The sequence below is a fragment of the Cheilinus undulatus genome, linkage group 3, assembly GCF_018320785.1.
Source record: "Cheilinus undulatus linkage group 3, ASM1832078v1, whole genome shotgun sequence".
In the NCBI taxonomy this organism is placed as follows: domain Eukaryota; kingdom Metazoa; phylum Chordata; class Actinopteri; order Labriformes; family Labridae; genus Cheilinus; species Cheilinus undulatus.
In genome coordinates, this window is record NC_054867.1 from 56,137,939 (window position 1) to 56,282,117 (window position 144,179).

At 42.6% G+C, this 144,179-nt stretch overlaps 1 protein-coding gene across 1 annotated transcript; it reads left to right on the top strand.

The window, feature by feature from the left end:
- The first annotated feature begins 29,531 nt into the window (after window positions 1–29,531).
- On the top strand, window positions 29,532–96,402 carry raly (RALY heterogeneous nuclear ribonucleoprotein). The gene is made up of 7 exons (XM_041783637.1): window positions 29,532–29,787; window positions 43,103–43,175; window positions 46,316–46,363; window positions 72,416–72,579; window positions 90,997–91,116; window positions 94,222–94,397; window positions 96,358–96,402. Exons 1-7 carry the CDS (start codon window positions 29,532–29,534, stop codon window positions 96,400–96,402), a joined length of 882 nt encoding a protein of 293 aa, XP_041639571.1.
- Window positions 96,403–144,179: the final 47,777 nt, after the last annotated feature.

Below are 144,179 nucleotides of genomic sequence, written 5' to 3' on the forward strand. Positions count from 1 at the left end.
GAGAAGTTAGAGTGTTAGCAGGAGGAAATCTTAGCTGACAAACTCAGAAATAAAGAAGAATCTTCAGTTTTAGCTTTTCTCCACTTTTTATTCTCCTGGTTTACAGTTGTTGTATAGTTTCACCACTTTAACCAATTATCATCACGTTTTCACCTTTAACCCATATTCACCCCGTTTTTGTCACTTCTAACACATACACTATATTGCCAAAAGTATTGACTCACCCATCCACATAATGTAAATCAGGTGTTCCAGTCCCTTCCATGTCCACAGGTGTATAAAATCATCACCTAGGCATGCAGACTGTTTCTACAAACATTAGTGAAAGAATGGCTCGCTCTCAGGAGCTCAGTGAATTCCAGCGTGGTACTGTGATAGGATGCCACCTGTGCAACAAGTCCAGTGGTGAAATTTCCTGGCTCCTAAATATTCCACAGTCAACTGTCAGTGGTATTAGAACAAAGTGGAAGCCATTGGGAACCACAGCAACTCAGCCACCAAGTGGTAGGCCACGTAAAATGATGGAGCGGATGCTGAGGCTCCAACTTTCTGAGAGTCAATGGCTACAGACCTCCAAACTTCATGTGGCCTTCAGATTAGCTCAACAACAGTGGTAGAGAGCTTCATGGAATGGGTTTCCATGGTAACAGCTGCATCCAAGCCATACATCACCAAGTGCAATGCAAAGCCTGGGATGCAGTGGTGTAAAGCACGCCGCCACTGGACTCTAGAGCAGTGGAGACGCCTTCTCTGGAGTGACCAATCTCGCTTCTCCATCTGGCAATCTGATGGACCAGTCTGGTTTTGGTGGTTGCCAGGAGAACGGTACTTGTCTGACTGCATTATGCTTAGTGTAAAGTTTGGTGGAGGGGGTATTATGGTGTGGGCTTGTTTTTCAGGAGCTGGGCTTGGCCCAGTCAAGGCAAGTGAGCAAATACTTTTGGCAATATAGAGTATGTGCCTTTTTAACCAATTTTGCCATGTTTTTGCTACTTCCAACCCGTACCAAATACCCCTTTCCGACCTCTAAAGAATGTTGCCAATGCTATCACCACTTTTCCCCTTTAACCCCATTTTTGCCACTTCTTTCACCTCTATGCCTTTTTGACCAATTGGCCACTTATTCCAATTCTAACCCCTTTTTTTCTCATTTTTGCCACACTGTACCTTTTTGCCACGTTTAAAGACTTTCTGTCAAATTATACCGATTTCACCACGTTTGTTCCACTGGTTGCCACTTTAAACTATTTTCATTATTTTAGAGCAGGGGTCATCAAGGTCATCTGCACAGGGGCCAAATTTAGTCTCACGTTACTGAGCAGCAGGCCTGCCCACATAGCACCAGTGTTAACTCATTTTTGACTTTTAACCCCTTTTTGATACTTTTTTACCTCTTTTAACCAATTTTTTGACATTCTTTAACACCATTTGAACCACTTTTCCTGCATGTTTTATCCCCTTTGTACCACTCTTTTATCAATTTTTGCCTCTTTTCTCCTATTTTGGCCACTTTCTAACCCCTTCTCAGTACTTTTTTGACACTTTTAAACCAACTTTTTTCCACTTTTCACCCATTTTGCCACTCTTCATCCCCTCTTTTGCAACTCTCTTGCTCTCTTCAAGATCGTTTCATGATTGTTCAGGCTATTTTGCTATATTTCTGCCCCTTTTTGATAGTTTAACCTAATACTTTTGACCCATTTTTTTGCTACTTTTTTGGAACTTTTTGCCACATTTAACCCATTTTTGCTACCTGTTTGATGGTTTTTGCCTACTTTTGCTATAATTTGGATGTTTTTTGACCATTTTTTCATCACTCTTCACCATGTTTTAATTACTTTAACCCCTTTTCGCCACTTTTCTGCCACTTGTAACCTATTTTGTCAGCTTTCTGACACTTTAAACCCATTTTTGCCACTTTCTTGCTAATTTTCACTCATGCTGCCTTTGTTTGGCCACTTTTTGCCTAATTTTTCCCATTTTTTAGTCACTTTTAAACCATTTTAACCACCTTTTTACAACATTTAACCATTTTGGCCACTTGTAACCCATTTTTGTCACCTTTTTGTCACTTTCAACATGTTTTGCCACTATAAACCAATATTTTTGGACCCTTATGCCAATTGTTAACTGTTTTTGACTTTGTCTCGCCACTTTTTACCCCATTCTGCCATCTTTTATCATCACTTTAACTAAGTTTTTCCACTTTTCAGGCACCTTTTGCTCACTTTTGCCACCCCCAGTTGTCTGGGCCCCAGAGACCTCTCCCCTTTCACCCCCTTTATGGGCCACCCTGACTGTTATGTTATTTAAAAGTCTTTTTTGTGTTGATATGAGTATGGTGTGCCTTGAGAATGTGGCTTAACCTTAGGTGTGCCTTGGGCGATAAACGTTTAAAAATTACTGATCTAGAGACGCTACCAGAGCAGCTCAACAGTAAATGTGCTCCTGTCCCAACTTTTTTGGATTTTTAAAAATGTGTTCAGCAAATTGACTTGGGTCGTTCGGCAAGCTGAAAGACTTTTCTGTTTCTTGCTGCGTCTTTCTTGCAGCTCGACGGCGAGGCGTCGTGTTTGTAAAACTCCTCATAAACTGATTGGATTTTCCTAAATTTAATCCTCTTTGCAGCATTTTTAAAAACATTTTATTCAGCTTCTCCTTCTAAACTGGCTTAACTCTGCAGAGGTGGAAACCTTTATTTTGCAGCTCTTTAAATCAATCGTGAAGTCGTGCTTTTGTTCTCTTAATTGCGTTCTTCTCTGTTCACCTGTGCTGATAGCGAGCCGCTGTCATGTCTGCTGTGATGCTGGAGCAGAAAACAATGCCGTATCGATCGCTCCATCGGCTGTGCTGGTTCCAGGAACAACAGTTCATTAATGCAGTCGAAGAGAGACTATCTGTCTCTATTACTGCCTGTTGGCCTGCATGGCGATGATTTATAGGCAACCTGTGGAGGCAATGGAGACGGCTAATGCTGCCCTGAGTGGGAATGTAGGGATGGAGCCAGCAGTGCTGTGAAGCTGTGGTGCCAATAAGCGCTCCAGTGTTGTCTGAATCATGGTTGCACCTTTAGAAACAGTCTGTTCAGCTGTGCTCCGTTTCTACATCCTCACTCGGGTGTTTGGATCGTTCATGTTTCTCCTCTCAGAGCTTTTCTGCAGCAGCATGTAAACATAAATGTGTGAGACGCTGCAGCGTTGTAGGAACAGACATGGGAATGCAGCTCTGTTTGACACCGCTGCTTGTTCTGCAGACCGTGTTGTTTAAACTGATGGTAAATAAATCTCTGTAAACACCGGCTCCCTTCTCCCCTCAAGGATGGCTGCAGGCAGCAGAACTGAAGAAAGAACATTTGAAAGCAACGATGGTGAAACCTAAATTCAGAGTCTGTGCTGTCTCTGAAATCAAAGCTGTGATGTTCCTGAACTCCACTGATTTTGCTTTAAGCTGTACTAAAGAGCCCGTATGCTTTCCTCTGTTTGCTCGGGTTGATGGAGACTGCATTTACCCTCTTTATCACTTTGGTACGTTTCAGCCTGATGCTACAGAAAAAAAAAACAAAAAACGTTTTATTCTTATTAATCTACAATTAGTGACAACTGAATTTTAGAGATTTCTTGCAAATTTTTTAAAAATAAAAACTGAAACCTCACACCGCCATCAGCAATCAGAGCCTGTCCAACAACACTAAATGAAGCTGAGGCTCCTCCATGTCTCTGCTGAGATGTTTCTACAGCTTGACTGGGGTCCACCTGTGCTAAATTAACCTGATTGGACGTGATTCTAAAGCTCCACCCCTCTCTATAGAAGGCCTCACAGCTGACAATAGCTGCGTCTCTTCTCTAGCATTAGCAACATTAGCTATCATGGCTTGATCCTGTGTTGTTATTAGCATCTTTGCTAACATTAGCAACATTAGCTATCATGGCTTGATCCTGTGTTGTTATTAGCATCTTTGCTAACATTAGCAACATTAGCTATCATGGCTTGATCCTGTGTTGTTATTAGCATCTTTGCTAACATTAGCTACATTAGCTATCATGGCTTGATCCTGTGTTGTTATTAGCATCTTTGCTAACATTAGCTACATTAGCTATCATGGCTTGATCCTGTGTTGTTATTAGCATCTTTGCTAACATTAGCTACATTAGCTATCATGGCTTGATCCTGTGTTGTTATTAGCATCTTTGCTAACATTAGCAACATTAGCTATCATGGCTTGATCCTGTGTTGTTATTAGCATCTTTGCTAACATTAGCAACATTAGCTATCATGGCTTGATCCCGTCTTGTTGATAGCATCTTTGCTAACATTAGCAACATTAGCTATCATGGCTTGATCCCGTCTTGTTATTAGCATCTTTGCTAACATTAGCAACATTAGCTATCATGGCTTGATCCTGTGTTGTTATTAGCATCTTTGCTAACATTAGCAACATTAGCTATCATGGCTTGATCCTGTGTTGTTATTAGCATCTTTGCTAACATTAGCAACATTAGCTATCATGGCTTGATCCTGTGTTGTTATTAGCATCTTTGCTAACATTAGCAACATTAGCTATCATGGCTTGATCCTGTGTTGTTATTAGCATCTTTGCTAACATTAGCTACATTAGCTATCATGGCTTGATCCTGTGTTGTTATTAGCATCTTTGCTAACATTAGCTACATTAGCTATCATGGCTTGATCCTGTGTTGTTATTAGCATCTTTGCTAACATTAGCAACATTAGCTATCATGGCTTGATCCCGTCTTGTTGATAGCATCTTTGCTAACATTAGCAACATTAGCTATCATGGCTTGATCCCGTCTTGTTGATAGCATCTTTGCTAACATTAGCAACATTAGCTATCATGGCTTGATCCCGTCTTGTTGATAGCATCTTTGCTAACAGTAGCAAAGATGCGTTTTGCCCTGAGGCGGTACTTCAGACTCGTGTTTGGTCGCAGAGACAGTTCATCCCTCCAGTGTGTCCACACCGCTGTTGTTTCATCCTGACTTCATTTGGCAGATTTTTGATTGACCTTGAAGCAGACCTGGGTCCGTCTCTTCACTCATCACTGCTGGCTGAGTTTGACCCGCCTTTAACCTTTTAACCCCAGGGACATAAACATCCGCACAGGAGGACTACGGGAGGAAGTTGTGGTCAATCGTAGTCATATGATAAAATTGCGTTATTATTATTTTTTTTAAGCTTTCCGGATGAATCTTGAGCGTTACCACCTTTATATTAACAGGACTAGCTTTGAACATAATGGAGGCTTTACTGGGAGAATAATTCACATATTTCACCTCAGTGGACATCATGATGTCCTAAAGCTTGTAAGGAAAATGTTAACTGTTAAATAAATCAGGAGAAAAGTTCATTTTCCTGCTAAACAGCAGGACTTGTGTTGGAGTTATTTTCTGCAGAGCATTAAAAAGAATGAGACTCTTTCCAGTGGCTCCTCTTTCAAAAGATGAGGGTTTATCTGCATATTTCTGCACACTTTCTGTGATTGGAGTCTCTGTTTGTTGTCTATGATTTTACTTGAGTACCTTTGAGCCAACCCATCCCAGCATCGTCTGACGTCTCTACCCTGGATGTTTTTGTGTTCCCACATAAAGTGTCTCATAAACGGTTCAAACCTGGAATAAAAGGGTGTATTCTGAGTCCATTTGTGTCCCCGTTCTGTCCGGAAATCGTCTCTTTCTCTCAGAGAGGTGTCACAGAGCGTAACCCCGTCGCGTTAAACAAAGCTCTGCCTGCAGTCAGGACTTTATTAAACAGGTATTCTTGTTCTGAAGCCTGAAGCTGCTTCCTCAGTGAAATCATGACTGTGATGTTCAAAGCAGCAGAGGAGTAATTTTATGATGAAAGGCTGTAACGTGGTGTTTGTGGAGCACACTGCCTCAGGAAAACAAACCATCAAACAACAAAATGGGCCCAGAAATGAAAGGTACACTCAGAGTGGAATTAAAGCGGATTTGTCCTTTAATATTGTGAGATGAGACTCAAACAGGACAGGATGCACAGGAAGACTGATTCTTTCTTGTTCAACAAGTCTCTATCCTTCCTTTCCCCTCTTTTTAGAGATGATGTAGTAATGATAGGGCTAAAGGCCTTCATAGGGCATTCTGTCTTTTTCTGACCACGCCCACCTCTCTAACCATGAATCATCAACCACTGGGTGTACTGGTTTAAAACTGGAACCATGAAATAATCTTAAATATGTACAGATTTTCCCAGAAACCCAAGTTGTTGAGTGGAGTCGACACTCAGGGACTTTTGCTGCACTCCTCAGAGGTCAGAGGTCAGAGCTGGGAGAGACGCCACACCTGAGTTGAATGCGTTCTGTTTGCTACGAGCTTGTAGGAGTAAGAGACAACGCTGGAAAACAGCGAAACTTTGTTTGGATGAGATGCTGAACTTCCTCCATGATCCCTGATGGAAGTCAGCTCTCTGTAAAGGTCACATGTTTGACCCTTTAACCTGTTAAGCCCGAGCCTCTTTTATTAGGCTACAGCCCTCTTTAAATGAGTATAACTCTGTAACTACAAGCTCTATTTGAATGATCAGGGTACCATTATGAAGAGGGCACTTGTGACATTTATTCAGAAGTGTAAATATGTGTGTATATGTTACTGGATCAGAGAGAATCAAGTTGGCAAATGAAAAATTTCATTTTCACCTAATTTTTTTTGTAACTCTAGCAAATATATCTCATAGAAATAATGCAGTTGAAGTCCAAAACTCTCCACTAGACCAAAGCATCATTACCTATTTCAAATTTAATGCCACTAGAGGGTTCTCAGGACAAAATAAGAGCGATTTTAGTAACAAATATCCAGGCCAAATCCCCTCTTGTGCCATTTGGGCACAATTTGACCCAATCTCTGCCATTTGAAAAATCACAGGTATCAAACTTTTTTTTACTCATATGCCATTATAGCTGGTCACTGCATCGTGGAATTGTTTGTTCCCCTCAAATCACCCAGACCTCCACATAGTTCCCTTTCAAAGTAAGTCTTACAAACGAACTAAAGTTTGACACCAAGAGGAGCAGATTTATTTTCAATTTCACAAAAACAACACAAAATAAAGAGCAGAAAACTAAAAGAAACTGTTGAAACAAATGGAAACTGCACAAACGTGACTAGAATTTTCACTAGAGGTCTGGGCTTTCAAATGAGACCATGTTTGTGTCTGTAGTACCAGGAACCATCTCATAGGGGGCGGACGTGTCTGGCTACGTAGCACTACAGCTACTTTGATATGTGGTCACTGATTCGAGTCGTTTTTGAGTTGGATGGGGTGTAGGTAAAAATGTGTAACGACTGTTTTTGTTCAAACATAGAGCGCACAGAGCAAGTTTGTTTGGATCAAGGCGAGCAGGACCAGATTGGGTCCCACTAGGGCTTAAGTTAAGACAAGTTTATACCGGTCTCAGAGGTCCCCAAAACATGCCTGTGAAGTTTGTTTCTGCAAAAACACTCCAGTATTGATGTGTGCAGGTCTAAACCCCTCTGTTTCAGCCCTGATCACAAACAGCTGTTTCTGTGTCTGTGGATTTAAACGTTACTGAGCTGTCTGACTCCACCCCTGACTCCACCCCTCTCAGGAAATGGATGTGGCTTAGTGGATGTGATCAGGAGAGGAGGGTGGAACTTTTTTTCAAGTGGGGAGGGCCAACCGAACCTGGGGGTGGGGCTAACTCCCCTCATGACATCATGAGGGGAATATCGGCTTGTAGCATCACACACTGTCTGTTTTTCTGAATATTTAACATCATCGTCAGATTTAATGCACGATGCAGGAGGGATTGTACACACCCGTTGCAGATTGGATGGCGTGTGCTAGAGGAGCGGTGATGGTCAGAAATCCTGCAGCGACAGGATTAAGAATCGAGTCCCGTGCGGCGCTCTAGTCTCCCTCATTTGTGTTGGAACGTGTTTTTTTTTTTCTTTATCTATGTTGTTAAATATCTATGAATTATTATATATTTGAATGATCTGTGTTTTAAATTCTGGGTTGAGTTCACATTCTACAAGGATTAAAACTAGGTCTGTTCCCTTTTTTTAACATAACTTTCTGATAAATAAAATCAATAAACAGGAAGTTTTCTGCAGCTGCAGGAAAACAGAATATCTGATAAATAACTACCATCACTAAAATGGAGAGAGGAGGCTTCTGTCTTTCTGCTGCAGAACTCTTTTGACCAAAGACTCAACGTGATTGGTTTAGAAGCTGCACCCCTGCACAATTCATGATTTTTTCTTTATCCCACTCTCTTCTCACAGCGCCGAGCTAATTAGCCCAGTTAACAGATGGTTGATGATTATGATGGGTCACTTCAGGATCGTTTAATCTCAGAGAATTGATTTTGGTTGACTGTAGCTGCAAACATGTCTTAGCTACACTACCTGTAGCTTTAGCGGTAGCTACACCCTGTCACTGTAGAGCACGCAGACTGTTGCTACCAGAACAGATGGATGATCTGGCTCTTCCTTCCTCCCTCTTGTCCTGCACTTTAAAACCACACTTGTGTGTCTATTCGACCAAACCTCAGAGATTAAACACGGATGTGACTCACGGCTGCAGGGACTGAAGAGGCTGCTCTCATTTGGCTCTGCATTGATCTGCCAGAGAGAGGGGCGTGAGTGGGCCGGGGAACAGGGGAGAGAGAGAGCAGTGAACCAAGAAATATGGAAAACCCCTTTAGGAAGAGACAGAGAGGAAAGCATTCAAATGTAGTGTTCAAGACTGGAATTTCACTCAAATTAAATTGAATCAGGTCTGGTTATGATGAGTCACACTGTTCCTCTAATGCAGGGATGTCAGACTCAATCACAGCAGGGGCCCAAATCTGAATCAAGGTCTAACCTGAGGGCCTAACAGGGTTTAACCAAACACTCAGCCTCATTTTCAGCACTGATGATGACTGATTTTGAGATTTAAAAAATCAAAATCATGAGTTAAAAGGTCATAACACAGAATTAGATGCTGAAATAATGATTTTAAAAGGCAAATATATAAAAAACAAAGTCAAAAATAATGTTTTTTAGGCAAAAATATGACTTAAAATATAGAATGGTGCACCCAAAAGGTCAAAAAATGAGATGAAGGTGGAAATAATAAAGTGAAAAGGTTAAAATATTCGATTCAAAGTCAAAATTATGAATAGAAAAAGCCAAAGTTACTATATAAAGTCAAAATTTTAAGCTGAAAAGGTCAAAATATGACACAAAAGTCAAAATAATAAATGTAAAAGGTCAAAAGAAGAAATTAAGGTCAAATATACACTGTAAAAAAACTGCTTCAACTGGTAACAAGTAATTGAATTAAGTTTGTTCAACTCAATTTAACAAGTTGCTCTAGTTGCAACTTGTTAAACTGAGTTGAACAAACTTAATTCAATTACTTGTTACCAGTTGAAGCAGTTTTTTTACAGTTTAGATTGAGGTCATAATTGTGCAATGCAAAATTGAAAATATGAAATGAAAACAAATGAATTTCTTTTCCCACATTTCTCTTTATCTAATTATTTTCACTCTTTGTTCTTTTTTTTTTTTTTTTTACATTTTCATGACTTCAGGATTTTTGATATCAAGTTTTCATTTTTATCCTGAGGAAATCTGCAGACTTCCTGTTTTAGGGCCAGTGAAAATAAGAATATGATCTTGAGGGCCGGGTGTAACTGTACCACGGGCCGGATTTGGCCCCCGGGCCTCGAGTTTCACACCGGTGCTCTAATGCCTACCATCATAAAAGAGGAGCGCACTATACACATTTTCTGTTGATTTGAAAGAGAAAACCTCACCGATGACCGCCCTATGAGAGAGAACTTTGTTATTTTGTGCCCATAAAGAGGACATAAAAGCACATTTTGTTAAATATTTTCCGTTTGGACGGGAACAAAGCGAGGTCTTGGTTTAAGTGCATCCATTTACCGACCATCGAAGCACAGACTTGTGGAATTTTGTCCAGTAAATGTTGACTTTTATACGTGTTGATTGTTAATCCATGACGTTTTATTTAGCAGTAATGGACAGAAGTCATCGCCATAGCACAGACAGCTGTTTATCTGCTGGTGTTAAATTATGTGGGAAAATGCTTTCTTACGCTGTAAATTTTCCCCCATGGCGGTTCTAGGTATGATCGAATGAATCCTTTATCGTAATCACTCTACAAAGGTAAAACACGTTTTAATTCAGAGTCTCCATAAGTTTTTCAGACTAAGGGTGAGGGCCGGAGTATATGCAATAGTACAGTGGTTTTCAAACGTTTATCGCCCAAGGCACACCGTATTCATATCAATACAAAACAGACTTTTAAATAATATAACAGTCAGGGTGGCCCATAAGGGGGATAAAGGGGAGAGGTCTCTGGAGCCCAGACAACTGGGGGTGGCAAAAGCAGGCAAAAGGTGCCTGAAAGGTGGCAAAAAATGGTAAAGTGATGATAAAACATGGCAGAATGGGGTAAAAACTGGCAAGACAAAGTCAAAAATGATTAACAATTGGCATAAGGGTCCAAAAATTGGTTAATTGTGGCAAAACATGTTGAATGTGTCAATAAGGTGACAAAAATGGGTTACAAGTGGCCGAAATGGTTAAATGTTGTAAAAACGTGGTTAAAATGGTTTAAAAGTGACTAAAAAAATGGGAAAAATTAGGCAAAAAGTGGCAAAACAAAGGCAGCGTGAGTGGAAGTTAGCAAGAAAGTGGCAAAAATTGATTTAAAGTGTCAAAAAGGTGACAAAATAGGTTACAAGTGGCAGAAAAGTGGCAAAAAGGGTTAAAGTTGCTAAAACATGGTCAAAAGTGATGAAAAATTGGCAGAAAAAGTCCAAATAACAGCAAAAGTAGGCAAAACCCATCAAACAGGTAGCAAAAATGGGTTAAATGTGGCAAAAAGTTCCAAAAAAGTAGCAAAAAAATGGGTCAAAAGTATTTTTAAAAAGTTGCAAAATTGCAAAAAAGCAGCAGAAATAGTTTAAGTTGACAAAATTAGTGACAAAATGGGTAGAAAGTTGATTAACTTGGTTAAAAGTAGCATGAATAATGATCATTTCAACACCAATTTCAACTCAATAGTAGCTTGCCAAACGAGGGAACTGTTAGCCAGGATGCTAGCACCAATGCTACTGATCCAACACACACTCATCAGTAAACCACAGCTGGGGAGGGTCCATTCTCTGGGTTTATCAGGGGTCCACACAGATTCCCAGGGCACACCTAGACTGGTCTCAACCTGGCCACACCATCTGAGAACCACTGCTAGAGTACATTGGTGCCCAACATGCGGTCTGGGACCCCATGTTGGGGTTGGTACCATTAGGGTCTAGAATCATGATGAGACACATGAACGGTTCGAGTCTTCTGGTGATAAAACTCGTGTATTTGCATATTTTGTTTGGCTTTAAATGATGAAAAGTTCAGATTGATTTTTATTTTTGACGCTAATATCTCTGTTTTTGTGTGGATCCTGGGGGCCACGGCTCTTTTTCGGTATGTCCAGTGGAAAAAAAGGTTGGGACCCACTGATCTAGAAGAACATGTAAACTCCACACAGGGAGACCCTGCCACTGGCCCCTAAACCAGGAACTGGGTTGCCCTCAGTACGAGCCACGCCCATTCATAAACTTTATTTACATGAACATTGTTCATGTCACTGACACAGGAAGAGGAGGAATTTGGGGTGAAGCATTTTGACCAAGGATGCATCAACATGTGGCTGCAGGAGCTGGAGGTTAAACTCCCAAACTTCCTGTTACATGGCGACCAGCTCCACTGATTCAGCCGCCTTCTGTAGAAGAAGAGAAACTAATGTGGGGTTCAGGTAGATGTTCTTCTTAAACTGCTCATAGATATTGAAGCTGCAGGCCTGTTTTTGGTTAAATCCTCGCCCCACCTCCACAGGTTACACCAGGTAACAGGCCGTGTTCATTATCATTACCTGGAGCAAGCTAAGCTAAACCTTTAATCAGAGCTGTGTTAACATGCCAGTGTGCTCCAGTCCTCTTATCATCTCCTGGAGTCAGAGCCTGATGTGTGTGATCTGTGTGTGTTTGTGTTTGAATTTCCTCCTGGATCTGAGCGTGCACTGAGCTCTGACGTGTGTGAGCGTGTTAGCCTGCAGGCTAGCTCAGGGGCTCCCAGCTCCACTCTTCAGTTATGCACGGAGCCAAGAACCTGAGAGTGTGAGTCTGTGGATGCCTGTGTGCCTTTTATGGATTTGACTTTATCCCGTTGCCACAGCTGTTACCCTGAGCAATAATTCACCCGGTCTGTGTGTGTGTCAGAGGTTCTAGGGCAGCGTGTGTGAGGTTTTCAGAGAATTTCAAGTAGCAGCAGCGGGGCAGTGTGTCACTGTGTGTGAGTGAAAGTGGCATGAATAAATGTATTATTTCACATATTCACACGAGAGCTGCCATTATGCTGATGCTCTTTTAAACTCTGACATGAAATCAAATTATCTCTGCTGCAAAACAGGAAATGCAAAACCAAAGAGGAGAGGTTTAGATGTATTTAGAGTAATCTGACTTCATGGTATCGTTCTAAATAGATAGGAGAAAGAGAGAGACAGACCTACTATGAGAGAGAGATGCTACCACGTCCATTTTGAAGACATTCATCATTTTTATCATCATTATTTTGAGTTGATAGTCACATTTTTATAGATTGAGGGATCAAATTTGGCCAAAGTTATTATTTTTCTTCATATTAAAAAAACAAAGTGTTGCTCCTAGAACTCTACTGACGCCAAATATCTCCATCCATCCTTGTTTGTCCAAAATCTGGACAATAGACTTCCATTAAAAACAGGCTTTTTGACTGTTTCTATGGCACCAAAACAACATATAGCAACCTTTTCTATGCAGTCACTCCATCACCAGGGCTTTAAATTTCACCATCCCACAGTGATCCAGCAGATAGTGCCAGTGCACCATTTTAACCCCTTCAGCAATGCACATGCAGGACTTCTTCCCTGGACTCAGAGTGTTTGAAGCGCTATTTCACCCACTAAACATCATCAGGATTAAATGAAACGATTGGTGCCACTAGATATGGATGTCTGAGAGTGGGCTACATGTGTGGGGAAAAGTGTGTGTGCTCCTACGTGTGTGCTCGGGTGTGAATCTGCGTCTATGTTTACAGCCGGACATGCCGTAAGTGGAGTGTTTACAGTCGGAAATGTTATCTCTGAGTTCTGCAGACTGGGACTAAGAAAGGGGGACATTTGGACAATTTCAACTTTGGCCTCACTTCATAGCAAGTGGATGGACATGCATGAGGATGCACGGGTCCTTTCATCAATAGGAGAGAATATATCATATCTCAAAGATGAAGTAAATTTATATATGCATGTAATGAGCATAATCATGGTCACATTTTGGTTAGAGGTGGACATGCGCGTGTTTGTGATTCATATCCTACATATTTCCTCTGGTTCTTTATGCCTGTACATAAAATAAACCTAACATGAACAAATGCATTCACTCTCATATGATTTGGTAGAGGAGGAGGCTGAGAAAAGGAGGGTAGCACTGGCGTGCTTTTTTTTAGTGGTCAGGGTTGAAGTTGTGGAAGAGATTTGAGTCAGTGACAGTTAAAACAAAAATTGAAAAATAAGTGTTTTATTAACAGTTTTCTGTATGTCCAGAATACGGACGTAGAAGGAGAAATGAATTTGGCACTACATAAAAATTCAATGCATCAAAATCAGTTTGATTAGTCATCATTGACATGGCCCAGACTGATTATATATATATATATATATATATATATATATATATATATATATATATATATATATATTTAGTGGTCAGGGTTGAAGTTGTTGAAGAGATTTGAAGCAGTGAAAGTAAAAAAAATGTTGAAAAATGATTTTTTTATTAACTCTTATCTGCATGTCTGATTTCTGGACAAAATGCGGCCCATGGTGCAGTTCTACCCGGCCCACCACATCAGATGATATTTTTATTAGAACTGGTCCACCAGCATGAGGTCTGCAGATTTCCTCCAGTATAAAACTGTAAACTTAACACTGATGATCTATAACATCCTTGTTGAGTCATTAAAATTATAAAAAGGAAACAGTAAAAATAATTTGATAAAAAGTCAGGAATGTAGGAGAGATTTGTGTTTTCTCTATATTTTCAATTTTTTATAACTAAAAGTTATGGTTTTAACTTTTAATTTTATATTTTAACTTCATCATCTCATAACTTTGACTTTTCATCTCATATTTTTACCTTTTAGATTCATAATTTTAAATTTTAAATCCTATTTCGTCGTTTTAAAAATCATGATTTTGACTTTTATCTCATGTTTTCACCTTTTTCAACTCCTAACTTTGACTTTTAGCTTATTTCTTACTTGTAAAACTCATGATTTTCACATTTTATTTCATATTTTGACTGTAAAAACCTATGAATTTAAATTTTTTTTTCATATTTTGACATTTTAAACTCATGATTTCGATGTTTATCTCTTATTTTGGTTGTTAAATGTCATGATTTTGAATTTGATCACAGTTTTGTTGACCATTTAAATGCCTAACTTCACATTTATTTCATATTTTGACCTTTAAAACTCATTATTTTAAATTTTTTTTTCATATTTTGACCTTTAAAACTCATGACTTTTAATTTTAATTCTTATTTTGACCTTTAAAACTCATGACTTTTAATTTTAATTCTTATTTTGACCTTTAGAACTCATGATTTGGACTTTTATCTCATATTTCGACTGTTAAAATTCATGGTTTCAGTATTCCATCTCAAATTTGCCTTTTAAAAACCTTATTTTGACTTTGAATGTCATGTTTTTAAACTCATGAGTTTCATTTTTTATCTCATATTTTGAGTTTTTAACTTATCATGTTGACCTTTTTATCCCAAAATCATTTAGGTTGACACTCAGTGGTTAAATTCTGACCCTGTTAGGCCCTCAGGTTAGACCCAAATTCAGAATCCGGCCCCTGCTGCAATTGGGTTTGACCCCCCCGCAGTAAAGCAAAGCGAGGAAGAGTCTGAATGTTGTTTAAAGCCTCGGTGCAGATATAACCATGCACATTTTCAGCTGTTAACCAGCAGCAGCCGGCTCAAAGAGAGCTGAGGAAAGTAAAGCCGAAGAAACGTGATGGTGAGGCGGACAACAGATCACTAAATCGCTAACGATAATTGCCAGTCTGTAATTGAAGGTCAGATTTTCAACTTTACACGCTAACAGCACGACCACAAATCACTGCGTGACTCTGAAGCCCCTCCCTCTCTTTCATTCCTCATTTTCTTGGCAGAGAAAATCGTTTCCTTGTTGTCCCGGTCTGTCTTCTTATCTCTGCCAAACACATTGACTCCTGCTTTCTCTCCTCAACTCTCGCTCTTCTCTCGCTCACACTCGTGCCGTGTCGTCTGAACGGGGTGAAGGCCGTGTTTTTGGATCAGTCCTCGTCTCTTCTGTCTGTAAGGTCGCTGCCAGCTCCACATGAGAGCCGGCCTTGTCCCGCTGCAGGCTCACAGTCGCTGCCGTGTCCATAAACTTTACCTCAGCTAGGAAAGAAGGGAACAGGAAGGCCTGCATACAACGCCTTCAGCTTCTATAACAGCACTGGACATGAGTAATGAAGTACTGACAGCTCACACAGCGCTGCTGCTTTTATAACCAGGGTTTATGTAGAGAAAAAGAGTTTGCTCTTGTGTTTGTCCTTGCATTCATGCACCCCCCTGTAGATGGATGGTTAATTACTGAAGAGTGATTACTACCACTGCCATTAATAGAAAAATAAGACTAACATTAATACAGAGACTTTCAGAAGGGTTTTGAGAGCTCATTTAAAAGATGAATGCATCGAAATGGAGCATTAATCTTTGGCATCTTTAAATATAGCTACCTACTCTAGGCAGCACCATTCACAAATACTTCTGCTGGAGGAAGGAGCTGCGGGCATCACAGCTCAGGCTCAGGAAGGTTTCACAGAGATGTTGAACCAGGGGGGCACCATAAAGACTTAGAGTTCTTTCAGTCATCTGAGTCTACTGTTACCAGGCAGAGTGCCTGCTGTGCCAGTCTGGATAATGGTTTAGTGTTGAACACAGTTCATCTTCATCTAAGAATGGGTCAAAGGTTATCAGAGTCCACTACAGCTCTCTGCTCGGCACTGGCCTGTCCTTGTCTCTCTGCTTTCTGCAGTTCTCTTTGGTCTGACTCTTTTATTACCTGCAGTGATGACCAATCGAAAACCCTTCATCACTGAACCTTTATTTAACCAGGAGAACCTCACTGAGAACATTATCCTGGTTAAAATGTCCCTGTAGAGCAGTATTACTCCACCCTGCTCAACCAAAGAGCCAAACTGTTGAAAATACAAGAGCCACAATCTAAGTGGTGAGAAGTGGTGATTATAAAATAAGTTAAAGGTGGAAAAATGGGTCAAAAAGCATCAAACACTGGGAGAACAAGGGCAGAAAATGGGTGGGACGTGACTAAAAACAAGTTAAAGCTGGCAAAAAAAATTGTCAAAAAGTGTCAAAAATCTGAAAAAGTTGTGACAATGGGTAAAAAGTGGTATTTAATTAACTGTAAAGACAGCCTAATGGGGGAGAAGTATCCAAAAAAGAGGCAAAAAATTGCAAAAAGCAGGATAAAAGTGATTAAAAAATGAGTCAAAAATAGGAATAATGTTTCAGTTTAAGACACAAAAGAGCCACATGTGGTCCAGAGCCACACGTTGAGTATCACTGCTGTTAGTCTAAACTCTCACAGAGACAGGCTTTGTTTGACGTCATCTGCATTAATCTCATGAATATTCACGCACACTAATTAGCCATGTGCTTACTGCCTGGGTAGATGAACAACCCCGGCATGCAGGAGGTAGGCTGTATTAAAATGACTCAAAGATTCCTGCAGCATATCCTCTTATTAACACAATATATAATCTGTACCTCTATTTACTGATCTGGCAGGTTTTTCAGACAGACATTTAGTTTGTTTCTGAAACTTCCATGCAGGTTAATTTTGGTATTTTCATCATCACAAATCTTCTTGTAGAGAAAGTGAATTTTGCTTTGAAATGCAAACCTCTGAGGATTTGGTGCAGACGGCGTCCTAAATCCTGAAAGGTCAGCACTGTTTGTAAATATATTAGACTCTCTGTGATTGAACATCAGACTTATTGGCTCTAAGCCCACAGCATTACCCACTGCTGCAGGCAAAGTTCATGAAGGTGTCTGTAATCCCCAAGCTTCTGCCGCCTCGTCTGCTCAGCTCATTGTTCTGAAGGTTTTCTCCCTGCTCAAACCTCTGTGGTGGAGCAACTTCTCTCCCTGAGGCCAGAGTTACTCCCCTCCTTCTTGTCTTACAGGCTGAAAACTCTGTTTATGATGTTCTTCACGCTAAAGTCCACCTGCTGAGACACCGCTTCTCTTTTTTTAACACTCACTGATATCATTTACAGTTTTTAAATTTGTGACTGGTGAACATTGTTGTTGTTTTCAAACCGTGGAACAAGAATATGAAACTTTCTTCCCTGAGTTTTAAAGCTGATTAAAAAACAGTTACCCAAAACAAAGGGTGGTCTTGACCACCCAACAGTCACAGAGTCACTCTGATGATCACTCAACAGTCACAGAGTCACTCTGATGACCACTCAACAGTCACAGAGTCACTCTGATGATCACTCAACAGTCACAGAGTCACTCAAATGACCACTTAACAGTCACAGAGTCACTCTGATAATCACTCAACAGTCACAGAGTCACTCTGATGATCACTCAACAGTCACAGAGTCACTCTGATGATCACTCAACAGTCACAGAGTCACTCTGATGACCACTCAACAGTCACAGAGTCACTCTGATGATCACTCAACAGTCACAGAGTCACTCTGATGATCACTCAACAGTCACAGAGTCACTCTGATGATCACTCAACAGTCACAGAGTCACTCTGATGATCACTCAACAGTCACAGAGTCACTCTGATGATCACTCAACAGTCACAGAGTCACTCTGATGATCACTCAGCAGTCACAGAGTCACTCTGTTGATCACTCAACAGTCACAGAGTCACTCTGATGATCACTCAACAGTCACAGAGTCACTCTGATGATCACTCAACAGTCACAGAGTCACTCTGATGATCACTCAACAGTCACAGAGTCACTCTGATGATCACTCAACAGTCACAGAGTCACTCTGATGATCACTCAACAGTCACAGAGTCACTCTGATGATCACTCAACAGTCACAGAGTCACTCTGATGACCACTCAACAGTCACAGAGTCACTCTGATAATCACTCAACAGTCACAGAGTCACTCTGATGACCACTCAACAGTCACAGAGTCACTGTGATGACCACTCAACAGTCACAGAGTCACTCTGATGGTCACTCAACAGTCACAGAGTCACTCTGATGACCACTCAACAGTCACAGAGTCACTCTGATGACCACTCAACAGTCACAGAGTCACTGTGATGACCACTCAACAGTCACAGAGTCACTCTGATGGTCACTCAACAGTCACAGAGTCTCTCTGGTGACCTCTCAACATTTGCTGACTGGTGAATTACACAGACAGGAGTTGAGGCTCTGACAGAGTGCAGACACTCAGCAGCACCACTTCAACATCCTGCATCTTTGTGTTGAGTTTAGGGCAGTAGTTATTTGCAGTGTAACAGCGGTGAAACAATCAGAACAGAACATGTTTTCTCTGCCCAGCGCGTCATTGCTTCTCTCAGTCAGTCAGCTGCACGCTTCCAATGTTTCATTTAAAATGCACAAATGAGTGAACAGCAGGATCTAAGTCGAATAAGAGAATTAACCAACCAATGCAGTGGAAGGTGTCAGCCCTAATGTGACTTTTTTGCAAAAAAAACTATGGCTTCAAGTTAATTTTGTCATCTATTTAGAGCTAGCGATCATCATTGAGAGAACTGATTAGCTTAAATGTCTGTTAGCATCGTGGAATTGAACATGCAGAAGAAGAAAACCTGCAGTTCCTCGAGTGCCAAAGACAAACCATTTATCTCCAAATGTTGTCCTCACAGTAGTTTGTTTTAGTCCCAGAAAACGGCACCCTCTGAATCTGACTTTAAATGGTCACGTGACTATGTGTGCTGATGAGCCATTTAAGTTTAAACATGTACATTTAAAGCATATAGTCAGCCTTCTGATCTGTTTACACAGCTTACATGCTTTATCCAGTTTTATGCTAATGTATGCATGTATCGTTAGAATATGAAATCCCTGAAGATGGAAGCTTTTAGAGTTCATTTACTTCCAGAGCGTGAGATTACTGGGCTTTAATGTTCAGCTGCATGGGTTATGCTTCTCTGTTCTCTATGCATGGAGACGGTGCAGTTTACCGTATGCAGCTCTTTATCAACAGCATGCAACACTCATTCTAAGCTTTTTAATACTGAGCATGCATGCACTGTGGCTCTGAATCTCCACGGCTCTGCAGAAGAAGATGTTTGTGAAGTAAGACATATGGAGTAGTAAATGTGTGATTCTCATCATCAGTGAAGCAGAAATCTGATCAGACGTTCTTTAATAATCAGAAATGTCCACTTACCTTCAGGGATCAGTTTTTAATCAGAGACTATTTCTCAGTTTACTTTGTTTTAAAACCATAGTCTGTGTTAGTAAAGCCTGTACTAGTCCATCTCTAGCATACATGCTTCAGATCCTTGAGAATGCACATAAGAATCTTAAAACCAGCAGTGTGGACTATGGTGGGGTATTTCAGAGTAGTGCTGATGAGGGCAGAGCTATGGCGTAGATTTGCACTAAAGTATTAACCCAGCTTCATCCTTCTTCACCTGTTTGCTTCCTGCAGACTCACACAGTACCTGCAGACATCTCTAAATTCTCCCTCTCTCTCTCTCTCTCTCGCCCTACACAAACGCTCTCTGGATTCGCTGGATCAACAATTTTCTAAGTTCACTAAATGTGAACCTCTGAAACAAACCAACAAAATCACACAGAGGCACACGGGTCCTTCAGGGCAAAGCCTGATTTGATTTATTAAAGTTTGACCAATCAGGTTTAAGAAAGCGTTGTCACCACGGGGTCAGAGAGAGAGAGAGAGGTCCACTGATGATCAAATGACTCACACAGAGAAAGCTGCTCTAATGAGACTTTCTCACCTTTAACTTTGGCAGAGATGAAGGTCTGATGGAGCCTTTCACACACACACACACACAAACACACACACACCCACACCCACACCTACACACACACCTACCCACACACACACAGAGTCAGCAGTGTTGTCTGTTCTCTCCCTGTGCTGTAGTACGGTGCTGTTGGTGCATCTTTAAAACAGTCCCAGCCTCTCAGGGAACATCGTATGGATCAGGCCCCAGAGAGGGTTCCTGACCCCGTTTAAACCAGCTGTAAGTAGCCCATCTCGCTACACGTGCTTATAATGTTTGTCTCTTTAAACTCAGATGAGCTTCCTCTCAGCTGACCTCTCTTCTTCCTGGGTTGTGCCGGTGTAGCCCGTGTGTGTCGTCTAGTTGTGTCCTGAGTTGTAAACGACCAATCGGGAGACAAGGCATGGGTCCTGGCGCTTTAATCTCAGGTGCTGCATACTTCTACAGGTAGCCGTGGCTTCATATCTAAGCTGTTGATGGAGATGGAAGGGGCCAAGGTTATAATAATGAATATTAATGTTAACGAGCAGATTATGGACCGTGAGATTTCAGACCAAGTAAGAACCACCAAGGCTGGTTTGGCTTTTTTCACATTCTGTGGTTTGATAACCTGACACGCCACACACACACATGCCATGTGTTTCACTGATCCATCTGGTAAACCTCTCAGAGACAGAGTTTGGGAAAGGGCAAAGCCTTTGAAAAAAAACTCAGAGGATGATTGGATGAACGTTCTGTCTGTCACATCTTTACGGGCCAATCAGATCAACGAAACACGTGACGTAGCTGCTGCAGAGGAGTAAACTCCATAGAGAACTGCATAACGGTAACCATGGCAACAGTAGACATGTCAGAACATGACTTTTGTGTTTTTTGAAAAGAAAACAACTCACTGCAGTTCTTTGTTCTTCTAACACCTTTTTTCCTGAGACCTGACACCTTTGTCCTGATGCCTTTTCTCCTGAGACCTGACACCTCTTTTTCCTGACGCCTTTTTTCCTCAGAACTGACACCTTTTTCGCAACACTTTTTTCCTGACAATTTTTCCTGAGACCTCGTCAAGTTCTGATAAAACTGGCGCTTTAGCAGCATCCACGCAAATCTCTTCTGCCATAACTGCACCGGCATCTTGTTGCTGCTCGCTTAAGTCACGACTCCACCATGCCTAGAAGTACCGCCTCTCGTCGCTGATTTCTCCTGTCACTTCCTAACCGGGCCCAAATGGTTTAGACGAGAGCTTTGAAGATTGATTCACCAGAGAGAAACACGGAAACAGGTGTGTCCATCTGCTTTACAAGGGTATTTAGATCCAGGATGTTTTAGAAACTCAGACTGTATGAGTGTTTCTAATATTTGCAGAAACAAACACCCACATGCAAACTGAAGGGTAGTTGCACCAGTGCTTTTTAATAGAGTTTTTGCTCTTAGGCCTTCAGGAGAAGTTTTCAGTATTATGTAAGATTTTCTTTGTAAGGTTTTCCATCAGAGTTCAGTTTTCTGTCACTTTTAGATCTGCTGAAACAGACAAAGGAAGTTTCTGGTACTCTCCAGTGACTCAAAGTGAGACTTTAAAGAAGAAACCGCGGAGCAGTGCTGCTCATAAACTGGCTTTGATAGTTCTGCTGCTCTGGTTCTTCAGCTGTTAATGTTCCAGTCTTAGAGTCATAATGAAAGTTGAGACATTACTCAGACATAAACCATGCTTCTCCTTTTATATGTGGCTCCCTCTTAGTTAGGCTGTCTGTAGAGTTTATTTGCTTTATCTTGTGCATGCATGTGAGGATGAGCTCTGCAGGCGCTCACCTGCATGAGGTGATGCACAGCCCGGCCTCTGTCCTGGTCCACGGGGAGCAGGAGGCACCATGGGATGTTTTAAAGTCACGGGAGAAACAACTGAAGGGAAACAAAGAGTGCATGCAGGAAAACACTCAGACATGGAGTTTACCAATGTTGGCAGGGGAAAGAGATTCATTACAGGAAGGCTGTGGTTTCACATCCTCAATGTGCAGAGCAACTGAAGCTGCAATTTGTAGATTTGTCTTTACTGAAAAGTCTTCAAGAAGGACTTCTTCTTTATGTGTGTGTTTTAGTTGAGTTCTTACAATGCCTCAAATATTTCTGACAGTTCTATGAGTCAGAGAAACTCTTCTGTGTTTACTCAGCCATCTCTACTGCTGACTTCTTATTTTGAACTGAAGACTTTGTTCCACAGAAACTAGTTTTTCTTATCTGAAATTTATCAAGGCAGGAATTTCCATATTGGTGGGGAAAAGCCGTTAAAAGTTACTTTACCTGGTTTGTGCTGTGATGCTAAGGTGTGTTTGAGCAGCTTTGAGCAGGAAGGCCACTTTTAGCAGCTTTTCTACCTGAGTATATGTCATTCATCAATGGTTGGTTTAGTTTTTAATAAACATGCAGGATAGCACTGGTGGACTATGAGGTGGGGGACAATCGGCCCGCTTGGTGTCCTAATCGCTGGAATAATTCTCTCTCTGATGTCCCTATGGGTATGAACATGATGGAGTCTTCTTTAGTGCCCACTGAGTGGAAAAAAAGGCTTGTTGCCCTCCTTACTGCCCTCTTCAACGACCTCTAAGTGGTCAAAATTTGAGTTAGTGCCCTTGGGGGCTGTCTGAGTGGTAGAAATTGATAAATTGCCTCTTCAGTGCTCTCTAGTGCAGTGGTTCTCAACCTTGGGGTCGGGACCCCTGTCGGGGTCATGAGACACTGAGGAGGGGTCTCCAGATGCCCTAAAAAAACTAAGAATCTTTTAGAATTACACTGTTGCCACTTCACACCAATTTTGCCACATTTTTTACCCCTTCCCAATTCTAACACATATTTGACATTTAACATCTAATTTGGCCAGTTTTAAACTCTTTACACCACTTTTTTTCTGCCAGTTTTTGCCACTTTTAAACCATTTCTTGCAACTAAAGCTTAATGTTGCCCCTGTTGACCCATTATTGCTACTATTAACCCCTTTTCACACCCAATGTTTCCCATTTGAAACACATTTTATCATGTAATATGCCCAATTTTGGTGGTTTTAACCAGTTTCTGCCAATATCTGCCTATTTTTCTGTCTCAGTTAACCCTTTTCTGCCAGTTTTTATCGGTTCGGTTGGCCCTCCCCATTTGGAGAAAGTTCTACCCTCTTCTCTTGGAAAGCCACATCCATTAAGTCACATCCATTTCCTGAGAGGGGCGGAGTCAGGGGCGGAGTCAGACAGCTCAGTAACATTTAAAACCACACAGAAACAGCTGGTTCTGAGCAGGGGTTTTTAGACATGCAGAAATCAATACTGGAATGGTTTTCAGGCATGTTTAGTGGACCTCTGAGACCGATATGAACTGTGTTAAAGGGGTCAAATATGTGACCTTTAAGTGCCCTGTTAGTAAAGATTCATTGACCCCTTAGTGGATTACCTTAAAAATGTGCCCTCCTGCACTCATAAGAGGAACTCATTTGCTAACGTGCCCTCTGAAGAGCATCCTCAGGCGTTACGTCTTCAACGGTGTACACTGCACCCTGGAACCATGCCCATCCCTGCAGTTGGTGAGTCCACAGGAGGCTGGCTCCGTCCAGCTAGGGTCATTGGAGAGAAGCCTGACCAGCTGATGCTCACCTGTGAGCCCCCCAGGTCTGGCTGCAGGTTACCCCACAGCATGGGGGCCCTCCCCTGTTCCCATCGGTCTCACAGAGGTGTGGTAGGGGTCATCATAGCTAAAAGTGGTCAGTCTTAGCCAGGGTTTGTAACTATGTCATGTTGAAAGTTTGCCAACTTTGCAGCTGTTGCTCCACCAGCAGATGAACTTTAACTATCTTCAGCCCCGCCCCTCAGACATCCTGAGTCTGCCGCTGCAGGATGGAGCGCTGTCTCTAATCAACAGAGTCCGTGAAAATAAGCCACAGTGTCAAGACCTGTTGGACAGTCTGGTTTTCTGTTTCTGAAGTTGTAAAAACAATTAGAAATAAGATCAGTGTTTTAGTTGATAAAGTCCCGTTAAACCCAGGACGGAGCGGTGAAGCTGTAACTCTTTAGCATCCCTGATCCTCGGAGCTCTGTCTGCCTCCTGAAGTCTCTCTGCTTGGTGACACTGTTGACAAAAGAACCGTTGAGTTTTTTCAGTTTTCTCTCTGCTGTCAGACCTCACTCCCACTACTCTCCGTCTGTATTTAAATGAGCCACTCATTATCATCGCTCTCTGAGCTTTCTGCTGGATGTCAGCGAGGACTAAAGCGCTGGTGAAACTTATTTCATGTGATACATAATCCTCTGGAGCTTTGCAGCTTCCTGAGGAAATCTGAGAGTCAGAGCGAGAGAACGGTCCAGGTCTTCATCAGGCCTCCTCGTTCTTCTGGAGCTCTGTGTTCTGCAGCCCTAATCATACATGCAGAAACAGCATCATTCACCAGCTCCTTATTAGCACCACTGAGGCTCAAGCTTTCTGCTGTGGAGCTGCTAGTGTATGCTTCTAGTCTTTAAAGGTCCCCAAAAAGAAATCTGAGCGGTCCTAACAGCTGTTTCAGTTCCTCTGTGGTGGTGACAGACCAGTGTTCATACATCTGTAGACTTAGAGGAGCATGTTCAGACATGGAGACTTTACTGGATGAATATCAGTGTTATCTATGCTGGATGAACTACAACATTCACTAAAACTGCAGCTTTTTGAAAATCTAGAAAGATCTACAGCAGTGGTTCTCAACTGCTCTAGCCTCAGGACCCACCAGCATCTATGATGACAACCATGCAGGTTTAGTAAACACAAATGATCACTTAAGACCTTGGATGGAACAGAATTTATGACAGGAACAAGAGACACGGCAAAACGAACGTTTTACACCCCTCTTCCCCCATGGTGATGTGTATTTTAGCCAATCTTCCAGAGCGCTTTAGAAATGACTTTATCAACACAGTAAAAGCAGAGAAAAGGAGATAAATGAGTTGAAATGTTGGCCGAACATTTACATTCATATCACAACAAAACTGAGTAAGTTAACAGTGTGGGTGAGCGTTCTTCATAGACTTGACAACATCTTTTTTCCAGACACATTCATGACCCAGTGAAACGGCTTCGCGACCCACTTCTAGGTCCCGACCCACCAGTTGAGAACCACTGGCCTACAGGATGAAAGAACTGTGAAGTCATGTGATACCACTACCTCTGAGAAGTCTGCATACATCAGTACCAGGGGGAGTTTTACACTACAGACAAAGACATATGGCAGCACTGTAAGGCTCCTAAAGTAGTTTGTGTTTTCTAAAATCTGTTTTATGAAATTTTGACTCATGCACAGGTCCTACTGGCTCCATGGTTGTAAATAAAACATTTATTTAAGGAGACAGCTGGCTAAGGGAAACGAGGGGAGAAAAGGGAGCTAAGAAATAGAACTGGTGTTAAATCACAGCCCTTTAACTTCCTGTGGAATCAGCTCTGGCCTTTGTGAGTCTGCAGCTATAACATCTCTAAAACACTCCTAAAACACAGAACATCCACATCTTTGTCAAGAGGGAACCAGGACTTGACTGGGACTTAGTCTGAATCCTAATTCTTCCCTTAACCCTCAATCTTTCCCTCAAGCTCAACCCTCAGTCTTAACTCACCTCTAAGTGTAAGGGCCATCTCCATCCATCCATCTTCTTCCGCTTATCCGAGGTCAGGTCGTGGGGGCAGCAGCCTAAGCAGGGAAGCCCAGACTTCCCTCTCCCCAGCCACTTTGTCCAGCTCTTCCCGGGGGAATCCCGAGGCGTCCCCAGGCCAGCTGAGCGACATAGTCTCTCCAGCGTGTCCTGGGTCTTCCCCGGGGCCTCCTCCCAGTGGGACTTGCCCGGGACACCTCACCAGGGAGGCGTCCAGGAGGCATCCTGACTAGAGCCACCTCATCTGGCTCCTCTCAACGTGGAGGAGCAGCGGCTCTACTCCGAGTCTCTCCCGGATGGCCGAGCTTCTCACCCTATCTCTAAGGGAGAGCCCAGACACCCTGTGGAGGAAACTCATTTCAGCCGCCTGTATCTGTGATCTAGTTCTTGCGGTCACTACCCTCCGTTCATGACCATAGGTGAGGGTGGGAACGTAGATCGACCGGTAAATCGAGAGCTTCGCCTTTCGACTCAGCTCTTTCTTCACCACAACAGACCGATGCAGAGACCGCATCACTGCTGACGCCGCACCGATCCACCTGTCGATCTCCCGCTCCATTCTTCCCTCACTCGTGAACAAGACCCCAAGATACTTGAACTCCTCCACTTGGGGCAGGATCTCACTCCCAACCTGGAGAGGGCATTCCACCCTTTTCCGACTGAGGACCATGACCTCAGATCTGGAGGTGCTGATTCTCATCCCAGCCGCTTCACACTCGTCGCAAACCATTCCAGTGAGAGCTGAAGGTCTGGCCTGATGGAGCCAACAGGACCACATCATCCGCAAGGAGCAGAGACCTAATCCTGAGGCCACCAAACCGGACCCCCTCAATAACCTGGCTGCGCCAAGAAATTCTGTCCATGAGTTATGAACAGAACCGGTGACAAAGGGCAGCCCTGGCGGAGTCCAACCTGCACCGAAAACAAAACGAGTGCGACTTACTTCCAGCAATGCGGACCAAGCTCTACAGGGACCGAACTGCCCTTATTGGGGGTACGGTACCCCAGACTCCCAGACTTTCAACTTCTTTTTGCTTCTTTTTCCCCATTTTTTCAATTTTTATCCCATTTTTGCCCATTTAAGCTACCTTTCATCCTTACATATCCTTGTTTTTCCCCAATTTTTTTGCTCATTTTTGCAATGTCTTTTTGCCACTTTTATCCCATTTGTTGCCCATTTAAACTACCCCTTACCATTACATACCACTTGTTTCCTCTTTTTGCCCATGTTTGCTACTCTTGACTGCTTTTTTCCTATTTTAGTCACAATCCACTTATTTTTTTGTCACTTCTAGTCCATTTCTGCTACTTTCTGACCATTTTCCCACTTTTTCTCCTCATTTTCACCCATTTTTTGCTGCTTTTTGACCATTTTTGCTGCCTTTAACCTATTTTTATTGCTACTTCAAGCTGTTTTTGCCACTTCTCACCTCTTAGATTGTGGCTCTTGCAAAGGTGTTTCCAATAATTTGGCTCTTTGGTTGAGTAACACTGTTGTGTGATGAGGTGTGATTGAACTCAGAAGCAGAGGCGGTTTTAGCAGTTTTAACAGTTTTATTGTGCACAGGCAGTGTGAGGAGAGTGCTGGGGCTGGCGGCTGTGAGCGGGAGTGAGGCACTGGAAAGGAGAAGGAGAGACATGTTAGAAACAAAGTCAAAAGTCAAACACTGAAAAATTCTCAAAATGTTACTCGTGGATCTGCGAGTGAGGCTCGAATTGGCGTTACCACGAGGGAAGGTTGGCAAAACTCAGGTGCTGTTGAGAGCTGCAGCCGGTCTTAAGTAGTCCGCGGAGGATGATTAACTCGCTGCAGGTGTGCGCCCTCCACAGCACCAGGGGGGAAGGGGGTGAAGGCCTCAGGAAAAGCAAAGTCAGGTTAATGCCAGTAACAAAAGTCTCCGGAAAGCGGAAGTTGCCAAAATAATAGTAACATTTCAAAGTAAAAACACCACAAATGCTGCTCTATAGCATAGTCCCTATAGTAACTCTAAGTCTATCCATGTTGCTCCATGCACAGCAGAGGTTAGCAAAGCAAATCAACTTTTTCTGGTTTATGGTTCCACGCCTCCCCTGAAGCTCTGTGGCGCCCCCCAGGGGAGGCCCGCCTCACACTTTGAAAACCACTGAACTAAGACATTGGAGTAGTTTTTGTAATTTTTAGATCTCTATTAACAAAGAAATTTACATTTGTAGCTCGATTCGCCGCCATCTTTCTTTAAGTGATAACCTTCAATACTGAGGGAGCTCCAGGAACATCTCAGGGAGAAAAAGCCCTCAGACTCAACCCTCAACTCAACTCTGGGAGAACTGGGAAAGCCCTCGCACTTCACGGGAACATGCATTTTAAGACCGAGGGTTAAGATTGAGGGTTAGGGGGAGAACTGGGATTCAGCCTTATTCACGTCCAGTTTTAACCTCGCAAACCAGATGGATACGCCCGTGTCCGTGTTTCTCACTGGCGGATCCATCTTCAAAGCTCCCATCTGAACCCTGTCGGCCCGGTTAGGAAGTGACAGGACCAATCAGTGACGAGGGACGGTACTTTCAGATGCAGCAGAGTCGTGATATAAACAAGCAGCAGCAAGAGCTGGTGCAGTTATGGAGGAAGAGATTAGCGTGGATGCTGCTGAAGCGCCAGTTTTATCAGAACTTGATGACATTTATTCATTAAAAGAAGAACAAAGAACAGCAGTGAGTTGTTTTCTTTTCAAAAACTACAAAGGTTGAGTACTGACATGTCTATAGTCACCATGTTTCACGTTATTCCTCAGTAGCTGCACACCCTCAGCTTGATAGCGGCTACGTCACGTGTTTTGTTGCTCTGATTGGCCCGTAGAGATGTGACAGACAGAACGTTCATCCAATCACACTCCGAGTTTTTTTTCAAAGCCTCTGCCTTTTCTCAGACTGAGAAAATGTTGAAGTATCCCTTTAAGGTCAGATCCTGCAGGATTATGGGTAAAAATGATTTTAGTTTCAGAGCTACAATCCAAAGACCTGTGAGCAAACATGGATGAACATTTATTCATTCACTGAGAGTTAAAAGGCCGTCATGGTGACTTACAGAGGAGTAGAAGTCATTTTATTTATTCTGTTATTTTCCAGATTGATTTCTTGGCCATCGTGGGCGTTTAAATGTTTGATAAATCATCCTCTTTTTCCATCCTGCTCTGCTTCTTTTGTCTTTTTCCTCTTCTTCATCTCCTTCACCTGTTTCAGTTTCTCCCCCTCCTTCTTTTCTCTTCATTTCTCCTCCATCTTTGTTTTCTTTTTGTCTGGTTTTAAATCATCTGGACTGAATGAATGGACACAGAAAAGATGAATCATTTAAATGCTGTGCTGTGATTGATTGAGTTTGTCTGATGGAGCAGCAGGGTTTAATGTTGCTGCTCTTCCCTCAGAGCAAACATTTAGTTTGTCGTTCCTTTGTCTGCTGCTTGGCTGCATCCTGCTCCTTCACTTTTCAGATGAAGAACTTCTCCGTCTGTGTCTGACAGCGTCCTCCTCATGTTCCTCTGAGATCTAAATGTGTCTACCTGTTGGTTGGACCTCAGTCTGTTGCTGGATGGTTGATCTTCTCTGGTTAGCTCAGCTCATAAAGCTGGTTATGTCACAAACCATCATGATTTTGACTGACGCCATTTTCTTCCGCTTCTTTATCTTCTCTTTCAGATCTTCTCTCCGAGTGTCTCCCATCTTGATTCATCCATTCGTCCGTTTCCTGGTTCTCCCGCCGCTCCAGCATGTCGCTGAAGGTCCAGACCAGTAATGTGACCAACAAAACGGATCCAAAGTCCATCAACTCCCGGGTGTTTATCGGTAACCTGAACACAGCCGTGGTGAAGAAGTCAGATGTGGAGAGCATCTTCTCCAAGTACGGCCGGGTGCTCGGCTGCTCCGTGCACAAAGGATACGCCTTCGTCCAGTACGCCAGCGAGAGGCACGCCAGGGGCGCCGTGATCGGGGAGAACGGCAGGGTGCTGGCCGGACAGACGCTGGGTGAGTCAAACGACGGACTTTAATTTCACTGACGTATCAGGAGAGAAAAATTAAACTGCTGAAGACATTTGATCAGGTTTAAAGAAGCCAGTGTCCTCCAATGAGAACTACAGGAGTCAGCCACAACGTCCTTAACCAGCTGACCTCTCAGCTGCACATTTTATTAGTATCTGACAATATTTCTCAAGCTGAAAACAGGAGCTGCTCAATGTTTTAGCATCAAAGAATATTTCTGATAATCAGAATATCAAAAATGGTAAAATACTGAATTAAAAAAAAAAAAACGTGACTGCAGTTCAAACCAACCCAAAGCCAGAGAGAATTATATTTATGTTCATGTTCAAATATGATCAGTGAAAACACAGAGACTAAAGCAGCTGTCAGTGGACTATTATTACTATTATCAGAGACACATATGCACTATATATGGACAAAAGTATTTGGCCACATCTGGTAATTGTTGAATCCAGGTGCTTCAATCAGACCCACAGGTGTATAAAATCCTCACCCAGCCATCTGTGATCCTAAACGGGCTGTTCTGAAGAGCTCAACCATGGTTCTGTGATGATGACACCTTCACGGTCAGCTCCACAGTCAGCAGTTAGAAACATTATTAGAAAGTGGAAGAGTTCAGGAACAACAGCAGTTTGAAGTTTGGTGGAGGAGGGATCATGGTATGGGGCTGGTTTTCAGGGTCTGGTCTAGACCCCTTACCTCCAATGAAGGCCAGTCTTTATGCTTCAGCAGTCCAAGACATTCTGGACAATGCTATGCTTCCAACAGTTTGAAGAAGGCCCTTTTCTACTCCAGCATGACTGTGGCCCAGAGACCAGAGAAGGACTACAAAGTAGGGCTGAACAATTTGGGAAAATAATCTAATTGCAATTTTTTGCCCCCAATATTGCGATTACGATTTGATATGCGATTACGTCTCAAGTTCCTCATTTTATTTGTTTTCTATTAAACAAAAGCAATAAATAACTATATCATAACCAACGCAATATTAGATTGAACAAGGGCTGATCCATTTGAATAAAAAGATCTATATATGGTGATTTTGACTCTTATTGCAAATTGGGTATGAATTGTTGTCTGATAGGGAGTCATTTTTTATTTTATTTATAAGAAAAAAGTACAGAAACGAAGAAAGTTGGCTTTTTTGTAGACTATTAAAAAAATGGCACTTGAATTATTGCATGGTATGTAATGCATAATGTCTCTGCAGCAAAAAAAAGCATTTAAACTGGTATTTTGACACCAATTTCAGGTTCAGGAATTATTGCACCTTTTGCAATTTGAAAATTGCAGCAGGCCATATTGCAATTTAATCTAATTTTCGATTAATTGCCCAGCCCTACTAGAAAGGCATGGTTTGATGAGTACAGAGTCCTGACCTCAAGCCCACCCAGCACCTTTGGGATGAGCTGGGACAGAGATTGTGGTCCAGACCTTCTGGTCCAACATCAGAGCCTGACCTCATAAACGCTCTACAGAGTGAACGAGCACACATTCACACAGGAACACTCCAGGATGTTGAGGAAAGCCTTCAGAGAAGAGAGGAGGCTGTTAGAGCTGCTGAAGGAGGATAACTCCAGATTAAAGTACATGGGTTTGATTACCATGTCACTACGATCTCTACTGGTGTAATGGTCATGTGGCCAAATACTTTTGTCCATATACTGTAGCGTCAGATCAACTCTCATTACATTTTCCATCCCTGTACTTTCTAGAACATCAGCTCAGGACTTTGTTCTGTTTGATGACAGTTTGTAGAATCGAAGAAAAAAATATTTCCACCTGATAGGCTGTCGGCTGATTTCCTCTGAGCACAGACTCCACAAAAAAACAGATCAGGGAATCTCTGAGAGCTCAAACCTCAGACGACTGAGCAGCACTACAGCTGAGTGTCTCCTCTGGTGTTTACACACCTCCATCCCTCTCTCTCTCCCTCCCTCTCCCTCCCCCCTCTCTCTCCCTCCCTCTCTCCCTCCTTCTCTCTCTCACTATCTCTCACTATCTCTCTCCCTCCTTCCCTCTCTCCCTCTCTCCCTACCCCCCTCTCCCTCCCTCTCTCTCTCTCTCTCTCCCTCCCTCTCTCTCCCTCTCTCTCTCCCTCTCTCTCTCTCTCTCTCCCTCTCACCCCCCCCACCCCCCCTCTCTCTCCCTCCCTCTCTCTCTCTCTCTGACTCTCTCTCTCCCTCTCTCTCTCTCACTCTCTCTCTCTCTCCCCCTCACACTCCCCCCCCCCCCCCCTCTCTCTCCCGCCCTCTCTCCGGCCGCCTCTCTCTCTCTCTCTCTCTCTCTCTCTCTCTCTCTCACTATCTCTCTCCCTCCCTCCCTCTGTCCCTCCCTCCCTCTCTCTCTCCCTCCCTCTCTCTCCTCTCTCTCCCTCTCTCACCCCCTCCCTCTCTCCCTCCCTCTCTCTCTCTCTCACCCTCCCTCTCTCCTCTCTCCCTCTCCCCCTCCCTCCCTCTTGCCCTCCCTCTCTTTCTCTCTCTCTTACTATCTCTCCCTCTCTCTCCCCCTCTCTTTCTCTCCCCTTCCCTCTCTCCCTCTCTCTCCCTCCCCTCTCTCTCTCCCTCCCTCTCTCCCTCCTTCTCTCTCTCACTATCTCTCACTATCTCTCTCCTCTCTCCTCTCTCCCTACCCCCTCTCCCTCCTCTCTCTCTCACTCCCTCTCTCTCTCTCTCTTCCTCTCTCTCTCCCTCTCTCTCTCTCCCTCTTTCTCTCCCCCCTCTCTCTCCCTTCCCCCCCTCTCTCGCCCTCTTTCTCTCCCCCCTCTCTCTCCCTCTCTCTCTCCCCCTCTCTCTCTCTCTCTCTCCCTCTCACTCCCCCCCCACCCCCCTCTCTCTCCCTCCCTCTCTCCGTCCTCCTCTCTCTCTCTCTCTCTCTCTCTCTCTCTCACTATCTCTCTCCCTCCCTCCTCTGTCCCTCCCTCCTCTCTCTCTCCCTCCCTCTCTCTCCCTCTCTCTCCTCTCTCACCCCCTCCTCTCTCCCTCCTCTCTCTCTCTCTCACCCTCCCTCTCCCTCTCGCCCTCTCCCCCCTCCCTCCCTCTTGCCCTCCCTCTCTTTCTCTCTCTCTTACTATCTCTCCCTCTCTCTCCCCCCCTCTCTCTCCCTCTCTCTCTCCCCCTCTCTCTCTCTCTCCCTCTCACCCCCCCCTCTCTCTCTCTCTCTCTCTCCCTCTCTATCTCTCTTTCTTTTCCTCTCACCCCCCCCCTCTCTGACACATCTTCTGAGTGTTGTTGTATCAGGGGGGAAATCAGTGCAGAGTGTCTTCACGCTCCTTGAGTGTTTCATCTGTTTGTTCCCCTGATGGAGCTGTGGATGGGTTGGTGTGAGCTCGATGGTTCAGAGTGTGGTTGTGGCTGTGCATGTGCAAAAACAGGGCCAGCACTTCACCCCCACCTCAGAGAAAAGTTAGACTGAACTAACTCGTGTTGGTTTGGCAGTTTTTTCTTCCAGGAGAAGTATCATTTGTATGTAGCATGGAAAAAATGCAACACAGTTTTTGATTTGGGCTTTCTACACGGCTGCTAGACCATGTGGTCCCCTTAGCCCCCACTTACACTGCCAGAACATAACCCATATATTCCACATACTCATGCATCATGTTCCAGGCCTTACGCCATCCCCCACTGATGCATGTTTGCACGGATGCAGAGTGGAGTGCAGCTTCGAGCAGCTAAAGATGGAACCTCACAAGGTAACTTGAGAATTTGATGTTGAAATAGTGTGTAAACATTTTCCTCCTCAAAAATAATGGTGCCATGTTACCTCTGACTGACCGCTGACCTGCAGGATTAGAAATGATATAGATAAAGGGATGTTTACTATCAGTAGTCCATGAGTTTTGATGGTGGTGTGTGTGTCCGGCTTTAAACAGAGTGGGCTGCATCAGTGTGTCTCTGGGTACTTTGGTGACAGCTAAGTGATGCTCTCTGGTTCCTCTGTGTGACTGATCCTCAGGGATCAAATAAAGTCAGTTTTCCCCTAAATGTCTCTTTCCACTCCATCACTCTTTCACCTTTTTACTGTTTTCTTCATTCCTATCAGAAACAGACTGGATGGGGGACTGAAAAATCACACAGAGAAAGAGTTACTTTCTACGGACCAAAGATTCCTTTAAGGAAAGCTTTAGTCTATAAAGGAGGAGGCTAGGTTGGAAGAGGTGGAGCTTTAGTCTATAAAGGAGGAGGCTGGGGTGGAGGAGGTGAAGCTTTAGTCTATAAAGGAGGAGGCTGGGGTGGAGGAGGTGGAGCTTTAGTCTATAAAGGAGGAGGCTGGGGTGGAGGAGGTAGAGCTTTAGTCTATAAAGAAGGAGGCTGGGGTGGAGGATGTGAGGCTTTAGTCTATAAAGGAGGAGGCTGGGGTGGAGGAGGTGGAGCTTTAGTCTATAAAGGAGGAGGCTGGGGTGGAGGAGGTGAAGCTTTAGTCTATAAAGGAGGAGGCTAGGTTGGAAGGGGTGGAGCTTTAGTCTATAAAGGAGGAGGCTGGGGTGGAGGAGGTGAAGCTTTAGTCTATAAAGGAGGAGGCTGGGGTGGAGGAGGTGGAGCTTTAGTCTATAAAGGAGGAGGCTGGGGTGGAGGAGGTAGAGCTTTAGTCTATAAAGAAGGAGGCTGGGGTGGAGGATGTGAGGCTTTAGTCTATAAAGGAGGAGGCTGGGGTGGAGGAGGTGGAGCTTTAGTCTATAAAGGAGGAGGCTGGGGTGGAGGAGGTGAAGCTTTAGTCTATAAAGGAGGAGGCTGGGGTGGAGGAGGTGGAGCTTTAGTCTATAAAGGAGGAGGCTGGGGTGGAGGAGGTGGAGCTTTAGTCTATAAAGGAGGAGGCTGGGGTGGAGGATGTGAGGCTTTAGTCTATAAAGGAGGAGGCTGGGGTGGAGGAGTCGGAGCTTTAGTCTATAAAGGAGGAGGCTGGGGTGGAGGAGGTGGAGCTTTAGTCTATAAAGGAGGAGGCTGGGGTGGAGGAGGTGGACCTTTAGTCTATAAAGGAGGAGGCTGGGGTGGAGGAGGTAGAGCTTTAGTCTATAAAGGAGGAGGCTGGGGTGGAGGATGTGAGGCTTTAGTCTATAAAGGAGGAGGCTGGGGTGGAGGAGGTGAGGCTTTAGTCTATAAAGGAGGAGACTTTATAAAATAAAAACTTTTTTTTTTCTTAGTTTTATTCACTGTATTAGGTAAAAGGCCTTAAAAAAACAAACAAAAAAAAAAACACCACACAAAATAGATTTTTTAAAAATTGTAATTAAAAAAAAACATGTTTTTAATTTTTGAAAAGAAATTAAAATCTGCTGAAACAGCGCCAGTCCTGTACAGCATGGTTCACTGTCCCCTGTGTGTAACATTAATTTTTAAATCAAATCAAAATTATCATATTTCCTTTTTTACTGGGCCTTTTGATATCAAATGAAAACTAAAAGAAACTTGAACGATCATGCTTTCCACTTGAAGTGATTGCAGTGCAAATGTGGCTTGTTTTCATGCTGTCATGTGACAAAAGTAAGGTGTGATGAAATCGGGGATCCCTGAGAGCTACTCTTGAATCTTCAGCCGTTGCTGCTAAGACTTACTCTCTCTCTTCATCCCTCTGTCCTTTATCCCAGTGGTTCTCAACCTTGGGGTTGGGACCCCATTTGGTGTCATGAGACACTTTGAGGGGGTCACCAGATGACTTAAACAAACAATATTTTTAAAATGTTTTTTTTCCTATCCAATTTTGTCTCTATAATTAGCCACCCATTTTCATCACCTTTCCCCAACAATTATTGCTAAATTTTAACCCATTTTTGTCATTTTTAATCAATGTCAAAGACTTTATTTTCTGACTATTTTTCCCACTTCCAAACCAATTCTTGCTGCTTTCTACCTGTTGTTGTCTCTGTTGACCCATTATTATGGATATTTACCTATTTTCACTCCTATTTGCACCTATTTTTGCCCATTTTAAGTACATTTGACTTTGTTATGCCCATTTTTGCACGTTTTACCCACTTCTGCCAAGTTCTCTGCCTTAGTTAACCCATTTTGCCAGTTTAGAACACTTTTTCCCACTTTTAAATCCCATTTCCCCAAAGTTTCCACCCACTTCTGCCACTTAAATCCCCTTTCACCACTCCTTGAGCCTATTTTTGCCATTTATTGCTGCCTCTCTTATCTATTTTTGGCATCCTACCCTTTTATTCTACTTTTAAAATCCCATTTCACCACCTTTTCCACAATTTTTTTTTTTTTTTTTTTTTGCCATTTTAACCCATTTTAGCTGTTTTCAATCCATTTTAATTCGGTTTTTAAGAAAAACGATGCAGATTTAAGACTATCTACTACGGCACAAATGAATAAAAAGATCTTTGTTGCTTTGTTAAGAATTGTTTTTATTCAGGTTTCATATTAAATATGGTTATTGCAGCTTAACTGTAGAGTGGACCATGAGCTTGCTGACCCCCAGTTTGGCTGGGCCCCAGAAAGCGCTCCCATTTATCCCCCCTTATGTGCAGCCTTGTCTCCACACGACCATTCTTGATTGTGGCTGTGTTCAGCCTCCTTCAGGTACAGTGGGGGTCCCCAGTCTCTGGTTCCTTTATTTTGGGGGTCACAGGCTGAAAAGGTTGAGCACCCCTGCTTTAACCATCCTCACTTCCTCTCCTGCTCCTCTTCATCTTCACTTTATAAATCAGAAAGCCCTGTCATCCTGATATGAAGAAATCCCCAGCACAACAGTCAGTCAGAGCCACCAGAGCTATTCTGCGTGTGTTTATGTGGACTGTAAGGGTCTTTAGCAGGCTTTTTTGGCAAGTAGAAAAGAGATGATCTCCAAAGATGTGTTTTTCAGTATAAAGCTAAGAAACATTTCTGTGGTTCACAGTACTTCCTAGATCTGTAAAGGTTGTCGGCAATCAGGTGATCCAGAATATCCACTGGGGGTCAGGAGGTCAGGGACGATCGTGAGGAATGAATGAGAGTGGAGGGAAGTTAACCCCTTACAGCTCTGAGTGGGTCTGCAGTTATCAGAGCATTTGTACATACACTGAGTATGATCCTGACACTACCACGGTTTAACAGATCAACCTGGCACTGAGGGGATCAGTCTCACGTTTTACTCACTCCTGCAGACCTAGAATCCTTCATCCAGAGTTCTCAGCAGCTGCAAAGAACCTTATTCTCCCCTACATAAAAGCTGGAGCCGATGCAGTCCAGAACCACCACCCCATACCCTGGTCCAGCCTGGGTCAGACTCAAGGGCAGTCAAAGATGACTGGTCAGACATGTCAGCTGGACCTTAAGAGTCTCTGTCTCCTTTTGGACCCATCACTCTCTTTTTAACTGCCAGGCTTCTAGTTTACATCCACCTCTACAGTGTTCTTGACCAGATTGCTCTTTTTCTGTCTCTGATTTTCCTCTTCTAAAGTGAGTAACCTGGCTTTCACACTGAGGGCCCGGTCTCGGATCAGAGTGCACTTGAGCCCAAAGTCCGGTTCGTTTGGGTAGTGTGAATACAAACGAACCGAGCCCAGGCACCGGGCACCGGGCTCAATTGGGGAGGTGGTCTCTGGCGTGATTCAAGTGGACTCTGGCACGGTTCGAATGAGATGTGACTGCGACCGCGCTCAGATACAGGACAGAGTGTCGTATCAGCTTCATGACGTCATCGTAAAAACTAAACTTCTTTCCACAGCGCTGCAGTTTGTTCACATTTTTCCTCAATAAAGGGCGGAAATCATCAGAATCCAGTCAATAAACGGTCTGTTGTGATTCACCTTACAGATGAACACAAGCTGGAGTCAGTGAGAGGAGGTGCAAAGGCAATAAAAGTCTCCTGTCACCTCAAAACTGCTGTATCTGCGCAGCGCCAGCCCATTTAATCCTCTGAGCTGTAGTAGATGTGCAGATATAAAGAGGGAAGTTGCTGGCATCTTAAAAAGTGATTTTAATCATCCATGGCTGCAGGATGGACTTTTTGCCGGGTCAAAACAAAAACAATCTTTGCTCAGGTCATGACCCCAGTGGTTGCCATGGTAGCTTCTTCTTTCTCCTCCTTGGCAGGGTTGTAAACCAGCTGCGTGCATACCGCAACCTGCTGTTTCAGACCGAGTGAATACGCAAGTGGGCCTGGGCAGGGTTCAATGTTGCTAGTGTGAGAGTTGAAACAACTGGGCCTGCTGTGAAAGCGCCCTAATAGTGTGGTTTATCACTGATAGAGTCTGGTTGTTGGGATTTGGGAAATATGAAGCTGGGCTCTGCTCATGTATTGAGGCGGGTAGCTGTAAAAATCCTTGCATGAGGAAAAACAATGGTAGACCCATTTAAAGGGGCTCCTATGGCGTATCTATAGAATCCTAAGAATTACAACCAAATGAGATAGAGCAATAGTTCTTTTTGCATATAAAACCAGAGGAGTAACAGTAACATATCACACATTCCTTCCAGAAATATCATTCTTTAGTTTGCAGAATTGTAGTAAAAGTGCACACATTAAAAACATTCTACTGTAACATAATCTAGCCTTTCACAGCACTTCCTACTCTACGTGTACGTGATGGCGTATGATGGCGTTTGTCTGCACCAACCTACTGCGTTTTTTTCTTGCAGGTCACGAGTCACACTTGTTTTTACTTCAGCGTTCTGCAAACATGTCTGCTGTAAAGCAGTGGTTCTCAACCTTTTCAGCCTGCGACCCCCAAAATAATGGTGCCAGAGACCGGGACCCCCGCTGGACCTGAAGCGGGCTGAACAGCCATGAACGTTCTAGAATAGTCATGTGGAGACAAGGCCGTCCATAAAGGGGGATAAACAGGAGAGCTTTCTGGCGCCCAGCCAAACTGGAGGTACATGGAGGTCAGCAAAACCATGGTCCACTGTAAAGTTAAGCTGTGATATCCCTATTTAATATTTGACCTGAATAATAATCACTCTTGTCAAAGAAACAAATATCTTTATTCAAGTTTAGTAAAAAGCCTTCTTAAAAATGTAAATTAAAAAAAAAAAGGAAAACGTTTAAAAAATTGCTAAAATAGGTTAATAATGGCAAAAATTGGTGGAAAAGGTGGTGAAGTTGGATTTTAAAAGTAGCAGAAATATATTAGAAGTGGCAAAAACTGGATTAAATGGCAAAAATGGGTTAAAGGGGCACAAATGGGCATAAATAGGGGTAAAAGGGAGTTAAAATGTGGCTGAAATTGCTTTAAATTAGTAAAAATGGGTGGAAATTTGGTGAAATGGGGTGAAAAAATTGATATAAACTGGCAGATAAGGGTTAACTGAGAAAGAAAAAATAGGCAGATATTGGCAGAAAACCAAAATTGGGCATATTAAATGATAAAATGTGTTTCAAATGGGAAAAATTGGGTTTAAAAAGGGGTTAATAGTAGCAGTAATGGGTCAACTGGGACAATGTTAAGCTTAAGTTGCAAGAAATGGTTTAAAAGTGGCAAAAACAGGCAAAAAAAGTGGTGTAAAGAGTTTAAAGCTGGCCAGAATAGGTGTTAAATGTCAAAAATGTGTTAGAATTTGGAAGGGGTAAAAAATGTGACAAAATTGGTGTGAAGTGGCAACAGTGTAATTTTAAAAACATTCTTAGTTTTTTTAGGGCATCTGGAGACCCCAACAGGGGTCCCGACCCAAAGGTTGAGAACCACTGCTCTGAAGTATCTGGCACACTTAGAGATTTGAGTACTCCACTGTAAATAGTTTATTTTGGTAAACGTGGTGTTTTTGCAGATTAAGCACAGTTTCATCTGATGTGGCTTTGCCCTCTGGTTGGTCATGAAGGATTTATTTCTGCTGCTAAAAGTCAAATCTCTGATCTCAGGGATGTTTCTTGGTAAAACCGGGACTCAGTTTCTCTGACATCTCGGTCAAATTTACCCCAAACAGCAGCTCTTCTTCAGTGTTTCCTTATGACTGGGAGCAGAGCAGGTGGAAAAATGGTTCAACAGCTCCCTCTAGTGGAGGCAATAATGCAGTACACCATCCTTATTTCCTTTAAAGGTACATTTCACAGCTTTAATAATAACAAAGTATTATAACCTACCAGAGTAACTTCATACTAAATATGTAGTTCTGACAATATCAGGTAGAGTTTTAAGTCATAAACTAGGATCATTTTAAATACTCAAATGGCCTATTAACATAGTAATAATGCTGTTATTAACATACTCAGTGTTAAGTGGGAATAAACATGTTCATGGGAGTTCAGTAACTGAGGTCATGTGATGTTTTTCTGTTTGATAGTTTAGATAATTGATGCAAAAAGCAGCAGAAGTAAATGTTTACTCTCTTTTTAGTAAAAGTCTGATTCTTTAGTCCTCAGTTGTCGTTGTGCACTTCTTTAAGGGTACGGCTCATCTACGGTACCTTCTAGACAAATTCAGTTTGGATTTGATTTGCTTTACTTTGATCTGATTTCTTTATTTCATTCTCTTAAAGGCCACAGAAAGCATGCTTTATTCTGTTATAGGTGTTTATGTCCTTTATGCTCCTACAGACTTTATTCTTTTCACACCATATTATATAAAACTACAAAAACTCCATTATCAATTAATCAGCTGGGAAACAAGGAAATGCAAAAATGACTACTACTACTACTACTACTACTACTACTACTACTATTATTATTCCCATTATTATTGTTATTATTATTATTACATTTATTGTTATTACAATTATTATTATTGTTAATAATAATTTATTATTAATATTATTGTTATTGTTGTAAAGTAAATGTAAAAACTGTTTAAACTGCATTGCTTTTAACACATTTCTATATTTAGCAGGTCTTTAGACAGTCACATGATCCCTAGAATTACATGGAAGATCGGATCATGTTTGTTTAGCAGTCTTTAGAGGTTTTGTTTTTTTTCTGTCTCCTGATATTTGCCCTGATTGGTTGATGATCTGAGTCGATGGAGTCTGAGTGCCACTGAGAAATCTGCGTATTTTAACCCTGATGGAGATCTGCAGCAGTGATTGTGTCGGAGCTGATTCAGAAATTGCAAGTGTACATATGTCAAATTTCATAATTCACTATTTTCTGTGTGCGAGTCCCAGGCTGGGTGTCACGGTTTAACTGGTGTTAGATTAAATAGTGACATTTCATTAAACATTGAGCTGCTCACTCCCAGTTCTAAGAAATGATCAGTGCTGTCAGAGACATTAATGCGACTGCACAAGAGTTTACAGGGTCACAGAGAAAACTTAAGGGATTAAAATTGGAAATAAAAATGAAGTGATTTTACAAATGATCAAAACTAAATAAACGGCAGTAGTTTACTGATTAAATTCTCTGTTAATGAAGTAAAACTCTAAATAGGTTTCCTCTCATGTTGTGGCGGTAGGAGGGTCTTAACCCTTCTGCCCTCCTGCAGCATTTTTGCCCATTTTTCTCATGTTTTTTTTTTTTTTTTTTTAATTTGTGATCATTTTGTCAGTTTTACAGCTTGTGGCATGAATTTTTATAGGAAGTTTTCTTACTAGTTAAATTTTTGAAATCCAACACGTTTTACTCTTAAATGTCATTCAGACTCTCAGTGAATTTTCTACCCTCTGGAAAACTTCGAGGCAAAAATGTACACAAAAAACTGCCACTAAATCAGCATATATCAGTATTTTTTTTTCTGCTTTTTTTCATAAATCTCTTCAACAACTTCAGACCTGCTCAAAACTATCAAACATTCAATAATTTTCAAGATTTTAACCCTTTAAATGCCAGTTTGATTATTTGAAATATTTTATTTTTTACTACAAAAAACACAAAATGTGAATTATTTTCCATAAAATTAATAGTGGAAAGATGGGGCTTTGGGGCTGATGAGAGTCTTGGATGGGTCAAAGATTAACAACAGAATTGATTTCATTGCCCTTGTATTTTTTATAATATTTCATAATATAACGGTCAGAAATAGAAGAATGTGGTGCATGGTCCTACAATGAGTAAACGGTTGAATCTGGTGGAAGACGGTAAAAATGTCAAATTTCACTAGACTTCTTCACATTGAAATGCTGACATTAAAGAATGCATGATTTTATACTGCAGTGACAGTGAGATTAAAAAACCTGGTTTGAATGGAAGTCAATGGGGGCATTTTAGCCTCCAAGGTGTCCAGAGGGTATTTCTGACATTACGTAAAAAATATTAATGCAATCAGATCAGTTTTGTCTCTAATCTTTGACCCATGCAAGACTCTCATCAGCACCAAACCCCCTTCTTTCTACTATTAATTATATGGAAAATGGCCGAATTTTTCTGTTTTTAGTAAAAAATTAAATATTTCAAATAATCAAACTGGCATTTGAAGCAATAAAATCTTGAATATTATTCAATGTTTGTTGGATTTGAACAGGTCTGAAGTTGTTAAACAGATTTATGAAAAAAAAGTGAAAAAAATATTGATGTATGCTGATTTAATGGCAGTTTTTCTGTTCGTGTACATTTTTGCCTCGAAGGTGTCCAGAGGGTAGTAAATCTGAGGAGGGCAGAAGGGTTAAACTGGGCTGCAGACTGAAGTTAGAGAAAGCTGCTCTAGTTTGAATAACACACCGTCACTGTTAGAAAAGTGTTGGCAGCTGAATATTGAATACATAATAAGATAAGGTATTATGAAAGTGCACAGCTAGCTCACTCCTTCATGCAGCTTTCATCGGGTCCATGCGCTCGTGCAGAGAGCAGCTGTGCACAGCTTTAATTCAGGCTGTGGCCATCCAGGCTGCAGAAACAGAGGTGCTGACATCACAAAGGTTCTCTGTTAGTGTGTTACATGGCTCACAGACAACCTAGACACTCTGCTACCCTTAGAAATACATCAAAACACGCAAATGTGTGTTTATGAATTAGTTTTCATAATATGTCCATGAAAATGACTGCAGGGCTAAAACACTGAGGGCAAATGTTCTGGAAGGTGTGACTACCAGCTTGTTTTATTTGTAGCAGAATTACGTTTTTTTTTTTTTCTATGTGGCGACAAAGCAAGCCTTTCAAAATCAAACTGGATTAAATTAAAAACAATAAAGACCAAGAGGCCCAAAGGAAACTTTGGACGTCAGGAGGAGCAGAGCACACGCTCAGGCTCTCTCAGCTCCGCCCTGAACGTTCTGAAGATAAAGAACATACAGAACAACCCTACGTTCAGACAGAACATGCAGATGGAGTAACAGTGAACGCCTCCGGCCTCTGAAAGCACGGCCATCTTTGCTCCCATACATCAGTGTTTACTGACCTTCACTGTTTACTTGTTTGGGATTGACCTTTGTTCATAATTCTTTTTCATGCAGTATAAACTTCACGGAGATAAAGTCAGGAATCCCACAATCCTCTGCTCTCCTTTCAGACATCAACATGGCCGGGGAGCCGAAGCCAAACAGACCCAAGGGCCTGAAGAGATCAGCGGCCTCCCTCTACAGGTACACGCTGACATTTATTGAATTCATAGATTTTTGCGGCTGTCATTCAGCCTCTATGTCTCATTTCTCAGATCATGGTATGTTTCAGTTTTAAGGCCAGAATTCAGCAGCATAAAATTCAATAAGGTTCGACTTCAGTTGGTCCCTCTTGCAAAATATTTCCCTCAGCTCGGGTCTTCATCGAGGAGGGACCACGCAAAGTCTCGGTTTTGTTTACACGAAGGCTTTCACGGTAGTTCCTGTCATAATACCGCACATGTGCTCTTCATTTAGCATGGTTACACTTCAACCAGCAGCTTTCTTTAACATCTCCTGACAGCAGATCTGACAGTGTAAAATAGCTGCTCAGAAAAGCAGCAGACGGCACCAAACCAGAGCCAAGATGAGAATGTTGTTCTCCTCCAAGAGGCAGACACATAATCCAAGCGAGAACTCAACCTGCCAGAACAAATCTGCACACGGGGGAGACATGGAGGGAAGTGAGTGACCCAAAATAGATGCGAGAAATTGATTTTTAAAAAGATTTGGAGTCAGTTTGACATCCAAATCTAAACTCTCTGGTCGAGTCCAGCGGAGATTCCTCTCCTCGGCTCTAGTCAGCGTAAACTCAGCCACCGTTCTGTGTCAAACAAATTATTCACCTTTAAGAGAGCCTAATGGCTGCTTTTACATTTCTGCTGGGGATAATGGCGTCTAAGAGCCTTCTGGGAGTGCATAAGGGAGCAGTTAGCCCAGGGCAAACACTCCGACATCAAACACTCACTTACAGCATCCTAAAGAAATCCTCATGGTGACTTTATGCAGCTCGTTTTTCTCTAAGTCACCCTGAAGGAGAGCTAACTGGATTTATGCAGCCTGACTGGGATCTAAACGACAAGCCAGCGAGAGAATTTACACCCGCTAATGTGTTTTCTACTAAATAAATGGCCGGCCTTAAGGGAGGAGGTCTGAACTGCTTTGATTTAATAACCGACACCATAAAAGACTGGAGAACAACAGCCTGTAGGCGCTGCAGGTCCAGACCTTCATGTTTTTAACATGTCAGCCGCCGTCTGATAACGGCGGTGTGGATTTAACACGTAGAGTCAGCCGTTAGACTCATGACACCGTCAGAACCTCCTGAAACCCCAGCTTGTCTTTGGGACGCAACTTTTGTTTCGTCCTCTTATTCTGGAGAAGTAAGTTAAAACACCAGCCTTCTATTGAACCGAAATTTCCTGGAAAATTTCCATACAATTTCCACACAAATTCCCTAAAATTTCAAAGAAATTACGACAAAAAATTGGGAAGATTCTTTTAAGTATCCCATAAAAATCACCTCAAAATTCCCCCCAAAATGCTAAACATTACTATAAAAAGTTCCCACCAAGAATCCGTGTCCATTTCTGAAATCATTCAAGTGAAGTTCCCAAAAATCAAAGGAAATTCACCCTAAAATATCACTGCAAACTCCTAAAAATATGCAAGCACATTCCTTAAAATTCCACAAAAATGACAAAAAAAAAAATCATCCAAGTAAATAAGAGTAAATATTTTCCATGTTTTTTTTTCCATTTTAAGAACTTTCTCCACCCATAAATTCCCAATCAAATTCCCCCAAAAATTAAAAAATAAATATCCAAATTTCCACAAAAAGCCCCCAAAAATATATTAAAAAGTATCTCCAAACAACTTTCCCAAATTAAAAAAAAAAAGGGCCAAAAAATTCTTCAAACTTTCAATGAAACTCTCCAGATTTAAAAATATATCCCCTAAATTTTCATGAAATACTATAAAATAGCAAAGCAGATTCCCTGACAAATCCACACTCTCCATTTTAGGAAAATTAATTTAACTTTGACATTCCAGACATTTCCCAAAAATCCTCCCATCAGAAATCAGGACTATGTTGTTTCCTGCTCTATAGTAATCCTTGTCATTAGAGATATTTTAGGGAATTTGCTTCAAAAATATGGAAGTATTTTTATGGAAATTAACAGGATATGTTTGTAGATTTTGGAGAGTTTCAGTGCTTTGAATTTTAATTTCTTTTTCTTTTGATAAATTGTGGGGAAAAACATTTGCACTGATGATAAAATGCTCCTTTTATACCCAGTCATCTTTGCTCCTGAGAGTCTCTGCCTCTCTAAAATGCTCCTTTTATACCCAGTCATCTTTGCTCCTGAGAGTCTCTGCCTCTCTAAAATGCTCCTTTTATACCCAGTCATCTTCCTGAGCTGTTGATAATTAACCTTATCATCTGCTGAAGTTTTTTTTCATCAGTACCACTTTCTTTTCCAGCTTTTTGTTGCCCCGTCCCTACTTTTTTGAGATGAGTGAAGCTAATATTTTCCCCGTAATTAAAAAGTCTCAGTTTAACATTTGACATGTTTTATTGTGAATCAGATATGGGATTATGAGATCTATAAATCAGTGGATTCTATTAAATGTTTTTGTTTCAAGCATGAAATGACCCTGAACTACGACTCAAACCTCCAAAATCAGTTTAATTGTTTCTAATAAATACTAAAGACATCAAATCATTGATGTCTATCACCACTGAAGCTCTAATCCTCCTCCTCTGAGCGTAAACGCAGACTCCCAGCACGTCCCCAGTCCTTCTCCCTGCAGCTGTCTGCTTTATGAGCGTTGGTTTCCAGTAAACATCACATCACAGAAATCTGATTGGATGTTTATTGATTTTTATTACCGTTTTATTTGAGAACATTATTTATTTCAGCATCAAAGAGACGTGGAAAAGTCATTCGTGTTTTACACTCCGTCTGTCTGTGCCGGTGTTTGCAGCAGAGCATGTGCAGCAAAAGTTCATGCATGCTAACAACGACAGTAAAACGTGTCAGTTTACATTAAACACGCCACATTTCATCCGCCACAGTTCACTCTGTGCTGCCAGGTCCTCTGTAGTCCTAGAGCTGGCCGTCCGTCTCCTGGGGTGAGATGACGTACGATGTGGTTTCTCTTCAGTTTGCAATTGTCGCATTTATTGCTTTAACTTCTTTGTTTGCATTTCTGAACGCGACTTTAAACCTCAGAAAGGCCCCAGATGTTGTTTCAGTGTGGTTTCATGCTAGTGTCGGAGAAAAAGCCTGCTATCGTATTTCTATTGTTCACTCACCACAGTCTCCTCCTTTATTCCACAGTGGGTACGAGTTTGACTACGACTACTACAGAGAAGACTTCTATGACAGGTAGGAGCGCCACGGCTGCTGGAGGGACGGCTTATTCTCAGCTAATCAATAAATAATAAAATATGAGTAAACTGGAGCGTTATAGACGCAGCTATCCTGATGGGATGATGACATGATGTAGCTGGGACTGTGTTATCTTAGAAAGTTAAACATGAAAATAAACGGATTCAAGGCAGAGCAGCTGCTGATAAAGAGTGGAGATGAAATAATTAACCAACAAATTAGCCGTAGACCAGGAGTGTCAGACTCAGTCGCAGCAGGGGCCGGATTCTGGATTCAGGTCTAACCTGAGGGCCTAACAGGGTCCACATTTAACCCAACTGTTAGCATCATTTTCAGCAGTAATGAATTATGGGAAAACTAACACTGACGAAAAATGATTCTGATGCTTAAAAAGTCAAAATGATGTTAAAAGGCTCATAATCTGAGATAAAAAGTCAAACTTATTATATACACAAAATTAGGTGTTAAAATAATGCTTTTAAAAGGCAAATATGTAAAAAGAAAATTACAACTTTCTTTGAAGGCAAAAATATGACAAACAATCTTAAATGGAGCACCTAGAACATCAAAACATGGGATAAAAATCAAAATAATACGTTGAAAAGGTCAGACGATTAGATAAAAACTCAAACTAAATTGACAAAGTCAAAAGATGAGTTGTAAAGTTAAAATTTTAAATTGAAAATGCCAAAATTATGAGATAAATGAAAATTATAGATTGAAAAGCTCAAAACATGAAATAAAAAGTGAAAATCATGAATTGACAACATCAAAATATGAAAGAAAAAGTCAAAATAATAAATGTAAATGGTTAAAATCTGAAAAAAAGTCTAAAAATACACTGAAGTCATAAATGTGCGATGCAAAATTGAAAATAAGAGATGAAAACAAATTAATCTTTTTTCCCCACTTTTCTTTTTTTTGATTTATTTTGATTCTTTGTTTTTTTCAACATTTTTATGACTTATGGATATTTGATATCATCACGGCTAAGTTTACATTTTTATACTGGAGGAAATCTGCACCTTTTAGGGCCGGTTACAATAACAACAGGAAATGATCTGGTGGGCCGGGTGAAGCTGTACCACGGGCCGGATTTGGCCCCCGGGCCTTGAGTTTGACACCCCTGAACCAGAGGATAAAGGCTGCAGGGCTACGACTGGCACATGGATGAAAACTTTCTGACCAACATAAAAAATCTTTTAAATGATACAAAGCAATAAAAAATGTATTTTTCAACTCAAGTTTGCAGGTTACATCAAGTTAACCTGAACATTTAACAACCTTCATTTTATTGCTTTTTACAAATTGAATCAATGTCTTTAAAAAATGGTCCTCAACTTTTTTTTTCACTTTACAATCAATCAATCACTTTAACACATAACTTTAAAAAATGAAATCATTTTGGGACTGTGGGGGAAAAAAACAAATGTCATAAAATATCTTAGGGGTGAAATGATGATGCTCCACCTGCCAGCACCTTTCCTGTGAACAAACAGCATTAGATCAGAAAGGACTAAAATGATAAAGCTCCTGAAGAGGGTTTTCATGGACCTAAAAGGGTTAAAAAGGAATCTTCTCCCTGTGAAGACATGAACTCACTGCTCCACCGTCTGCAGGTATCAGACGTTCTTCATGCTAACGTCTCTGAGACAGATAGTTGTTCGGAGGCCCGGGGAGCTTAGCGTGTCTCTACTGAGCGATAGATCGTTGTCATGGAAACAGAGAACATGGACAGAATCAGCACGGATCTCTGTGACCATTTCAGGTTTATCTAGAGTGGAAATAAAGACAGTGAAGTTTAAAACTGGCAGATTTTTGAGAAGAAGAATGAAGAAGAGGTGGCAGTGAAGCCTGCTGGATCAGAGCTACAAACTCCCTGATGACTGATTAAAGCTTTTATTTTAGTCCAGTTTGGCATAAATGTAGACGACATTCCTTTAACAGGTAGAACTGCCACACATTTCCCCAAACTGCCACGTAGCTCACAGGTAAAGCTCAGGTGTGTTATCTGACTGGAGAGGTAGGAACCATGGACATCATCAGTACTGAAATAGATAAAAAACAAGCAACGACTAAAAAAATCTCTGCTATTGATCCATCCATTTTATATACTGCTTATCTCGTTGGGGGTCGCGGACAGCAGGAGCCTACCCCAGCTGTCATTGGGCGAGAGGCGGGGTCATCCTGGACTGGTCGCCAGTCGATCACAGGTGCTAGAATTAATGATAAATTCAATAAGAACAAAGTTTAATATAAGTGCTTACAGTTAGAAAATTAAAGATCACTTCAGTAAATTTACTGAAATGATGTACATTTCAGTAAAAGCAGGTGAGGCCGCTATCAACCTGGGCTTCCATTACACCTGAGCAGTGCCACGGGCTGATCGCCTCCATGCCACGCCGCACTGATCCAATCCACTTTATTCCTATAGCACATTTTATAAACCAAAGGTTTCAAAAGTGCTGCACAAAACATCACTTAAAAACAAAACAATTGTTCTACCAGTGCTCAAAATAAAACCAGCAAAACCAAAAGAACAAACTTAAACAACAGACAGTAGCTAAAAAAAAAATATAAATACAAAATATAAAAAGATAAAAACAATAGATATAAATAAAATAATAAAGACACAGGGGACCACACAACTCACACGGTGTTAAAAGCTAAAGAATAAAAATGGGTCTTAAGACGAGACTTAAACTACTCCACTGTGGGGGCTGTTCTGACGTGGGGGGGGCAGGATGTCCAGAGTTTAGGGCCAACCACAGAAAACGCCCGGTCCCCCCTGGTTTTAAGTCTCGTCTTAGGCACCACAAGCTGGAGCCGGCCCTTGGACCGCAGACCTCAAAGTGTGCGCTGGTGTGTAAATTTGGGCGAGGTCAGAGATGTACGGTGGGCTCCGTCCATTCAAAGCTTTAAAAACAAACAATAAAATCTTAAAATCAACTCTAAAATTAACAGGAAGCCAGTGCAAAGATCCAAGAATTGGGTTGATATGTTTACTTTTTTTTGGTTCCTGTTAAAAGTCGCGCCACAGAGTTCTGGACGAACTGTAAGCGTGAAAGTGCGTCATGAGAGATGGCGGTATAAAGTGCATTACAGTAGTCCAGGCGTGAAGAAAGAAAAGCGTGCACGACTCGCTCAAAGTGCTTTAAAGATAAAAACGGCTTCACTTTTGATGCAGTAATTCATGCAAAAGGAGACCTGACCAAGTATTGAGTGCATAGAAATGAACAGACTTTTCAGAAGGCTGACATTTCTGTCTAAAACATCCTTTTTTATTGATCTTATGTAATATTCCAAATTTCTGAGACACTGAATTTTGGGGTTTCTTATCTGTAAGCCACAATCATCAACATTTCAAGAAACAAAGGCTTGAAATATTTCACTCTATGTGTGATGAGTCCATATAATGTATGGTTTACCTTTCTGAACTTTTTCATGATATTCTCGTTTTCTGAGATGTAGCTGTAGACCGATAGCACAGACTCTGCATACTGAGTCTGATTTCTATTTAATGTGAAATGTAAAAATGTCCTGAAGAAGTAAAGATGATTCTTTGGTCCATCCACTCAGGAAACAGAATACAGGCAGAAAGAGTCTGACCTGCTGACAGAGGAGCTGCAGAGTTATCCTGAACGCTTCCAGGTGTATTTTTGGACATCAGTGGTTGAATTTGATATGCTGCTGGTTTATACTGGCACCACACGGTTAAAGAAGACCACTGATCCTGAACAATACCTGACAGTGTGTTTGAGGTAGGGGGCACAGGCAGACACGACAGGGATGATGGGAAAAAACACAGAAAATTGAACCTGATCCAAAACTAATGATAACAATGACAGACATGATTGACACAGCCTAGGTTCATGTTTCTGTTCATTCCTGCAGCAGTGTGAGAGGACCAGAGGAAACAGACTCAGTGTGTGAGGCTGCTAGACTCTTCCTGCTCTCACAGTAGAAAAAAGTCCAGCACTGCTCCTTCAAACCCTCATTTCAGTTTAAAAAACTCACAGACAGCACCGGTTTTAGCATTGATTTTTAGATATTTTGATTTTCTGTTCACAGGGGCGTAAACTCAGTCACAGCAGGGGCCGGATTCTGGATTCAGGACTAACCTGAGGGCCTAACAGGGTCACCCAGAAACTGTCAACCTCACTTCACCAGTGATAAAATAAAAAAACCAACAACCTAGCACTGATGATAAATGATCTTGAGATTTTTTTAAAGATTTATTTTCTTGGGCCTTTTCATGCCTTTATTTGATAGAGGGAGGACAGCGGATAGACTCGGAAACTGGGAGGAGAGTGGAGAGAGACATGCGGGAAAGGGCCACAGGCCGGATTCGGACCCGGGCCGCCCGCGTACATGGGTAACACTTTAAGCCGCTCGACCATCTGCGCTCCCCTGATTTTGAGATTTTAAAAGTTAAAAAGATAAATTTAAAGGCTCACAATCTGAGAAAAGCAAATTTATTAGTTAAAAAAGTCAAAATATGAAACTGAAATTGAAAAATAATGTTTTTAAAGGCAAATATATTTGAAAGTCAAAATAATGATTTTAAAAGGTCAAAATATGAAATACAATTTCTAACAATGAAACTAAAAGTCAAAATATGATTCAAATTTAAATTGAGTCTAAAAGGTCAGACTATGGGTTTATGATGTCAAAGTTTGGAGTTGAAAATATGAGATGAAATACAAAATAATTGGTTAAAAAGGTCAAAATATCACTTTAAATTAGAATTATGAATCTTAAAGCTCAAATCTTATATGACAAGTCAAAGTTATGAGTGGAAATGCTCAAAGTATGAAATTAAAAGTCAGAATCCTGAGTTTGAGTCCTGACTGAGACGCTAAATTGAAAATGTGAAATTAAAACACAAATTAATTTATTTTCCCTCATTCCTGACTTCTTATCTAAATATTTTTACTCCTTACTTTCTCAGATTTTGTGACTTAACAAGGAGATCTTAAATCATCAGGATAAGTTCACATTTTTATACCTGAGTAAACCTGCAGACCTCAGACTGATGGGCCAGTTAGAACAGAAATATCAGATCCTCTAAGGGCCGGATTTAACTGATCCACGGGCCGGATTTGGCCCTCGGGCCTTGAGTTTGACACCTGTGCTGTAGCATGTCCTTTTTTTTTCTCTCTGTCTTTCATTTAATGATCAGTCTGCCCAGAGTTTCTGACCTTCATTCAGAATAAAAGCAGGATTTCATCTGAAGAGAACAAAAATACCCTTAACTTAACCCACAGGGACCCACTGTAAGCCAGGAGTCACATGACCTTTAAATGTCCTGAAAGAGACCAAGCAGAGCTTTTTTCTTGACTTTAACTAAAAAAGTCCCTGATAGAAACACACTGAACTTTCTGATGTGGTCATGTGACGCTGAATAATTTAACAGTGACAAAAATGAAACAGGTGGTAAAAAAAAAAGTGGCCTAACTTGTGGAAGCAGACGTGAAAAAGGGTACAAAAGAGGAAACAATGGGATTAAAATGGCAAAAAAATGAGTACAGAAATGCAACAAAAGAAAAAATGTGAAGAAAATTGTAAAAAGGGGTTAAAAGTGAAAAAAAGGGTCAAAAAAGCAAAAACGAGATGGACCTTTGAAGATCTACATACAACAGACAAGTTTACATGTCGGAGAGAGAGGGTCAGCAGGTGTGAGGCCTGTGGAGGTACAGAAGTGTGTGATAGAGGACGAGGCCTGGCTTACAGCTCTGGATGGGAGGATTAATGGACTATGGAATGCATGCATGTTACTTTAAGAATCTTATCCTATATTTGGCCAATCAGGGAGCACATTGTAAATGTTTCATCACTGTGTCTACAAACATATTCATAAAGATAAACATACGACTATGTTGGGTAAATCTGTGAAAGTTGCTGAAAGTTTGGGGACCCTGTTATCTCCCAGGATTCTAAAATGATTGCAAGCATTTGTTCTGCAGCATTAATCCTCCCTCTGCAGAAAAATAACCACGCTAGATCTGGTAAACCTCTCATAGACAGTGTTTGAGAAACGGCAGAGACTTTGAAAAAAAACTTGGAGGGTGATTGGATGAACGTTCTGTCTGTCACATCTTTACGGGCCAATCAGAGCAACAAAACACGTGATGTAGCTGTTAACGAGGAGTAAACTCCATAGAGAACTGCATAACGGTAACCATGGCGACTGTAGACATGTCAGTACTCCACTTTTGTGGTTTTTGAAAAGAAAACAGCTCACTGCTGTTCTTTGTTCTTCTTTTAACGAAGAAATGTCGTCAAGTTCTGATAAACTGGCGCTTTAGCAGCATCCACGCTGACCTCTTCCTCCATAACTGCACCAGCTCTTGCTGCTGCTTGTTTACGTCACGACTCCACCGTGCCTGAAAGTACCGCCCCTCGTCGCTGATTGGTCCTGTCACTTTCTAACTGGGCCCAGACGGTTCAGACGGGAGCTTTGAAGATGGATTCACCAGAGAGAAACACGGAAACGGGCGAATCCATCTGGTTGTTGCTGATGTCACTAACAGTAGATGGCGAGACCTTCACTCTGAGCGTAGACATTCAGCACTGTCTTACTGCTTTTTTTAAGTGTTATCCATTCCACAAATATGCAGCAGATCTGGGCAGGCCCTCTTAGCTTGTGCTGTAGGTCTGCACTGAGCGAAGTTGTTCTGATGTAGATGAATGAGGGGAAAATGCACAAAAGCCTCAAAAAAGCCTGGGTTGAACCAAGCTGTAGTCCAGCCTGGGTCGGGCTCAATGGCATCCTGATCCAGGCCGTCCCAGACACGAATCTGTCACACAGTGCTCTTGTGCTCACTGATCAATGAAGCCAGGCTTTGGCTTTCTAAGTGTACTAAATAAGGGCCTGGGTCCCTAATGTGAAACCACCCTGACTCTCTTTAAGGCTAGCTTGAAGCTAGCACCGTGGTTTGTCTTAGCATCTCTTGCATTACTACAGGCATCTGCTAAGCAGCAGCTGTACGTCACTGTGGTCTCAGACTGAGCATCCATCTGAACCCCACGGTGAGGCCAACTGTGAGAATGATAGAGAGGTAAAAGACAGGAAAGTATGTGGATAAACGCTCCATATTGATTCAGTCGATTCACCATTTACAACAGCAGGGTTAACAGTGTCTTTCATCATAATCATACCATTTTCAAGACCCAACTCAAAACCTTCAACCAGGGAATTAAACGCCTCAGGGTGGTGTTTTTCTTTCACTCAGCCTCTTGATAAAACCAATCTGAGCAACATCTGCTCAGATTCAATCCAGTGACTTTGACCTGCGCAGTGGTGTCACAGTGTGGTAGCCATTACTGCTCCAACAACAGCAGATGAAAGTTATTATCAGAGCTATCACCCCAGCGAGGCTGGCAAACGCTGCAGCTGTACTCCTTGAAATCCGTGTTTCTGAAGCAAACCCTTGGAGCCGTGGACGTCTCAGCTGATTTCCATGAGAGTTCAGGCCTTTGAAACTTTGCTGGCATGGAAAAAAACGTCCATGGACCAATGGGAGGAAGTGTACATCCTGAGGAGGACGTAAGTAGAGATAACAAGCCGAGGTGAATCGGTGATGATGCTCCCAGAACATCCCAGATGTCAAACGAGCGTCAGCCTTCCATCTTCTGAGGAATCTTTGTATTCAAAGGCAAACGTATGAATCCATCTGGGTGAGTCAGAGACGAAGCATGCAGAGGATTAGGAACTTTGTTGGAGGAAGGGCTTTATGTTTCAATAAAGATGTGGGAGAGAAACAGCCTCTTCTGACTCCTGTCAGGATGCATTAAGCTTTGTCTGTGCTGAAATAAAACAGCATTGTGCAGTGAAGAGGAGTAATCAAGGTTTCTCATCTCCCTGGAAGAAGAAGAGCAGTCAGTGCTAGGAATCATTACCACACACATATTTAGCACACTCAGCAAAAACAGAAAGTCCCAGTGGATCTCAAGGTCCTAACAAGGCCACCCCTGCAAGCTTCCTTTAACCCAGTGTTACTCAACCCTGCTTAACCAAAGAGCCAGATTACTGGAATCATACCTTTGCAAGAGCCACAATCTAAGTGGTGAAAAGTGGCAAAAGCAGCTTGAAGTAACAATAAAAATAAGTTCAAGGTGGCAAAAATGGTCCATAAGTGGCAAAAGTGTGGCAAAATATGAGAGCAAAGTGACTAAAATGGGCAAAAAGCAGCCAAGAGTTGCAAAATAGGGCAAAAGAATAGGAAACAAATGGTATTTGATGGCAAAATGTAGCTTAAATGGGAAAAAAGTGGTGACAAAATGGTGAAAGGGGGCAAAATGGGAAAAAAGTGACAAAAAGAAGTGGCAAAAAATGGGCAAAAAAATATTTAAAAAGTGTTATTTAATGGCAAAGGTATAGCTATTAAACCTTTATTTAACCAGGTTCGTCCCTTTGAGATCAAAGATCTCTTTTTCAACGGAGACCTGACCAAGAATGACAGCAACACAGTTTCAACAACGCATGCGCTCAAACTCAGCACAATACACAATAAGCAGCAATAATAAAAGAATCATCAGCTCAAACAGTGGCATTCAGAGAGTTTGAATTCAAGAGTTTCACTAAAGATTTAAAGACATTCAGAGTCACCAGGTTCTGCAGTTTAAATTCAGTCTGCAGATTATTCCAGGCTAAAGGAGCAGAGAAGCTAAAAGCCTTCTTTCCCAGCTCAGTTCAGACTTTGGGAACAACAAACTGCACAAAATCAAACAAACACAAGAGGTGCAATCCATCCTTCAAGATTAACAGAGAGGAAAGGTCGTCTGAAATTTTGCAGACAACAGCTTTAAAAATGCAGACATACCAAAGTCCAAGACCACGTGTGCTCAAAGGATCCAGGTGACTTTAGAATATAGAAAACGATGATGAGAACATTCTTTCACTGTGTTTGGGATTGCTCTTTGGTCAGACCCCTCTGGACTCAGATTCTAAACATTTTAAGCAATTGGTACGGTTCGAAAATTCCCTTAAACCCAGGACTTTGCTTATTGGGGGATAAATCTCTAATACCAAATATATCCAAATGTGAATTCTCTATCATTATTGTGGGCACAATAACGGCCTGCCGGGTTATTCAGAGACAGTGAAGGAATGGGTCAGTGCAACGACTGAAACTGCATCTTATGAATGCATGTTGGGTAGGCTAAATGATAGCCGGGGGCAGGGGGCGACCCCTTGGGACACCTTCTGGGATTACATGAAGGTGGAGGGTAAAAATTGACGTGCTGGTCTCCTGTTATGAAGGGTCTTGCAATTTTAGAAAATCCCTGTAACTTGATTATGGTTAATGTTAAGGTATTATTTTCATTTCTAAATGGTAACATATGTGTTTATGTCTCTCTGGATTAAGGCACTGAAGTCTGCTTCTGGGATGTATGTATAAGAATCTGTCCTGAAGCAAAGCATTTTGTAACATGTACCATGCCTGCAAGAAGTTCAATAAAAAACTTCAATTTCAAAAAAAAAAAAAAAAAACGATGATGAGTCAGAAATCAGTTAGTGATAAATCTCAGAGCTCCATGATAAACACTGTACAGAATTCATGGACAAACATCACCATGATCAACACCCCCATGGCCCACCTGTTGCAAAACAGACGCTGAAGAGCCCTCTTTGGAGCCAAAACACAGGTGCTAAAACGCCCTCGAGAGCAACAACATGTACCCTCTTGGGAGCCAAAATGCTCGTTAAAGTGCCCTTGGGAGCGACAGTGCGTGCTAAAGTGCCCTCTTGGCTGGTTCAAACATGATAAACTGCCCACTTGGGTGGCAAAAAGGCGTGTTTATGTACCCTCCTGATTGGCAAAACATACCAAGCTGCTCTCTTGGGTGAAGAAACCACACGAAACTCCAGAAGACCATTAGGACCAAGAAATACTCTGAAACATTACTGCTGCAATGACTTTTATGTTGGGCCCTTTTCTGATCTATACTGAGCCAGAACTACATCTGACAGAACCAGTTTGGATTATCTGGTGCTAATATGGAGTTAAAATGCACTAGAATACAGGAAATGACATCTACTAGATTGAAAATGTTCTGGAGGAAGACCCCCAGACCCCCTAGGGATTAATTTATTTATGTCTGTGTGTTTCACAGTCCAGCGTTGAATCTCCACAGTTCTTGTGGATGCTGATCCTAACTACAAACTAACTTGAGTAGTCTGTCTAGTTAGTCTGTTTTAAGGCTATATAATTTGCCATTTGTAGAACATATAAACATGTCTAAAGTGCCCTCCAAAACACGCCAACCTTAGTGCCGTCTTCAGTGGCCAGAAGCGCTGTATGTGCCCTTTTTTTTTCTTTTCGCCCTGCCCTTGAAAAAGTCTGTGCAGGCCACTGATAATCAAGAAGAGGTAAAAAGGTAGACTGGACCAGTCTCTTTTTGACATAGAAACAGGAACAGGACTTGTGAACGCCGTCAGAGAGCAGCACTGGTGCAGAGCAGAGCTGAAACTGGAAGTCTTACCGCTAAAACAGACCACCAATCAGGAGCATGTCTGTCTGATTGGAAAGAGAAACATGTCAGGCATGAAACCAGAGCAGCTCTAGTTGTTTGTATGAACCATCATGCTGACATTGCTGCTAACCTTACTCTAAATTCATCATCTTAAATAAACAGACCGTGGACGTCTGACTTTTGCGAACAGAGAAGAAAGAAACAGAGTTAGAAACCAAAGACCAGAATGTTCTGTTAAAGCGGAGACCCAGACCATGAGTCTTTCTGCCATCAGTGATCAGTTTGTTCTGATTAAAACCAGTTTTTAGTCTTCACAGTAAAGTCAGTGTGAGGCACAGAGGTAGTTTGTCATTACTTTGGCTCATTGGTGCTTTTGTACAATCCGGAGCAGTTCATGTAGCTGACATTCATCTTTAGAAATAAAGAGGAAATAAATATGCATCTGCATGAAGGGGTACTCACACATCCCCCTCATTTCATTTCTAAATCAGCCAATCGAGGATGAAGCATTCAAGCCTGCCCAGTGGGACGATCTGACAGGAAGTGTGAGGTTCACATCTCACTGATGTTGGTGATGTAAGCTGCTTTTACACTCACAGCCCTGTAGATACTAGCATGCACCAAAGCTGTGTGTAAAATTATTATAGAGGGGATCACTGATGTCAGCGCCGCACGACAGCACAGCCAGGCCGGGAGGGAAAACATTCCTGAACCAGGGAAACAGAGACATATCTGCTAGGAATATTCAGACTCCTCACTGTCTCTGAGACACAGGCAGTCATCTGTGGTCATAAATCAACTTTCCTGACATTTTTGGGATTTTAAGAACAGAGCAGAGCCGTCCGTATTTCAGCGATCCGTTTCCTGTTTTTACTTTAGCTGATCTGTTTAAAGTTCTCTCTGTGGAGGTTAAACCTGTCTGTGAAAATGTGAGGTGTGTTTGAAAAATGAGATCAACGTTCCCCGACTTTGTTTCTTTATTTTCAAAGGGACAAATTCACTCAGTAGAGTTCTCACCTTTCATTTAAACTGTTGTAGCGTCTGATGGGTTCACTTCATGGAGCGTTCACAGAAACACAGTCTGAGCAGAGAGCCGTCGGCCATTTTGTCCTGCAAACCAGCTATTTTTAGTCTTAGTCTTTGGATTAAAGGCCTTTTAGTTTCAGTCACAATCTAGTCCAGTGGTCCTCAACCCGTGGCTCTAGAGCAGAGTTACCCAACCCTGGACAACCCAAGAGCCAAAATGTTGAAAAATACCTTAGCAAGAGCCACAATCTAAGAGGCGAAAAGAGGCAAGAATGCGTTAGAGTGGCAATAAAAATCAGTCAAAGGGGGCAAAATGGTCAAAAAGAAAAAAAATGGTGAAAAAGGGAAATAAAATGGAAAAAAAGGGTAAAAAGTAACAAAAATGGAGAGAAAATGAGGCAGAAAGTGACAAAATTTGGGTGAGACGTAACACAACAATGGGTTGCAGGTGGCAAAAATGGTCAAAAAAGTGTCAAAAACATGATAAAAAATGAGTGGAAAGTGACTAAAATGGGCAAAAGGCAGCAAAAGGAGGGAGAATGGGCAAAAAGCAGAAAAGAGCAGCAAAAAGTGGGGAAAATGTGTCATTTAATGGCAAAAGGCAGTTTAAATGGGTGAAAAGTGGCAAAATAAAAAAAATCAAAAAGCAGGATAAAACAGTCAAAAACTGGTGAAAATGTGGAAAAACTTGATCATAGTGGCAAAAATGGCACAAAGAAGTGGAAAAGTAGTCTTACACCAGTAAAACATTTTTAAAAGTGACCAAAAATTGCAAATAAGGGCAATGGAAATGTACAGACTAAGAATAAAGGCTGACACAAACTCATTAATGTGACAGAGTTTCCCTTTTTCTAAGGTTTTCTGATGGAAAAATGTTTCAGATTAATCCATGAAAGAGCCACAAATCATCACAAAAGAGCCACATGTGGCTTTTTATGTATAAATTTGAAATATTATTCCCCAGAAAACACATAAAAGAGGGAAACTTTGACCTCTGAATTATCCAGTTTGTTTCCCACATTTATACATCAGCCTTTAATTGTCACTTAATTGTCAACCTTTATTTGTTGTCTGTATATTTTCATTTCCTTATTTGCAGTTTTTTGCCTCTTTTTTCCCCTTTTTGTCCTACTTTTCCCAAATTGCATTTTTCCCCCTTTTTGCCCCTTTATGCCATTTTAAGGTGCCTGTTGCCCTTACATGTAACTTTCTCCCATTTTCCTCCACCTTTTTGCCAATTTTAGTCACTTTTCACAGTTTATAAAAGTCCGTTTTTACACCGCGGGTCACACCTTCCCATAAACACCTGTTTACTCCACAGTCACACTGATAGTACGGGCTGCCATGTAGACTGAGTCAGGGCCAGTTACGGGGATCTCTGCTTTATTTGGGTTGAGATGCAGTTTTGTGACTCCAGTGAGAATCTGAGGCTGAACGGTCGCAAAGGGAGCTGAAATGGTTGAGGTTATAAAAACACAGCTGTATGAGGCAGAACACCAAGAGGTCCCACATCCTCCTGAGACCTGAGCCTTTGTCAGGACGGCGTTTTTAGTTTCTCTTATTTGGGATAAGTCCTGTCGGATAAGTTAACACACCAGCCTCATCGTTGAACAGGAAGTTCTTGGAAATTTTCCTTTCCGAAACCCAAACAAATTCCTTAAATAAGTTAAAAAGTTACCAAAAAATTCTCTGAAATTTCTTTAAAATAATTTCAACATATCCCATGACAAGTACCCAAATATTTCTTTATATAGTCCTAAAAACTTGTACTGAAACGTCCTCATAGACCAGGGGTCAGCAAGTTCATTTGCACAAGGGCCAGATTTAGTCTTGACAGAGTCTCTGGGGGCCGAACTTCCAAATAAAGAAAAATTAAATCAATATATTGTTACGATTGACATATCATTTTATTAGTATTTGTATTTTCTTTCAAATCACAGGACATTTTTAGGCATTACCAGTGAGATCTGTCCTGATCTACAATGCCGTAGACCACAAGGAGAGACAGGCATGACGACAGAGCTGGCTGGGCTCCTGAACATCCCAGAGAATGGGCCCTCATAATTATGATTTAGCTCCAACATGAACTCACGTTTACATCTCACTACTTCACTGCTTTATTCTGCCATTTCCACAACAATCTGTGCCACTTTTAACCCATTTCTGTCACTTTTTTCTATCTTTAACCCGTTTTCCTGCCTTTTCACAACTTTGCCATTGGCTATTTTTGCACCATTTTGCCACTTTTAACCCATTTTTGGTACTTTTTGCCCTTTTTTTTGCCTCATTAACAGAATATTTTACCACTCTTTAACTCCTTTAAACCATTTCACTTGCCTGTCTTATCCCTCCTCTGTCCATTTTTGCCACTTTTTGTCTATTTTTGCTTCTTTTTATTACTTTTGTCAACACTTTTGCCACTTTTAACCCATGTTTGATATACTTTTTGCCCCTTTTTCCCTTTTGAACTAATCGTTTGCCACATTTTAACCTCTTTTCACCACTTTTACTGCAAGTTTTTGTCGCTTTGTGCCACTCCACAACCCATTTGGATGCTTATCGCCCATTTTCACCACTTTATCTGGCCATTTTTGCCATTTTTAACTCCCTTTTAAAAAAATATTTACTCATAATGGCTGACAAGTGAATTTCTGTAAAAACAGAACAAAACTGTTTGAATATTAATTACTTTTGGGGTGAATTTAACAGCTGCAGACATTTAAAGCCAAAATATGCTCTTAAAACCACAAAGTTTTCTTTTCCAGCTTCTCTGAATTTAATGACCTTCTGGGGGCCGGACAGGAAGCTTTTGGGGGGCCTGATATGGCCCCCGGGTCACCAGTTGATGATCAGTGTCATAAAGCCATGCACATTCATGAAAAATTATAAGCAAATTCTGCCTTAAATTTCTTGGCAAATTCTAAAAATGTTCAAAAACATTCTCCAAAGTTCCATGAAAATGATGGAAACATAAAAAAAAAAAACAGACCTGAAAAATTCCAAGAAAATCCTGAACATTTCAAAGTACAGTCCCCAAACCCAAATTCCTAATCCAGTTCCCTTAAAGTTTGGTAATAAATTTTCCTTTTACCCTGAAAATTAAAAAAAAAACAAAAAAAAAAACAACCATCTGAAATACACAATATCCTCTAAATTTCTTTGATCATTTCCAACTTCCAAGCAAATTCCCTAAAATATCCAAACAGCAAATTATCCCAGTATTTCAAGCAAATACATTATTTTGTACAAATTTCTCTTTAATTCTAAAACCAAAAAATGATGACTATAATGTAGAGAAGCCAAAATGTCCTCATATGTGGACGCAGGGTCTTAGGAGGATATGCAGAGAGAACAGGATGGGGCTGAATCACAGAACAGAAGCCACATTGTCTTAAAATGTCCATTAAAATGTCTGTCAGAGCAGAAGGAGATAAACGGTTTCAGTGGAGGGCCAGAGAGGAAAAATCAAATCCCATGAGGCAGTTCTGGTGCTACTTCTGGGTGTCCTCCTAGCCTTCATGTCCAGAAGACCTCCAGAGGAAGGGGAACTCAGCCAGATGTCCAAACCACTTTGACGGCCCCGTCTACAGAGTGGCCGCCCTGCTCAGACCTCCTTCCAGATGTCTGAGGCCTTCTTCTCAGCTCTCAGGGTCGGCCGTCCCGCAGAGGGAACAGATCAGTTCAGAATTTAACCTGGTGATCCTACGACCGCATGCTGGCTTCCCCACTCTCTCCCCATCCATCCCCTCAAAATCAGCTGAAATCAGATAAATCCTGCTGAGCCCAAGTGGACAAACATCTGTCCCAGCAGGGGATGAAACAAATCCACCAGCTGTACCACAGATCTGAGCACTGATTTATAGCCGTCACTGAAATCTGGCCATCTATCTCCTTCACTCCCACCAAGTTCTTATCCATAGAAGTGAAATGATGTTCATGTGTATTTTGAGGCTTGTGCAGTGGTGTGGTTCATAGGCAGTGTTGCTTTCCTCAGCATCAGAGCTGTCAAGAAGACAGTTTTTCCTTTTCTCTTTTCAGTCAACTTCTGTCCTCTTTGTTTGCATCTTCATTATTTTATTCTTTACATCAAATCCAGCCTGACCTGAGAGAACCTGAGCAGGAACCACAGTTTATAAATCTGCTTCAGTATAATCTGATCGATAAATCCAGGGATCAGGAACCACGTCTCCCAGGTCTGTGGTCCAAGTGGTGGGAATAAATGATCATTTACTCTGCATGATTTACCAACTGTGACACAGTCAGTGTTTAGAGAGATTTAAGGCAGGTCAGTGACCCCACCTCTGTCTCCAGTGATGCGAGCTCAGGGAGCGTTGGTTTGACACCTACGATATTTGATGTGATTGCACTAATGCATTCCTACAGTTAAAAGAAAATCCTGGTGTGATGTGGGAACTTATACAGCTATACTTACGATACGTCCCTCCTTTAAAGTGACTGAGCTAATCCAACAGAGGTCCAGATGGTACGTGCTAGTCTCACAGTTAGTGATTGTAGTATAGAGACACCTGTGTCTGGAAGGACTGGTTCATCAGTACCCCTGACCACCATTACACCATGAAGACAAAAGAACACTCTGAGGAAAGGTCACTGAAAAGTCTAAGTCAGAGGATGGAGACAGAAACATCTCCAAGTCTCTGAACATCCCCCAGAGTTCAGTTAATCCATCATGAAGAAATGAAGGAATATGTCACATGTAAATCTGCCTAGATCAGACCGTCTGAGTGGGCGTGCAAGAAGGAGACTAGTGAGAGAGTCTACCAAGACACCTATGACTACTCTGAAGGAGCTCCAAGCTTCAGCAGCTGAGATGGAGAGACTCTGCAGACAACAACTGTTGGCCGGGTTCTTCACCAGTCAGAGCTTTATGGGAGAGTGGCAAAGAGAAAGACACTGTTGAAGAAAACTCAGATTCAATCTGGACTAGAGTTCACCAGAAGGACTGTGGGAGACTCCATGGTCAAGAGGAAGAAAGGTCTTTGGTCTGATGAGACCAGAATGGAGCTTTGAGACCATCAGACAAGACGCCAAACACTGACATCACCACAAACACACCATCCCCACTGTGGAGCATGCTGGTGGCAGCATCATGCTGTGGGGATGCTTCTCAGCAGCATCATGCTATGGGGATGCTTCCCAGCAGTCAGCCCTTGTCTAATTCATTGGGTCCTATAGTGAGGCATGTCTAGGTGTGTGGTGTGAACGTGAACTACTGTTCATTATAACTACAACCATACATCAACTAAAGAAACTGTTAAGGCCTGAACATACTCGTCCGCACTCATCAGAGCTTCTATAGTCAAGCGCACTGCCGCGTGGTAGTTTCCTCTGAAATTCCCATGAAATCCTACATTTCCCACAATCCTTGCACGTTGTTTACATTTTTCTGCCATGGCGTCCTACACTGATGAAGAGGAAGAGGAGCTGCTCTGCCTGCTGGCTTTGCAAAGCAATAAAATAAGAGACGGTGGTATGTAGGGCCGTTAAGGGGAGTATGCCATGTTGGTGAAGGACATGCGAAGTATTGACGTGGACAAAGAAGTGTGAAATGCAGGTCGGTGTCACATTTAATGGAGTTAATAATTTAACTTAAGTTCGGGAGCAAGGCCGCACCAAAACACGCCCTCAATCACCCGACTAGCCTACTTAAACGCAGCCATCCCTCTCTGTTTGTCTCAGAGTCTTCACAGAGACAGACTCTAAAAAGCTAATTAATTAAAAGAGATCTTACCATGGATCCCGAACTCCGTCTTCACGATTCAGACGAGGACCTGTATGATGATCTGTACCAAACAGAGTATCTCCTACTCATGGAGGAACAGCAGCCCACAGAATCGCAGCCCAACTCAGAACACAGCCATTCAGTGGTCAGCATGCCTCGCCACCTCCACCCAAGATCAACAACATAATACCTCTGACTCCCGTCAGGTATCGACCTCCATCTCCACTCTCAGCACGATAGGGAACAGGAAGACGCCACAGACACAGATGCCGGCTTCCCTCTCACCCTCAACGGTCTCAAGCGCCAGCCGCCAGTCAGGCAGTTCAACACGGCGTTTCCATCACCACGGCAGACTCCCCACGGTCCAGGCGCCTCACATCGGCGCCTGGACCGTCGCTCGCGTCCGTCGAGCACTCAGAGCCAAAGGCTTTCCGTTCCATTGCAACGATAACAAACCAACATTATTCCGGCTATACTCCTCATCCAGCGCTACCACAAAAACAACAGAGGGTCCAGCGCTTCCGGCTTCTCCACCAGAGCCAACCACAGTGATGGACGTCAGGCGTGACGTCACGGAGCTGATACCACAACCACCGCCTCCTCCATCCTCTCCCTCCGCTGGCGGTCAGGTTGTATTACCCCCGTGCCCGCTCCCTATATGTGTGATTTCTCTCAAGCTATCTCAGCTTTCTTCTCATCCCTGTGTTCGCAGGCTGCACAAATTCCCCGGGCACATACCTCCTTTAATCCATCATCCATTTCCTCTACCCTTCCTTCAGCCACTGACAACAATGTGGCCACTGCTCCTCTCTTCGCCATAGCCAACCCCTCTGCAGCTCAAGGGGCTCCACCACAAACCAACCAAATGGGCTGTGCTCAACCTCCTCCGTTTCCTACTGACCTATCCTTTTTACCCTCCCTCCCCCTCCCCACCCTCTCCCCACCCTCTCCCTTCACCAACACCCAAATGTTTTTCTGCCTCCTGCCAATAATTACAGTCTCGCCACAGCAACACCAGCGGTTCAACCAGCCTCATCCATTAACCGCCCCTCTCCTGTCTCACCAGCACTACGTCATCAAACCCTCTCCGGTAACTATGTAGATTTGGCTCAACTCCTCAATCCATCCATTATCGACACAAATCAGCCTAGAGAAGTGCAAACTCAATTCGGCCAACTCAGCTACGCCATCAACTCCCCACTAAATCCAAAGATCTGACACCAACAGAATTCGCCTTTGCATTCTCACTATACCGTGACACCGTTTGCACAGCCTTTCCTTCCCGTAGATCTGAGCTTGATGATTACCTCACCATAGTCCTAGACATGGCTCTCCTATTTGGAGGAACAGGCTTCTATAATTATCACGTACACTTCGCCAACCAAGCTGCCGGCCGCATACAACAACTGTTGTATGCGGCCAACTGTGTTGGCTGGCATAGGAAGAAGCACAGTGTTCTGTTTATTTAGAGGGTACTCTTTGGTAGTTTATTTAGAGGGTACTCTTTGGTAGTTTATTTAGAGGGTACTCTTTGGTAGTTTATTTAGAGGGTACTCTTTGGTAGTTTATTTAGAGGGTACTCTTTGGTTAACTGCCTTCTTAGATGATATCTCCAATCTTCAAACATCTGCAGGGTAAGATCACTTTTAGTGCTGCTGCCCCTGATATGTGGAAGAACTCTCTGGTGTCATCTGGCCTTTGAAAAGCTTTTGTCTGAAGAAAGTGAAGAAATGGGTCTAGACGGGTCTAGAGACCAGCTCTGTGGTCTTTGGCTGTAGACGGGTCTAGAGACCAGCTCTGTGGTCTTTGGCTGTAGACAGTGGATCCATCTTGTCTTGGCTTCCACACTGACGCGGTTCTCCACAGTCTTAGGTCATCGTTTAGAAGAAGCACCATCGAGCTGCCAGAGGATCACCTCCAGATAAAGACACATTGTCTGTTCCTTCAGTGTTTAATCCTGGGGATTCTGATGGAGCCACAACAGTGAAATGTTGGCCAGAATCACTCCTTACATGTCACAAGCAGGAGCTGAGTGGGCCGTGAATTAAATGATCCACAGATGTGAGCAGTAGTGAGGTCAATGACCTGAAATATTCTTAAAAAAATGACATGATGAAAACAACATGTGGGGAATTAAAGGTTCAGCTTTTTTGACGGTGTGTATTTCAGGATTGCAGAATAGAAACCCAGCCTTTGCATGCTGGGTCCGTTGCAAAGGTAGAAAATGTTTCAAGTATTTAAAATTACATGATAAAGTACATGGAGCAATAGCATGCAATGATATCTCAACCAGGAGCGACTTAATACGAGTTTATTTTGAAATGAAAATGTCTTAAGCGAACAGACTCCATCCTGACATCTTTATGATCTTGAAGTGAGGCCAACAGCAGGATAGGATACCCCTCCATGGGGTCTACACTGGTGATGAAAGGTGACCCACACACCAATGAGATGTCTCTGAGGGGGCAATGAAGAGATGTAGGATGGCACAGAGGAGCTGAACCTAGACACTGATGGAGGTAGCTGGGGTGGAGGAGGGCTGCAGTGGTCACACTAAAACAACAGACTGAAGAGAGAACAGACTTTAAAATATGACAGCTGCAGGATGATTGGATCGAGAGATGTTGTGGCTGAAAGGGATTGGCTCAGAGTTGAAGTGAGTAGATGCCCATACCAGCTGATTACCAGAGCAGGGACCGGGAGGCATGCGAGCGAGTCATTACGAATGGATGGGAACGAAAAATTCTTCCTGCTTGAACTTACACTAGGCTTAATTATAATCCATCCATACATTTTCCACAACACTTATCTTGTTTGGGTTGACAGGAGGGCGGAGCCTATCCCAGCTGTCAATCACAGGGCTGACATGTAGAGACAGACAAGCGGCCACACTCACACCTGAGGCCCTGAGCCAGACCTGAGCCTGACCTGAGTCTGACCTGAGCCTGACCTAGACCTGACCTGAGTCTGACCTGAGCCTGACCTGAGCCTGACCTGAGTCTGACCTGAGCCTGACCTGAGCCTGACCTGAGTCTGACCTGAGCCTGACCTAGACCTGACCTGAGTCTGACCTGAGCCTGACCTGAGCCTGACCTGAGTCTGACGTGAGTCTGACCTGAGCCTGACCTAGACCTGACCTGAGTCTGACCTGAGCCTGACCTGAGCCTGACCTGAGCCTGACCTGAGTCTGACCTAGACCTGACCTGAGTCTGACCTGAGCCTGACCTGAGCCTGACCTGAGCCTGACCTGAGTCTGACCTGAGCCTGACCTGAGCCTGACCTGAGTCTGACCTGAGTCTGACCTGAGCCTGACCTGAGTCTGACCTGAGTCTGACCTGAGTCTGACCTGAGCCTGACCTGAGTCTGACCTGAGCCTGACCTGAGTCTGACCTGAGTCTGACCTGAGCCTGACCTGAGTCTGACCTGAGCCTGACCTGAGCCTGACCTGAGCCTGACCTGAGCCTGACCTGAGTCTGACCTGAGTCTGACCTGAGTCTGACCTGAGTCTGACCTGAGTCTGACCTGAGCCTGACCTGAGTCTGACCTAGACCTGACCTGAGTCTGACCTGAGCCTGACCTGAGCCTGACCTGAGCCTGACCTGAGTCTGACCTGAGCCTGACCTGAGCCTGACCTGAGCCTGACCTGAGTCTGACCTAGACCTGACCTGAGTCTGACCTGAGCCTGACCTGAGCCTGACCTGAGCCTGACCTGAGTCTGACCTGAGCCTGACCTGAGTCTGACCTGAGTCTGACCTGAGTCTGACCTGAGCCTGACCTGAGCCTGACCTGAGTCTGACCTGAGTCTGACCTGAGCCTGACCTGAGTCTGACCTGAGTCTGACCTGAGCCTGACCTGAGTCTGACCTGAGCCTGACCTGAGTCTGACCTGAGTCTGACCTGAGTCTGACCTGAGACTGAGCCTGACCTGAGTCTGACCTGAGCTGACCTGACCTGAGTCTGACCTGAGCCTGACCTGAGTCTGACCTGAGCCTGACCTGAGTCTGACCTGACCTGACCTGAGTGACCTGAGCCTGACCTGAGTCTGACCTGAGCCTGACCTGAGTCTGACCTGAGTCTGAATTCATCTGAGTCTGACCTGAGTCTGACCTGAGTCTGACCTGAGCCTGACCTGAGTCTGACCTGAGCCTGACCTGAGTCTGACCTGAGCCTGACCTGAGTCTGACCTGAGCCTGACCTGAGTCTGACCTGAGTCTGACCTGAGCCTGACCTAAGCCTGACCTGAGTCTGACCTGAGTCTGACCTGAGTCTGACCTGGACCTGACCTGACCTTCTTGCTGTGAGGCAGCAGTGCTAACTCCATGTGTGCAGCCCTGCTGTATGCCAGCGTTACTCTCAGAAACATTTACAACCACTATGCGAGCTAAACCCAGAGCAAAGACTGACATTTACAGCGTTTTAACATCTTATTCAAAGAAACTTGTGAGCATTGAACCTGTTCATCGTATTTTTACCTCGTCTGTGTCCTTGTGAGTTAAATCTGATGTTTTTACAGCACCAAAGCACAAAGTGTCACTAAATGCTGTTACACTTAATCACTGAGTTCATGTTCATTCCTTGTTTTATTTTTTATTTTTTCTAGAGACGTTTCTGAATTCATCAGTCAGAGGATCATTTAATTATTTATTTATTTTAACACTTTAGATAGGAAAACCTCATTGAGATTAAAAAAAAAAAAAAACAACAACTTTTGCAGGAAAATCGTGCCAAGAGCAGCACATCTGACAGACAGATTCTGAGTCACAGAGCAGAAGGCCTCAGTCAAAAACATCTACAGCAGGGGTTTCAAAGTGTGTGAGAGTGAGCCCCCCTAAGAAGAACTGATCCATTCGGTGGACCCCCACCCACAAAAAGGATTCACATTGGAAAAGAATAAACAACAGCATTTCAGACATTTATGTCTGATCTTTAACATTCATATATTTTGGATATTTTGGTTTACAAATGTCCTTAAACATCTGCCTTTCCCTCTTATTCAGTTATAATGCCATTAAATCACCCCCCCCCCCCCCTTTTTGGGCCATTTTATAACTTCTTTTTGCCTCTTTTTCCTCATTTTTTCCACTTTTATCCCATTTTTGCCCATTTTTACATTTTTCCCATTTAAACTACCTTTCATCATTAAATACCCCCCCCCCCCCCTTTTTTGCTCATTTTCGCGATGTCTTTTTGCTACTTTTTTTTTTCAAGTTTTACCCCTTTTATCCCATTTTTTGCCCTATTTTTTTTTTTTTACCATTTTTTGCCACTTTTTGTCCATTTAAACTTCCCTTTGCCATTACATACCACTTGTTTCCTCTTTTTTGCCTATTTTTGCCACTTTTGACTGCATTTTGCCCAATTTAGTCACTTTCCATTCATTTTTTGGTCACTTCTCACCCATTTCTGACACTTTCTGACCATTTTTCCACTTTTTCTCCCCATTTTCGCCCCTCTTCACCCATTTTTTGCTGCTTTTTGACCATTTTTGCCACCTTTAACCTACTTTTATTGCTACTTCAAGCTGTTTTTGCCTCTTTTGACCTCTTAGATTGTGGCTTTTGCAAAGGTATTTTCAATAATGTGTCTCTTTGGTTGAGTAACACTGCTCTATAGCATAGTCCCTATAGTAACTCTAAGTTTATCCATTTTGCTCCATGCACAGCAGAGGTTAGCAAAGCAAACCACTTTTTTTCTGGTTTCTGGTTCCGCGCCTCCCCTGAAGCTCTGTGGCGCCCCCCAGAGGAGGCCCGCCTCACTCTTTGAAAACCCCTGATCTACGGCATCTTCCTCCAAAGCCTTGGGTCTACTTTTAAAAAAGATTTAAAGAGACCAGCTCCTCAAGTCATAAGGTCTCCTGGAGCAGATTCCTGCAGCTCCTTTAACCCGTCTTTAGACGGACTTTGAGGAGAGCAAAAGTGAATTTTGTGACTGAGACAGTGAGCGAAGACTGGAGCCTCCAACCTGACCTTTAACCTGAGTAAAAACACAGGTATGATGGAAGCAGGCCAAGTAAAGCTTTAGCCAATGACGGTCAATCAGCTCGATCGTACAGAAGGCAATGATGAGTTAAGGACTTCAGATCAGGTCTCCCTTGAGAAAGAGATCACTGATCTAAATGGGACTACCCGGGTTAACCCTCAGGCATCTCTTTAATTTACTCCCCTTTAAACCCTTTCAGGACAAAAATGTCCTCTTCCAAAAAACTGCTGTAAAAACAGATTCTTTTTTTTCTGCTTTTTTTTTTTGCATAAATCTCTTCAACAACTTCAGCTGTGCTCGAAACCACCAAACATTCAATCATTTTGAGGATTTTAACCCTTTAAATGCCGGTTTGATTACTTAAAGATCAAAAAATGTGCTTTGAATGGGAGTCAACAGGACGTTTTTGTCCACAAGTGACTCGAAATTTTAAATCAGATGTTACACAAAAACTTAAAATGCATCAAAGTCAAAAATCAACTGTTTTGATTAGAATTGAAGTTGATCAAAAGATTTGACCAAAAAAAGCAGCAAATAATATGAATGTATACTATTTTTATTTTCGTTTTTGGAAGTGGATGTCGTTGTCCTTAATGACTCCAAAGCCTAGTAAATTATAAATTAGTGCTTCACAAAAACTCAAAATGCATCCAAGTCCTTATTTGGGCTAATCACTGACATGTCCAAGCTGGATTTAGTTATAATGCCCCAGCCATCCAACATTTGGTTTAAGAGAGATTTAACTTTTTTTTTTTTTCATAAAAATCAACATTTACTTTAAGTAGTCAAACTGACATTTAAAGGGTTAAAATCCTCAAAATGATTGAATGTTTGGTAGTTTTGAGCTCAGCTGAAGTTGTTTGAGAGATTTATGCAAAAAAAGCAGAAAAATATGAATCTGTTAGTTTTTAGGGGAGTAAATGTGTTTCACATGGTTCTCCTGAACTATTAGAGCAACTGAAATTTGAATTCAAAAATTTTCCTAGAAAGAAACTTTGTTGTAAAAAATGAAACCATATGCACTAACACAGAGAGTGGTGAGCAGAGAAACAGGAAACTTTTGCCCAAATGGACAAAATGTCCCAGTGATGCCTGGGGGTTAAATAAAAGTTAAATAAATAAAAAATAAAAGATCTGTTATAAACCTCAGCATCCTGTGGTTAAAGTGTCTAAAGATTTCAGGCAGAGAGAGGACGGATGCAGAACATCAGTCAGAGGCAGTGACACACCTTTCTCTTTGCATCAACAGAAAATCAGACTTATTTCTGAAATAAAATCTCAGCAGCAGCTTTAACTTCTGTAAAAGTAGCTCAATATGAAATTTAGAAATCAGAGACTCTGCAGTCAGGAGACAAGCCAACAAACACAAGCTGGGTAAGCTCACCTGCACGCTGCTGTCGTCAGGGCCTCCGGCCTAGTTCGTTGTTGAAGCGTTGCGTGGTTCGGCGAGCCCAAGCGTTCTTTCAGTTCAGTTTTAGTTCTGCTGGGCTGTAACTCAAAAACAATAACAGGTTTCACTGAAGTCCGTGGGGTTTGGGTTGCTGTAGAGTCCGAGAAGGCGTCTTCTCCTCTCAGTGGCAGCGTTTCCCGCTACCTGAGTCTTGTGACGTCATTTAAAGCTCACACAGTCGCAGATATGCGCCCACTGCTGTCATGGTGCATTCAAGACTGTTGGACATTGCAGCACAGCTTAACCCATTGTTTATTTCCCACATGAAAACCAGTCCAACACAGTCTACAAAGAAAACAAAAGGAAAGGAAGAGGGACTCTATCATGCTTATTCCTGACACACTGGAACCTTCTGACCCATACTGTCGATATAAAAGTAAATAATAGACTGTTAGACAACTACTAATCTGTAGATTTTTCACAGGCAGCAAACAAGCACACTCTTAGATTTCAGATTTATTTATTGTCATTCTAAGTCATGATGCACATGAGGAGGAACCAAACAGTTTCTGAGGCCCGGTTGTCAGCATCAGCGTAACTACGATTAAAAACTAGGTAACAAATTAAAATGCAATAAAAGAAAGAAAAAAAGAAGTACAAATACCCCATTTTTTGTAAATAACAGGCAATATTCCCATTTGCATGAACCCACGCCTTATTTTAGCATCAAATTTAGCAGAAATCAGCCAACATTGCTGTATAACTCCCAGCTGTAAGTATTTAGAATGAGGGGTGTTAGCCAAGGGTGAGGGAGGGGACCGTCCATGTCAGAGGTATTTAGAGATATTATTTACCTAAATGTTCTAGAGCAGTGGTTCTCAACTGGTGGGTCGGGACCCAAAACTGTATAGAAGCCCAAAGTGGGCATACAGTAATTTCATACATGTATTTTCTTGTAGGTTTTCTTGTGATTACTGGGTAAATTCAGTATTTTTCTCAAGGTTACCTATTTACCTGGTCAGCCAAGATAAAAAGGAAATTCTCTGAGAAATTACCAAACTTGCATGCTTTCTCATAAAAAGGGAGTAAAATAAGATGTATGCATTCAAGTCCCTCTGTTATGTGCTTTTCTAATGTTTTTTTGTCCTGTCTCTTTGTTTAATAAGTTTTTTATGCAGAGTCCAAACATCAGCATTTTTTGGAGTGTTCTTATGTCTTCAAGGTGTAATAGTAGCCAAGAATAATAACCAATATTCCTAAAATAGATGAAATTATCTTTTTTTTTATTTGGGTAGTGATTCCTCTTAAGGACGGGGGGTGGTCCTGATTCCTGACCAGCTGAAAACCACTATTCTAGAGAACACAAAGGCTAACTGTCCTCGTCTGACCACTCCTCTCTTCGCTGTCTTCCCCCCTCCCTCTCTCTCCCTGTCCAGGTTGTTCGAGTACCGTGGCAGAGTGTCTCCGGTCCCACGGGTGGTGCCTGTCAAACGCCCTCGGGTGGCGGTGCCTTTGGTACGACGGGTCAAATCTCTCCCCGTCAAACTTCTGGCACGCAACGCCTCCGTCCTCCCCACCACCAACGGCAACAAACAGAGATGTGAGTGGAACTTCATCCGTGCCTCTAGTCTGAGGGATTTGGGTTTCTAGAGGCGTTAAAGTAAATCAGAATCATCATCCTGTCAGTGGAGGTCCAGAAATCAGATAAAAAACGTCTCATTAAACTGTCAGGCCCTGACTTTACATCCCTCATCTCTCTCTCATCTATGATTTCTTCTTTTTATGCTGCTAACGCAGACAACCCCCCCATGGTGACCCTTTTTATCCATCTTTCTTGTTTCATATGTCAGTGAAGAGTTCAAGCATCAGGGTGCCTGTTGTCACTTTATTTTGTGGTGCACTGGTTAAAACCTCATCCCACATCAGGTCCAGACCGCAGATCTGAGGAGAGATGCAGATGCTGTGACCTGAGCCAGTCTGTCCTGATAACTTATCGTTTTCTGCAGAATTTCCCTGAATGTGGTTCTGTGCAGAGCTCACACAGCTTTCCACATCACTGATTATGAGTGTCTCTCTGTGTTGTCATCAAAGCTGCTTTTATTTCATTTCAAAGTTAAAATATCAGCCACCATACTCAGTGTGTAGCTACAGGCTCTGCCAATGTGAAGTCATGTGTGATCATGGTGAACAGTCCTCAAACTGCAAGCAATATTATTATTATTAACAATATTATTTCAGTTCCAGAGCTGAAAATATAGTTTCACATTAGAGACTAAAGCACGGATCAGACGGACCCCGAGGTCTGGCTTTGATCAGTGGGACGCTGTTATCTAAAAACACGTCATGTGAGTGAACCATGCTGACATTTAAATCTTGATTACTCTATCTCTTACTGTAGGATCCTGACAGCATTAGAGCAAAGGAGGGCAGAGCAATGCAACGTGACGCAATGCAACTTTAAGCAATGCAACGTGAGGAAATGCTACAAGATGCAATGCAATGTGATGCAATGCAACGTGAGGAAAGGCAATGTGTGTGCATACAAGTGTGCTCAGGCTCAGAATGAAGCTATTGATGTGGATGTAAATCAGCTGGAGAGAGAATGGAGGGGCAGTCACACAGAAAAAGCAGTCATGTTGAGTGTGAGAACGCCCTTACACTAAATCAACAATTATGCATCTTTTTTGCAGGGAACACTAATAATTACAGCACAGCGTTGACTCTCCTCAGACACAAACAGTGATTTATCTGAGCTAGATTCTGCATCTGGAAAGATTCTGGATCTCTGAAGAGACAAGAAAGTAAAAAAATGGAAATAATTAAAATGTAGAAACGGGTCTCACTGGTGGGATGTGTTTTTGATTATTTTGTAGATTTTCTGCATCACATAGCGGAGCAGCAACAGGTTACTGTGGGATTAACTGCAACTTCAACTTGTCACCACATGGAAATCCTGAAAATCCTGCATTGAGATGCCCTGAAAAACTAAACAACAGCAATGATGGTTTAATAATGCACTGAAAAAAATGATTCTAGGCCTTAGTCATAGTTAAGCTTAATTTTGGGGCAAAGTTTAAGTAAATTATATAAAATCACATTATTTAACCATTATAGCTTAACAATATGTAAATATGCGTCATATAAACTCAAATTTAAAAACTGAGTCAAGTAAACTCTGTGTGGTCAGATGGGTTTGCTCTAACTTTCTCTGAAAAGGGGCGGGGCACAGGTGTGATGGCACAGGTAGCGTCACGGCTGGGCTGATGCGTTTCAACGCAGTGAAACAACTCATAAAGTTTTGAAGTCAGTGTTGAGGTTTGGTTGGAAAGGGCGATAAAGTTTCAGTAATCATGTGGAAGTCTTGCCTGAGTTATTATGAGACAAAAATAAGCAGAAATAAATTTATTTTACACCGAGATCCCCGAACATAGCCCAGGTTGTAAGGTGCCAGCGGGCAGCAGGTCCATAATGTCAAATACATTTATTTTATTCTACTTTTCTTTCAACCTTTATTTAACCAGGAGAAAAATTAATTGAGATTAAAAATCCCTTTTTCAGGAGAGTGTTGGCTAAGATAGGCAGCAGCACGGTCACATAAGGCAGCTACAGATGATGTTATCTAATAGTCACACACACCGATGTAAATATTCAGCCCAATCCACTTAAAAAACTTTGTGTCAATTATTTTGTAGATTATCCAGATTAATGTTCATAAAAACTACTACTCTGTTTTAGTTCAAGAACAAAAAATGAACCTACATTTTCAAGTTGATTCAACAAGACAGATCTTTGTTTAACTTCATGTTTTTAACTCAGCCTGTAAAAATGACTCATGCTTTCAATGCAGCTAAACACAATAAAATGAATAATATCATTTATGATTCCCTCTCACTAGTGGTATAGAAACACATGTGACAGCGCTGGCTAAGGCAGCATCTGGTTCCACATCTTCTTGATTTTCCCTCATCAATGAAACGGTTGATGTTTGACTGCAGGTATAGGTCAGGCAGTCAGAGTCATTCTCAGGAAGTCTTCTTTTCACTCGTGGTACAGACGTGTCGACCATCAAGTCAACAATAATCCATCAGAAAGGTGAACAAAGGAATCCCAGCATTCAACATCTAAACTCACCTGATCACATCTAAACAGAGATAAACACAGAAACACTCTGCCCCAGGGCATCATGGGAAAATTCTGCCTACATATCCCCAGATTTGTTTCCCACCAATCAGATCTCTCATCACTGCCATGTCTTCAGTTAGCAGTTCATCTGTTCCTGATTGTTAGAAAAGACATTTATCACTCATCTGAAATACCCACAATGCATCATAGGGGGCGCTTATTCATGGATAATGTAGTTTTTTCTGTAGTTTAGAAACACAGAATGAAACTGAGCAAAGGTAAAAAAGTCAGGCTGAGTTATGTGGATAAACTTTGGCTTACAGGACCTAAATTATTCTAGTTTAGGACAAAAATCATAGTTTCTTTTATTTTTAACCCTTTAAAACCTACCATTGTGCAAGTCTGCCAGGACATATTCTTACATTTTTACATACTGTAGTGCCATTTTGGGGAGTTTTTTTTTTTTTTTTTTTTTTTTTTTTTTGCTTTACATCAGTATAACCCTCACATCCCAAGTTTTAATAATATGTAATGACTCATGTCTTAACTGCTACAATAAATTGCTTAAAAGTGCAATAATCCTAAAAAAAAAAAAAAGGAAATTGTTTTTGTTTTTTTCACATATATTTTAAAATACAGAAATTACACAGCTGTATCCCTCAAATTTGTAAATGTAGAAAGTTGCACAATATCCTTTGGAACCACAGGAAATTTATTTGGAGTCTTTACATAACTTTTTTTTTTCTTTTTTTGGAGATGTAGTCAGTTTTGTAACCTGTAAAAAACTGAGCCACATGAGTAGTTGGACTCTTCATCCAACGCTGTAATTAGTTCCAGCGGTTTTTGTGAATCCATAACTACATATGTGTGGAAGCGTGTCAGAGGTGTGTGTGATGGATGTCTGGTGTGTGTGGGGTGTGTGGGGTGTGTGTCTGAGTGTTTTTGTTAAAAAGTAGGGCTGAAACGAGAGTGAGGGCGAGTACGTGTGCAGGCTAAGTTCTTCAATGTATTCTGCAGAAAAAAAATACAACTCCCTGGAAAATACGCCACTTCCTGTTGTTGGGGTGGGGAGCCTATGAGGTAGGGACACTTAAGAATCATGTGACAGGTCACGCCCACAACGTGATGATGCTGCAGTGCTGCAAATACTCGTGGTCTCGTTTATAAAGATTTTTGTTATGTGTGCTTTATTGTGTATTTTAACAAACCCATCACTGCAAGAAAAAGCGCTCTGAAACATGGTGAATGTGTGAAATGATCCGGTTTCAAATCTACCGCCAATCAAAAATGAACATGCTAATCGTAGTGCTGGCGCTACGCTGGGTTCTAGAGGGTTAACAAAAGAAACAAAATTAGACTTACTTATGTCAAGATAGAAACTTGGATTTTTATTGTTTATATTGAAGATTAATTAAGTTGAATTTACTTTTGCCTGATTCACTTTCTCAGTGCAGTGGTGCAGTGGTTGGTGCTGCCACTCAACAAGAAGGTTTTGGGTTTGATTCCCACTCAGGAAGATAAATCTTTATTAATGTGTATTTAATTTAACAAATAAAGTTTATATGAAGGATCAACTTTAGTTTACATTTAGTAACTAAATCAACACTTCACCTTTATGCTCAAGTTTGCATAACTCTAATTCAACGAAATATGACCTCAGTGACTTCATTATTTCACACTCTCTCAACAAGGTGTTAAGCATTACTTTAATAAAGTCACGTCGTAAAAATCCATAAATTTTACATGTAATTTAATCACTTAAAGATAGGATGAGATATTCCTTTTATTACTCCTGCAAGGGGAAATTCCAAAGTCCAGGTTTTTGGTTAGTTATTATTTCCAGTGTGTTCACTGGTTCCATAACGTCTGCAGATACTGGAACCACATCTCCACAGGCTGTGGGAAGGAGTGAAACCAGCATAATTAACAACTGAGACAAAAAGCATGGATCCTTAAATGGAGAAAAACATTTTTCTCAAAATCCCGATTCACACCAGAAATTTTGCGATCATTTCAAACAAGCATAAACTGTGGAACAATTTTTCTCTCCAACATGAAATTGGAACCAGACCCGGGGAAGTCGTTGTGAATTTGAGCTCTGACAGGTGCAGAGGGAATTTCTGCCTCTAACGCTTTGACAACTATGGTGTCTAAAGAAATTTCAACATATTTGGTCAATTTAAGGAACTTATCCTCAATTATCCACAATCATTCCCTGGAAGACTCTCTGCTCTGATCCTGCACCCCTGTAGGGCGACTGATGGAGGTCAGAGGTCAGCAGAGGAACAGCTGGCAGAGATTCAGCAAGAGCTCTGACACTTCTGACCACGCTGTGTTTGTGTCCATTAAACCTCTGAGAATGAGTCAGATCTGAGAGTAAAGGGTTAAATACGCCTCTGAAGCTGGCTACACCCTGACAGCAGGGTTAGGATGAGGCCTACAGCAGCTTTACTCCATTTAAACCCTTCACATACAGGTCCATGCAGAAATTAGAGCACAGGAGTACAGGTGAGATCAAGCCTACCTGTCAGAAGAACACTTTAATCCTGTCACATCATGATCTACTTTGATTCTCAGAGCTTTTTCAGGAGGAATGTTGCCTGTTCTCTATATGGAGCAGATGAGAGCGTGCAATCACAGGAGGGAGGTTTCACCAACCATCTTGGGCATCTCAGCCTGGATTTCCCACACGGCTGGCCTTCAGCTTATTCGCTGCCTGTTGAGTCTGCTTGACAGTTGGTCAGTGGGTGGGTCACAGCCTACATATGGGTCCACACAGACCGCATCTTACAGCCCACGACAGGGAGGATCTGCCCCGGACAACTCCTCAAAGCAGCCGGACCATGGCTCCTTGATGTTGGGGCTTACCTACAGTCTGCTCACAAACACCAGTACAACTCCTCCCACGTGAAACCTACCTGATCCACGTTAAACCTACCTGATCCACATTAAACCTACCTGATCCACGTTAAACCTACCTGATCCACATTAAACCTACCTGATCCACGTTAAACCTACCTGATCCACGTTAAACCTACCTGATCCACGTTAAACCTACCTGATCCACGTTAAACCTACCTGATCCACGTTAAACCTACCTGATCCCCGTTAAACCTACCTGATCTGTGTTAAACCTACCTGATCCACGTTAAACCTACCTGATCCACATTAAACCTACCTGATCCACGTTAAACCTACCTGATCCACGTTAAACCTACCTGATCCACGTTAAACCTACCTGATCCACGTTAAACCTACCTGATCCACATTAAACCTACCTGATCCACGTTAAACCTACCTGATCCCCGTTAAACCTACCTGATCTGTGTTAAACCTACCTGATCCACGTTAAACCTACCTGATCCCCGTTAAACCTACCTGATCCACGTTAAACCTACCTGATCCACGTTAAACCTACCTGATCTGTGTTAAACCTACCTGATCCACGTTAAACCTACCTGATCCACGTTAAACCTACCTGATCCACATTAAACCTACCTGATCCACGTTAAACCTACCTGATCCACATTAAACCTACCTGATCCACGTTAAACCTACCTGATCCACGTTAAACCTACCTGATCCACATTAAACCTACCTGATCCACGTTAAACCTACCTGATCCACGTTAAACCTACCTGATCCACATTAAACCTACCTGATCCACGTTAAACCTACCTGATCCACGTTAAACCTACCTGATCCACGTTAAACCTACCTGATCCACATTAAACCTACCTGATCCACGTTAAACCTAGCTGATCCACATTAAACCTACCTGATCCACGTTAAACCTAGCTGATCCACATTAAACCTACCTGATCCCCGTTAAACCTACCTGATCTGTGTTAAACCTACCTGATCCACGTTAAACCTACCTGATCTGTGTTAAACCTACCTGATCCACATTAAACCTACCTGATCCACGTTAAACCTACCTGATCCCCGTTAAACCTACCTGATCTGTGTTAAACCTACCTGATCCACGTTAAACCTACCTGATCCCCGTTAAACCTACCTGATCTGTGTTAAACCTACCTGATCCACGTTAAACCTACCTGATCTGTGTTAAACCTACCTGATCCACGTTAAACCTACCTGATCCACGTTAAACCTACCTGATCCACATTAAACCTACCTGATCTGTGTTAAACCTACCTGATCCACGTTAAACCTACCTGATCCACATTAAACCTACCTGATCCACGTTAAACCTACCTGATCCACGTTAAACCTACCTGATCCACGTTAAACCTACCTGATCCACATTAAACCTACCTGATCCACGTTAAACCTAGCTGATCCACATTAAACCTACCTGATCTGTGTTAAACCTACCTGATCCACATTAAACCTACCTGATCCACGTTAAACCTACCTGATCCACGTTAAACCTACCTGATCCACGTTAAACCTACCTGATCCACGTTAAACCTACCTGATCCATGTTAAACCTACCTGATCGATGTTAAACCTACCTGATCCACGTTAAACCTACCTGATCCACGTTAAACCTACCTGATCCACGTTAAACCTACCTGATCTGTGTTAAACCTACCTGATCCACATTAAACCTACCTGATCTGTGTTAAACCTACCTGATCCACATTAAACCTACCTGATCTGTGTTAAACCTACCTGATCCACGTTAAACCTACCTGATCTGTGTTAAACCTACCTGATCCACGTTAAACCTACCTGATCCACGTTAAACCTACCTGATCCACGTTAAACCTACCTGATCCACATAAAACCTACCTGAACATCGTTAAACCTACCTGATCTATGTTAAACCTACCTGATCTGTGTTAAACCTACCTGATCCACGTTAAACCTACCTGATCCACGTTAAACCTACCTGATCCACGTTAAACCTACCTGATCCACGTTAAACCTACCTGATCCACGTTAAACCTACCTGATCCACGTTAAACCTACCTGATCCACATAAAACCTACCTGATCCACGTTAAACCTACCTGATCCACGTTAAACCTACCTGATCCACGTTAAACCTACCTGATCCACATAAAACCTACCTGATCCACGTTAAACCTACCTGATCCACGTTAAACCTACCTGATCCACATTAAACCTACCTGATCCACGTTAAACCTAGCTGATCCACATTAAACCTACCTGATCTGTGTTAAACCTACCTGATCCACGTTAAACCTACCTGATCCACGTTAAACCTACCTGATCCGCGTTAAACCTACCTGATCCACGTTAAACCTACCTGATCCACATTAAACCTACCTGATCCACGTTAAACCTACCTGATCCACATTAAACCTACCTGATCCACGTTAAACCTACCTGATCCACGTTAAACCTACCTGATCCACGTTAAACCTACCTGATCCACATTAAACCTACCTGATCCATGTTAAACCTACCTGATCGATGTTAAACCTACCTGATCCACGTTAAACCTACCTGATCCACGTTAAACCTACCTGATCTGTGTTAAACCTACCTGATCCACATTAAACCTACCTGATCTGTGTTAAACCTACCTGATCCACATTAAACCTACCTGATCTGTGTTAAACCTACCTGATCCACATTAAACCTACCTGATCTGTGTTAAACCTACCTGATCCACGTTAAACCTACCTGATCCACGTTAAACCTACCTGATCCACGTTAAACCTACCTGATCCACGTTAAACCTACCTGATCCACATTAAACCTACCTGATCCACGTTAAACCTACCTGATCCACGTTAAACCTACCTGATCCCCGTTAAACCTACCTGATCTGTGTTAAACCTACCTGATCCAGGTTAAACCTACCTGATCTGTGTTAAACCTACCTGATCCACGTTAAACCTACCTGATCCACATTAAACCTACCTGATCCACGTTAAACCTACCTGATCCACGTTAAACCTACCTGATCCACGTTAAACCTACCTGATCCACGTTAAACCTACCTGATCCACGTTAAACCTACCTGATCCACGTTAAACCTACCTGATCCACGTTAAACCTACCTGATCTGTGTTAAACCTACCTGATCTGTGTTAAACCTACCTGATCCACGTTAAACCTACCTGATCCCCGTTAAACCTACCTGATCTGTGTTAAACCTACCTGATCCACGTTAAACCTACCTGATCTGTGTTAAACCTACCTGATCCACGTTAAACCTACCTGATCTGTGTTAAACCTACCTGATCTGTGTTAAACCTACCTGATCCACGTTAAACCTACCTGATCCCCGTTAAACCTACCTGATCTGTGTTAAACCTACCTGATCCACGTTAAACCTACCTGATCTGTGTTAAACCTACCTGATCCACATTAAACCTACCTGATCCACGTTAAACCTACCTGATCCACGTTAAACCTACCTGATCCACGTTAAACCTACCTGATCCACATTAAACCTACCTGATCCACGTTAAACCTACCTGATCCACGTTAAACCTACCTGATCCACATTAAACCTACCTGATCCACGTTAAACCTACACAGTCACATTAAACCTACCTGATCCACGTTAAACCTACCTGATCCACGTTAAACCTACCTGATCCACGTTAAACCTACCTGATCCACATTAAACCTACCTGATCCACGTTAAACCTACCTGATCCACGTTAAACCTACCTGATCCACGTTAAACCTACCTGATCCACATTAAACCTACCTGATCCACGTTAAACCTAGCTGATCCACATTAAACCTACCTGATCTGTGTTAAACCTACCTGATCCACGTTAAACCTACCTGATCCACGTTAAACCTACCTGATCCTCGTTAAACCTACCTGATCTATGTTAAACCTACCTGATCTGTGTTAAACCTACCTGATCCACGTTAAACCTACCTGATCCACGTTAAACCTACCTGATCCACGTTAAACCTACCTGATCCACATAAAACCTACCTGATCCACGTTAAACCTACCTGATCCACGTTAAACCTACCTGATCCACGTTAAACCTACCTGATCCACCTTAAACCTACCTGATCCACGTTAAACCTACCTGATCCACGTTAAACCTACCTGATCCACATTAAACCTACCTGATCCACGTTAAACCTAGCTGATCCACATTAAACCTACCTGATCTGTGTTAAACCTACCTGATCCACGTTAAACCTACCTGATCCACGTTAAACCTACCTGATCCACGTTAAACCTACCTGATCCACGTTAAACCTACCTGATCCACATAAAACCTACCTGATCCACGTTAAACCTACCTGATCCACGTTAAACCTACCTGATCCACATTAAACCTACCTGATCCACGTTAAACCTACCTGATCCACGTTAAACCTACCTGATCCACGTTAAACCTACCTGATCCACGTTAAACCTACCTGATCCACATTAAACCTACCTGATCCACGTTAAACCTACCTGATCCACATTAAACCTACCTGATCCACGTTAAACCTACCTGATCCACATTAAACCTACCTGATCCACGTTAAACCTACCTGATCCACGTTAAACCTACCTGATCCACATTAAACCTACCTGATCCATGTTAAACCTACCTGATCGATGTTAAACCTACCTGATCCACGTTAAACCTACCTGATCCACGTTAAACCTACCTGATCCACATTAAACCTACCTGATCTGTGTTAAACCTACCTGATCCACATTAAACCTACCTGATCTGTGTTAAACCTACCTGATCCACGTTAAACCTACCTGATCTATGTTAAACCTACCTGATCTGTGTTAAACCTACCTGATCCACGTTAAACCTACCTGATCCACATTAAACCTACCTGATCCACGTTAAACCTACCTGATCCACGTTAAACCTACCTGATCTATGTTAAACCTACCTGATCTGTGTTAAACCTACCTGATCCACGTTAAACCTACCTGATCCACGTTAAACCTACCTGATCCACGTTAAACCTACCTGATCCACGTTAAACCTACCTGATCCACATAAAACCTACCTGATCCACGTTAAACCTACCTGATCCACGTTAAACCTACCTGATCCACGTTAAACCTACCTGATCTGTGTTAAACCTACCTGATCGATGTTAAACCTACCTGATCTGTGTTAAACCTACCTGATCTGTGTTAAACCTACCTGATCTGTGTTAAACCTACCTGATCGATGTTAAACCTACCTGATCGATGTTAAACCTACCTGATCGATGTTAAACCTACCTGATCCACGTTAAACCTACCTGATCCACGTTAAACCTACCTGATCCACGTTAAACCTACCTGATCTGTGTTAAACCTACCTGATCCACATTAAACCTACCTGATCTGTGTTAAACCTACCTGATCCACATTAAACCTACCTGATCTGTGTTAAACCTACCTGATCCACGTTAAACCTACCTGATCTGTGTTAAACCTACCTGATCCACGTTAAACCTACCTGATCCACGTTAAACCTACCTGATCCACATTAAACCTACCTGATCCACGTTAAACCTACCTGATCCACGTTAAACCTACCTGATCTATGTTAAACCTACCTGATCTGTGTTAAACCTACCTGATCCACGTTAAACCTACCTGATCCACGTTAAACCTACCTGATCCACGTTAAACCTACCTGATCCACGTTAAACCTACCTGATCCACGTTAAACCTACCTGATCCACATAAAACCTACCTGATCCACGTTAAACCTACCTGATCCACGTTAAACCTACCTGATCCACGTTAAACCTACCTGATCCACGTTAAACCTACCTGATCTGTGTTAAACCTACCTGATCGATGTTAAACCTACCTGATCTGTGTTAAACCTACCTGATCTGTGTTAAACCTACCTGATCTGTGTTAAACCTACCTGATCGATGTTAAACCTACCTGATCGATGTTAAACCTACCTGATCGATGTTAAACCTACCTGATCTATGTTAAACCTACCTGATCTATGTTAAACCTACCTGATCTATGTTAAACCTACCTGATCTGTGTTAAACCTACCTGATCTGTGTTAAACCTACCTGATCTGTGTTAAACCTACCTGATCCACGTTAAACCTACCTGATCCACGTTAAACCTACCTGATCCACGTTAAACCTACCTGATCCACGTTAAACCTACCTGATCTGTGTTAAACCTACCTGATCGATGTTAAACCTACCTGATCTGTGTTAAACCTACCTGATCGATGTTAAACCTACCTGATCGATGTTAAACCTACCTGATCGATGTTAAACCTACCTGATCGATGTTAAACCTACCTGATCCACGTTAAACCTACCTGATCTATGTTAAACCTACCTGATCGATGTTAAACCTACCTGATCGATGTTAAACCTACCTGATCTATGTTAAACCTACCTGATCGATGTTAAACCTACCTTTTTGACGTTTGCTGTGCAGGGATTTCCTTTAAGGTTGGCGGCGAGGGCTTGGGTGCTTTACCCTTTTGCCTTTACATAACGCACAGCTTGACTGCAGCATCAGAAATCCTCCGCCTATGCAGACATTTCAGTTGTAGGTGTTTTTGTGTGATGTATTTGAAGGATTTCAATTATCTACCCCACATTTTTGCCACTTTTCACCCCTTTTGCCACTTTCTGCCCTTTTTTTTGCCACTTTTCTCCCACTATTTGCCGCTTTAAGTCCACTTTTGCCACTTTTCTTGTCACATTTCTTCCTTTTTTGGACACTTGAATCCTGCTGTTTGCAATTTGTTGCCCCTTTCTTTTCCTTTTTTTGCCACTTTTCGCCCAATTAAGCTGCCTTTTGCAATTAATTGCCACTAATTTCCCATTTTACCAACCTTTATTTTGGATTTTTGCACATTTTAGTCACTTTTCACTCTTTTATGCAATGTTTTTGACACTTTTTTGGTCACTTCCCAGCCATTTTTGCCACTTTTCTCCCAGTGTTTGCTGCTTTTTAACTATTTTTGGCCACCTTTAATTTATTTTAATTGCTGCTTTTCACCACTAAGATTGTGGCTCTTGCAAATATATATTTTTTAAACAGTTGGCTCTTTGGTTAATCAGGGTTGAGTGACACTGCTTTAGAAACTCATGCATACCAAAACTCTTCCCATCCACAAACGTTAAATCCTCCCTGCCGTCTGCCACTCTTCTCCTCAGAATTGTTCCTCATTTCAGAGAAAATCAAACCTCACCCCCCGTCCATCACAACATCTGACTTTTATTAAAGGACAGCAGGAAGCAGACCCGGCGCTGCACTCAACGCATTGCAACATGTTGATGAAAGGTAATCTTGCAAACTCAGGCCAACAGGCTGAAAAAGCATCTGAGAATCATCGTCCACTCACATCATACCTGGACCTGTCCAAAGAAAACGTCACGTCAATTTCAGACCCTTCCCGCTTCATGAGAGACTTCGTATGTTGGCTGCTGAGTGCGGGGCCACGGATTTCTCTGGGGGTCAGAATCTGTTTCACAATCTGTTCTTTTTTTTCCTTTATGATGAGAAAGATAGGAAAGTTAAAAACACAAAAGAGACTGCATGAAAAGATGTTGACATGGTGAGAAGAAAACCTCCTGTTGTTTTGATGCTGAGGATAATTTACGCTGGTTTTCATGAAGTTTTGTGCAGTCGCAGCATGTCCTAATCACTGTTTTTCAAGCTGCAGCATCCTCGGTGGCCTTATGCATCAAAATTTGACAATTCAACCCCTCCTACCCTCTGGTCTGCTCTGCATGTGTTTTTTAATGAGTTAAACAACAATAATGGGGGAACAGTTTGGTTAGAATTTTAATATTAAAGCAATAAATCCACTGATGATAAATAGGACATGTCTGAGAAAAAAATAAAACTGTCTGGAAGACAAGAAAGCTCAGTTTAAATGAAAACAAACCAACAAGAGCTCATTCTCATTTTATTATAAAATTTCTTATGATGAAGTTTTGATAACAAAGACAGACAAACAAAATGTTGTAGTACCTCTGCCAGGCCAGTAGTTGGACTGTGACGTTGTAATGCTGAATGCATGCTTACATAATCTTCCTGTACAGGGCAGACCATGCTGATGACGATGAATGATGGCTGACATTTTTACAAAGTCTGTTTTCTAACTGGGATTGATCAGTGGTCGCAGGGATGGTCTAAAGTGTGCTGTATGGACAAAAGTATTTGGTCACCTGACCAATGTTATCAAACCCATGTACTCTAATCTGGAGTTATCCTCCTCTTCAGCAGCTCTAACAGCCTCCTCTCTTCTCTGAAGGCCTTCCAGAACATTCTGGAGTGTTTCTGTGAGAATGTGTGTCCATTCATCCTGTAGAGCATTTCTGAGGTCAGGCTCTGATGTTGGACCAGAAGGCCTGGACCACAGTCTCTGTTCCAGTTCATCCCAAAGGTGCTGGATGGGGTTGAGGTCAGGACTCTAGTCTTTCAGGTCCTTCTCTGGTCTCTGGGCCACAGTCCTGCTGGAATAGAAAAGGGCCTTCCCCAAACTGTTGGGAGCATAGCATGGTCCAGAATGTCTTGGTCTGCTGAAGCATTAAGACTGGCCTTCACTGGAGATAAGGGGTCTAGACCAGACCCTGAAAGCCAGCCCCAGACCAGGATCCCTCCTCCACCAAACTTCACAGTCAGACAGGTAACGTTCTCCCAGCATCCTCCAGACCCAGACTCACCATCTGACTGTAAACAGAGAAGCTGATTGGTCACTCCACAGAACACTGCGGTTGTTCCTAAACTCTTCCACTTTTATAATAACATCACAGACAGCTGACTGTGGAATATCCAGCAGGGATGAAATTCAAAGGTAATTGAAACACCTGGATTCAACAATTAACAGGTGTGGCCAAATACTTTTGTCCATAAAGGGTAGTTTAGAACGTTGGTTCCCAGCCTGGAGTTGGACTTCTTCTGGGGTGGAGGAGACGATGCAAGGCTTTCTCTGCTTTGGGATTATTAATGTTAGATTTGAATCAACTCTGTGTGGGAAGCGCTGCTGCTGTCAGTGACACACTGGAATAATTACCTGGTGTACAGCATCCAGAAAGCATGCACAAACATGAAGCTCAGATTTAAGGTGTCAGGCAGCTCACCAAGCTGCAGCTTTGGACGACTAGAGCAAACTGGTGAAACTATGAAACCTGATGGGGATCAGACTACACCCATCCAACGCCTGGTCCAATAGTCAGATTAACAAAACCAGCTGATGCAGTTTGTCTCTCTCCAGAAGACTTCATGTTTGTTGTCTGTGTATTTGAAGTGATTTACATGAATGTGCAACCCAAAGCCACAGAGAGACGGATGACTCTCAGCTGGTTTGCTTCAGAGAAAGATGGTTTTCTGACATTTCCACTGACAGACAATAGAGTCATGAAGATCAGGAATGAAGATGTAAACAGCATCAAGGGGAGAGGAAGAGAGATGCTAAGACTTCGGACCACAAGAGCAGAAGACCACGAGAAGCATTAAGACAAGAGAGAAAAAGAAGTGAAGGGGGAGCAGAGAGAGAGAGGAGGGAAAAAAGTCTGAAGGTCAATACAGGGAAAAAAAACCTGAAAGTGTGAGCAGAGAAAATGCAAATTAATGAGTTCAAGATGAAGTAGAGAGGATTTAATGAAAACACATGAATGAGAGGAGGTATCACTGAGAGGAGTGACGGAGGACGACTGAAGGAACGGGACAGACACGCTCACAGAGGCAGAGAGCTGGTTAAATGAGAGGAGGATTCACAAAAACAACCAGCAGATGTGAGCACGGCCCGGGCCGATCCTGCAGACGCTAATGCACTCATCACTGTCCCTCACAGCTCCTCAGAAATCTGCTGAGATTTGGATTTATTTCAACATCACGTTCTGAAGACGTACAAAAACAGAGCATCACAGCTGCAGGAGAACCAGAATATGGATAAGTTAACAATAAAAACAAAGGCTGAAAATCCTGCTGAACAAAGAGAAACAGAAAACAACCACTATACCAATGAGGGGAAAAATCCTCCCTACTCCAACACCCTTCCAATAAAATACTCTAAGTAGACTTCAGCACCATGGTAGCTGAGAGAAAATGAGCCCCTGGTGTTTCCAAAGATTACAGTAAATACGTTTGGATTTCAAGTTCAACAATGAAATTTCAGTTTTGATCACAGATCCAGCCAACATTTTCTCTGCATACACTGTTCTAACACTAAGGCAGCGTAACTCAACCAAAGAGCCAAATCAGTGGGAATTACTTTTACAAGAGCCCAGTGTTGGACTCGAGTCACCAAACCTCGAGTCTGAGTTGAGTCCCAAGTCCCTAGTGTTCGAGTCCGAGTCGAGTCGTCTTTACCTGAGTCTGAGTCCTAGTCGAGTCCCCAGTACCCAAAACACTGATCATCAACTGGTGGCCCAAGGGCCAAACCAGGCCCCCCAAAACTTCCTGTCTGGCCCCCAGAAGATCATTAAACTCAGAAAAGGAGGAAAAGAAGATGATGTGGTTTGAGGAGAGTCTTTTGGCTTCAAATGTCTACAGCTGTTAAATCCATCCCACAAACAATTCATATTGAAATAGTTTAGAATGATCTGATGTCGATCTGTTTTTACAGAAATTCACTCGTCATTTATTATTAGTGAATATATTTTTAAAAATGGGTTAAGACTGGCAGAAATGTTGCAAAAATGGCCAGAGGAAGTGATGAAAAGGGGTTTGAGTGGCAAAATGGGTTGGAGAGACACAAAGGGGAAAATGTGCAGGAGAAGAGGTTAAAATGTGGCAAAAAAAAAAAAAAGGTAAAAGACAAAAAAGGGGCAAAAAGTATAAAAAATGGGTTGTTAGTGGCAAAAATGGTGCAAATATGTAATAAAAGGGGTTAAAAGTGGCAAAAATTGAAACGAGTGGTACAAAGGAGATAAAACATTCAGGAAAAGTGGTTTAGAAGGGGTTAGAGAAAGAAAAATTGTTTTAAAGAGGCAAAAAGTATCAAAAATGAGTTTTAAAAAAAGGGCTAAAATATTGCAAAAATAGCCTGGCAAAGTAGTGAGGGGGTTAAAGAGTGGCACAGGAACAGTTACTGGCAGGAAGGATGCAAAAACGGGTTAAAGAGCGTCAAAATGGGCAAAGTGGCAAAAACGATCAAAAATAAGTTGAGGGGCAGAAAATGTTGCAGAAATGGCCAAATGAAGTAATGAACAGGGGTTAAAGTGTCAAAGATGAATGAGTATTAGTGCAGAATCACAACCAGGGAGGGCCTTTATTTGGGATTTTCAGGGTCCCGGACAGTCCTGTGGGCCGGCCTGTCTCTGTGTGGCCTGCTGCATTATAGATAACAGGGATAGAGCTCACTGTAATACCTAAAGAGAAAGTTGCAAAAATGGGAGAGAAGTGACAAAAGAAGCGAGGTAGAGGTGGCAAAAAAATGGTCAAAAACCAGAAAAAAGTAGCAAAAATTAGTGAAAAGTCGATAAATGGGCAAAAGCAACAAAAAGTTTGAAAAACCAGCAAATACTTCTGTAGAAGTATAGATACTAGGATTTAAATAGACTTCTGTAGAAGTATAGATACTAGGGTTTAAAAGACTTCTGTAGAAGTATAGATACTAGGGTTTAAAAGACTTCTGTAGAAGTATAGATACTAGGGTTTAAAAGACTTCTGTAGAAGTATAGATACTAGGGTTTAAAAGACTTCTGTAGAAGTATAGATACTAGGGTTTAAAAGACTTAGTATTTGTACTTCGTTACTTGACACCTCTGCAGAAAATGGCAAAAAGGAGCCAAAAATTGCAAATAAGGGCAATTGAAATATACTGACAAGAGATAAATGTTGAAAATTAAGTCTGACAAATAAAGCCCACTGTATAACTGGGGGAAATAAACAGACTTGTTACTTGCAACAGAAAATTTCTGAAGTCAAAACTTCCTTTTTTAAGGTTTTCTGGGGGAATAATATTTCAAATTAAGATGCAAAAGAGCCACAACTCATCCCAGAAGAGCCACGTGTTGTGTAACGCTGACCTAAGGGTAGGAATAAATCAGTTTAACTTGTGTTAATCTCCAGTAATACCATGATGTCAGAGCTGTCAGCATTAATGCAATAATCCAGATTAATTCAGGTCCATAATTAGTGCATTGATTTTTTTAATTGCATGCTTGAACATCCCTCTCAGCACACTTTGGTCTCTCTGCAGCCACAGGAACGTCACATCAGTCCTCCACTGTTCCTAAGGTTCAGGATCAAATCTTCAATCTTATCAAACATTTACTCGTGGATATCATGTTTCTGTCCAGTCAGCAGTCTTGTTGGGGGATTGTGTGATTGTGATTTTGTAGCTCCTGATCCAGACTGAGAGACCATTTAAAGGCTCAGGAAATAAATAAACACTTTAAGTATTTCACTCTGTGTGAGATGGGTCTGTATGAGTTTGCCCTGTAGAGGAATGCATGTCCTGTATCCAATTAGAAAGCCAGTTACCCTGAATTTATGAGAGCAGAAAATAAACAATGAAACAAAGATGCTTTCATGCAGATTAGTGGAATTTCAAAAAGTGAAAAAAGGGAGATAACTAGAGTTTTAATTCCTAGAAATCCATGTCGCCATGCAGATCTTTATGCATGTCTAAGAAGCTCCCGAGTGTTCCTGGAGCTGATGTTAGTCAGAGGAGAGGAGGCATGCAGGTACTGGGACAACGGTCCTCAGTTCACCGGTTGCAGGTCTGAATCCTGTCCTGGTTCATGTTTGGAGCATTCCCAGTCCCTCTCAAAAACCTAAAATGTTTTTAGAAGAAAAAAAAAAATATTACCGCTGTGTTTGGTGATCTCCATTTTTAAAGAGTCCCTCCATGAATCTTCCCGTCCTGCCTGTGTGTCTAACATGGAGATGTGTGATGGTTGGACTTCCCCCAGAGTCTCTCTGGAACCATGGACTGTTGTTAGCTGTGCTGTTGTTTTAACTCAGCAGCTGCCGATAAAAATATCTGCTTCATGTACTGATTTTACCCCTCTCTCTTCTTCTCTGTCAGCGGTGAGAGGCACAGAGCTGCAGGCCATAAAGTCGGAGCTGACTCAGATTAAAGCCAACATTGAAGCTTTGCTGGGCAGACTGGAACAGATCACAGAGGACACACACATCCCCACCACAGGTGACGCGCAACCACACACACCAACACTCACGAATCCCCATGAGCTAACAGATCCTAACAGATCTGTTTAAAAGTAAATCTACAACCCCAATTCCAAAAAAGTTGGGTCACTGTGAAAATGTAGAAGTCAGCGATGTTAAATCTCATCAAGCCTTATTTCATTTACAGTTGAACCAGGGCTGTAAAATTAAGGTGTAAATGCAGATCATCATGATTAATCTGATTAAAAAGTTCAACACAATTAACCCATCTACAGCGCAGAATGACTCAAAATCCCTGAAACGTCTCTGGCAGGGCATTTAGGGCAGTTTGTCCAAGTAGGGTTACCGTGGAGCACGCCGCCGCACATGGGCTGTTGATCCGGTAGTGACCATCCAACTCCATATGGAAGACGCTAAACAGCACGCTGGCCCTCTAGACGGGAAATTTGCGTACAGAAAAAAGAAGACGGATCAGTCGACCGACATAAAGCATTCTGCACGTTCAGAAGTTTTCTTTTCACCAAAGCACTTCCTTCTTAAAATACCACATTAACGATATATTTAATCATGATTGATATTTAATCATGATTAATCAAAATTAATCCACAGCAACCCTGTGATTAATCTGATTAAAAATTGTAATCGTTTGACAGCACTACTTCAAACATAAACAACAGACCAGATGTTAAACTGAGACATTTTACCATTTCATGAAAATATTAGCTCATTCTGAATTTGACAGCAGCAACACGTCTCAGAAAAGTAGGGACGGGGCAACGAAAGGCTGGAAAAGTAAGAGGTACTAATGACAAATGGGTGGAGCAGCATTTTGGGATTCTGAATATTTTAGACTGATGATGTCATGGAGCTGATCCAGGTTGGATGTATGATTATATGTATGACACAATTATTGAAATAAAATACTTCTGAAACTTTAAACTCAAATGCAGGACAGGAGGCCTTGGAAAGGAAAAACAAAAATTAGACTTTAAGGCGTCAGAAATCTGATTCTTAAAACCAAAAATCTGTACAACCTGAGGGGGAGTTTGCTTCTTTTTTAAAGTCTTTAACGAACGATCAGCCGTCATTAACCAGTGAAGCTCGGAGATTACAGCGATTTAAAAATCAACCATTTGGCAGCCATTCTTCTTTGACTGGGGTTGATCTGATGTTTTTTTTCTTCTTTCTTTTCTACCTTTCTGAGGTAAATTTGAATCAAAAAAGTCGGTTTTTACTTCAGTAAGACTTTTATTCTCTTTCCAACCATGACCAGAAAATAACTTACATTTTTTTGTCTAATTCCTGTCTCTGCTGTCGACAGGATCGGCTTCAATAAAGCGATTTATGGCGAGCTTTGAGAAGAATGTTTTCTTGAATTTTCCACGGCCAGAATGCATCATGGGTAGAGCATGAGACAGTAAGATGGAAGCAGATGTTTAGAGAGAAAATCTATCTGGTGAGGAACAGCAGAGAGAGAATAAACCAGAAGTGGCATTTAAGAAAAGTGTGTATCATGAAGCTGTACAGCAAAAATCTCTGGTCGTTACAGTAAAAGGTTAAAGTCTGCGAACAGCAGAATAAAGCTCCTCAGCACAGACAGGATGCAGTAAAGTGACAGAGGTTTAAAATCATGCAGATGTGACAGGCTGTCTCTGGAACCGTCTAAAATCACTTCAGGTCTTCATTTACAGACAAAGCATTGCAGCTTTTCCACCAAGTTAGCATCCCCCACGGTGTTCTGAGTGTTCACACCTCATATGGCTGAATCTCCCCTGAGCTGTCATGACCAAACCAGAGTGAGCAGCACACAGACGTACGTGTCTGTGTCCGTCTGCACATGTCAGACACTCACAGGATGAAACGTGTTCTGATTTAACCTGAACCACACCTGGCCTCTCTCACAGCTCTCACATCTACTCCAGCTTCTAGTGCTTGGCTTCATGCCGGTCTACATCTGTCTGTTTCTGAGCAAAATTTCTCTAGAAAAGGCTGAAGGAATTTCTATAAATTGGGCAAAATATGTCCACATGGAGTCAAAGATGATCAGATGATAACTTTAATAAGTTCTGACATTCAAAGGAGAATTAAACCTAGCAGTAAAAGTAAGGAATTAGTGATTGGTCGATTATTTATTTGTTGCCTCTTGTCTATAAATCTTATACCCTAGTAAAGCCTATTTATTTCCCTTTTAAATGGAGCCTCATTAGTAAAGATCATGCATGTGTGGGATGAGCAGCAGAGCTGAGGATGTGGGTTGGTCCAGACAGCTGATTCTACCATTCACTCTAGTTTGGTAATTTAATGATCTAATATTTAACGAACAGGAGCCTCAGTAGAGGAACCAATCACAGCCACAACAGCCTGGCTCCTCCCCCTCACGCTGCTCACCAGCCTGGCTCCTCTTCCTCATAATGGTCACCAGCCTGGCTCCTCCTCCTAATGCTGGTCACCAGCCTGGCTCCTCCTCCTAATGCTGGTCACCAGCCTGGCTCCTCCTCCTCATACTGGTGACCAGCCTGGCTCCTCCCCCTCATGCTGCTCACCAGCCTGGCTCCTCCCCCTCATGCTGGTGACCAGCCTGGCTCTTCCTCCTCATACTGGTCACCCGCCTGGCTCCTCCTCCTCATACTGGTCACCAGCCTGGCTCCTCCCCCTCATGCTGGTCACCAGCCTGGCTCCTCCTCCTCATACTGGTCACCAGCCTGGCTCCTCCTCCTCAAACTGGTCACCAGCTTGGCTCCTCCTCCTCCTCATGCTGGTGACCAGCCTGGCTCCTCCTCCTCATACTGGTCACCCGCCTGGCTCCTCCTCCTCATACTGGTCACCTGCCTGGTCACACACTGCTGTGGGATGGCATCCCATTCTTGACTGCTCTTTATTTATCCCCACATTGTTAAAATGGCCCATCTATCAAAGTAAACCCACCCTGTTTTAGATAAAGACATGGGTGAGCATCCCCGCCTATAGAGTTCATCCAGTAGAGCACCTTTAGAAACGGTGAAGCTTCACTAATGATCACTGAGGATCTGACGTACTCTCCAGGTCAGGGTTTACTCCCTACAAGGCTGTGAGAGCTTATTTTATGCTTTTGTGTTTTCATGCCTCTGTCTTTCTTTTCCTGCAGATTTGAGGAAGGCAGTTGAGTGTAAGAGCGAGGAGGCGTGGCAGGAAGGGGAGGAGTCGACCTCGGAGCTGGAGTATGGAGAGGAGGAGCACAGACAGAACAGCTACGCTGGAGAGGAGGATGAAGAGGTGGAGGAGGGAGAGCACACGCAGGAAGACTCCCACAATCACATGCCGGTATTTAAACCTATGAGGAATATATGCACACAAAGAAAAAACCTCTGAGACATGAGGATGAGGATCAGACCAGGTGATCTCTGAGACATGAGGATGAGGATCAGACCAGGTGATCTCTGAGGTATGAGGATGAGGATCAGACCAGGTGATCTCTGAGACATGAGGATGAGGATCAGACCAGGTGATCTCTGAGACATGAGGATGAGGATCAGACCAGGTGATCTCTGAGGTATGAGGATGAGGATCAGACCAGGTGATCTCTGAGACATGAGGATGAGGATCAGACCAGGTGATCTCTGAGACATGAGGATGAGGATCAGACCAGGTGATCTCTGAGACATGAGGATGAGGATCAGACCAGGTGATCTCTGAGGTATGAGGATCAGACCAGGTGATCTCTGAGGTATGAGGATCAGACCAGGTGATCTCTGAGACATGAGGATCAGACCAGGTGATCTCTGAGACATGAGGATCAGACCAGGTGATCTCTGAGGTATGAGGATCAGACCAGGTGATCTCTGAGACATGAGGATGAGGATCAGACCAGGTGATCTCTGAGACATGAGGAACAGACCAGGTGATCTCTGAGACATGAGGATGAGGATCAGACCAGGTGATCTCTGAGACATGAGGATCAGACCAGGTGATCTCTGAGACATGAGGATGAGGATCAGACCAGGTGATCTCTGAGACATGAGGATGAGGATCAGACCAGGTGATCTCTGAGACATGAGGATGAGGATCAGACCAGGTGATCTCTGAGACATGAGGATCAGACCAGGTGATCTCTGAGGCATGAGGATCAGACCAGGTGATCTCTGAGACATGAGGATGAGGATCAGACCAGGTGATATCTGAGATCATTATGACTTATCACCCGTGCAAATTGGCGGTAAGTCATTGTCCTCTGAGACCAGGCTGGGGTCAGTAACGTCATATTTGAGTTGAGGACCAGAATTGTTTTACTGAGATAAGATAGCACACACTGATTCTCTCTGTTCGTTTTCAAATTTCAGTCCTGCAGAGAAAAACCTAAAACTCTGCGTGACAAAATATCCATCACATGGTCATAAAGAAACACGGTAATGTGGAACGACAGCCAATAGGCATCCATACAACATCAGCAGAGATAATGTGGCAGTGAGAATATCATGGTTATTAGCTGTGGGAGAAGAGTAGAATCAGCAACATCTGAACACCAGCAAATATTAGAAATGAGAGTCTGCAGCTGTTCACAGACAGGCAGATAATCCTGCACACAGCCAAAGTGATGGAAAGCCTTTAAATGTGGAAGAATGATCCACTCCAGAGCCAAAATTATTCCAGTTATGGACAAAAGCCTCAACACAAAATTACCCAACAAAAGTTTTTAATACTGAGTTATTATTCAGGATCATCTGGTTCACGTTTTCAGCTGTACAGACAGACTTATTTTCTCCTTCTCTGATTTTCTAAATCAGATGTTTCAGGCTTTTCCCAAGCATAAAGACCACCCAGATTTTCTGAACATGGAAATCCCAGAAAAGTGCACATTTCTCCCACAACCACTTCCCATTCCCTGAGTGTGAGCATGATTTACCAGGAATTATCACTCATCTGTACATCATCAAAAGGCAGACGCCAACCTCTGTGTCTGACCTTAGAAATGCCTCGTTTTATCCGGGTCATCTGGTCAGCAGGACGTTAGTTCTGCGTTTAATTCCACCTTTAAACAAACCATTTTACTCCTTTCATTTTAGCTCACAACATTTTTCTACACCTTTTATTTGTTGTTTTTGACCTTCTGTCTTTTTATTCCATCCTGGGAGCCGGTGGGGGGTGTTTTTAACGCGTGCTTTGACTCTCCTGCATGTTTCGTGGCTCCATCTGCATCAAACCTTCAGAACTCCAGCCTCCTGTTCTTCTGTGAGCTGAGGCTGTGAACCATCATAACTGTACTTCTTTGTCCTGTTTTATTCAGGAGAACAGTCGTCTATCACCAGAGCTGGACTCCATTCATGCATGAGAGGTGAGTGTATCTTTAAAGGGTTAACATTAAAGGGTTATTTCTCCTTAAACAGAGCAGCTGTTCTCTCTGACTAACCACTTTGTCTTCACTCTTTCTGCCTTTTTTCTCCACATGCGTTGCTCTTGTAATCCTGCCACATTTCATCTCCTTAAAGCTTGAGATGTGGTGTAAAGTTCTGTGATTGAAAGCAAAGTTTATTAGCTGGTATAAAGAAATCTCTGCATGACTGAAACACGATCTGTTTGAAGTCCCCCAGGAAAAAAAGAAAGCTTCTGCCCCCTTCTAGATTTGTTTTGTGTTTTAGCATTGCTCTCATCCAGACATAATAATAAGCCACGAGGGCCAAAGCGGTCCAGATTTATATCAAACAGGTCTAACGGCCTGATCACGTGGAAGTCTTTGAAGAGGAGAAATGGACGTTAACCAGCACAGACTTCCTCTAATTTAAACCTGACTGCAAGAAAGAAGAAATCATTAAACATATGTCAGATCCTCTTGATCCAACTAAACTTTGATAAAGAGGCAGAAAACAGCAGACTTTTTTCACATATTTGAGGAAGGGGTTTACTGTGGCGGCATAGTCTCTGTATGAAGAGAGCCTCTATGGAGCAGCTCCTCTGGAGGGCCTTAGACCAGGGCTTTACAACGTGTGTGAGAGTGAGCCCCCCCCACTAAGAAGAAATCATTCATTCAGTGGACCCCCACCCACAAAAATGATTCAAATTTAAAAGACATTAAACAACAACATTTCAAACATTTATGTCTGATCTTTAAACATTTTAACATTAATATATTTTGGATATTTTGGTTTGCAAATGTCCTTAAACATCTGCTTTTCCCTCTTATTCAGTTATAATGCCATTAAATACCTGTTTTCATATTTTTTGGCCATTTTACAACTTTTTTTTTTTGCCTCTTTTCCCCCATTTTTTCCACCTTTATCTAATTTTTGCCCTTTTTTACCTTTTGCCCATTTAAGCTACATTTCATCATTAAATATCCTTTTTTCCAAAAGTCTTTTTGCCACTTTTTCCCAATTTTTGCCCTATTTTTACAATTTTTTTGCCACTTTTTGTCCGTTTAAGCTGGCCATTGCCATTTAATACCACTTGTTATTTTGTTTGTTTTTCTGTTTTTTCCAATTTTTGCCCTTTCTCACATTTTTTTTGCCACTTTTTCCCAATTTGTGCCACTTTTATCCCATTTTTTGCCCCTTTTTGTCCATTCAAACTACCTTTGCCTTTACGTACCACTTGTTTCCTCTTTTTGCCCATTTTAGTCACTTTCCACTCACTTGTTGTCACTTCTCACACATTTCTTCCCATTTTTCCCAATTTCTTCCCATTTTTGCCCATTTTTTGCTACTTTTTGACCATTTTTGCCACCTTTAATCTATTTTTATTGGTACTTCAACCCATTTTTGCCTCTTTTCACCTCTTAGATTGTGGCTCTTGCAAAGGTATTTTCAATAATGTGTCTCTTTGGTTGAGTAACGCTGCTCTATAGCATAGTCCCTATAGTAACTATAAGGTTACCCATGTTGCTCCATGCACAGCAGAGGTTCGCAAAGCAAATCACCTTTTTTCTGGTTTCTGGTTCTGCGCCTCCCCTGAAGCTCTGTGGCGCCCCCCAGAGGAGGCCCGCCTCACACGTTGAAAACCCCTGGCTTAAAGAGTGTCAGAATGGGCCAAAGTGGCAAAAATGATCAAAAATAAGTTGAGGGGCAGAAAACGTTGCAGAAATGGCCAAATGAAGTAATGAACAGGGGTTACAGAGTCAAAAATGAATGAATATTAGTGCAGAATTAACACCAGGGAGGGCCTTTATTTGGGATTTTCAGGGTCCCGGACAGTCCTGTGGGCCGGCCTGTCTCTGTGGGGCCTGCTGCATTATAGATAACAGGGATAGAGCTCGCTGTAATACCTAAAATGTCCTGGGTTTTGGACAGAAATACTAAGACAACAATATTTTAATCAGACTTAAATATCGATTTAATTTTTGTTTATTTGAAAATCCGGCTCCAGAGTCTGTCAGGACTAGATCTGGCCCTCGTGCAGATGTGGTGGACGACCCCTGTAATAAAGTTTATCAGCGCCATCGTTACCTGTCCTCAACGGCATCAGACTGGTGTAATTTTACCTCCCCCCTGAATCTGATAGTGCTGTTTTCTCTAAAGATGTATGAGGATAGCAGAACATATGAGGATCATTATTTCATAACGGTAGGAATGCTTTAGGCTGAGGAGGGAAATTTACTGCTGCTCATGGAATTATTGTGTAGAACTGAGTGTTTTACTCGTGATAAAGCAGTGTTCATTCTCACTCTGTCATAATATTTACACAGAGCTGAACTCTCTTTATCTCAATTGCTTCTTAAAAATTCACAAATCATTTTAGCTAGCAGGCCAGAGGGCTAAAGCTCCTAAACGGAGGATGGTGCAGATCCTCTCCTTGTGCTTTAGTATGTACAGGTTATATTATCTAATGTTTACATATGTTAATGGGTTTAAAGTCCAATAATAACTCTGGGAACTCTCTCGCTTCCATGTCTATCTGTGTTTACCTCCACGCCTGATCTTCACTAACCTCTTTAGAGTCAGTCCGTCTGCTCTGGTGTTGTTTCAGATATGACAGTGTAGTTCCAGACCTTTCTCTGTTTATTTACTGCTGTGTGTCTGTAACAGCTTCAGGGTCTACAGATCCACCCGTGTCTTAACCTGTGAAACCCGAGCCTCTTTTATTAGGCTACAGCCCGTCTTTAAACGAGATTAACTCTGTAACTAAAAGGTCTTCATGACCTTCATGACATTCATTCACAAGTGTAAATATGTGTGTATATGTTACTGGATCAGACAGAATCAAGTTGGCAAATGAAAAATTTCATTTTCGCCTTTTTTTTTTTTTTTTGCAATTTTAGAAATAATAGAAATAATGCAATTGATGTCCAGTAGGCCAAAGCACCACATTTTGACATTAATTCTTTCAACTTTCATGCCATCAGAGCAATGGTTCTCAACCTTGGGGTCGGGACCTCCTTTGGGGTCATGAGACACTAAAAGAGGGTCTCCAGATACCCCTAAAAATACCTAAGATTTTCTTTTTAAATTCCACTGTTGCCACTTAACATCAATTTTACCAAATTTTTAACCAGTTTTAATCATTTAATCCCATAATTTTTAACACATTTTTGCCATTTAACACTTATTTTTGCCATTTTAAATCCTTTCCCCCACTTTTTTCTTCCTGTTTTTGCCACTTCTAAACAAATTCTTGCCATATAAGCCAAATGTTGCCTCTGTTGACCCATTATTGCCACTATTAAACCCATTTTACCACTTTTTACGCCCAATTTTTCCAATTTTAACCACATTTCACTATCTGATGTACCCGTTTGTTCCAGTTGGACCAATGTCGGCCAATATCTGCCTATTTTTTCTTTCTCAGTTAGCACTATTTTACCAGTTTATACCAATTTTCTTTCCATTTCACCAGATTTCCACCCAATTTTTACAAATTTAAAGTCTTTTCAGCCACTTTTTATTTCCCTTTTACCACTATTATGCCCATTTTTTTGCCCATTTCCACTACTTTTATTTTATTTTATTTTTTTACAAAATAGATTTATATTTTTAAGAAAGCTGTATACAAATGATTTAAAAAAGAGATTTCTTTCATTGATGAGAGTGTTTATTTTTTCAGGTTAAATATAACATATGGATATCACAGCTTAACTTTACAGTGGACCATGGTTTTGTTGACCTCCATAGGCCTCTAGTTTGGCTGGGCCCCAGAAAGTTCTCCCATTTTTTCTCCTCAATGGGTGACCTCGTCTCCACATGACTATTCTTTAATGTGCATGGCTGTGTTCAACCATCCCCAGGTACAGCGGGGGTCCTCGGTCTCTGGCACCTTTATTTTGGGGGTCGCGGGCTGAAAAGGTTGAGAACCCCCACACTAGAGGGTTCTCAGGACAAAATAAGAGAGATTTTAGTAACAAATATCCAGGCCAAATCCCCTCTTGTGCCATTTGGGCACAGTTTGGCACTTTCTCTGCCATTTGAAAAATCACAGGTTTTAAACTTTTTTTTTTACTCATATGCCATTATAGCTATTCACTGCATCATGGAATTCTTTTTACCCCCTCAAATCACCCAGACCTCCACATAGTTCCCTTTCAAAGTAAGTCTTACAAAGGAACTAAAGTTTGACACCAAGAGGAGCAGATTTATTTTCAATTTCACCAAAACAACACAAAATAAAGAGCAGAAAACTAAAAGACACTGTTGAAACAAATGGAAACTGCACAAACGTGACTAGAATTTTCAGTAGAGGCTGGGCTTTCTAATGAAACCATGTTTGTGTCTGTAGTACCAGGAACCGTCCCACAGGGGGCAGACATGTCTGACTATGTAGCACTACAGCTACTTTGATATGTGGTCAATGATTTGAGTCCTTTTTGAGTTAGATGTGGTGTAGGTAAAAATGATTTATTGGGGCTTGTAGGTGAGCTTCTTCTGTTTAATTTGATGTGTAACGACTGTTTTTGTGCAAAAATAGAGCGCACAGAGCAAGTTTGTTCGGATTGAGGCGAGCAGGACCAGATTTGGTCCCACTCAGGCTTAAGAGGTTTGTTCTGTGATGAATAGATCTGGTTTTCACAGTTTGAGCGTTTGCATGGCCAAGTTTGACTCTGGGGAGAACCAAAGCCTCTCTCAGAGGCCTAAAGGACTGCCTGAGATATCAGAGGTCCTGTGTTTGATCCTTAGGGAGAGACCGAGACCAAAGGAAGGTGAAAACACTCTTCAAACCCTATCTACCGTCTGGCTTATCCAAATAAAACACTGAAAGCTTTGGAGAAACTTGAGCAAGTCTCTGGTCCTATGGCAGAAGGTGATCGAAGACTCACTGGTAGTCCAAAGGTTCCTGGTTCAAACCTAATCCAGGTGGGGCTGGTTGATTTTGAAGTCCATTGTCCAAAGGAAGTAATGAAAGCCTAAGACGTTCATCTGTAACTCTTTCTGAAGCCTAGAGGGATCCAGGACTGCCAGGGAGACTGCAGGGTCCAGGTTCAGATCTTAACACTTTGTCAATTTTCAGGATTTGAGTCCAAAGAAAGAAAGGAGAATCATTGGGGGCTTCTAGAGATGTCAGTCTCTGTGGTCAAGAGGAAGAGAGGTCTGTCTGGGAGTCTGAAGATCACAGGTTCAAATCCTACTTTGGCTTGGTCAAATTTCAAGCTTTGACTCCAAATAAAGAAGAGGAAACCCCTGTCTGTGTCTGCTTCAGTGGTCTAGTGAGGTAAAGGATTGCTTGGAAGTTCTGAGGTTGCTGGTGCAAATCTTACCACGAGATTTGAGTCTAAAAGGAGAATGTAAAAACCTCTGGAGGACTTCAGCAAGGGTCTTTCTCTGTGGTCTTGGGAGAGAGTGGGCTGCCTGGTAATCAGGAGGTTGCTGGTTCGAGTCTTCTCATGGCTTGGTGACAACTTGAGTTCAAAGTGAGAAGAGAAACCTTTGGAAGTCTAGGGGAGAGGGCAGAGGGCGCAGTGGGTTCAGCACACAAGAGAATCATTGTCACCAACAATATCTGAGGCAACACAGAACGCCCCTGACCCCAACCCACAGGGCACTGCTCAATCCAAGAACCGGTCACACTGAGATCCTAAACCCTGGCCTCTCACACCCGCTCGGGTGCTTGACAGTGTGCTGAACCCACTGCGCCACCGGTACCTTTCACACTGGGGGATCATCTCCTGGTGCTTTAATCCTCTTCATTTGGGATGTCAGACTTTAAAATTCACAACCTCTTCCCTAGACTTCCAGAGGTTTCTCTTCTCACTTTGAACTCAAGTTGTCACCAAGCCATGAGAAGACTCGAACCAGCAACCTCCTGATTACCAGGCAGCCCACTCTCTCCCAAGACCACAGAGAAAGACCCTTGCTGAAGTCCTCCAAAGGTTTTTACATTCTCCCTTTACACTCAAATCTTGAAAACTGACCAAAGCATGGTAAGACTTGAACCTACAACCTTCAGACTCCCAAGCAAACCTTTACCTCACTAGACTACAGAAACAGACACTTGCTTTGGTCTTCCAGGGGTTTCCTCTTCTTTATTTGGAGTCAAAGCTTGAAAATTGAAAAAGTCACATTAAGATTTGAACCTCTTCCTCTTGACCACAGAGACTGACATCTCTAGAAGCCCCCAATGATTCTTAGATAGTTGGCGCCAACTTTAGTGGCCAAACATAGTTGTGATGTAAGATAGTTGTTGGTAAGATAGATGCCTTCATACAAGTAACAAACAATCAAACGACTACAACAAACTTAACACCTGACCATGCAAGAATACTGAGTCCTTACCAAGGTGGGACGTGATTTTAAACAAGGAAAAAAAGTCATGATTAAAAAAAAAAGTTCAAGGCAGGAGATAAAAAAGTCTGAGTAGATCAGTGAGGTCAGCTCCTGCTGAAGCTTCAGCGTCTGTCCGTACAGAGATCGGAGCATCTTTGACCTTTGGTCAGCTGTTCATCAGGATCTGACCTTTCAACAACAGAATGAGAACAAAACTCAAAATTCAAATTCAAACTCTATAAACTCCAAACTTTGAATAGGAACACATCCAAAAATGCTGCTGGAATTGAAGTTACTCATGTCTGCCATCTCCTGGTGTTAAGTGGTAACAGCACAGACCTCCACCATCAATCCTATCTCTCAATAGTACAGAATCATTTAAAAAATTCTTGAATCCAGATGGTTATCCTGATCAGTCCCAAAATCTAATCAGTTCTTCCTTATGCCATTTCTGACATTTCCTGAAAATTTCATGAAAATCCGTCCTTGACTTTTTGAGTTATGTTGCTAACGAACGAACAAACAAACAAACGAACAAACGAATGAACGAACAAACCCACCCGATCACATCACCTCCTTGGCGTAGGTAACTATGTTCCTGTAACCTTGTCTTAAAAATGAAAAGTTAATATTCGTACTGGTGTAAATAAATAGTTTGATTAAATTTACCATATTTTTCCATTTTTTGCTGGTTCACACCTGGTCCCAAATAAACACCTGGTCCCAAATAAACACCTGGTCCCAAATAAACACCTGGTCCCAATTAAACACCCGGTCCCAATTAAACACCCGGTCCCAATTAAACACCTGGTCCCAAATAAACGCCTGGTCCCAATTAAACACCTGGTCCCAATTAAACACCTGGTCCCAATTAAACGCCTGGTCCCAATTAAACACCCGGTCCCAAATAAACGCCTGGTCCCAAATAAACACCTGGTCCCAATTAAACACCTGGTCCCAATTAAACACCTGGTCCCAAATAAACACCCGGTCCCAAATAAACACCCGGTCCCAATTAAACACCCGGTCCCAATTAAACACCTGGTCCCAAATAAACGCCTGGTCCCAAATAAACACCTGGTCCCAATTAAACACCTGGTCCCAATTAAACACCTGGTCCCAATTAAACGCCTGGTCCCAATTAAACACCCGGTCCCAAATAAACGCCCGGTCCCAAATAAACACCTGGTCCCAATTAAACACCCGGTCCCAAATAAACGCCTGGTCCCAAATAAACACCTGGTCCCAATTAAACACCTGGTCCCAATTAAACACCTGGTCCCAATTAAACGCCTGGTCCCAATTAAACACCTGGTCCCAAATAAACACCCGGTCCCAAATAAACACCCGGTCCCAATTAAACACCTGGTCCCAAATAAACACCTGGTCCCAAATAAACACCTGGTCCCAAATAAACACCGGTCCCAAATAAACGCCTGGGGCCCATTGCACAAAACTAGGATTCAGACATCCAGGATAAATGATTGAGCCGGGGTCAATGAATCCAAAACAAGAGCGTCCAGGCTTAATTGGTTGCACAAAGACCAAGCCAGGATGAGCAGACACGGATTCATCAAGCCAGGTGAAACCTATCCTGGATTAGTGCGCACATGCGGCTTCCTCAACTAGACCCCTCCATCGATCACAGATTCACCGATTCACCATGACAACGAGAGCGGCATACTTTTCCCCGTCAGAGGCAGAAATCCTCATGGAGGCTTACGAGGAGGTAAAGGACCAAATAAAAAGAAAGACAACACCGCCACAGTTATAAAAGAACGAGAGAAAGCAGCAGTAACAGAAGAAACAACTAAGCACACTGTAAGGATGATCAGCTGGAGGTTGTTAAAAAATCAATTGTTTTAAACTAAAAATCCAAAATAGATATTTAGGCTCTATTTTTCTGAGTTACTGAACACATTTTAAGTTTTAGGTAAACAGTACTCAACCATTGTAATTATTTTTTGTCCCTCAATGCCTTTGAGCATTAGACACATTTGCACCATGAGTGAGGACACTAACTCAGTGACAGTGGAGATAAGTTCTGCCTGTACCTATACCTGAACCTGTACCTGAACCTGAACCTGTACCTGAACCTGAACCTGAACCTGTACCTGTACATGTACCTGTACCTGAACCTGTACCTGTACCTGAACCTGTACCTGTACATGTACCTGAACCTGAACCTGTACCTGTACATGTACCTGTACCTGAACCTGTACCTGTACCTGAACCTGTACCTGTACATGTACCTGAACCTGAACCTGTACCTGAACCTGTACCTGAACCTAGTCTACGTGGTGAATGATAAACTGAAGGTAATGAAAGAAAATGTCATCAAAGTGCACTTTGGTGTCGCAGCACAGACACTTGGCCAAGATATCCCGGCTTAATCCCTTACCTAGTTTTGTGCAGTGGGCCCCTGGTCTGCTCAGTGATTGAAACTAATAAGCACCCGGCTATTATTTGATATTTTATGGTATTTCACAAAATTTCCACCTTTTGTTGCCTCTTTAAAGCCATTCCAGCCACTTTTTTATCCCCTTTTACCACTTTATATTCCTGTTTTTGCCACTTTATCCCATTTTTTCCATTTATTGGTGATTTTTTTTGCCACTTTAAAAAACAAATTCACTTCTAATCCACTTCTGCCACTTTTAAAATCCAGTTTCACCACCTTATCCACTTTTTTTTGCCATAATTAACCCATTTTAATTCTGTTTTGAAGAAAAGGGATTTATATTTTTAAGAGGACTACTTAGTACTCAAATGAATAAAAATATATTTGTTTTTTTGATCAGAGTGGTTATAATTCAGGTTAAATTTCTGAATGCTCATGGCGATGTTCAACCACCCTCAGGTTCAGTGGGGGTCCCGGTCTCTGGCACCTTTATTTTGGGGGTCGCGGGCTGAAAAGTCTGAGAACCGCTGCTTTAGACAGAACTCTACACAGTTAAATTTTCACCATGGCTGCTGCTGATGGTGATGTTCTGAGCCACATCTGTGGCCATAAAAGAGGAAATTCTGCTTCTTGCATTAAACCTGCTACTTTAAAAACTCCATTTCCTCCATCCTACAGTGATGTAAGGCCATGTGAGCTGTATGTTTAATATTAATAATACACAGTAAAAGCTTTGCAGCAGCCTGTAGAGGAAATGATAAATGCTCTGGAACAAACAGGACCGAGAAGGTTTGAAGTGGTTCCTGGTGTTCTGCATGGTTCCCCTCTGTTCTATTTAAACTCACCACACTGACTGAGGTTTCTCAGACCGTTGGCTCCAGAGTTTCATTTCCCTCCCTTTATTATCACTCTCTGGTGCTTTAAGGAGCAGAGCTAAATCATTCTGGTGATCTAATGACAGACTGAGTAGAAACACCAGTCTAGTTTCTAACTATGGAGGTCAGATCAGGGTTTTTTTTTTTACTTTTAGGCTTTTCTTTAAACTATATCTACAACTCTCCATGCCGTGACATTCTTATCTGGACTTCTCAGCTAAACATGGCTAAAAATAAGAGTTATGAGATTGACTAGAAATTAGACAAACCCACCTGCTTAGATCTGAGACGCTCCAGTAGTTTCATGGTCTTAATGAATACTTCATCTGGGTTTCACAGCTTTTGTGTGCTTGTACAGGCATGGCTAAGTTTTGACTCTGGATAGATCCAAAGCAGTTTCTCTCTGGGGAAAACCAAAATGATGTTTTTGTTAAATTTCAACCAGAACAGCCCCAGCTCTGCCACACTTCTCTGATCCACGGTCTGGTTTTAATCCTGACTACTGTGACTCCTCTTTATCTGCTTTGACATTTCTAACAGACTGAAACAGCTCAGACTAAAATAAAGCTTCATTCCCCATCCTCAGTGATCTGACCACAGCTGGTAAAAAGGTGTGAGCCAATCACAGAGGTAGATTTTACTGAACCTTTATTTTACCAGCTTAGTCTCACTGAGATCAGAGATTTCCTTCAAAGGAGGCCCGGCCAAGAATGACAGCAAAGTGTAGTTTCCTTTCCCCGCAGAGGAGAAGCCGGACCAGCGTGGCCCTCAGACTCTCAGCGTCATTCTGTACCTGCTGCTTAACAGACAATTTCATCGATTACAAACACTAAATATTCAAAAATGTTTGTTCAAAAATTAAAAATCTTAGTCTGAGACTAAAATCTCAGGTCTTTCAAAGAACAGAGTCTTTAGATGTGAGAGGGTCTCAGATGTCTGTTTAAAAAAGTCCTCTGGTGTGAGACCGGCTTTCGTTTCCAGGGCTGCTCTGCCCATGAAAAATTGAAACCACAAAGAAAACCAAGAAAGCTCAGAGCCACAGTTAAAGCTGCTGTGTTTGACAGGACGTAGGTGTTTAGCACCAGTAACTACGGTGTCGATCCAGAGATGGGGACTCGAGTCGCACGCATCAGTGACTTGAGACTTGACTTGGACTCGTGTCTCTTTTCCCCCTGTTATTTTTCGCCCCTGTTCTCTCCTTACGTTTGACGGTTCGTGCGCCTTTTACGCAGCGCTGCACCACCGGCCGCTCTCCTCTCTTTCTCATCTTCGTTCATGACGCATATGACACACAACCGCGACGCTCACGCACACACGTCCTCTGAAACGCACACGAGAATGTTGGCAGACTTCAGACTGTTGAGGGCAAGTTTCAGAATACCTGAACTCTTCCTCTCCTCCTCTGACCACGGAGAGTCAGCATCAGCGCTGTTTGTGTGTGTGCCTCCAGCTGTGAGCGTCTCTGGGTCGCCCGCCTGAGCCATGGGTGTGCGCAATGTTAAATTATGATTTGGTTAATAATCTCTTAATATCATATGTTTATGGGGAACAAATTAATGATGGAATCTCTGAATTGCTGCTTATTGAGAATGAACAGACGACAGGAACATGAGAACTTTAAATATGGTTCATGGAGGCAGAAACAGAGACAGGTGGATACGAGGCTGTAACAGATAAATCAGTAACTGAGGAGTCCAGGAGATTTCAGCTGAATAAAGTCAAATTTAGCTTGATTTTACCCATATAAAAACATTTGCACCATAAATGATGGCAGAAGTTTATTAAGGAGAATTGAAGGAGAAATACTCAGCATACCCTGTTGAAGATCTGTTTGAGTAAGAATTAGAAATGATTATAATTTTTATTTTATTTTAGAATAAACAGTTCATTGACTTAGTGTTTTTGTGTTAGTGCAAAATTAAAGAAATATATCTGACAAATAAGAAGAACATGTAATCTCCAGTGTCTCTATCAGTGATGTCTGACTCATGCCTCATTTGTAGTGTTTCATATGTAAACAGAGAGGAGCTTTATTAAGAGCAGAGCTGATATTGATCATGTTGATGAGGTATCTTATAGCAGAGGTACATAGCACATACATTCCCAACAACAGAACTGTGGCTCGTGAAACACGGGGTGGCTAGTAACCATTACTCAAAAAAAGGAAAAAAAAAAAAGGCCCGTTCATATGTAAGTGAACAAACGCGCACACCACGGCGGGCCGGCCACGGACGAAACCCCACCCTACTGATGGTGATAACACAGTCCAGGATTTAGATTCCTCAGATAGGACAGAGCAGTGGTCTAAGCAGACTGGACATCAGAGGCAGATCATAGAACCCTCATTACACTTAACAGAGACCTGAGACTTGACTTGGACTCGTGACCAGAGACTTGAAACTTGACTTGGACTTGTGACCAAAGACTTGAAACTTGACTTGGACTTGTGATCAGAGACCTAAGACTTGACTTGGACTTGTGACCAAAGACTTGAAACTTGACTTGGACTTGTGACCAGAGACCTGAGACTTGACTTGGACTTGTGACCAGAGACTTGAGACTTGACTTGGACTTGGACTTGTGACCAGAGACTTGACTTGGACTTGTGACCAGAGACCTGAGACTTGACTTGGACTCGTGACCAGAGACTTGAGACCTGAGACTTAGACTTGTGACCAGAGACTTGAGACTTTAGTTGGACTCATGGCCAAAGACTTGAGACTTGACTTGGACTTGTGAATAGAGACCTGAGACTTGAGACTTGATTTGGACTTGTGACCAGAGACTTGAGATTTGACTTGGACTTGTGACCAGAGACCTGAGACCTGACTTGGACTCCTGACCAGAGACCTGAGATTTGACTTGGACTCCTGACCAGAGACCTGAGACTTGAGACTTAATTTGGACTCGTGACCAGAGACGTGAGACTTGACTTGGACTTGTGACCAGAGACCTGAGACCTGACTTGGACTCGTGACCAGAGACCTGAGACTTGACTTGGACTTGTGACCAGAGACCTGAGACTTGACTTGGACTTGTGACCAGAGACCTGACTTGGACTTGTGACCAGAGACCTGAGACTTGACTTGGACTTGTGACCAGAGACTTGACTTGGACTTGTGACCAGAGACCTGAGACTTGACTTGGACTTGTGACCAGAGACTTGAGACTTGACTTGGACTCGTGACCAGAGACATAAGACTTGACTTGGACTTGTGACCAGAGACATAAGACTTGACTTGGACTTGTGACCAGAGACCTGAGACCTGATTTGGACTTGTGACCAGAGACCTGAGACCTGACTTGGACTTGTGACCAGAGACCTGAGACCTGATTTGGACTCCTGACCAGAGACCTGAGACTTGAGACTTAATTTGGACTTGTGACCAGAGACCTGAGACCTGACTTGGACTCGTGACCAGAGACCTGAGACCTGACTTGGACTCGTGACCAGAGACCTGAGACTTGACTTGGACTTGTGACCAGAGACCTGAGATTTGACTTTGACTTGTGACCAGAGACCTGAGACTTGACTTGGACTTGTGACCAGAGACTTGAGACTTGACTTGGACTTTTGACCAGAGACTTGACTTGGACTTGTGACCAGATGCCTGAGACTTGACTTGGACTTGTGACCAGAGACTTGAGACCTGACTTGGACTTGTGACCTGAGACTTGAGACTTGACTTGGACTTGTGACCAGAGACTTGACTTGGACTCATGACCAGAGACTTGAGACTTGACTTGGACTTTTGACCAGAGACTTGACTTGGACTTGTGACCAGATGCCTGAGACTTGACTTGGACTTGTGACCAGAGACTTGAGACCTGACTTGGACTTGTGACCTGAGACTTGAGACTTGACTTGGACTTGTGACCAGAGACTTGACCTGGACTCATGACCAAAGACTTGAGACTTGACTTTGACCTGCAACAAATGACTTGTGTGCATCTCTGTGTCGATCTTATTTCCAGCCTTGGGCCCTGATATCAGAGAGGGTTTGATAATCACCAGGTTCACAGACTCAGGACTAAGGATGTGTTCAGGAACACAGCAGGCGTCGTATAGACGTGGAGTAAAGGTCTGGGTGCCGTCATCCTCTTCATCACTGAGGCCGTTTGGCTTTAAACATCGTACGTCTGGATCTAAATGCTGACAGCGTCTGATTCCCAGACTTTGACTGGACAAACAAACCCTGAGAGGAGCTCACCTCTGATCTTCTCAGCAGCAGTTCACAGATAAGGAGGAGAGCCCTCATCTTTACTTCATCCCAGAATCAATAAATCTAACCAGCTCAGGAAAACAAAGAGGGAAATTGTTCTGTAAGAAATGAACATAAAGAAAGATAATAAAAGATCCTTTGACTGAGTTCAGCCTGTGAACATGAACCCTCTCTTAGTTTAAACCAATAATCAGTAGCTAGTTCTCCCAGTCCAGGGCCATCAGAGCGGCGTGCTGCGTTCACTGACACAGTCTCACAGAGCCATCAGAATCTGCTCTGAATAACTACACCCACTAATAGCTCAACTTTATCACACATTTTCCTGGAAATGAAGTCAAATCCAGAGCAGAAATACCTAAAGAGCATCTTTAATTTCACACATTCGGATTTAAAATGAGGCGTTTTATTCGTCTGAGGCTCTGACACCAGAGCCTGAACCAATAAACCACAGTTAGAGCAGATGACAGGCTTTCATCGCTGTTACATCATCTTCATCATTCATTCAGCTCCTCAGGTGCACCCTGGCACTTTCCCACAATTCTTAAGCTGGGTACACACCGCTGCGTGACAACTCACCGCCTCCAGTCTTAATGAGGGAAGGGCGGCAGACGGGAAACGGTTTAAACCGTGGCGGTAGGACCCAGAAGCGGTTACCGCCCACGTGAACGCGCACAGATTTTGCCTTGCAGCTTGGATTTCAGCGTGTTGAACTTTCTGGCGGCAGCCACCTGGCAGCAGCCAATCACATCAAAGGAAGGAGAGAACCCGGAAATAGCAGGCTTCATGGGTCAAAGCAAACAATGGAGGAGCTCATAATGTTGGTGTCGGAATATCCTTAGCTCTCCAACACGGCTCTTAGCCGTTCAAAGCTTATTTCAAATATAAATACACATTCAACAACACATTAGATGCATTGTGATTTTGGTTGTACACTGTAAAAATGTGTGTGTATATATATTCAATTCAACTTTAATGTAAAATTGTAGACCCAATCACTGAAAGGTATTTTCTAGGGGGAATTATTTTGATGCAGCATGTGTTTGCCTTTATTCAGACGTATTCATCGCGTGACTGCATGCTCCAAACTGTGATAATATCCATGCTGCTGGACTAAAATATTTAAGATCAGTAGATTTTTAAGTGGACTTTTATCTTGCAGGTTTGATTCCTGCTGAATTGCACTTTTTGAACCTTAAAGTTTAAACTTGGTGTTTGGTCAACACTTCATTTAGAGGCTGTCTCTAAAAAACGGCATCCACATGGGTGTTGGTTTAGCTCAGCTGGTGAAGCAGGCCCCCACATACAGAGGCTTCATTGACTCCTGGGCTCAGCGAGGTCTGGTGCCCTCTCACCTGTCCTGTCCCAGTATGACAAAAATCCCAAAAAGGATCTCTAAGAAATCAACTTTCTCTCCTTATCAGCAGCTGAAGAGCTGTTGGAGTTTCTCACATGATGTAGTTCAGGAGAACTGAAAGCTCCAGATGATTTGCTGTCTTATTTCTGAGCGACTCTGCTGCTTCAGATTTTAAAATCTTCTGGATCTTTCAGTGTCATCTTAGAGATTAAATCTAAAACCTCAAACCCGATGTACACCTTGAACCAGTTCTCATTTCCCTTTACATGTTTATGGTGAAAAAAGGATCTGTGATCTCCAACCGAGCAGAACGTCTGCCTTCAGTTTAACATCTTTGAGGGTAGAGCGGCCCGGGGCGGTTTATTTACTATGACAGGAGTTTGAGATGGAACGATACCAAGAAATGCACACAGGAGTTTCTCTGCCTGCCAACTATTGTAAAAACTGAACCTCTGTTTAGGACCATAAGAGCGATCATAAGTGAAGGTCAGGTTAAAGGAGCATGCTGCAGTTTTCATGTTTTATTGCATTTACATGGAATGGTGTATTTCACTGGGACAGGAGTCAAAGAACACATCAGGAAAGGGAGTTTTCTGCAAAGTGGCGCCTGTTCTAAAACCTCTGTGTTTTAGAGAGCGGTTATGTCCTGCTGTGCATAGAAACAAAATCATCTTAATTCAGTTTGAAACTTGTAATGTGGACATGATGACTTTTTAAACACCAAGGTAATCATCCTCACATTTGGAGTTCGGCGAGCTGTCTGAGCGCTCACAGCAGGACCGATGCCTGTGGAGTTTAAAGCGGAGATTTATTCTCTGAGTCTTTTATTTTCTTAAATTGAATTAAAGACCAAAGGGGTTGGAGCTGATGGATACAGCGGGGCAGCGTCCTCAGCAGCAAAGTGATGAATTATCCTTTTATATTCTCTGGTGACTGATATTTTAGAAGAACAAACAGCTCATGAGGTCAATCGCTCTATGTCAGGGATCATTTCTGCGTGTTAGCGTGCTGTTGGTCACATGACTGACAGTCTCTTGTTTTCCGGCTCTCCACCTGCCATCGTTTCAGCTCTGCGGTCTCCGGCCTTCACTTTTTATTTGCAGGCTCGCTGCAGAGTGGCTTCATGTTTTAGCTGAGCATGCATTCTCTATAATTTAGAGAATAACTTTAACATCAGCATGCATGTCAGCGGCGCTGTAGATGTCAGTCTGGATCACACGTTTTGTTTCTTCTCTCTTATATTTGCATGCGTGTCCACACACTCTCCACACGTGCTGGCGTGCCCATGTCTCAGTGCAATAATTCATAATCCAGTCACTAATCCGTAACATTTCCTGCTGCAGCCGTGTGCTGCGGCCGAGGTTTGTGGGATGTCATTGTTCAACAGTCATAAACTGAAATTTTAGCTTAGAATGAGCAAGAGGCTAAAATTTTCATGTAGTTTTGAATAATGAGTCACAGAGGAACAGAATAAATTTGAACATGAATGCGAATCTTCAGAATTCAAACACGTTTTTCTTGTTCTCATGCATGAAACTAGAAAAGCACTCGGAGAGCGCAGACCTCCGCCATTAGCCCTATCTCCCAGTAGAAGAAGCAGAAAGAATCATTTCAAAATCCTCAGTATGAGCCAAACTTTTTGATGGGAGTAAATTCAGTCATCTAATTTGCATATTCTGACATCAGCAGGCGGCCTCCACCGCCATTGGCTGTGCGTTTTCTCCATGGCTTCTACCACATTTCTACCTCCGTGGTGTTTGTCATGGCAAATCTTAACATGCTTTTGTCTCTTGAGGGCACTTTAGCACGTGTTTTGGCTCCAAAGAGGGCACTTTAGCACACGTTTTGTCTCCCAAGAGGGCACTTTAGCACATGTTTTGGCTCCCAAGAGGGCACTTTAGCACACGTTTTGTCTCCAAAGAGGGCACTTTAGCACACGTTTTGTCTCCCAAGAGGGCACTTTAGCACGTGTTTTGGCTCCCAAGAGGGCACTTTAGCACGTGTTTTGGCTCCAAAGAGGGCACTTTAGCACACGTTTTGGCTCCCAAGAGGGCACTTTAGCATACGTTTTGGCTCCCAAGAGGGCACTTTAGCACGTGTTTTGGCTCCCAAGAGGACACTTTAGCACACGTTTTGTCTCCCAAGAGGGCACTTTAGCACACGTTTTGTCTACAAAGAGGGCACTTTAGCACATGTGTTGGCCCTGAGGGCACTTTTTAGCACGTTTGGCCCCCAAGAGGACACTTTAGCACACGTTTTGGCTCCCAAGAGGACACTTTAGCACACTTTTTGGCTCCAAAGAGGGCGCTTTAGCACATGTTTTGGCTCCAAAGAGGGCACTTTAGCACACATTTCGCATCCCAAGAGGGCACTTCAGCACAAGTTTCGTCTCTCAAGAGGGCACTTTAGCACACGTTTTGCCTCCCAAGAGGGCGCTAAAGCACGCGTTTTGTCTCCCAAGAGGGCACTTTAGCACACGTTTTGCTTCCAAAGAGGGCACTTTAGTGTGCATTTTGCCTCACAAGAGGGCACTTTAGCATGTGTTTTGGGTCTTGAGGGTACTTAAGCACACGTTTTGGCCCACAAGAGGACACTTAAGCACACGTTTTGGCTCCAAAGAGGGCACTTTAGCACACGTTTTGTCTCCCAAGAGGGCACTTTAGCACGTGTTTTGGCTCCCAAGAGGGCACTTTAGCACGTGTTTTGGCTCCCAAGAGGGCACTTTAGCACACGTTTTGGCTCCCAAGAAGGCACTTTAGCACGTGTTTGGCTCCCAAGAGGGCACTTTAGCACACGTTTTGGCTCCAAAGAGGGCACTTTAGCACACGTTTTGGCTCTTGAGGGCACTTTAGCACACATTTTGTCTCCCAAGAGGGCACTTTAGCACACATTTTGTCTCCCAAGAGGGCACTTTAGCACACATTTTGGCTCCAAAGAGGGCACTTTAGCACATGTTTTGGCTCCAAAGAGGGCACTTTAGCACACGTTTTGGCTCCAAAGAGGGCACTTTAGCACATGTTTTGGCTCCAAAGAGGGCACTTTAGCACACGTTTTGGCTCCCAAGAGGGCACTTTAGCACACGTTTTGGCTCTTGAGGGCACTTTAGCACACATTTTGTCTCTTGAGGGCACTTTAGCACGTGTTTTGGCTCCAAAGAGGGCACTTTAGCACACGTTTTGTCTCCCAAGAGGGCACTTTAGCACATGTTTTGGCTCCCAAGAGGGCACTTTAGCACACGTTTTGTCTCCAAAGAGGGCACTTTAGCACACGTTTTGTCTCCCAAGAGGGCACTTTAGCACGTGTTTTGGCTCCCAAGAGGGCACTTTAGCACGTGTTTTGGCTCCAAAGAGGGCACTTTAGCACACGTTTTGGCTCCCAAGAGGGCACTTTAGCATACGTTTTGGCTCCCAAGAGGGCACTTTAGCACGTGTTTTGGCTCCCAAGAGGACACTTTAGCACACGTTTTGTCTCCCAAGAGGGCACTTTAGCACACGTTTTGTCTACAAAGAGGGCACTTTAGCACATGTTTTGGCCCTTGAGGGCACTTTAGCACACGTTTTGGCCCCCAAGAGGACACTTTAGCACACGTTTTGGCTCCCAAGAGGACACTTTAGCACACTTTTTGGCTCCAAAGAGGACACTTTAGCACACATTTTGGCTCCAAAGAGGGCACTTTAGCACACATTTTGGCTCCCAAGAGGGCACTTTAGCACGTGTTTTGGCTCCCAAGAGGGCACTTTAGCACACGTTTTGTCTCCCAAGAAGGCACTTTAGCACGTGTTTTGTCTCCCAAGAGGGCACTTTAGCACACGTTTTGTCTCCCAAGAGGGCACTTTAGCACACGTTTTGTCTCCCAAGAGGGCACTTTAGCCTAGTTTTGGCCCTTGAGGGCACTTTAGCACACGTTTTGGCCCACAAGAGGACACTTAAGCACACGTTTTGGCTCCAAAGAGGGCACTTTAGCACACGTTTTGGCTCCAAAGAGGGCACTTTAGCACACGTTTTGGCTCCAAAGAGAGCGCTTTAGCACACGTTTTGGCTCCAAAGAGAGCACTTTAGCACATGTTTTGTCTCCAAAGAGGGCACTTTAGCACACGTTTTGGCTCCCAAGAGGGCACTTTAGCACACGTTTTGTCTCCCAAGAGGGCACTTTAGCACACGTTTTGTCTCCCAAGAGGGCACTTGAGCACACGTTTTGCCTCCCAAGAGGGCACTTTAGCACATGTTTCGTCTCCCAAGAGGGCACTTTAGCACACGTTTTGCCTCCCAAGAGGGCGCTTTAGCGCACGTTTTGCCTCCCAAGAGGGCACTTTAGCACACGTTTTGGCTCCAAAGAGGGCACTTTAGCACACGTTTTGGCTCCTGAGGGCACTTTAGCACACATTTTGTCTCCCAAGAGGGCACTTTAGCACACATTTTTCTCCCAAGAGGGCACTTTAGCACACATTTTGGCTCCAAAGAGGGCACTTTAGCACATGTTTTGGCTCCAAAGAGGGCACTTTAGCACACGTTTTGGCTCCCAAGAGGGCACTTTAGCACACGTTTTGGCTCTTGAGGGCACTTTAGCACACATTTTGTCTCCCAAGAGGGCACTTTAGCATACGTTTTTCTCCCAAGAGGGCACTTTAGCACACATTTTGGCTCCAAAGAGGGCACTTTAGCACATGTTTTGGCTCCAAAGAGGGCACTTTAGCACACGTTTTGGCTCCAAAGAGGGCACTTTAGCACACATTTTGGCTCCAAAGAGGGCACTTTAGCACATGTTTTGGCTCCAAAGAGGGCACTTTAGCACATGTTTTGGCTCCAAAGAGGGCACTTTAGCACACGTTTTGGCTCCAAAGAGATCGCTTTAGCACACGTTTTGGCTCCAAAGAGGGCACTTTAGCACATGTTTTGTCTCCAAAGAGGGCACTTTAAGGGTGTATTCACACCTGGCTTGTTTGGGGCAGTTGTTCCGAAACAGTGAGCCCCCTCCTAAAGTCTGGTTTGTTTGGACCTATGTGAACACACCAATCGCACTCGGATGTGGGACAAAACAAGCGGGCCAAGATCGCCAGAACAGGATGGTCTCGGCTCGCTTCCATTCGAGCCCTGTAGCCCTTTGTAGTGAGAACAATCACCTCAGACTCATAACTGTAGTACACACTGTAGTTGTGGGGGCAGTAATGCGCCTGGTTGCCAACCGTTCAGTTAAAACAATACAAGAAGAAGGAGTAGAAGAATCAGCATCAGCAGAAGAAGAAGAGAAGGTGGAAAAACAACAGATTATCTGAGCGAAATGAGTCGTGGCTCCATGGGGCGGCACGTCTTCGTTCCAACAAGAGCATCAGCACATTATTTTCCAGGCGCAGTGTTGACTGTCGAAAAAAATGCATGTTTTGTTGATTTAGCGAACACTGGTACATTAGCGAGATGAACGCTATTAAAAAAACTAGCCACACACGCTGCTGATGCTCCATGGCTGTTGTTTTTCCCCGTGGAAAGCGGTTGAAAACCTGAATGAATGAATGAAGATAAGGAAACTCCCCCGCCTTCCGAGTTAGATTTCTGACCAGTGAGAGACGAATTGGAGCGCACGTGGCATTTGTTTACACCTTTGGACCGCAAGAGACTTTTGCTGTGTGAACACAAACCAACCAAGTGACAACTGAAACAAACGCATCAGTTTCACCCCTGAATCAGAACAAAGCAAACGAGCCACAGGTGTGAATACACCCAAACACACGTTGTCAAGTACCACTTCTTTCCTACTTTTTGCCCATTTTCACAATTGATTTGCCACTTGTTGCCCATTTATTCTACCTTTTGCCATTAAATACCACTTATTTCCTTTTTCCCCAATTCTTGGTTCTTCTTTTTGCCACTTTTTCCCCCATTTTTGCCTGTTTCACCATTTCTTTGCTACTTTTTGCTGATTTTTTTGTCACTTTTGCAAATGAATATCCCTTTGTCCCATTTTTACCCATTTTTGCCTCTTCTTTTTGCCCCTTTTCACCTTTTCACTACTCTTTGCCCACTTAAGCTACCTTTTGCCACTAAATACCACCTTTTCCCTATTTTTCTGCCCATATTTAGCAACTCTTTTTGCCACTTTTATCCCATTTTTGCCCTTTTTCACATTTTTTTGCCATTAGTTGCCTATTTAAGCTGCCTTTTGTCATTAAACACCAATTGTTTCCTATTTTTGCTCATTTTTACCACTTCTTTTAGCCACTTTTATCCCATTTTTACCACTTTTTTCACAATTTTCTGCCCTTTTAAGCTGCCTTTTGCCATCAAATACCACCTGTTTCCTGTTTTTTGCCCATTTTTGCCACTCTTGACTGCCTTTTACACATTTTAGTTACTTTTCACTCTTTTTTTGCCATGTTTTTGCCACTTTTCACCACTTGATTGTGGCTTGTAAAGGTGTTTTTTACCAGTTTGGCTCTTTGGTGGAGCAGGGCTGAGTAACACTGCTCTAGAACATTCAGAGCCTCTGCGATCTTTCTGGATCCTGTTCCTTGTTTGTGAAGACCAACGATCTCTTCTCTGAACTTTCCGGACCGTTCTTTAGACTCTGCCATATTTCTAACATGCAGTCAAACTAACGCTCACCAAACCCTCACAGTTCAGGTGTTTCCTGTTCCAGTTGACTCTAATGATCCCTGATTGGTTGATCAGCTCTGCTTGGAACAGCACTGGTTTACAGCATATCTGAGCTGCTGTGAGGGACTCTGTTCAGAATCATTCTGAGCCTGGAGAAGTCAGTATAAGCTGCATTTTCAGCTGAATTTGGGGACACCACTTGAAGCATTCATTGTGTTGAGCTATTTCCTTTCCTCTCCTTTTGTTTGATTTGTTCATTGCTACCAGATGAAAGTCTGTAAATTTTCACAATAAACCCGATTCACAGTGGGGGTTGAATGATCTTGACTGCAACTGTACATCTTAGCCCTTTAAACCTCCCCGGTCTTCTTGGAGGAGGCAGCGAGCTGACAGAGTGCCATCAGATGTGATTATGCCCGATCTTTTTGTTTGTGTTTGTGGATAAATTGATGGACATGAGCGGCTTTGATCTGAGATCATCTACTGAGCGTGCTCCGCATTCTTCTGGCCTGCTGGGCCGTCTCAGCATCAGTGAGCATGTGTGTTCACTCCTCTCTGCCAGTTGGATGAAGTGACGGGGATAAACTACTCTCTGCATGGCTGTCATACAAGCCGGGGGGGGGGGGGTCTGCATCTGTGGGACAGACCTGAAAGAAATGACAAGGAAACAGGGATCAGAAAGTTTAACAGCAGAATAAAACATCAGCTTTAAAGAAACACAGACATCCAGCCTGAGCCACACCCTTTTATTACACACAGATAAGTCTACATAGATCTTCTTCACTAAAAGCAAGCTCTAGAGGGCGCTGTGGCATCTTCTTTCTCTATAAAGGCAAACAGGAAGCGCTTTTCAGCATTTTCTCACCCTAAAGCACTTTTAAGTCTGAGCCCAAGAATAACCCGCCCTCCTCTATCAGGGTTAGAACAAGAGGCCAAAGAAGAAACATACACCTGATGCTGGTGTGGGCGCCACCAAAGGTGCTGCTGACTGAGGCAGCATCATGGAGGGAAAGATTAGAGACGTGATAAAGCTGCAGATTAACCATGGGGGGGGGGGGTAGTATTAACACACGTAATGGACATCATGATAAAATGCTGGGGACATGCACACGTCTTACTTCTGCTTTGACCTGCACAGCTTCTCTCGTCTTTTTGAGGCTACACCTGACGACACTCGGCCAATCATGTGCTTCATTCAGACGAGGCGGTGGGTGCGTGAACGGCCTGCAGAGGAGTCTCAGAAACACACCAGAGAGAGACCACCCGTGTTTACAGTTTGTTTGCATCAGGTGATCCTGGATTACCGGGGGTCAGGAGGTGAGGTCATCCATCAGGAATAAATGGGAACAGAGGAATCCATTAAAGCTCTAAATCAGGGCTCATCAAGTACCTCTGCACGAGGGCCAGATCTAGTCTGACAGAGACTCTGAGGGCCCGACTTTCATACACACTAAAAGTAAATATATATTTTGGTCTGGTTATTATTGTAGTAGTATTTCTGTCTTCTGTCCCTCTTTCAGGACATTTTTAGACTTTACCAGGAGGATCTATCCCTGTTATCTTTAATGCAGCAGACCTGACAACAGAGCTGGCTGAGAATCCCAGAGACTGAACCCTCCACCGCTGTGATTTAGCACCAGTATTAACAACTTTTAACCCCTTTTTGCCTCTTTAATCTAACTTTTGCCACATTTTAACCCTTTTGAACCAGTTTTCCTGCATGTGTTATGCCCTTTGTGCCACTCATTTCCATTTTTGCCACTTTTTAACCTCTTTTAATCACATTTTTTCAACAATAGTTGCAACTTTGGACCAATTTTTGCCACTTTTCGTCCATTTTTGGCACTCTTTAACCCTCTTTTGTAACTTTCTTGTCAGTTATTTCCCTTGTGTGCCACTCTTTAACACCTTTACACCAGGCTATTGTTGCTGGGATTTTTTTTCCACTTTAACCCATTTTTAACACTTTTGCCTGTTTTTGCTTCCTTAACCTAATTGTTGCCATTCTTTACACCATCTAAACCACTTTTCCTGCATGTTTTATCCATTTTTGCCACTTTTCTTCTATTTTTGCCCATTTTTAACCCATTTTCTTACTTTTTTGAACTATTTTTGTCATTAATAACCAATGTATTATACTTTTTGCCCCTTTTCCCTCTTTAACCATGTTTTGCCGCATTTTAACCTCCTTTCACCACTTTATCTGGTCATTTTTCAACCCTATTTTTAAATATTTACTAATTGTGACAGTAAATTTCTGTAAAACAGATCAAATATGAAGTCATTTTCAAACTTTTTCTGTATTAACTATTTGTGGGATGGATTTAACAGCTGCAGACAGACCTAAAGCAAAAGAATACTGTGGAGCACGCTGGTGGCAGCATCATGCTGGGGGATTCTTCTCAGGTTAAGGTAGAGGGTAAAACTATTGAGGCAAAATCTAGGAAAACCCTGGAGGACCATCTTTTCTGTCCGACAGAGAACCACGGCTTGTGAGAGGACTGATTTTCCAGTAAGACGATGAGCTGAAGCCTCCAGAGAAATGGTTTAAAGACAACAAGGGGAATGTTCTGGAGTGGCCGATTCAAAGCTCAGACCTCTGACCTATCCACACAGACCCAGAGAGACTGAGACCTATCCACACAGACTCAGAGACTGAGACCTATCCACACAGACTCAGAGAGACTGAGACCTATCCACACAGACTCAGAGACTGAGACCTATCCACACAGACTCAGAGACTGAGACCTATCCACACAGACCCAGAGAGACTGAGACCTATCCACACAGACTCAGAGAGACTGAGACCTATCCACACAGACTCAGAGACTGAGACCTATCCACACAGACCCAGAGAGACTGAGACCTATCCACACAGACTCAGAGAGACTGAGACCTATCCACACAGACTCAGAGAGACTGAGACCTATCCACACAGACTCAGAGAGACTGAGACCTATCCACACAGACTCAGAGAGACTGAGACCTATCCACACAGACTCAGAGACTGAGACCTATCCACACAGACCCAGAGAGACTGAGACCTATCCACACAGACCCAGAGAGACTGAGACCTATCCACACAGACTCAGAGACTGAGACCTATCCACACAGACTCAGAGAGACTGAGACCTATCCACACAGACTCAGAGACCTAGACCTATCCACACAGACTCAGAGACTGAGACCTATCCACACAGACTCAGAGAGACTGAGACCTATCCACACAGACTCAGAGACCTAGACCTATCCACACAGACTCAGAGACTGAGACCTATCCACACAGACTCAGAGACTGAGACCTATCCACACAGACTCAGAGACTGAGACCTATCCACACAGACCCAGAGAGACTGAGACCTATCCACACAGACTCAGAGAGACTGAGACCTATCCACACAGACTCAGAGACTGAGACCTATCCACACAGACTCAGAGAGACTGAGACCTATCCACACAGACTCAGAGAGACTGAGACCTATCCACACAGTCCCAGAGAGACTGAGACCTATCCACACAGTCCCAGAGAGACTGAGACCTATCCACACAGACTCAGAGAGACTGAGACCTATCCACACAGACTCAGAGAGACTGAGACCTATCCACACAGACTCAGAGAGACTGAGACCTATCCACACAGACTCAGAGACTGAGACCTATCCACACAGACTCAGAGCTGTGACTGCAGACGAAAGAGGCTCTAATACTGACTAGAAGGATGGAATATTTATTCAGTCACTTATTTCACAGTACAGATTATTTAATTGTCATTATTTTGTAGGCTCTGTAGTTTTTGTCACCCATTAGGACTAGTCTAGGACTGCAGTGTCAGAATGGGGAGCCATCCTTAAGGCCGGCTCAGACTACACAAATTCAGCCAGATTTAAGCCCGACTGCGACGTTGCAGCTCGTCGTCAAAACTAGGGCCCGATTTTGAGAGTCGGAAACGACAACGGTCTTGTAGTAATTTACGACGTGTCTAAGACTGCTTACAATTCCTCACGACCACGATTCTACAAGACTAACATGTCAGAATTTTTCGTACATCGTCGTCTAGTTTGACACCCTGACCCGACGTTAACAACAAGAATCCTGACATCTAACAACAGGAGAGCATTTGCTCCTTATCTTTGCATCATCATTTACTAGATTTACCACGTTTATCCCCATTTATTCCCTAAAACTAATGTGTACATTTTATTTTCCTTCATTTACGTTATCACATGCAGACCTTAAGTTCTCTCTGAAGGAGAGCCAGTCCATATTGTCCTCCTGATACATCCATACTTATATCCATAATCCAGTCCATAGTTGTTCCTTATTTTCCTTTTTATGAGCAAAAGGCCGCTACAATCACACAGAGCGCTCCTGTTGCAGAGTGATTGACACTCTTTGGTCCGCCTCCCAACAACGTGTGAACTCGCACTCAGTCGCAGACGTCAGCATACGGTGAGCGGTCCCGACCACTCTTGTAGTGTGGCCAGGCTGTCAGCCAAGATGGGACAAGATTTTGGTCACATAGTCTGACATGGTGCCATTGTGAACGACCAAAATGTAGTCTGAGCCGGCCTTAAGTCCTGCAGCATTTTTTTTCAGCCTGCTCTAAAGCCAAAAACCCCCCAAAAACATAGAGCCCGCTAGAACCAGACAATAGCGTGGTGTTGAGATTTGACGAGTCTGTGATGAAAATGTCAAGAATAAAACTTAAAATTGCTCCCAGCTTTGCATTTGGTGAGACCACAAACCAAGCCGTGTTAGAATGACACAAGTGTTTCTGAAAAACACATTCTTTTAGAATCAAACTTTGTTTTTTATTGTTTTTGGTTCTTTATTCTAGCTGGAATATTGAGAAGACTCAACAGGACAGTAACACAGACCCCACTGTTTGACCTGAAGCTGTGAACCAGATCAGATGTTTGCCAGACTGGACTCGTCTCTCTCGTGGTCTGGGGAGTCTGGATGTGAAATAACCTCTTCTGTGAAAGGAGGAAAAAACAAGTCTGAGTTTGTCAGTCCTTCAGAAACTGATGCAGATATTTTAAACCCTGCAGCCTGATTTACTCACTGTAAATCTGTAGAGCAGGGGTCATAATGTACCCCTGCACAAGGGCCAGATTTATTCTGGACAGAGACTCTGGGGGCCGGACTTTCAAATACACAAAAATTAAATCAATATTTGGTCTGATTGAAATATTATTGTAGTAATTTTTGCATTTTCTTTCAAAATGCAAGAAATTTTTAGTCATCACCAGTGAGATCTATCCCCAGCTATCCTCCATTTTTGCCACTTTTTAACCCCTTTTCATCACATTCTTTTCAATAATTGTTGCAACTTTTAAAATCAATGTTTGCCACTTTTCACCCAGTTTGCCACTCTTTAACCCCTTTTTGCAACTTTGCCAGGCTATTCATGCTGTTTTTGCCTCTTTGAAACAACATTTTTCGATTCTTTAGCTCATTTTAAACCCCTTTTCCAGCATGTTTTATCCTCTTGGTTTCACATTTCTTCTATTTTTAACACTTTTTTACCCCTTTTCATTACTTTTTTGCATCGTTTTGACACTTTTAACCCATTTTTGATACTTTCACACCTTTTTCCTGTTTTTCCCACTTTTTCACCAAGCTTTGTCCCTTTGTGCCACTCCAACAACCCATTTTCCAATTTATCACCCATTATTTTTGTAACACTTTTACCAACCTTACCCCTTTTTTAAAATTATATAATAATTTTGACTGAAAAGTACATTTCTGTTAAACAGATCAAATGTGAAGTCATTCTCTAAATATTTCAATATTAATTGTTTGTGGGTGGATTTAACAGCTGCAGACATTTAGAGCCAAAGGATACTCTTAAAACCACAGCATCTTCTTTTCCTCCTTTTCTGAAACTAATGATCTTTCAGGGGCCGGACAGAAGGCTTTGGGGGGCCTGATTTGGCCCCCGGGCTGCCAGTTGATGATCAGTGGTGTAGACTGTTAAAAGGTAGACTAGGAGAGGCTGATATCAGTGTCATGTACCTGTTAAAGTGTTTTCATGTTACTACAAAAACTATGCAGGGACATGCATCCAAATATTTTATTTCCTAAAATCTCAGTTCTCCAAAGATGTCAACAGATTTACAGATGAAAGCAGACATATGTTTATATCACATGTACTAATATTACTTTACCTTTAAACAGTTTGGGAAAGCCCATGATGATGATGATGATGATGTCATGGCTTTGGAAGCCTCTGATAGATTAATTGACAACATCTGAATTAATTGGAGGCACAACTGTGGATGTACTTTAAGGCACACCTCAGCGACGCTGCTTCATTGTGTGGCATCATGGGAAAATCCAAAGAAACCATGGACCTCCACAAGTCTGGTCTATCCTTGGGTTAAGTTTCCAGATGTCTGAAGGTTCCATGTTCACCTGCTCTAACGATTATACACCAGTATAAACACCAGTATAAACACTGTGGGAATGTCTGGCCATCCCAGCGCTCAGGAAGGAGGCAGTTCTATGTCCCAGAGATGAACGTGTTTTGGTGTTTGATATCGACCCTAGAACCAAAACTACAGAGTTGTGGAGATGCTGCTGAAGCTGGTCAGAGAGATTCATTATCCACAGAGAAACCAGACCTGGACCCACATGGACTGAAAGGCTCAGCCAGGAAGAAGTCATGACTCCAAAAGCAGCAAAAAAGATCCAGATTACATTTTACAGATGCACACAGGGACTCAGAGCTTCATCTCTGCAAACATGTCCCCTCCATAAACGTGAGGCCAGTTCCTTTCGTTCAGCTGTAGACTAAAAACATTAAAAGACATTAAAAGATAATTATGAGACAAGAGATCAGCTGTTAGGGATTTTAGCATAACATCAACATTTCAGCTTTTATTTCCAGGTGTCTACATCTGGATCTAATACACATCTTAGGAGATAGCACTCTTTGTTTGAACACACCCATTCTCCATGTCAGCAAAAATACTGGAACATGTGACTGACAGGTGTGTTTTGTTGCCCAGGTGTGTCCTATTACAATGATTATTCACACTAAAAATAGTGCTGAATGTCTACACTCAGTTTCAGATTTGGTAAGTTTGTTCTGCACCAGAGTTTGACTGATATGGAGCTATTATTGTTGTAAAAGTATTTGCAAATATGTACAAAGATCTGTGCGCAAATCTGCAAATGCATAGGTAGATTTGAAAATGTGTGCACAAATCAACAAATATGTGCTCAGATCTGCAAATGTGTGCAAAGATTTGCAAATTTGTACAAACATCCACAAATGCGTAACTTATCTGCAAATATGTAGACCCCTGATCATCAACTGGCAGCCCGGGGGCCAAATCAGGCCCCCCAAAGCCTTCTGTCCGGCCCCCAAAAGATCATTAGTTTCAGAAAAGGAGGAAAAGAAGATGCTGTGGTATTAAGAGTATCCTTTGGCTCTAAATGTCTGCAGCTGTTAAATCCACCCACAAACAATTAATATTGAAATATTTAGAGAATGACTTCACATTTGATCTGTTTAACAGAAATGTACTTTTCAGTCAAAATTATTATATAATTTTAAAAAAGGGGGAAGGTTGGTAAAAGTGTTACAAAAATAATGGGTGATAAAATAGCACATGTTTTGGCTCCCAAGAGGGCACTTGAGCACACGTTTTGGCTCATTTGGGCCATGAGGGGGGGGTGACCCCCGACCCCCCCCCCCCATGCACACCACTGTCTGTACACATATTTGTGGATTTTTGCACGCATTTTCAAATCTACCTACGCATTTGCAGATTTGTGCACAGATCTTTGTACGTATTTGCAAATACTTTTGCAACAATAATAACTCCATAGACTGACAGCTTGACTGACAGAATTCACATCAGCACAAACCAGCTGCTCTGACTTAAACTGACACAAGTTTGTCTAAAAAGGCCAAATAAGGTTAGGCATGTAAACACACATATTTAACAGTGGTACCTGCAGTCCATCTTTGGGAAGTACTTTCCCTGCAAAAATCAGGATTGCATTCTACTAAGACCATGTGTTTTTGACTCTGGTACTCATCCGATTATTTCATCGGCTTCTTCTCTGACATGAGCATCAATCCCATCATACACGTGTCTGCTGACGTCTTGCACTTTGGTTTCCTGGTTCTGAATTCCTCACACATGTTCATTGGTACATGGATCAAAGCTTGAAAGGATTTCAGTCTGAGCTGAGGAGATTTGATTATGTCTGTCAAACATGACATCTAAATGGTCCAACGGAGCTCGGTTTCTGTATGCAGGATGGCGTAGGATGGCGACAATTCTTCTGACAACATCTTCAGAGCTTCACCATCACTGTGCATCACAGTCTTCCTCAACTTGACTGATTCTTCGTTTTTTTTCTTTTCTGCAAATCGTGCCAGCATCTCATGTCTCCATGCAGCTTTGAGAACTCATGCTCTTGAGGCTGACACCTTAAATTCTTCCAGCTGCTGCACCCATCTCAGCAGAGGCAGTTCTACTGATGTTTCAGTGGCGTGCATGGAAAGCAGAGGACGCCGTCTGCTTCAGAGCGCCCACGTCCGTTGTTTCCATTCCTGGTTTTTTTATATCTCGGGATGTGATCTTTTGTGGCATCTTGTCCACATTTTTAGGAAATTTAAAGTCACTAACCTTGTACAGACCCTGATACCTACAGAGGGATCAGATATTGTCCTTGGTCAGATTTCCTCTGAGCCCTCGGTGCAGCTGCAGGGAAATATTTGCCAGATTTTGCTCCCATGGTGCCTCTGCTTTCTGCCCAAATTCTCTCCAGCTGTACTGGATGAACTCCGAGCTTTAATTTGGCTCTAAGCCTTAATAAAATTTTACCTTTCTTTTATGTGCCTGCACTGGACAATAAAAGAGAGTGAATGCTTTTATCGTCTCTGTGTGATGACTCCGCATCTGTAAGTTAGGGTCAAGTAAGTTTTCATTTTTCATCAAAGAATCCTTGGCAGTGTGAAGGACTGAAGTCGCAAAACATATTCATGTGTCTCTCTGGCTCTCCCTTCTGGCTCTGCTTGGAGTCTCTGATTGTTAAAAGACGTGGTTTTCTTCCTGACACCTGTGTCTTGATGAAAATATGCTGAGCTATTGCTCATGTAAGACTAAGGACACCCTCATTCCTCAAAGTCCAGTTTGACCATCATGAGCGCACCATCCCAGGCCCCAACACGGTCCATTCCCTTGGCCCTGGCATGGATGGAAGAGATTGGCTTCAGCATTGTACGGTAACAAATGTACATGCAAAGCATGTGTGCACAATGTGCATGTGCTGTTTAATTGATACTATCCTCTTCTTGCCAATTAAAACAACTGGGAAGTGTTCAAGAGCTGCATCAGACCGAAATGACTCAAAATAAGAGAGCAGCGTACTGTCATGTTGTCTGATTTCTCCACAATGCTGACTCTGAGGCAAACCTGACGTTGTGCTGGTGTGTGCAAGTCAACAGTTTATTTTATAGAAGTGATCTTTTCCTGTGAGGATTCTGTGGAGGAAAGGAAAAAGCTTAGATATGCAGATTTAGGGCCAGAAGCTGAACAGCAAGGTTTGAAGGTTTGTGTGCTAGTGGTGGGATGTAGGGGTTTATAGTAGGGATGGGCATACTGGTGTATTAAATCAGCCGCTGTATTACTTAAATTACTGTCATGGCGACAGTGCTGTGTCATGAGCACAAATTTAAAATAAATGCTTTGAGAATGTGGCTCTTTTTCTGGCTGCTGCAGGAGTGTGAAGATGCTGTAAAATGATGACAGAGCTCCTGACAAAGATGTCAGGCTTCTTTTCAAACAATGAACCAGGAATGTTGAGGATTTGCTCACAAATTGTCACATGCCACAGCATAGCAGAGCGCTCTCATATTCTTTAAAGTCAAACTGTTAAAGTCCCTGTAAAGTGAAATCCATTATTTTTGTCTGAACACTCTAGAAATGTGTGAATCTGGTTTCTGTAAAGGTGAAAACTCTGAGAGCTACATGTGACTGAATTCTGGATTTAGACTGTTTTTCACTTCTTTCCTGGCTGGGTTTAATGTGGGCGGGGCTAATATGTGGACTCATGATGTCACCAGCCCACAGTAGGGAATGGCCCCGCCCCTTTAACGCTCCAATCTAAAATCCCAGAGCAGTTCATCTCAGTCCAGTCTGTTGTTAGCTGATGTCTCTGCCTTTATTAAAGTTAACAGTCAGTTAAATGCTGTTTTTGTCTTCACTGTGAGGTAAATTTACCAAATCTATCAGCCACAGTGGTCTATGGATCACTGACAGTATCAGAGCGGAGATTAGAGACAGGAAACAGACTTTGGCTCTTCTCTGGACCAGAACCAGGCAGCTGTGCTCTGATCATGAGGTCAACGTAAGGTCAAGGGGCGGGGCTAATAGCATGAGCGCTTTCCTCCAATCAGATTATAGAGGATGGTATTTCTTCTGAGTGGGCGTGGCTTCAGCTCATTCAACAGAAACGCCCACACCATCCTGGAGCAGATTTTACTGCCTCATTTTTCATGATTTTGAAGTTTAATTTTATAAACTTAGAGATGTTTTATCTGACTGAAATTTGATTTAGCGGTTCAAAACACAGTGAGCTGTCATACAACAAGCCTAAATACAGATTTATTTTCACTTTACAGGCTCTTTAACTGCAGTCTGAACGTAGCCTAAGGCCGGCCACACACGAGACGATTTTTTAATCTGAAACGATTTTTAAAACCGTAAGAGACCACAGACTTCAGGACAATTTCCAAAGATTTTTCATCTTGAATTCTTTAATCCTCTGAACGCACACACTAGACACTCAGCCGGACTGTCAGATCACTGGAGACCACACACCTGCCGACCCGCCTATGACCTTGCATGATCACGTGACTTCAGAAAACAAAACAAAACACGGATGTCTGTCGATAATGTCTCGCTGTCTCGTAGGGTTAAATATCGAACATGTTTGATGTTTACGATACAGGGTCCGAGAGGCTATGACGCGATTTGGAGCAGTAAATGAATCATGATGACACCACACACATGCAGACTACTCAGACAAATAACTGTTTGTGTCGAGGCTCCGGTCGGTAAACGCTCCCACAATTGTTGGGAGGGTCAAATCTTGCCTAAAATTGGGCTTAAAATCCTGTGGTGTGTGGCCGGCCTAAGTCAGCATTCTTGCTTCAGAGTTTTGGAGCAGCTGCAAGACAAGAGGAGACAATAACTATGAAATTAAAGTTAAGAGAGGCAAAAATGTTGAAAAAAAATCATTGGACAAAGAATGTAAGGAGTTAAAAAGTGGCAAAATGGCTTAAGAGAAGCAAAGGGGCAAAAGATGTCAAATATGGGTTAAAAGTGAAAGAAATGTTGCAAAAATGGTGGGACAACGTAGTGAATAGTGATTAAAACGTAGCAAAAATAAATTTAAATGTTACAGAAAGTATCAAAAATGGAAAGAAAAGGGGGTTAAAAAGTGACTAAATGGGTTGGACATAGCTGAAATGGGTTAAAAGTGGAAAAATACCCAGATAACAAGAACGAAAATAGTGACGAAAATGGGTAAAAACAAAAAAGTGTCAGGAAAAAATGAATAATGAAGTTAGCCAAGGTGCTAGCACCCATGCTGCTGATCCATGACTAATATATAAATATTTATAAATCACAGCGAGTGAGGGTCCAGTCTCTGGCTTTATCAGGGTCCAGTCTCTGGGTTTATCAGGGTCCAGTCTCTGGCTTTATCAGGGTCCAGTCTCTGGCTTTATCAGGGTCCAGTCTCTGGGTTTATCAGGGTCCAGTCTCTGGGCTTATCAGGGTCCAGTCTCTGGCTTTATCAGGGTCCAGTCTCTGGCTTTATCAGGGTCTAGTCTCTGGGTTTATCAGGGTCCAGTCTCTGGCTTTATCAGGGTCCAGTCTCTGGCTTTATCAGGGTCCAGTCTCTGGCTTTATCAGGGTCTAGTCTCTGGGTTTATCAGGGTCCAGTCTCTGGGTTTATCAGGGTCCAGTCTCTGGGCTTATCAGGGTCCAGTCTCTGGCTTTATCAGGGTCCAGTCTCTGGGTTTATCAGGGTCCAGTCTCTGGGTTTATCAGGGTCCAGTCTCTGGGTTTATCAGGGTCCAGTCTCTGGGTTTATCAGGGTCCAGTCTCTGGGCTTATCAGGGTCCAGTCTCTGGGCTTATCAGGGTCCAGTCTCTGGGCTTATCAGGGTCCAGTCTCTGGGCTTATCAGGGTCCAGTCTCTGGGCTTATCAGGGTCCAGTCTCTGGGCTTATCAGGGTCCAGTCTCTGGGTTTATCAGGGTCCAGTCTCTGGGTCTATCAGGGTCCAGTCTCTGGGTCTATCAGGGTCCAGTCTCTGGGTCTATCAGGGTCCAGTCTCTGGGTTTATCAGGGTCCAGTCTCTGGGTCTATCAGGGTCCAGTCTCTGGGTCTATCAGGGTCCAGTCTCTGGGTTTATCAGGGTCCATTCTCTGGGTTTATCAGGGTCCATTCTCTGGGTTTATCAGGGTCCAGTCTCTGGGTTTATCAGGGTCCAGTCTCTGGCTTTATCAGGGTCCAGTCTCTGGGTTTATCAGGGTCCAGTCTCTGGGTCTATCAGGGTCCAGTCTCTGGGTTTATCAGGGTCCAGTCTCTGGGTTTATCAGGGTCCAGTCTCTGGGTTTATCAGGGTCCATTTTCTGGGTTTATCAGGGTCCAGTCTCTGGCTTTATCAGGGTCCAGTCTCTGGGTTTATCAGGGTCCAGTCTCTGGGTTTATCAGGGTCCAGTCTCTGGGTTTATCAGGGTCCAGTCTCTGGGTTTATCAGGGTCCAGTCTCTGGGTTTATCAGGGTCCAGCCTTTTCTGTAGGTGGCTCTGTAAGTAAATAAATAAAGCCAATGTTAAATTGCATCAGTGCAGATATCAATGTAGCGTTCTCTGTGTCTTCTCCACAGTTTGACCCCACCTTCTAACTGCTGTAGGCAGAATCTGGACTCATTGCTGGTCAGGAACGTTCCTCCACAGGTTCCTGACTCAAACACAGTTGGACCTGACAGTGAAGGGCAGTCATGGCAGTCCTTTGCGATCAAAGATGGGCTGTGTACAGTCTGTTGCGGATTGTCTGGGCAGAAAGCCGTCGGCCGTCCTGCAAACCTTGACTACAAATCTGCAGAAAACAGCCTACGGTTTCTAAATGCTGACAGGGAGAGGAAGCAGCCTTCCAGGGATGCCCACTTTGAGGCCCGTCTCTGACGTCCTCCCATATCTGGAACCTTCAGTCTGAAGATGGTTCTAGGGCTCAGTCCAAATGTCCCAGCTTGAAGAACAGGCACATTCTGAAAGTTAGGATCTTGGCCTCCAGGAGGAAATACTGCTGGTTTCTCTGATGTTAATTAAAGTAATGCCAAATGAGTGGAGGAGAGGGAAACGACAGCCTGGCAGGAGATCTACATTCTACTCTAGGTCCCAGACTGTGGTGTCCTGGACCACTGTCATCTTGAGACCCTCTGACCTTTACTGTACGGTGAAACCGGCCATGTTTGCACTGGAAATAGATGTTGGTGATTTGAAAGAAAGCTATTTGATGAATGTAACAGGAACATTGCCTTTATGGAGAGACAACTGATTTATTATTAAAAACCAGCCAGCTAAGCTCTCCAGCTGTGAGCAGGCCCAAACACTTGACTTTTACTGCTCTGTTGCTCAATAGTAGATGATTTAAGCTGTCTTTTCTGGTGTAGGTTTATTAAAGATACAGTCTTGTGCTAAGTCTTGTGATTTGTGGCTGTCAATGATGACTACGGAGGTTCATTTTTGATGTTTTAACGCCGTCTTCTTGGTGTTTCAGGTGGAGGTAACCTGAGAGGATGAATGCAGAGAGAGAGAGAGCACAGAGGCCGGCCATCAGGGATCCAGGCAAACAGTCGCAACCATAAAACAAACACGTGCACACGCAGCACCACAACGAACTTGACACTCTGTTGGAGCCACAGGAAGATCCTAAAACAGCGGGGGCCTGCCAAACCACATCATAAACTGATGAGTTACACACAGAAACACAGGAGGAAAACACAGCCAACGCTGCAGCAGAGCCGCGCTGAGATAGTAAAACAGCAGGAGGCTGTCCAGAGGCATCCTAAAACACCAGGGGCTCTCGCACTCCAGCATGAAAACACTCACAAACAGAGAGATCTGCAGCCGACGGCACTTTGACAAATCCACAGCTCAGTAAAAAACAGCTTTTTTAACATGATTCAAACACAGCAGGAGGAAAGGGGGGACAGGCTCAGACAGAACGACAATCACTGTTTTCCTCTCAAGATAAAAAGAAGGTCTTCATTCTCTGTTTCCTCTATTTAACATCAAAAAGAAGGTCCTCATTCTCTGTTTCCTCTATTTAACATCAAAAAGAAGGTCTTCATTCTCTGTTTCCTCTATTTAACATCAAAAAGAAGGTCTTCATTCTTTGTTTCCTCTATTTAACATCAAAAAGAAGGTCCTCATTCTCTGTTTCCTCTATTTAACATCAAAAAGAAGGTCTTCATTCTCTGTTTCCTCTATTTAACATCAAAAAGAAGGTCTTCATTCTTTGTTTCCTCTATTTAACATCAAAAAGAAGGTCCTCATTCTCTGTTTCCTCTATGTAACATCAAAAAGAAGGTCTTCATTCTCTGTTTCCTCTATTTAACATCAAAAAGAAGGTCTTCATTCTCTGTTTCCTCTATTTAACATCAAAAAGAAGGTCCTCATTCTCTGTTTCCTCTATTTAACATCAAAAAGAAGGTCCTCATTCTCTGTTTCCTCTATTTAACATCAAAAAGAAGGTCCTCATTCTCTGTTTCCTTGTCTACACATCAACTAACAAGGATCAGGCAGGATTCATTTCTGAAATCTGGATTCAGGTCTAACCTGAGGGCCTAACAGCGTCAACATTTAACTGAAAACGGTCAACTGTGTTTTCACAGATAATCAGTTAAACCATGATGATAAATGATTTTAAGATTTCTAAAAAAGTCAAAATAATAAAATATCACAGCATCAATGAATCTGAGATAAAAAGCCAACTTTATAAGTCCTGAAGGTTAAAATACAAAATTAAAAGTCAAAATAAGGTTTTTAAAAGGCAAATATATGAGATAGAGAGTTAAAATCATGATTTTAAACGTCAAAATAGAAGATAAAATTCAACACTGTGACTCTAAAAGGTCAAAATATGAGATAAAATTCTCAATTACGTGTTTAAAAAGTGAATATATGGGATTAAAAGTCAAAGTTAGGAGTTTAAAAGGTCAAAATATGAAATAAGAAATCAAAATCCTAATTTTCAGTCATATTCTTGGGATTCAAAATGAATTTCCTGACTTTTTATCTGCTTGTTTCTACTCTCAACTTTTTCAGATTTTTATAATTGAACAAGGATTTTTTTAATCTTCAAGGTTAAATTTACATTTTTATACTGGAGGACAGTGTTAATTTTGTTGACTAATTATTTTCGTTATAGTTTTTGTTAATAGCCTTTTTCCCCTAACAAAAACGAGACAGTAACTAATAAAAACAAGCGCACATGGACAAAAACTAAAACTAAATTAACTGACATTTTAGTCAACAAATAAAAACTTGACAAAGTGTTTGACAGAGACTTTATCCAATCAGACCTAATTTCGTCATGTAGAAAGTAGGGGCAAGTTAGGCATACGTCCAATCACAGCTACTCTGTCTGTGTGGAAATGTGGGATGAGATCCAATCATAACTGCTTTTGCTGCGTGGTGGCGGGGTCAGGTGGGGAGAGATCCAATCAGTCGACTAAATTTACTGTAAAGTTCGTCGACTAAAATGTTGGAAAGTTTCGTCAACTAAAACTAGTCTAAAACTAAAACAATTTAGTTGACTAAATCATGACGAAAACTAAAAAATATTTTTGGCAAAAGACTAAAACTAAATTAAAAACTGCTGTCAAAATTAACACTGCTTGAGGAAATCTGCAGACCTCAGCCGCAGGCCAATCCTAATTAAGATTTGATCCTGCAGGCCTGGTAAAACTGCAACGTGGGACGCATTTGGCCCCCGGGCCTGGAGTTTGACACCCATGCTTTACAGGGTTAATCCTCCAAAATGTCCCTAGGAATGCCGTACTCTGCCTGGTGATTAAAGGTCACATACATGAAGCTGCTGAACGTGTTTTGATCCATATTTCACTCGTCTTTAGTCCCGGATGTTTTAACTAGCAGAAACGCTTCAGTCCACCCTGGATTTCCTTCCCTGGTTGTCACGCCTTAACCTCCAGGTCCTGACCTTTAACACCAAGCATGGACCGGACCGTTCCAGTCTGATCCAGACCAAGACCACCTCTTTTGGTTGAGTCATGGTCCAGCTGTTTGGTCCAGACCATGGCCCAGGAGAGGATTCATGCATGCCATGTAGGCTCAGATCAGGAATCTACACTGCCTGGCCAAGAAAAACGTCGCCACCAAAAAAAGGTCACACACTCTAATATTTGGTTGGACCGCCTTTAGCTTTGATTACAGCACGCATTCGCTGTGGCATTGTTTCATTAAGCTTCTGCAATGTCACAAGATTTATTTCCATCCAGTGTTGCATTAATTTTAATATTGATGATGGGAGAGTCTGATCACTGCACAAAGCCTTCTCCAGCACATCCAAAAGATTCTCAGTGGGGTTAAGGTCTGGACTCTGTGGTGGCCAATCCATGTGTGAAAATGATGTCTCATGCTCCCTGAACCACTCTTTCACTACTTTAGCCCCATGAATCCTGGCGTTGTCATCCTGGAATATGCCCGTGGCATTAGGAAAGGAAAAATCCATTATTTAAGAAATGAGAAGTTACTCATTGCATCAGCTGGGGTTAAATACCTTGTTGCCAGCTGAAAGATAATCGCCCATGCAGTAATTATCCAATAGGAGGCTCGTATCTATTTGCTTAGTTAAATCCAGGTGGCGACTTTTTTTTTGGCCAGGCAGTGTATTTGAATAACATAAGTGTGTGTAAATGGACCGTCTGCACAGTGAAAACAAACAGCTACACCGCAGCAGCTTAATGCTGATAACCTCATAGTGCTGCTGTTATTATAGTAGTTATACTGCGTTACTTAAAGAGCCAGTAAAGTTCCATCTGAAGGTCCCTGGCTGTTTCTGTTAGAAATAAAGGAACATTTATCAGGAGCAGAGCTCTGAAAACACCTTTTGTCTCTTATTCTAATATTTTAATATAAACTGCAGTGGAATTTTTTTAATAGAACCATTCATACAAACATTCAACCAGCAGGGAAACACAGGGGCATGATGGGAAGCAGGGAGACACAGGGGCATGATGGGAAGCAGGGAGACACAGGGGCATGATGGGAAGCAGGGAGACACAGGGGCATGATGGGAAGCAGGGAGACACAGGGGCATGATGGGAAGCAGGTGACAGTGTTTTCTATGTGTCAAACCTCGATTATTAAAATAAAAACACATCATGAAGACTTTCAGTTTTAACCAATAAACCAAAAATGGTCAAAGAAAAACCATTTTATCATAAATCAAGTATTTATCAGCATGTGCACCTCCAAAATAAAAGCACCCCTTCAAAATAAGATGTTCAAACAGAATGTGCTGAGCCTGTCAGAGTTTTCTTGATTAAGTGTCTTTGAGTTCATGAGTATTTCTTGTGCATTAAGTTTACTTGTATATATATTCTTCTATCGCCATGACGATTCAGCCATCAGTATTCATTTATAAAGTTTATGTAGCCGTGATCTACTCGGCTGGATGAGAAGTGGAATTCTTGTGAGTGTAAAAGATTTGTACGGTGGCCCTGGATGTCAAATGCAAAATCCTTTAAAATAGAAAATAGATAAATTGCAAAAATGTTTAATTACAGGCCAAAGCATTTAGTAAAATGTAAAAACACAAACAGAAGAACACGATAAAATGAAAAAAAAAACAATATCTGTCAGATTATCTGACTTCTTGAAATGTTTTTGTGTTTCATGAGGTTTGTTTGTTTGTTTGTTTGTTTGTTTGTTTTTAACTCACCAGTGTTTTATCAATGCATTTCTTTTTCAAATAGTTTTTTTTACAACTGAAAATCTTTTGTGATTTCTTTTATTTCTTGTGTTTCATAGAAAATGTGTTTGGTTCATTTTTGTTTCATTAAATGTTTTTCTGTTTCTTTTTGCATTGGTGTTTGATTTTTTATCTTCAACGTTTTTGTTTCTATTTTCTGTATTTTAATAATATTTTTGTGCTTAAAAATATTTTTTCTGTCTTAAATGTTTCTGTGTTTCTTTATGTGATTTTGTTTTATTTAATGTTCTCCTGTTTTGTGTTTTGCAGGATGATTTTGCTTTTATACTAAGTTTTTTTTTATCACTATATATTTTTGTGTTTCATTGATCGTTTCATGCCTAAATGTTTGTTGGGATGTTTTATTGTGGCACTTTTTTTTTGTTTCCATCAAATATTTTGGTCTTTTGTGTTTTCATGAAACTTTTTGTTTGTGAATAAATACTATTTTCATAAAGTTTTTTTTTTCATTAATTATTTTCGTGCTCATGATTTTTATTTATTTTTTTATTTAATGTTTATTGCCTTCAGGAGATATTTTTTGTTTTTCATGAAATGTTTGTGTTGTATTAAAATAAAAGAGAAAGGCTTGTGTTGAAAATGATCATCACCTGTTTTATGTAACATTGTTTTATAATGTTTTTGTTTCTTCAAATGTTTTTCCTTTCATTTTTTGTGATTTAGTAACTGCTGGGTTTCATTAAATGCCTCTGCATGTTTAACTTTGCATTCCTGTTTTTGGCTGTAAATGTTTTTGTGTTGGATGAAATATTATCTAATTTGATATTTTTGCATTTGTGGGATGTTTTTGCAGTTGTCCCTCAGGGCTACCGTAGATCAAACATGCTGACACTGGTGCTTAGATTGAGCTGATCTGGGCCATATCCCCTCAAAGGGAATGTTTGCTCTCTCTCCCTCTCTCTCTCTCTCTCTCTCGTCCTCTGACCCCTCTCTCTCTCTCTCTCTCCCTCTCTCTCTCTCTCTCTCCTCCTCTGACCCGTCTGTCTCTCTCTCTCTCTCACTCTCTCTCTCTCTCATCCTCTGACCCGTCTCTTTCTCTCCCTCTCTCTCTCGTCCTCTGACCAGTCTCTCTCTCTCTCTCTCTCTCTCTCTCTCTCTCTCTCTCTCTCGTCCTCTGACCCGTCTGTCTCTCTCTCTCACTCTCTCTCTCGTCCTCTGACCCGTCTCTCTCTCCTCATCTCCCTTGCTCTCTCTCCCTCTCTCCCTCTCTCTATTCTCTCTCGTCCTCTGACCCGTCTCCCTCTCTCTTTCTCTTTCTCTCGTCCTCTGACCCCTCCCTCTCTCCTCATCTCCTTCTCTCTCTCTCCCTCTCTCCCTCTCTCTTTCTCTCTCGTCCTCTGACCCGTCTCTCTCTCTCTCTCTCTCTCTCTCCCTCTCTCTCCCTCTCTATTCTCTCTCATCCTCTGACCCGTCTCTTTCTCTCTCTCGTCCTCTGACCCATCTCTCTCTCTCTCTCTCTCTCCCTCTCTATTCTCTCTCGTCCTCTGACCCGTCTCTCTCTCTCCCTCTCTATTCTCTCTCGTCCTCTGACCCCTCCCTCTCCCCTCATCTCCCTCTCTCTCTCCCTCTCTCTCTCTCTCTCTCTCTATTCTCTCTCGTCCTCTGACCCGTCTCAATCTTCTCTCTCTCTCCCTCCCTCTCTCTCTCTCTCTCTCTCCCCCTCTCTATTCTCTCTCGTCCTCTGACCCGTCTCTCTCCTCTCTCTGTCTCTCTCTCTATTCTCTCTCGTCCTCTGACCCGTCTCTTTCTCTCTCTCTACCTCTCTATTCTCTCTCGTCCTCTGACCCCTCCCTATCTCCTCATCTCTCTCTCTCTCTCTTTCTCTCTCGTCCTCTGACCTGTCTCTCTTTCTCTCTCTCTCTCTCTCTCTCTCTCTCTCTATTCTCTCTCGTCCTCTAACCCGTCTCTCTCTCTCTCTCTCTCTCTCTCTCTCTCCCTCTCTATTCTCTCTCGTCCTCTGACCCGTCTCTCTCTTCTCTCTCTCTCTCTCCCTCTCTATTCTCTCTTGTCCTCTGACCCGTCTCTCTCTCTCTCTCCCTCTCTATTGTCTCTCGTCCTCTGACCCGTCTCTCTCTCTCTCTCTCCCTCTTTATTCTCTCTCGTCCTCTGACCCGTCTCTCTCATTCTTTCTCCCTCTCCATTCTCTGACCCCTCCCTCTCTCCTCCTCTCCCTCACCTCTGGCCTGTTTCTCCCCTCCGTCTCTGTCTGATTTCTACTTGCTGATGTTTACGAAGCATTGCTGTTCTTTTTAATGATCTGTGATGATACTGTGTGATGAGGCCGACTCCTCTGAGGTCTTTTATCACACATGTAAATAAAACCAATAAAATGTTGGAACTTGGGACTCTGTCTTTATGATCACAGGTCGTTAATCTCTGTTTTTCAGTCTCCTCTGTGAGTCACAGGTTTCTGTTTTCATGCTTTTCACTCAGAGTCTGGACAACTTCTCCTCTAAATTTCTCTCACATCTTTAATTTTTCCATAAACAGCGTGAGGGAGGTGATTTAAAAATGTAAGAGCTGCCCGCCAATGAAACAACAGACATTAAACAGCAGGAAAGCAGCCGCTCTGTTTCTCTGCTTTATCAGACACACACATTCTCCAAGAGAACTTTAACTACCAGTTAGTTTGGTTCTGGAAACACGTCACTCCTTCAGCTCTGACATTCAGTTATTAGTGCTTTTTATATTTGTCCAGACTCCTCCATTAGAAACTATAAGGTAGAGAAATAGACTATATAATGATATATAAAGCACTGACCACATGTGCATGAACTAATAATATAAACTACTGAGGATTTAAGGACTGAGGGTTCCAGGCAGAGTTTAGAAGGGCTGTGAGCGGTATAGCTGCTGGTGGAGCGGTTAGCTCAGATGTAGCCACAGCGGCACTTTTATCAAAGCTATATCACATTTTTATTAAAAGAAGAGCAAAGAAGTCTAAAGAGCTGCACAGAAAGCTTTCCTAATATGACATGCTCTGTAAATATTTGTGTATGTATATGACATTGGCAGAACGCTGTCACATGACTTGTGAGGTGATTCAGGCTGTACATATATGACAGTGTATCTCCTGTGTCTGCTCATGTCTGATGAAGGGCTCGGGCCAGAACGTCCCATAGATGGTGGTAACGAGCTTTGTTTTGGAAGTGAGGATAGTTGTGATGTCGTCTGTTAAAACCAGTTAGAAGTTTTACAGGAATTTAACAACGATTACATTAGGGGTGACCCGGAATAGTTGGCGATTCAACGATTTGATTAGGAGGAGACTGATTCGACTTTGAGCCCCACAGTCGAATGTTGTTATGTAACCAAGATCGTACCATTCTGACTACATGGGGGTGCTACGCCTGAGTTTCTGTTAGCCGGCATTTGCCAGTCATCAGCCGGTAAAAAGAGCAGAAGTCTGGCAGATAAAAATATAACCGGTCCAAATATCCTGCAGAAAACATGCCAATCACCAGATTAGTAAATACTGAATACTTGCATATTATATTTTGTGTAACCTAGACGATATGTCGCGAGAATGCGTTAATATAAACTAAAAGTTGCCTAATCTAACTACATCTACTGTCCTGCGGTGCTGGGGTTATTTATCTCCTCAGACGGCAAGCACATGGCTAATTATGTATGCACAATGACGTCAAAGCAAATCTGTCTCTCTGAGCATGCTCAGTACTGCTGGAGACTATGCAGGGAAAGTTTGACCAGAACTTTCTCAGAAAGCAGAATTTTAGTCTGAGTGAGGTTTTCCTGGTTAACCAAAGGCTGAATATCATCAGCGGTATGGGGGGATTTTGTGTCATCACTGCAAGTAATGAAGAGGCTGAAACAAAGGGAACTGTAGCTGAGCGCCGTAAACACCAATGCAGCAGAGAGAGAGACTTCGATAAACTACCTATGACCTATGCTAATGTGAAGCTAACTGTTGTTGTTTATGAGTTTAACGTGGGCGAGTGTTGTGTGACTGACTGCATGTGTAAGGAAAAGTGTGCAGCTTTCATTTTGATACTTTAAACCACTTACACAAAAAAATAAGAGAGAGATTCATGCGTTTTGCTGCTGTTAATGCAGCAAAATAATGTTAAAGCAAATGTCCGGTAGTTGTTCTAAATGGACAGAATTTTTGAGGTCTGCTGGTCACTTTGACCGGGGACAAAAAAGTCTGGCAGAAACTCTGTTGGACTATTAGTCGACTAGAGGCAACATCTGTTAACGTTTTTTACACTGTTACACAATGATCATTTCCGTGACTTTTTTCAGATAAAGTTTTATTGACAGGTCTGTGGTAGTTTTTGGTCTGTTATCCTTGATGATGACTCAGTTACAACTAAGAATGGGGTCTTTTATGCATCTAACTCAGGCTAAATTGCAAGCAAAGACTTTAATTATTATAGTAATATTTCTTTTATTTATTCTAAGGAAGGGGTGGCACATGTTGGGGGGCTCATATCAGAATGTGCTTAGGGCCTCACTTTGGCTAGGGGCGGCCCTGAATCTGATCACGTGATGGCTTCATGGAACAGGTTAGCGCAGCTTTTCTCAGTGTTAAAGATGCCCTTGTTATGATCCAAAGATCGTGGTTTTAATGTTGGACCCAATATGCTGAACTGGACACAGTGAAGCAGGTTTAAAAGGTTTATTGAAGGGAGCTCAGGCAGTGGAGGGAGGAGGGAATCCAAGGTGCAGTGTAGAGGGGCTCCGTGAGGGCTGCAGGAGTGAGGCTTTAAAGGGGAGAGGCTGGCGAGTGAATCCGCTGAGAGTTAGGCTGCGTGGCAGAGATTGGGCTTGTACTGACGGCTCGTGGAGGCACTGGATAAAATAACGGAGGAGAAGGCAGGACTGAGCTCAGGGTAACACACTCAAAATTACTCCGAGTAACACTGAAAGCTCTAGAAGTCGGCTGATACCACTGTGAAAGCAGGAATCACGTGGCGCCGGTGAGGACAGAGCAGAGCTGAAGAGCAGGCGGTGATTGCAGTGATGAGACTCAGGTGCGCAGGTGCCAGGAGAGCCAGAGCAGGGGGAGGTGCCCAATCTCTGCGAAGAGAGAACAAGAGACTCCACGCAGGAAATAGTCGAACGGGAAGTTGCCAAAAATAAGTGAAAACTGCAAATCACCACAGTCTTTGCTCTTCTTCTCACTGACTTCAGCCAGAGTTTGATTTACCAGCCAGCTCCACTGGATGTGAAATAAATCTGTGGATGGCATCTTCCCCTGAACTTTAGTAGACAGCTTTTGAGCAGAAACAGAGAAAATCTGAGCACATGGAGGCTGGTTTGTTTTTGTTTTGTTTTAGCACCAAAGTGTGTTAAAATGTGCCGTTTTTCAACAGTTAAAACTCTAAATGCCTCTAGGTTGGACATTTCTGCACACTTCTGTATGAGATCAGTAGAAACCCTTTTGTGCTTGTTAAAGTCTTCTTCTTTTCGTGATGCATTCTGGGATATAAAAAGGGTTTAATATGCTGGCTTAGGATAAAATCACAGCACTCTCTTGCTCTATGTGGTGAATAGGGTGTGCTTTAAGACTCAGACTGCTCTGGCCTTTCCTGCTCCGTGCTGCAGGTCCTGATTGCAGAGCAGCTACAGGTGAGTTCAATCAGCTGCTGAGGCCCGGAGGAGAGGACGGCCTGCAGCAGAGAAAGAGAGGGAGAAAACAGGAGAGCACAACAAAACCCTGAAGAAAACAGCCATAACCTCGGAGTTCCAGGCCGTTCACCAAACCAGAGGATTTGACAAGCTGGAGGCGTGAATGTGTTGATGAGAGGAGCTTTGTAAAGCCTGTGAGACAGAGAGCTTGATGATGTGAGGATTGTCTCACCCTTGAAGGCTGCAGATGTTAAACTACCAGAGGTGAGCTGGCTCTGCTCTGAGCAGGCTCAGGGCGGCTCATGAAAAAGTTTTATTTTATGAACTACAGGGCCGCGTTTAACCACCAGAGCAGCTATTAAGATGTTATTTCTGGTGGTTTAAACTCTTGTTGAGAGCAGAACGTCTGGCAGAGCCTGGAGAGGGCTGGGTTTTTGATATAACACCAGCTGTGTTACTCATAAATCCCCTCCTGCATTAATAACCAGGGCAGGCTGCTTGTGTCTCTGTGGAAGGCTCTAGAAGCTGTTGCATAATTTTCCTCTCTCATCTGTTCTGCTGCTCTGGAGCTCAGGATCTGCTCACATTTGCTGCTGTCTAAATTATGCCTTGTAGATTGAGATAGACTCTAGATAAAGGGGGAAACGTGTCTAGAAGACAGACTTTAGTGTAAATAATCCTGTTAAGCAGATGAGGATTGAGAAGTGAAAGTGAGAGTGGACCCTGGAGTCTGACGGTGGGATGGGAGCTCCATCCTCAGGGCCTGCAGCTCTCATCTTCAGTACAACCCCAGTGACGTCCAGCTCCAGGTTTTAGTGGTCGGTGTCCTGAGAGGAAGAACAACCAGCTGTTTATGACCACTGCTCTCCTAGGGAGGGGAAGCTCCTGACTGGCTGCAGCACTCAACAGTCTGATGACCCCCTGGTGGCGTTTTCTGTTCATCCTCATCCCAGTGTTCAGCAGGAGCGGTCTGATCCTGATCCACCACAGCAGGGGTCGTCAACCACATCTGCATGAGGGCCAGATCTAGTCCTGACAGAGACTCTGGAGCCGGACTTTCAAATAAATAAAAATTAACTAAATATTTTAGTCTGATTAAAATGTTGTTGTATCACTGCTCTGCCCCCACAGTAGTGTTAATGGTATTTTTCCATGTTTACAATGTAATTACACCATTTTGTGGTAGTCAGGAGCATTGTTTTCTACCCTCACATGTTTTTACCTTCTTCCTGTATGATGGTACTTCCTGTCTAAACTGGAAGTACCATCATTTCGGTGGTCCGTGAGCACTCAGCTGAGCTTGGATTCTTTCCTTTCTGCATGCTAAAGCAACGTCTGTAAGTATGAACGGTGTTCACCATGTTTATGTTGCCTTACTGCCGTGTTTGGAAGTTTCTTTGAAGGTTAGGTGATGTTAATTGAAACAGCTTTGGCTAGCAGATATGCAAATGCTAACACGCTAATAAGCTAGCGCTACCCAGCTAATAGGCTAATCCTGTATTAATTTATGTTTAGCCTTACTTTATTTTTGTAAAGGGTTTAATGGAACTGTTTGTATTTTTTCGTCATGAAAGTCATTTTCTTGTTGTGGAGTTCTTTGAGGACTGTTAGCTGGTGGGATAGCTAGCACTGGAAGCTAGTGAGACCTACACCGTTATTAGTATTTCTGTTCAAAACCCAGGACATTTTAGGTATTACAGCGAGCTCTAGCCCTGTTATCTATAATGCAGCAGGCCACACAGAGACAGGCCGGCCCACAGGACTGTCTGGGACCCTGAAAACCCCACATAAAGGCCCTCCCTGGTGTTGATTCTGCACTAATACTCATTCATCTTTGACACTTGAACCCTTTTCATTCCTTCTTTTGGTCATGTCTGCAACATTTTCTGCCCCTCAACTTATTTTTGATCATTTTTGCCCCTTTGCCCATTTTACACTCTTTAACCCGTTTTTGCATCTTTCTGCCAGTAACTGTTCCTGTGCCACTCTTTAACCCTTTTTCACTACTTTGCCAGGCTATTTTTTAACCCTTAGAGCTCCAGCGGCACACCCCTTTGTAAACTGCTTGGTAACGTTTGAACCGTAAGTTGTAGGCACTAACTTTTTTCCTGTGAAAACTCTGTGCTGTGTCTTTCTATTAGAGCGCGACCGACTGATCGGCGGGCCGATTATAGCGTATCACAGATGAATCAACATCGGCCAATATGTAGCTGATATATTAACCCTTAGAGCTCATGCAGCACGGATCCGTGCAGCAGGAACATCCCTTTAAAATTCACTCAGTAACGTTTGAACAGGAAGTGGTGGGCACTAACATTTTCTCGTGAACTTGGCTGACT

Bases quoted from the DNA above. Each gene is read 5' to 3' on its own strand.
- raly (XM_041783637.1), top strand. From the start codon at position 29,532: ATGTCGCTGAAGGTCCAGACCAGTAATGTGACCAACAAAACGGATCCA. The intron at 46,364-72,415 runs GTAGGAGCGCCA...CTCCCTGTCCAG, and splicing joins AGAGAAGACTTCTATGACAG to GTTGTTCGAGTACCGTGGCA. The intron at 72,580-90,996 runs GTGAGTGGAACT...CTTCTCTGTCAG, and splicing joins CAACGGCAACAAACAGAGAT to CGGTGAGAGGCACAGAGCTG.